The following is a 144,179-nucleotide window of genomic DNA, read 5'->3' as shown; positions in this document are numbered from 1 at the left end:
TCCAGAAACTATCATTTCAAAAACATTACATTTACATTTACGTCATTTAGCAGACGCTCTTATCCAGAGCGACTTACAAATTGGTGCATTTACCTTATGATATCCAGTGGAACAACCACTTTACAATAGTATATCTATATCTTTTTGGGGGGGGGGGGGTTAGAATAATTACTTTATCCTATCCCAGGTATTCTTTAAAGAGGTGGGGTTTCAGGTGTCTCCGGAATGTGGTGATTGACTCCGCTGTCCTGGCGTCGTGAGGGAGCTTGTTCCACCATTGGGGTGCCAGAGCGCCGTTCCCCTCATAGCTCCGTAGGCAAGTACCATGGTCTTGTAGCAGATGCGAGCTTCAACTGGAAGCCAGTGGAGTGTGCGGAGGAGCGGGGTGACGTGAGAGAACTTGGGAAGGTTGAACACCAGATGGGCTGCGGCGTTCTGGATGAGTTGTAGGGGTTTAATGGCACAGGCAGGGAGCCCCGCCAGCAGCGAGTTGCAGTAATCCAGACGGGAGATGACAAGTGCCTGGATTAGGACCTGCGCCACTTCCTGTGTAAGGCAGGGTCGTACTCTGCGAATGTTGTAGAGCATGAACCTACAGGATCGGGTCACCGCCTTGATGTTAGCGGAGATCAACAGGGTGTTGTCCAGGGTCAAGCCAAGGCTCTTAGCACTCTGGGAGGAGGACACAATAGAGTTGTCAACCGTGATGGCGAGATCATGGAACGGGCAGTCCTTCCCCGGGAGGAAGAGCAGCTCCGTCTTGCCGAGGTTCAGCTTGAGGTGGTGATCTGTCATCCACACTGATATGTCTGCCAGACATGCAGAGATGCGATTCGCCACCTGGTTATCAGAAGGGGGAAAGGAGAAGATTAATTGTGTGTCGTCTGCGTAGCAAACTAAACGTTTATTATTTCAGTGAAATACGGAACCGTTCCGTATTTTATCTAACGGGTGGCATCCCTAAGTCTAAATATTCCTGTTACATTGCACAACCTTCAATGTTATGTCATAATTATGTACAATTCTGGCAAATTAATTACGGCCTTTGTTAGGAATAAATGGACTTCACACATTTCGCAATGAGCCAGGCGGCCCAAACTGCTTTATATACCCTGACTGCTTGCACGGAACGCAAGAGAAGTGACACAATGTCACGTCCTGACCAATATTTAGGTATTATTTCTATTATATTTGGTCAGGACGTGGCAGAGGTATGTTTGTTTTGTATTATGGGGTTTTGTGTGTGGTGTAGTGGGGTGTATTAGTTTGGTATAGGTTCTAGGTTTGTTTTTCTATGTGTAGTTTTGGGTGCTGGACTCTCAATTGGAGGCAGGTGTTTCTAGTTGCCTCTGATTGGGAGTCCCATAAGTAGGTGTGTGTTTGTTTGGTTTTCGTGGGTAGTTGTTTTTGCACTGCGTGTTGTGTGCCTGCAAAACTGTTCCTGTCGTGTATATTGTTTTCCAGTGGATGCGTTACTCCTTTTTTGAATTAAAACATGAGCATCCATATTCCCGCTGCAGTTTGGTCTATTCAACACGGCTCTTTTTGTGACAGAACTACCCACCACCAAAGGACCAAGCAGCGGAGAAGAGGACAGAGGCAAGTGAGGGAGGAATGTTGGAGGCAGCCCCAAGAATTTTTTAGGGGGGGCACAAGGGCTATTTGGCGGGGCGAGATTACAGCCCCAGGCCAGCTCCGCGTACCCTTGTAGGGCAGACTGGACAGGTCCCGTGCTTTGGGGTTGGGGCTGTGGTGAGGCCTGGGATTTTCAGGCCGGTAGGCAAGGTACCAGCGCCCCGCATGTGCCAGGGGCGAAGTAGGCATCGAGCCGGAAGGGGTGATGCCAACCCTGCGCTCAAGACCGCCAGTGCGCCCTTTCGGTCCGGTGTTTCCCGCTAGATGCACTAGCATGGAGGTGCGTGTCTCCAGGCCGGCACGTCCAGTACCAGCCCCACGCATCAGGAGTCTAGTGCGTCAGCCCAGCACCGCCAGTCAACAGTCGTCGGAGCTGCCCGCCAGTCAACAGTCGTCGGAGCTGCCCGCCAGTCAACAGTCGTCGGAGCTGCCCGCCAGTCAACAGTCGTCGGAGCTGCCCGCCAGTCAACAGTCGTCGGAGCTGCCCGCCAGTCAACAGTCGCCGGAGTGGCCAGACTGCGCTGAACTGCCGGAGTGGCCAGACTGCGCTGAACTGCCGGAGTGGCCAGACTGCGCTGAACTGCCGGAGTGGCCAGACTGCGCTGAACTGCCGGAGTGGCCAGACTGCGCTGAACTGCCGGAGTGGCCAGACTGTTCCCCGGCCCAGCCCGAGGGGCCCTCCTGTCCCCCGGTCCAGCCCGAGGGGCCCTCCTGTCCCCGGGCCCAGCCCGAGGGGCCCTCCTGTCCCCCGGCCCAGCCCGAGGGGCCCTCCTGTCCCCCGGCCCAGCCCGAGGGGCCCTCCTGTCCCCCGGCCCAGCCCGAGGGGCCCTCCTGTCCCCCGGCCCAGCCCGAGGGGCCCTCCTGTCCCCCGGCCCAGCCCGAGGGGCCCTCCTGTCCTCCGGTCCAGCCCGAGGGGTCCGTCTGCCTGGCGCAGCTATCGGCTCCACCGAAGTGGGCGACGCCGAGGGTGGAGCAGGGTCCACGTCCTGCACCGGAGCCACCTCCAGGATAGGTGGGTTGGGGAGGGAGGGTGTAGCACAGTGCCGTCGTTGACGGCAGCCACCCTCCCTTCCCTCCCTTATTGTTTAGGGGGTATTGCTTTTTGGTTTTGTTGGGGTAATGGGGATTTTTTGTGTTCTTTTAAGGTGCATTCCGGGGTCTGCACCTTTAGGGGTAATGTCACGTCCTGACCAATATTTAGGTATTATTTCTATTATATTTGGTCAGGACGTGGCAGAGGTATATTTGTTTTGTATTATGGGGTTTTGTGTGTGGTGTAGTGGGGTGTATTAGTTTGGTATAGGTTCTAGGTTTGTTTTTCTATGTGTAGTTTTGGGTGCTGGACTCTCAATTGGAGGCAGGTGTTTCTAGTTGCCTCTGATTGGGAGTCCCATAAGTAGGTGTGTGTTTGTTTGGTTTTCGTGGGTAGTTGTTTTTGCACTGCGTGTTGTGTGCCTGCAAAACTGTTCCTGTCGTGTATATTGTTTTCCAGTGGATGCGTTACTCCTTTTTTGAATTAAAACATGAGCATCCATATTCCCGCTGCAGTTTGGTCTATTCAACACGGCTCTTTTTGTGACACACAACTTCCCTAGTTATAAGAAATTCATATTAGCAGGCAATATTAACTAAATTGCAGGTTTAAAAATATATACTTGTGTATTGATTTTAAAGAAAGCCATTGATGTTTATGGTTAGGTACATTGTTGCAATGACAGTGCTTTTTTCGCAAATGCGCTTGTTAAATCATCACCCGTTTGTCGAAGTAGGCTGTGATTCGATGAGAAATTAACAAGCACCGCATTGATTATATGCAACGCAGGACACGTTAGATAAACTAGTAATATCATCAACCATCTGTAGTTAACTAGTGATTATGTTAAGATTGATAGTTTTTTATAAGATAAGTTTAATGCTAGCTAGCAACTTACCTTGGCTTCTTGCTGCCCTCGCGTAACAGATAGTCAGCCTGCCACGCATGCTCCTCGTGGAGTGCAATGTAAGGCAGGTGGTTAGAGCATTGGACTAGTAACTGGAAGGTTGCAAAAACAAATCCCTGAGGTGACAAGGTAAAAATCTGTTGTTCTGCCCCTGAACAAGGCAGTTAACCCCTGTTCCTAGGCCGTCATTGAAAATAAGAATGTGAATATTTCACTGGAATTGAGATACAGTGAAATAATCTGTCTGTAAACAATTTTTGGAAAAATGACTTGTATCATGCACAAAGTAGACGTCCTTACCGACTTGCCAAAACTATAGTTTGTTAACAAGAGATTTTATGAGTGGTTGAAACACTTAGGTTGGAGTCATTAATACTCGTTTATGCAAACTTCCGACTTCAACTGTACATATTACATGCACCTTATCAGTTATCAGAAGAAATCTGTCATTAATGATGCCTAGGTCCCTAGGATTGATGTCGAGAAACATTGGTGTAGATTAAAACACTGAGAGTGGACATAACTCTGAAGAGAGGAGCAGTGGAATGATGGTCTTCATCTCTGTGCTCACAAAGGGTTAACAACGTACCTGCCTGCAGTCATGGAGCCACCCTGTCAGGAGGGCTGGGGCTACAGACAGACAGCCATATTAGCAGTGTGTGAGTGTGTGGGTGCTTGCCCGTGCCTATGTGTCCGTCCTGCGTGTCTGTGTGTCTCTGTCTGTCTCGGTGTCTGTGTGTGTGCATGTGGTTTTGTGCCTGTGTGTGTGTGTGTGTGTGTGTGTGTGTGTGTGTGTGTATGTGTGTGTGTGTGTGCGTGTGCCTCGTTTAAATGCTGATTGATGTAACTCTGGCTTTGTCAGCTCTTTGGCATAGGTGGAACAGGTGTGACTCTGCCACAGAGAGCTCGGCTCAGACAAGCCATATCACGGTACAATGAGGTCATTGTGGAACATACACATTCCTCACTCAGCAAGGGCCTCAGACTGTTACAGGGCTGGAGGTGGCCATCTGCATGTGTGTGTGTCCGTGTGTGTGTGTGTCTGTGTGTGTTTGTCCGTGTGTTTGTCCGTGTGTATGTGTGTCCAGGTTAGGAGGATTTGGATGAGATTTACAGTATGACAGGGGATGTGTGCTCACCAGTTGTGTGTCCCTGTACACTCTCTCTCTCTCTCTCTCTCTCTCTCACACACACACACACTCTTAAAATCTTCATCTTGTGACTTAAGTGAATGGTGCTCAGCTAGTGGGAGTGCTCAGTAGTCTAATGATTTTGGAACATGTCATGGCCTTGTCTACAAAGTTATTCCTTTTCAAAGTGGGAATGGAGCAAGTCTTCTCGGGTACTGTGAATGTGGCCAGTCTTCTAGGTAATGTGAATGGGGTCAGTCTTCTAGGTACTGTGAATGGGGCCAGTCTCCTGGGTAATATAAATGGGGCCAGTCTCCGGGGTAATGTGAATGGAGCCAGTCTTCTGGGTAATGTGAATGGAGCCAGTCTCCTGGGTAATGTGAATGGGGCCAGTCTCCTGGGTAATGTGAATGGAGCCAGTCTCTTGGGTAATGTGAATGGAGCCAGTCTCCTGGGTAATGTGAATGGAGCCAGTCTCCTGGGTAATGTGAATGGAGCCAGTCTCCTGGGTAATGTGAATGGAGCCAGTCTCCTGGGTAATGTGAATGGGGCCAGCCTCTGGGGTAATGTGAATGGGGCCAGTCTCCTGGGTAATGTGAATGGAGCCAGTCTCCTGGGTAATGTGAATGGAGCCAGAATCCTGGGTAATGTGAATGGAGCCAGAATCCTGGGTAATGTGAATGGAGCCAGTCTCCTGGGTAATGTGAATGGGGCCAGTTTCCGGGGTAATGTGAATGGGGTCAGTCTCCGGGGTAATGTGAATGGGGCCAGTCTCCGGGGTAATGTGAATGGGGTCAGTCTCCTGGGTAATGTGAATGCGGCCAGTTTCCGGGGTAATGTGAATGGGGTCAGTCTCTGGGGTAATGTGAATGGGGCCAGTCTTCTAGGTAATGTGAATGGGGCCAGTCTTCTAGGTAATGTGAATGGGGTCAGTCTCCTGGGAAATGTGAATGGGTCAGTCTCCTGGATAATGTGAATGGACCCAGTCTCCTGGGTAATGTGAATTGACCCAGTCTCCGGGGTAATGTGAATGGGGCCAGTCTCCTAGGTATTGTTTTGTATTTGTATGTATTATGGATCCCCATTTAGCTGCTGCCAAGGCAGAATTAAGGCAGTTTATACAATTTTAAAAACATGACAATACATTCACAGATTTCACAACACTGTGTGCCCTCAGGCCCCAACTCCACCTCTACCACATATCTACAGTACTAAATCTATGTTTGTATAGTGCAAATGTTATCGTGTGTGTACGCATGTGTCTTTGTCTATGTTTCTGTTGCTTCACAGTCCCCACTGTTCCATAAGGTGGTTTTTTTACATGTTTTTTAAAACAAATTTTACTGCTTGCATCAGTTACTTGATGTGGAATAGAGTTCCGTGTTGTCATGGCTCTATGTAGTACTGTGCACCTCCCATAGTCTGTTCTGGACTTGGGGACTGTGAAGAGACCTCTTGTAATGTGAATGGGGCCAGTCTCCTGGGTAATGTGAATGGAGCCAGTCTCCTGGGTAATGTGAATGGAGCCAGTCTCCGGGGTAATGTGAATGGGGCCAGTCTCCTGGGTAATGTGAATGGGGCCAGTCTCCTGGGTAATGTGAATGGGGCCAGTCTCCTGGGTAATGTGAATGGGGCCAGTCTCCTGGGTAATGTGAATGGAGCAAGTCTCCTGGGTAATGTGAATGGAGCCAGTTTCCGGGGTAATGTGAATGGGGTCAGTCTCTGGGGTAATGTGAATGGGGCCAGTCTTCTAGGTAATGTGAATGGGGCCAGTCTTCTAGGTAATGTGAATGGGGTCAGTCTCCTGGGAAATGTGAATGGGTCAGTCTCCTGGATAATGTGAATGGACCCAGTCTCCTGGGTAATGTGAATTGACCCAGTCTCCGGGGTAATGTGAATGGGGCCAGTCTCCTAGGTATTGTTTTGTATTTGTATGTATTATGGATCCCCATTTAGCTGCTGCCAAGGCAGAATTAAGGCAGTTTATACAATTTTAAAAACATGACAATACATTCACAGATTTCACAACACTGTGTGCCCTCAGGCCCCAACTCCACCTCTACCACATATCTACAGTACTAAATCTATGTTTGTATAGTGCAAATGTTATCGTGTGTGTACGCATGTGTCTTTGTCTATGTTTCTGTTGCTTCACAGTCCCCACTGTTCCATAAGGTGGTTTTTTTACATGTTTTTTAAAACAAATTTTACTGCTTGCATCAGTTACTTGATGTGGAATAGAGTTCCGTGTTGCCATGGCTCTATGTAGTACTGTGCACCTCCCATAGTCTGTTCTGGACTTGGGGACTGTGAAGAGACCTCTTGTAATGTGAATGGGGCCAGTCTCCTGGGTAATATGAATGGAGCCAGTCTCCTGGGTAATGTGAATGGAGCCAGTCTCCTGGGTAATGTGAATGGAGCCAGTCTCCTGGGTAATGTGAATGGGGCCAGTCTCCTGGGTAATGTGAATGGAGCCAGTCTCCTGGGTAATGTGAATGGGGCCAGTCTCCTGGGTAATGTGAATGGAGCCAGTCTCCTGGGTAATGTGAATGGAGCCAGTCTCCTGGGTAATGTGAATGGAGCCAGTCTCCTGGGTAATGGGAATGGAGCCAGTCTCCTGGGTAATGTGAATGGGGCCAGTCTCCTGGGTAATGTGAATGGAGCAAGTCTCCTGGGTAATGTGAATGGAGCCAGTCTCCGGGGTAATGTGAATGGGGCCAGTCTCCTGGGTAATGTGAATGGGGCCAGTCTCCTGGGTAATGTGAATGGGGCCAGTCTCCGGGGTAATGTGAATGGGGCCAGTCTCCTGGGTAATGTGAATGGGGCCAGTCTCCTGGGTAATGTGAATGGGGCCAGTCTCCGGGGTAATGTGAATGGGGCCAGTCTCCTGGGTAATGTGAATGGGGCCAGTCTCCTGGGTAATGTGAATGGGGCCAGTCTCCTGGGTAATGTGAATGGGGCCAGTCTCCTGGGTAATGTGAATGGGGCCAGTCTCCTGGGTAATGTGAATGGAGCCAGTCTCCTGGGTAATGTGAATGGGGCCAGTCTCCGGGGTAATGTAAATGGGGCCAGTCTCCGGGGTAATGTGAATGGAGCCAGTCTCCTGGGTAATGTGAATGGGGCCAGTCTCCTGGGTAATGTGAATGGGGCCAGTCTCCTGGGTAATGTGAATGGGGCCAGCCTCTGGGGTAATGTGAATGGGCCAGTCTCCTGGGTAATGTAAATGGGGCCAGTCTCTGGGGTAATGTGAATGGGGCCAGTCTCCGGGGTAATGTGAATGGGGCCAGTCTCTGGGGTAATGTGAATGGGGCCAGTCTCCTTGGTAATGTGAATGGGGCCAGTCTCCTGGGTAATATAAATGGGGCCAGTCTCCTGGGTAATGTGAATGTTAGAAGAGACGATGTGTGTTTTTCTCATATGAAGTCATTTCTCAGAGTCAGCATCTGAACAGTGGGCATCTGGGTTTGTTTGGATCAGCACCTTGACTTGCTTTACCTCAAACTGCACTCCTCTGAACTGTGGTTCTATCACTCTTTCCCTCGCTCTGTCGCTTTCTCTCTCTCTTATTTCTTTATCTGTCTTTGTCTTTCTACTTTTCATTCTCCCTCAACGTGTGTGTGTGTGTGTGTGTGTGTGTGTGTGTGTGTGTGTGTGTGTGTGTGTGTGTGTGTGTGTGTGTGTGTGTGTGTGTGTGTGTGTGTGTGTGTGTGTAGTGCTATTGCCAGGGTTGGGTGTCTGGACCAGGTCCCTTAGCTATTTTATAGTTTAACCAGCCTTGACTTGCTGTGTGGTGACATGCCTGCACTGACTGGATGACTGGGAGGATCTCTGTGTGTGTATGGATCAGTGTGCGAGAGCTCGGGGCTGACTGCTGGGCCATGCTTGAAAGACTTCTGGCATGTGCTGGTGCCTGCATTTTTCACCCTTGACTGGAAGCATATGCTGCTGCACAATCGGGCCAGTGTTAGCGTGTGGGTCCCAGGCAGCTTCCTCCACATCTGGCAGTGCTTGGCCCTCCTTCCAGGTGAATCACGACCCTGGGGAAGGTGGCTCTCTGTCAGCCCCCCTCAACCCCCCTTCAACCCTGGCTTCAGCCTGCCTACCAGCCCGGGCATCTGGAAGTGTCTGGATCCGTCTCACACACAAAGCTCCATCTCCCACATGCTTTTCCAATTTCATCCGCCCTCACTCCCCCACCATGCCCCCCTTGCCCCTCTCTACCCAACCCTGTTACCCCTCTCTACTCACTACTCACTCCTGGTGACGTGGTTAACCCAGCCATGGATTGTGTGTGTGCGTGTGTGTGTGTGTGTGTGTGTGTGTGTGTGTGTGTGTGTGTGTGTGTGTGTGTGTGTGTGTGTGTGTGTGTGTGTGTGTGTGTGTGTGTGTGTGTGTGTGTGTGCGCGTGGGAGGTGGGGGGTATTCTCTGTGACCCTTAAACAGGAATGTCATGGGCAGGCTGGGTAATTATGTCCCCATGCCTGATGGGAAGGCCCTGGTGTGTGTGTCTAGGCCGACCGGTGGGAGTGGTGTGTGTGTGTGTGTGTGTGTGTGTGTGTGTGTGTGTGTGTGTGTGTGTGTGTGTGTGTGCGTGCGTGCGTGCGTGCGTGCGTGCGTGCGTGCGTGCGTGTGCGCGTGTGTGTGTGTCAGCGCTGATTGATTGTGACACAAACAGATGTATGTGGGGAGGAAACATGTCTGTGTGGAATCGGCCCATTCTCATCATTAAAACTGAAAATCAACATCTTGCTCTGATTAACTATTAAGTCCCCAAGGAGATGTCAAGTAGCTCAGAGACAGCACCGATCCTGTACACGTGTATCTTCGTTTGACATAAATTTGTGTCCCTGTGTATAAATACTTATCATTGACAGTACATTGTCAGCTAGCCTAGTACTATCTTTGTGACTCTGTTTGACATAATCCTGTGTCCCTGTCGTTACATTGTGCCGGTGTTCTCTCACCAATTTGGAAACAAACATTATTTATGTGGTTGGAGTCGACAGAGACGGGGAGCATTTCTCTCCCCTGCTCTTCACAAAGGAATGTCGCTGCTGGGGTCTCACATTTCACTAAAGAGGCAGAAATGGAGAGAAAGAGTGCGAAGGGGAGAGAGAGGGGGGAAAAACAAGTCACCCCAGTGGTTGAGGCCCATGTTGTCTGTGATCGTGTGAGACACCGTGTCACGCTTGTTTTGTTTAAATATTGAACAGCTTTAGTGTTGCGCTGTGTGTGTGTGTGTGTGTGTGTGTGTGTGTGTGTGTGTGTGTGTGTGTGTGTGTGTGTGTGTGTGTGTGTGTGTGTGTGTGTGTGTGTGTGTGTGTGTGTGCGCGTGTGCGCGCACGCGTGTGCGCGCACGCGTGTGTGTACGTGTGTGACGACCAGCAAGAGTTTAATGAATCATCTGGAAGCCTAATAAATTACGTATTTTATTAGCTGTGAGTGTCACGCACACACACATACAACACACACACCACTGTGGTGATTATTACTGTCTGATAGGGCCTGTCTACAGAAGACCATTTTAAGAGAGAAAACACTCATTACATTACAGTGACTGTTTCTGGCTGCTGGTGTTGTTTCTGGGCCGTGGCTGACTGGGCAGAAAACTGGGCTGGGTTAGGTCTCTCATTTGACTGGCTTGGAATGGGCTTGTATCAGTGGGTCCGTCCCAAATTGTACCCTATTCTCTACATAGTGCACTACATAGTGAATAAGGTGCCACTGGGTGATGGGTGTAGTTTTGTGTTGTAAGCCAATGTGTTTTAAGATGAAGCATGTCTGAATCACCTTTCTCTCATGTTAATAAAAGGATAGCCCCAGAGAAGGCTTTTTGTGCGGTGTGAGCATTGATCAGACTTGAATAACATCTTTCAGAGGTTTTCCTTTAGATGTTATTTAATAAAAAACTCCTTCCAATTCACCTGGCTGGGTTGTAGGCTATGTTTACTAGGAAACACGAAGTGCAGCTCAAAATCTTCTGAAACAGAAAATAAAAATGAGATTTCTTGTTCAGTTAATAGCTTCTCTGTTTTAAAGTGCTATCGTGTGTGTGTGTGTGTGTGTGTGTGTGTGTGTGTGTGTGTGTGTGTGTGTGTGTGTGTGTGTGTGTGTGTGTGTGTGTGTGTGTGTGTGTGTGTGTGTGTGTGTGTGTGTGTGTGTGTGTGTGTTAAACCATGACCCAGGTGTTTGACCCAGACAGCTTTGACTCTCTCTTCCTTTAAACATGTGACGACTGGAGCTTTCACCCAGTGATGTTTGTCCACAAACAGACTACTGTAGTGCCACAGCCAAGCCTCACTCAGCCCCTACAAGCCCTAACACAGCCCTACAGCCCTGGGCCACGCTGTGGATGTCTCAGTGTGTCTCAATGTGTGTCTCTGAGTGTGTCAGAGTGTCTCAATGTGTGTCTCTGAGTGTGTCAGAGTGTCTCAATGTGTGTCTCTGAGTGTGTCAGAGTGTCTCAATGTGTGTCTCTGAGTGTGTCAGAGTGTCTCAAAGTATGGTGTTTGTGTGACTGCACTTATGTAAGTCGCTTTGAATAACAGCATCAACTAAATTACTGTGTGTGTGTGTGTGTGTGTGTGTGTGTGTGTGTGTGTGTGTGTGTGTGTGTGTGTGTGTGTGTGTGTGTGTGTGTGTGTGTGTGTGTGTGTGTGTGTGTGTGTGTGTGTGTGTGTGTTCCAGTGCAGGGTCAGAGGGTGGACACAGGAGGACAAACCCACCCCTGAGAGTCCTATAGAGTAAGAGCCACCAGAGTGAGTGTTTGTGTTGGTCTTAATGACACCTAAACACAGCCAAGACACGCACAGACCCACAACAATCTCCAGGTCCTCATCTCTTTAATCTGTCCCCTCACTTATTCCCTCTGTTCCTGCTCTCTCTTCCTCCTGCGCCCAGAGCCCACCCCTAACCCAGCCCAGAGGAGGTCATGTTGTGTCACCACAGCAAAGCCCTCTGGGTAAATAACCCCTCAAGTCTCAGTGCCTCACCGCTGCCACCACCTGAGGGGCGAGAGAGAGACGGCCCCACAGGACAACGAGCTGGAACTCAAATCAACTGGCAGTGGTTTGGAACAAAATAAGACTATTTGGCCAAAATCTTGATTTCTTTTTCAGTTACCTTTTGAAGTGAACAAAATGGTTTGCTTTTTAGATAATGTAATGCAACAATTTGTGTTGTGCTCATTCGAGGCCGTGGTTCTGTGATACGGGCGGTTGCAGTGTGCAGCACTAGAATTCAGTAAAGGTGTCCATTTTTAGCCTTCACCAATGTTTACTTAGTTTCTTCACTGGTTCATTGCTTCATTGGTTCATTGTTTACTGGTTTGTTGCTTTACTGGTTTGCCGGTAACGGTAAGTTCAATAAAGGTAAAAAATATATATATATAATAATAATAATGATACTTCGCCGGTCCATGTAGGCTCAGGCAAAAACCAGCGGTCTGCTGTCCCATGAAGTAACACCCTGCTGTGGTTTGATGTGATGACATGGAACAGGAGGGAGCATATGGAAGGTGCTCTCCAGGGATTGAATTATTCCCTTTGTGTGTTTCCCTCAGCTCTCAGCCCAGTGCTGCCAGGTGCAGGTGTAGTGACATTTAGATTTCACTGAGCAGATCACATGGCTGTCAGATGGAGGGACAGAGATGAATGTAACGCAGCATCAGATGGGGGGACAAAGATTAATGTAACCCAGCATCAGATGGGGGTGGAGACAGGGGGGTAGATGAATGTAACTCAGCATCAGATGGGGGTGGAGACAGGGGGGTAGATGAATGTAACTCAGCATCAGATGGGGGTGGAGACAGGGGGGTAGATGAATGTAACTCAGCATCAGATGGGGGTGGAGACAGGGGGGTAGATGAATGTAACCCAGCATCAGATGGGGGTGGAGACAGGAGGGTAGATGAATGTAACCCAGCATCAGATGGGGTGGAGACAGGGGGGTAGATGAATGTAACCCAGCATCAGATGGGGGTGGAGACAGGGGGGTAGATGAATGTAACTCAGCATCAGATGGGGGTGGAGACAGGAGGGTAGATGAATGTAACCCAGCATCAGATGGGGGTGGAGACAGGGGGTAGATGAATGTAGCCCAGCATCAGATGGTGGTGGAGACGGGGGGGTAGATGAATGTAACTCAGCATCAGATGGGGGGACAAAGATGAATGTAACCCAGCATCAGATGGGGTGGAGACAGGGGGTAGATGAATGTAACCCAGCATCAGATGGGGGTGGAGACAGGGGGGTAGATGATTGTAACTCAGCATCAGATGGGGTGGAGACAGGGGGTAGATGAATGTAACCCAGCATCAGATGGGGTGGAGACAGGGGGGTAGATGAATGTAACTCAGCATCAGATGGGGGTGGAGACAGGGGGGTAGATGAATGTAACTCAGCATCAGATGGGGGTGGAAACAGGGGGTGTAGATGAATGTAACCCAGCATCAGATGGGGTGGAGACAGGGGGGGTAGATGAATGTAACCCAGCATCAGATGGGGGTGGAGACAGGGGGTAGATGAATGTAACCCAGCATCAGATGGGGTGGAGACAGGGGGGTAGATGAATGTAACCCAGCATCAGATGGGGGTGGAGACAGGGGGGTAGATGAATGTAACCCAGCATCAGATGGGGTGGAGACAGGAGGGTAGATGAATGTAACCCAGCATCAGATGGGGGTGGATACAGGAGGGTAGATGAATGTAACTCAGCATCAGATGGGGGTGGAGACAGGAGGGTAGATGAATGTAACCCAGCATCAGATGGGGGTGGAGACAGGGGGGTAGATGAATGTAACTCAGCATCAGATGGGGTGGAGACAGGGGGGTAGATGAATGTAACCCAGCATCAGATGGGGTGGAGACAGGGGGGTAGATGAATGTAACTCAGCATCAGATGGGGGTGGAGACAGGAGGGTAGATGAATGTAACCCAGTATCAGATGGGGGTGGAGACAGGGGGGTAGATGAATGTAACCCAGCATCAGATGGGGGTGGAGACAGGGGGGTAGATGAATGTAACCCAGCATCAGATGGGGGTGGAGACAGGGGGGTAGATGAATGTAACTCGGCATCAAAAAAGCCTTGCTGCTTTGAAAGACAGAGCCACTTGTCTAATGCGTCCCATCGAGGGAGGGAGGGGGGGTCAGCAATAGAGAAAATAGAGGGAATCTAGGGAGAGAGAAAGAGAGATATTACTGTTTTTTGTTTTTATTGTTCTTTAGAGGAAGAGATTAATGTTTTTATTGTTGTTATTATTACTGTGATTATTATTCAAAATAGTAGTGGCCGTGGTAGTAGGGGTAATGGTAGTGGTAGTAGTTTAATGGGGTAGTGGTGGTGGTGGGGGTAATGGTAGTGGTAGTAGGGGTAGTGTTAGTGGGTGTGATGTAGCAGTAGTGGGGGTAATGGTAGCGGTATTAGTTATTATTATTACTGATTATTGTTCAAAATAGTAGTGGGCATTGTAGTAGGGATAATGGTAACAGTAGTAGTTTAATGGGGTAGTGGTGGTGGTAGTAGGGATAGTGGTAGTAGTTTAATGTGGTGGTGGTGGTGGTAGTAGGGATAATGGTAGCGGTAGTAGTTTTATGGGGTAGTGGTGGTAGTAGGGATAATGGTAGCGGTGGTAGTTTAATGGGGTGTTGGTTGTGGTACTAGGGATAATGGTAGCGGTAGTAGTTTAATGGGGTAGTGGTTGTGGTAGTAGGTATAATGGTAGCGGTGGTAGTTTAATGGTGGTAGTAGGGGTAATGGTAGCGGTAGTGGTAGTAGGGGTAACGGTAGTAGTTTAATGTGGTAGTGGTAGTAGGGATAATGGTAGTGGTGGTGGGGGTAATGGTAGTAATGGTAATGGTATGGGTAGTGGGGGTAATGGTAGGGGTAATGGTAATAGGGGTAGCGGTAGCGGTATTTGGGGTAAAGGTAGTGATAGTAGGGTTAATAGGTAGTACTTTTTATTGTTGTTGTTATTATTACTGATTATTATTCAAAATAGTAGTGGGCGTGGTCGTAGCTATAATGGTAATGGTAGTAGTTTAATGGGGTAGTGGTGGTGGTAGTAGGGATAATGGTAGGGGTGATAGTTTAATGGGGTGTTGGTTGTGGTAGTAGGGATAATGGTAGTGGTAGTAGTTTAATGGGGTAGTGGTTGTGGTAGTAGGGATAATGGTAGCAGTAGTGGGGGTAGTGGGGGTAATGGTAAGGGTAATGGTATCAGTATTGGGGGTAAAGGTAATGGTAGTAGGGGTAATGGTGGTAGCGGTATTAGGGGTAAAGGTAGGGGTAATGGTAGTAGTTTAATGGTGGTAGGAGTAGTGGGAGTAATGGTAAGGGTAGTGGGGGTAATGGTAGGTGTAATGGTAGGGATAGTGGGGATAATGGTAGCAGTAGTAGGGGTAATGGTGGTAAGGTTAGTAGTTTAATGGGGTAGTGGTAGTAGGGGTAATGGTGGTAGTAGGGTTAGTGGTAGTGGGGGTAAAGGTAGGGGTAGTGGTGTTTAATGGTGGTAGTGGTAGTAATGGTAGTGGTGATAGTAGTAGGGTAGTAGTTTAATGGTGGTAGTGGTAGTGGGGATAAAGGTAGTGATAGTAGGGGTAATGGTAGTAGGGGTAGTGATAGTAGTTTAATGGTGGTAGTGGGGTAAAGGTAGTGGTGGTAGTAGTTTAATGGTGGTAGTGGGGGTAATGGTAGCGGTAGTATGGGTAATGGTAGTAGGGTTAGTAGTTTAATGGGGGTAGGGGTAGTTGTAGTGGGGGTAAAGGTAGTGATAGTAGGGGTAATGGTAGTGGTAGTAGTTTAATGGTGGTAGTGGTAGTGGGGGTAGTGGTAGTAGGGGTAATGGTGGAAGGGTTAGTAGTTTAATGGGGTAGTGGTAGTAGGGGTAATGGTAGGGGTAATGGTGGTAGGGTTAGTAGTTTAATGGGGTAGTGGTAGTGGGGATAATGGCATTAGTGGTAGTGGGGGTAATGGTAGGGGTAATGGTAGGGGTAATGGTGGTAGGGTTAGTAGTTTAATGGGGGTAGTGGTAGTAGGGATAATGGCGTTAGTGGTAGTAGGGATAGTGGTAGTGGGGGTAAAGGTAGTGGTAGCAGGGGTAGTGGTAGTAGTTTAATGGTGGTAGTGGTAGTGGGGGTAATGGTAGCGGAAATAGGGCTAATGGTGGTAGGGTTAGTAGTTTAATGGGGATAATGGTAGTAGGGGTAATGGTAGTGGGGGTAGTGGTAGTAGTTTAATGGTGGTAGTGGTAGTAGGGGTAGCGGTAGTAGTGGTAATGGTGGTAGGGTTAGTAGTTTAATGGGGGTAATGGTAGTAGTAGGGGTAATGGTGGTAGTAGAAGGGGTAATGGTAGCGGTAGTAGGGGTAGTGGTAGTAGTTTAATGGTGGTAGTGGTGGTGGTAGAAGTAATGTTAGCGATAGAAGTTTAATGGTGCTAGGGGTGGTAGTAGTGGTAGTAGGGGCAATGGTAGCTGTAGTAGTTTAATGGTGGTAGTGGTGGTAACGGTAGTAGCTTAATGATGGTGGTGGTGGTAGTAGTGGTGGTGGTAGTAGTAGGTTGTCTAATATTGTCCCCATTATCTGTTCTATTTTTCTATTACTATCGACTTCTCATTCCAATAAAGCAATTTGAGAGAGAGAGAGAGAGAGAGAGAGATACTGTAATAGAATGGTTTAAAGGGGGAGAGAGATTAGAGAAATACATGGATGAAGAGAGAGGTAAAGAGATCTTATGAGGGAAAGGGAGGTAGAGAGAGATCTTATGAGGGAAAGGGAGAGAGAGAGGGGGAGAGAGAGAGGTGGAGAGAGAATGGGAGGTAAAGGGAGAGAGAGGTTGAGAGAGAGAGGGAATTGGAGGTAAAGGGAGAGAGAGGGAGAGAGGGAATGGGAGGTAAAGGGAGGTAGAGAGGGAAAGGGAGGTAAAGGGAGAGAGAAGATAGAGGGAAAGGGAGGTAGAGGGAAAGATCTTATGAGGGAAAGGGAGGTAGAGAGAGGGTGTGTGAGAAGCTGCAGAAGCCCCTGTGTGAGTAACTATATCAATGAGTGGGGAGAGTTTGTTGGAACATTTGTTTACATGGAAACTGTGTGTATGTGTGCGGTGAGGCAGGGTGTGGTTCAGCGTGAGGGTAAAGTTGAGAGGTCACAGTACACCCGCTACTCCTGCTGTAAGTCAGTGGGCATACCTCACCACAGAGCACTCTAAACAACTGACTCATCACTCAGCTGGACTGTTCACCTCATCTTCACTGATAATACCTTATCTTTACTGTCTACAGAACATCTGGGCTAAATTATTCAGATAAAACTACTGCTAGTCCCTGCCATGTTCCTGTCACTGCGATTGGAGGGGGGGGTTGCCTACAATATCATAAATCCTCAGCAATTTAACTTGGTGAATGTTGTATCTGTTATTAAATATACTTAAGTGTCAGGTTATAGTGAATTCAAAAATATTTTTAAGTATCAAAAGTTAAAGTAAATGGTATAAATAATTTAATAGTCCTTATATTAAGTAAACCAGACGGCACAATTTTATATTTATCTTATTTTACGGATAGCCAGGGACACACTCCAACATTCAGACATAATTTACAAACAAAGCATTGGTGTTTTTTGAGTCTGCAAGATCAGAGGCAATAGGGATGACCACGTGTTCTCTTGATAAGTGCGTATCCTGTCCTGCTAAGCATTTGAAATGCAACAAGTACTTTTGGGTGTCATGGAAAATGTATCTGAGTAAAAAATACAATTTTTATTTAGGAATGTAGTCGAGTAAAAGTTAAAATATAAATAGGAAAGTACAGATTAGGGTTGTCACGATACCAGTATCACAATACTACGATGCCTGATTTTCCTACAAAATTGTATGCTACTGTCACGACTTCCGCCGAAGTTGGTCCCTCCTTGTTCGGGCGACGTTCGGCGGTCGAAGTCGCCAACCTTCTAGCCATCGCTGATCCTCTTTTAATTTTCCTTTGGTTTTGTCTTGTCTTGTATCACACCTGTTTCCAATCCCATTCATTACATGTTGTGTATTTAACCCTCTGTTCCCCTCATTGTCCTTGTCGGTGATTGTTTGTTTGTAAGCTTTGTGCAAGATATGTTCTGGTGTGTGACGGGTTTTGTACCCACTTATTTTATTTTGTATGTTTTGGTTTTTCGGAGTTTTGAGCACTTATTAAACTGCTCTGTTTTATACCAAGTTCATTCTCCTGCGCCTGACTTCCCTGCCACCAGCACGCACCCTTACAGCTACAGCTTGGAAAATAAATGTGATTCTGGGTGACAACATAAGGCTGCTTGTTTCCAACATTATGATTGTTTTCCTCAGGAAATTCAGTCCGCTTCATGTTTTGCTTCCTTGCCACAATACTGGTATTGTGACAACCCTAGTGCAGATACCACAAAAGAACGACTTAAGTTTCTTTACACCACTGACCTTAGCTTGATGCTAATTGTTATTACGGAATCTTAGCTTTATGCTAATAGTCTTGACAGTATCTTAGCTTTAAGTTAACAGTTATTATAGTAGCTACACTTTATGCTAACACTTATTACAGTATCTTCGCTTCAAGCTAACAGTAATTAGGCTACAGAAATGTTTAGCTTTAGGCTAAAAGTAATTGCAGTATCTTAGTTTTATGTGAAGTGTCAGTACCTTAGCCTTATGCTATTAGTTATTATTACAGTATCATGTGCTTTATGCGAGCCTCATACCGTTAGCCATTCCAGTACTGTATCTTAGCTTTACGCTAACAGATGTGATTAGCTAGCTAGCATGTGGATGGTTGACACCTGTGTGGAGGAAAGCCTGTCTGTTTCCAGTTGGTTCTTATCACCACCCTGCCTTCCTGCGCATATTCACCATTCATTTCTCATTAAATATTGTTGTTACACGCTGCCAAGCTGTAGCTGACTTCATATTAGATCAGCACTCGGGCTGAAATGTGTCTCGTTGGTTCAAATTGACACCCTCTTCATCTCTTTCCTCCGCATCTCTGGGATTTACTCTCACAATACTTTCTTCCCTTGACAACCTTGACAGTTTTAAAGAGTCTCCATTAAACTCATAAGTGCAACCCCTGATTAATAGTATAGCTTGCGTGTAGCGGTAACTTACATATAGAAGAGTTAACAAAGGAGCCCTAACGTGAAGTTGCAGGAGACCAGCATAGTTAAACTACTTGCCATTGCAGTCCTCAGGCCGTATGTGATGTCACAAGGGGAGAGCCATCCCTGCCTGGAGGTCCACATCACTGTGTGGGATGTAGAGAGAGAGAGGAGGGAGGAAGGTTGGGACTAGAGGTCGACCGATTATGATTTTTCAACGCCGATCCCGATTATTGGAGGGCCAAAAAGCCGATGCCGATTAATCGGCCAATTTTTTTTGGTTTTTTTTACATTTATTTATTTGTAATAATGACAATTACAACAATACTGAATGAACACTTATTTTAACTTAATATAATACATCAATAAAATCAATTTAGCGTCAAATAAATAATGAACATGTTCAATTTGGTTTAAATAATGCAAAAACAAAGTGTTGGAGAAGAAAGTAAAAGTGCAATATGTGCCATGTAAAAATGCTAACGTTTAAGTTCCTTGCTCAGAACATGAGAACATATGAAAGCTGGTGGTTCCTTTTAACATGAGTCTTCAATATTCCCAGTTAAGAAGTTTTAGGTTGTAGTTATTATAGGAATTATAGGACTATTTCTCTCTATACGATTTGTATTTCATATACCTTTGACTATTGGATGTTCTTATAGGCACTTTAGAATTGCCAGTGTAACAGTATAGCTTCCGTCCCTTTCCTCGCTCCTACCTGGGCTCGAACAAGGAACACATCGACAACAGCCACCCTCGAAGCAGCGTTACCCATGCAGAGCAAGGGGAAAAACTACTCCAGGTCTCAGAGCGAGTGACGTTTGAAACGCTATTAGCGCACACCCGGCTAACTAGCTAGCGATTTCACATCTGTTACACCAGCCTAATCTTGGGAGTTGACAGGCTTGAAGTCATAAACAGCGCAATGCATTGCGAAGGGCTGCTGGCAAACACACGAAAGTGCTGTTTGAATAAACGCTTACGAGCCTGCTGCTGCCTACCATCGCTCAGTCAGACTGCTCTATCAAATCATAGACTTAATTATAACATAATAACACACTGAAATACAAGCCTTAGGTCATTAATATGGTCGAATCCGGAAACTATCATCTCGAAAAAAGTAGTTTTTCCTGTCAGTGAAATACGGAACCGTTCTGTATTTTATCTAATGGGTGGCATCCCTAAGTCTAAATATTCCTGTTACATTGCACAACCTTCAATGTTATGTCATAATTACGTAAAGTTCTGGCAAATTAGTTCGCAACAAGCCAGGCAGCCCAAATATTGCATACACCCTGACTCTTCGTGCAATGAACGCAAAATGACACAATTTCACCTGGTTAATATTGCCTGCTAACCTGGATTTCTTTTAGCTAAATATGCAGGTTTAAAAATATATACTTCTGTGTATTGATTTTAAGAAAGGCATTGATGTTTATGGTTAGGTACAGTTGTGCAACGATTGTGCTTTATTTGCAAATGCACTTTTGTTAAATCATCCCCCGTTTGTCGAAGTCGGCTGTCTTTGTTAGGAAGAAATAGTCTTCACAGTTCGCAACGAGCCAGGCGGCCCAAACTGCTGCATATACCCTGACTCTGTTTACAAGAGAAGTGACACATTTTCCCTAGTTAAAAGAAATTCATGTTAGCAGGCAATATTAGCTAAATATGCAGGTTAAAAAATATATGCTTGTGTATTGATGTTAAGAAAGGCATTGATGTTTATGGTTGGAGCAACGTGTACCTAAGCGATTATATGCAACGCAGGACAGGCTAGATAAACTAGTAATATCATCAACCATGTGTAGTTAACTAATGATTATGATTGATTGATTGTTTTTTATAAGATAAGTTTAATGCTAGCTAGCAACTTACCTTGGCTTCTTGATGCATTCGCGTAACAGGCAGGCTCCTCGTGGAGTGCAATGTAAAGCAGGTGGTTAGAGCGTTGGACTAGTTAACCATAAGGTTGCAAGATTGAATCCCCGAGCTGACAAGGTAAAAATCTGTCGTTCTGCCCCTGAACAAGGCAGTTAACCCACCGTTCCTAGGCCGTCATTGAAAATAAGAATGTGTTCTTAACTGACTTGCCTAGTTAAATAAAGGTCTAAAAAAATGGCCAAATCGGCGTACAAAAATACCGATTTCCGATTTGTTATGAAAACTTGAAATCGCCCCTAATTAATCGGCCATTCCGATTAATCGGTCGACCTCTAGTTGGGACATAAGGAAAAATATACAGAGGTAGAAAGAGAGATGGAGATGTGTGAGAGGGAGAGAGAGAAAGAGAGAGACTTTCTGAGGGCCACAGGCCCTTACAGTAGAGAGTGTAAGGAAGATATATATATATATATATATATATATATAAAGGTGGCTAAGGCAGTCTGAGGTGTGAAGGTCACAGGCTAAGCCCCTGAGTGCTGGCCCCTATAGACTATGTTGCCCTGTCCTGGTTCCTAACCCTGGCTCCTAACCCCTAAATCCCTGGCCCAATGAATGCTACTTGTTGTCCCCCGTCCCCTCCCTGGCCGTCCCCCAACTGAGAGATTCCAGAGGCTCCCCTCTCCTGCCTCTCCCCTCTGTCAGCCTCTCAGGGCTCCTGGGTCACTCGTTTGTCATCATGACCTTTAACCCCGGCAGGCCAGTGTGCCAGGAGGAATGTCGAAGATGTTTACCTTGGCTGAGACTGATGGTGTCCAGGTGTCTCTCTTCTGTCTTTTTTCTCTCGTTCTTTTCCCCCAGTAGTCTGTTTTCCCTCCAGCCAAGCAGGCAGTCAGGCAGGGTAGGGCAGGTAATGTTTCCCCAGGCTTCACCCCCTAAGACCTGCCTGGTGAAATATGTGAGGGTGAAAGGGAGAAAAAAAGAGTGCAAGAGAGACGGAGCGAGAGATGGGGCAGAGTGAGAAAGGGAGGGAGGGTAAGAAATATTGATCAGCCGTTTGTCTGCGTCTGCACTGATCCAGACATATCCTCCCCTCTCCACTCATCCACTTCCCAGTTTCCCCATCAACCAATGGCATCGCAGGCAAAACATTCCGTCCCATAATGCACTTCACTCATTCTCTCTCTGGACACTCCCAATGGCTCCTTGCTCTCTGCTCTTCTCCTGTACTGGAAACTCCTGTAAAGTTTCCTATGTCTCTCAACAAGCCCAACCACCCCCCACCCCCCGGCCACTAAAGAGCCCATTAACACAGTGTTGTAATGCAAACAGCCGGTCCTAGGAGAACAGGCAAGGTGTCGGGTGGAAAGGGGATGGGGGTCTAATGCAGCCATTACTGTCCGGTGCTCGCTGCGCCTGACAGAGATTATCATAAAAGCATCTTCCCCCTGCCTCTAATGCCCCACAAGCCTGATCAATACTAGACTCACGGGATGGAGAAATAGAAGGATGGAGAGATGAGGGATGAGAAGGACGGGGAGTGGCTTTATTAATCTCTCTCTATTCTCCTTCGTGATCTGATCGGGGGGGTCTGTGAGATTGATTCTAACATGGGACAACAAACTAACTATAGAGGAGAGGAGTAGGAAGCACTTCAAACAACATGAGGTGCAGCCATGCAGCCAACAATCACAACAACAGCATAGGGTGCATCGGTGGTATAGGGCTACATTTAGGATCAGGCATCACTCACATGTGAGTATTACCCCCAAACAAAGAAACTAACTCTCTCAACAGTAGGTTTGGAGCGCAATGGTTCCACTTCAGCCAAGTAATGCTTTTTAATCTGACACAATAATAGACAGTGAAGCCAGCTCTCTCTGTCTCTCTGTCTCTCTGCTCTCTCTCTCTCTCTCTCTCTCTCTCTCTCTCTCTCTCTCTCTCTCTCTCTCTCTCTCTCTCTATCCCTTCTCTCTATCTTACTCTATCCCTTCTATCTTTCTCTCTATATCCCTTCACTCTCTCTGTCTTTCTCTCTCTCTGCGTGTGAGTTGTTTTTGTTTCTGCTAATGTGTTTTCCTGCAGGTGAGCCCCATGTTAGGATCCCTTCACACTCTCTCAACGGCCGATAGAACAGACAGACACATGGTTTGCATCAGTCACCCTCACATATGAGCCAGACGGCTGTCCACAGCTCTCTGAGGGTTCCAGTCCAAAACCTTGATTGGCAGCGAGGGGAACATTATTGTAATGGCGGAGGGATAACGGAAATAAGTAAAGCATCAGATTTTCATCACAACATTTTTGTTCTCCAAACAAGGTGGTTGACACTATAGAATAGATGCTAAATATTAAGTGTTTAATAGTAATTGACGTTTCTGTTACAATTACATTGTTGACAGTAATCAATAGTATTATTTATCTTTAGAGAGTTTTAATGGGCTGCATTTAGTCTAAAATATTGAAATAAGTATCAGATCTATCAGAATGTTCTTCCCTTTCACTGAAGCAACTCACGTAGTTGATATATTTCTCTAGTTGAATGTTAAAACAGGTGCTCTAAACCTACATTTGAAGTGCACTTAGAGACCATCCATGCTTTTACTCTCACTGCTTTAGATTAAACTGGTCTTCATTAAACCACCATGAACAAACACACACACACACACACACACACACACACACACACACACACACACACACAAGCACACTTTAAAACCGTCCACACACACCTACACCAGTGTGTTGTGCTCTTTTGCATACATGGAGTGATTGTTAACGACTAAACCCATCTTATCACTCACCGAACATTCAACAAACTAAGCTGTATTGGACACGCTCATACACATGCCCTGTTTCCCCACTAAATATCTTCCAGCCCAACCACTGACACGTCTGTTTAAAGCCTAATTTGAAGTGAACTCAGGCTCTCTTAGGTTGCGGCCCAAATGGCACCCTATTCCCTATATAGTGCACTACTTTCGACCAGGGCCCATAGGAATAGGGTGCCATTTGGGAGACACCCAGGCTCTCTTAGCCTCTCTCTGTCCTCTGTAATGTGATTTTAAAGTGACCGTGGATGCGAGAGTGTTTATTGAGTAATGACCGGGCATGACAGGTAAACGCCTGCCATTTGGGGAGGTGACGGTCGGGGCCTGGTACCACAGAGGCTGCTGGATGTAGCCAGAGGCCAGTCCGGCTGAGTGGCTGTGGGTAATGGCTTCTCCTCTACCCTTTTTACTGTCAGCTAAAGTAAAGGCAGATACACACACACACAGGATAGATACACATGGTAGATTACGTTAACTGCAGACACACAAGGACACTGTCACGGCTGTCGTAGAAGAGAGAGGACCAAGGCGCAGCGGGTTGCGTGCTCATCATTATAATTTATTAAATAAATGTGAACACAGAAAACAAAGAACAACAAACCAACAGTTTTACAGGATGAATACTAGCAGTGCAAAATCAACTACCCACAAACAAACAGGTGAACACAAGCTCTTAAATATGGCTCTCAATCAGGAACAACGATGAACAGCTGTTCCTGATCGAGAGCCACACGGACCAACAAATAAATACACACACTAGAAAAACCTAGAATACAAAAACCAGAACATACACCAAAACCCCAGAATACATAAATAAAACACCCCTCTACAATACACATAACCCCCGAACCACATAAAACAAATACCCTCTGCCACGTCCTGACCAACCTACAAATACAAATAACCCCTATACTGGTCAGGACGTGACAGACACACACACAACCCACACACACAGCTCTTCAGAACAAGCCACTCCAGTTCGTTCCACCTGGCTGTGTCTGGACAGGTCCAGCCTGGTTCAGGAGGACTCGGTCGTCACTACCTGGTCATTACAGAGAGAAGGGAAGTACTTTGGCACTTTATAAGCACAAATATGAAAGAACCCTTCCTCTAGTATTTACCTTCATCCTACTAATAATCAGAAGTCTAACCCTAGTTTAGGTATAAGTAGCTCATGTATTGCCACTTTTGTCTTTTATAGAACGACTACTGACGTTTTAGTTCCTTCAGACATAGTCATCTAGTGACTACCTGGAGGACACGACCTGCCTTTTATAACATACAGAGCCTTAATCAGACAGGAAACAAATTCTATACACAGCTCCCATAATCAGTCAGGAAACACATTCTATACACAGCTCCCATAATCAGTCAGGAAACACATTCTATACACAGCTCCCATAATCAGACAGGAAACACATTCTATACACAGCTCCCATAATCAGACAGGAAACACATTCTATACACAGCTCCCATAATCAGACAGGAAACACATTCTATACACAGCTCCCATAATCAGACAGGAAACACATTCTATACACAGCTCCCATAATCAGACAGGAAACACATTCTATACACAGCTCCCATAATCAGACAGGAAACACATTCTATACACAGCTCCCATAATCAGACAGGAAACACATTCTATACACAGCTCCCATAATCAGACAGGAAACACATTCTATACACAGCTCCCATAATCAGTCAGGAAACACATTCTATACACAGCTCCCATAATCAGACAGGAAACACATTCTATACACAGCTCCCATAATCAGACAGGAAACACATTCTATACACAGCTCCCATAATCAGACAGGAAACACATTCTATACACAGCTCCCATAATCAGTCAGGAAACACATTCTATACACAGCTCCCATAATCAGACAGGAAACACATTCTATACACAGCTCCCATAATCAGACAGGAAACACATTCTATACACAGCTCCCATAATCAGACAGGAAACATATTCTATACACAGCTCCCATAATCAGACAGGAAACACATTCTATACACAGCTCCCATAATCAGACAGGAAACACATTCTATACACAGCTCCCATAATCAGACAGGAAACACATTCTATACACAGCTCCCATAATCAGACAGGAAACACATTCTATACACAGCTCCCATAATCAGACAGGAAACACATTCTATACACAGCTCCCATAATCAGTCAGGAAACAAATTCTATACACAGCTCCCATAATCAGACAGGAAACACATTCTATACACAGCTCCCATAATCAGACAGGAAACACATTCTATACACAGCTCCCATAATCAGACAGGAAACACATTCTATACACAGCTCCCATAATCAGACAGGAAACACATTCTATACACAGCTCCCATAATCAGACAGGAAACACATTCTATACACAGCTCCCATAATCAGTCAGGAAACACATTCTATACACAGCTCCCATAATCAGTCAGGAAACACATTCTATACACAGCTCCCACAAGCTGATGTTGTATTGACGCCCCATAAGCAGGCGCTTCACAGAGAGAAAGAGAGAGATTTTCAACATCTGAGACAGACAACGTAGACTTTCTATAGCACAGCTGACCAAAACCTGAGACAGAAGTCTTCTGATAGGCACTTCCTTTCTGTTTTGGTTCATTATGATACAGCAGAGAGAATAATCAGTAATCATTGTTTCATTGAATAATACACGTGGATTATTTCACCTCACATTTCATGTCGAATTAGTTCTATTTTTGCCATGTAAAAAAATTACGTTTTGTTAGCTTTTCACAGTAAGATGCCACTTAGGTAATCCACTTCAATGTTTCACTATGAGGAGAAACAAAATAAATATTGTTTAGAAAACCAGCGCTGAAAAAATGTACAAAGATTCTGTCACCTTAACAAACTAAATCTAATACTGATTTAAATGTTTATGGGTTTATTTTATTTTATTTGTACAAAAACAAGGCTATGGTCAAGTTGTCTCAAATAAACCATTGATATTTTCAAGTCCAAGCCAAACATTCATACCAACACAACTCATCCTCAAGCATTATTATGATTCTTTTCGGAAACCAAAACGCCAACATATAAATAACAGCGTGACCTCTTTCTCTGCACATGGTGTTTATTTACTGTGGTTTTAGCGGGAGCCTCCTCCGTTCCGCCGCCCTTGGGGTGTGCATACGGCAACAGCGGTTCTAGCCTACCGTAGAACAGCAATCTAACCAACCAGCAGGACCTCATAATCCAACCCAGGTCTCTGTGTCCATCCGTCCGTCTGTCTGTCTGTTTGGTATGCATCCCCTAGGTAAGGAATAAATGAAGAGTTCCAGGCATATGTATCTCCCTGATGGGGAAGAAGGACTGAAGCGCCTCCACCCCGCGTTGCATGCCTGATTGACTATCTCTCCTGATCCATGTGTAATAACCTCATAACATTTGGGCTTATTCACAAATCAGAAAAGCTTTGATGTCATGTGTGAAAGTAATGGAGGGTTAATATCCAACTTCAAGGGTTATTAGATAGGTTTAATCAGTTACCGTCCCAGACGCTCTCTGCAAATTCTGTAAATACTTAGATTTATACTTAATGCTTGTATTAAAAAAAATGCGGCCTGAGATGTTTAGCATTTGAGTGATTTATTTTCCTGGTAGAAACTCTCTCCTCTCCTCCGCTGGTAGCTAACAAAGCACAGGTAGGACAGACAGACAGACAGACAGACAGACAGACAGACAGACAGACAGACAGACAGACAGACAGACAGACAGACAGACAGACAGACAGACAGACAGACAGACAGACAGACAGACAGACAGACAGACAGACAGACAGACAGACAGACAGACAGACAGACAGACAGACAGACAGACAGACAGACAGACAGACAGACAGACAGACAGACAGACAGACAGACAGACAGACAGACAGACAGAGGCAGCAACAGCATACCTGTTTAAACTTGCTGTGTAATTTGTGGATTAGCAGACGCCCCTAATGGCTAAGATCTGCAGCAGGAGAGAGCTTTCTCTGAGAGAGGGAGAGACAGAGAGAGAGAGAGACACAGACAGAGAGACAAAGTAAAATAAAATACATTGACAAAGGAGAACAAAGAGATGAAAGGAGATAGACAGAAAGGAGAGAGAGAACATTTGAAACGATGAAGGAGTTAATGAGGAAGAGCGAATTAGAGACGTGTAAAAACAGGAGAGAGCGATAGAGAGAGAGTTTTAGGCTACTCTGCTTATAGTAGACTTTGCAGGGTGCTCTGACCTCTAACCCCTGTGAGTGGCTCATAATTGAAGCAACAAAAAAAGAAACAGTCAGACGCTTCATTAGCATTTTTCTCTGACATGGTTTAAGTGTGTCACCATGAGACAATAGCCCTTAACACTGATGTGAAACAGTCACTGTGGGCCATTTCTGAATGAGTGAACACACATTTTGTCCCTGTTTTTATCATGATAATTGGAAAAAGAAAGGCAATTGATTATTCACACAAAGATAAATGTACTCCTGCACATTTATTTGGATGATCATGTTCTTGAATAAGGTGGACTTAAGGTCCAATACACTGTCAAAACAAAGGTGTGTGCGTGTGTGTGTGTGTGTGCGTGTGCGCGCGAGTCAATTGTATCATTGATAACTGACTAAGACTTGATAACAATACTTGGAGTTATTCTACCTTGTGTTCTGTCAGAAAGGTGTGTGAAGAAATGTGTCAGTGAGTAGGGACAATAATGTTTCAGAAGTATTATGAATGCGCTTTGTCCTAAAGAAATACTTAACACAGAGACTGACACATTCCAGACGGCACAAGGCACAACTTGTTATGGAGGCTGTTCACAGAGCTCCATTAAGGTGAACACACACAACCATGCTGGACTGAGCTCTCTGCTCTGAGAGGGGCAGCATTGATTTAAAGCATTACTCAGGCTGAGAGAGAGAGAGAGGGAGAGGAAAGGAAAGAGAGAGGGAGAGGTAGAGTCTCTCCTGACTGCATTAGGAGTGCCTCCAGCCTTTGTGATTCCTTTTGATCAAATCTCTGTGAAAGATGAGTGTCATGCCCTCTTCTAGCCAGCTGTGAGGGGGGCTGCCCTGTGACTATGGGGGTGTGTGTGTGGGTGCGCGTGTGTTTGTGCGATTGCTCTGCTGGCTGGGGAGGGAGCAGGCAGCTGAGGTGAGAATGCCGAGTGGGAGAGTGGGAGGATCTCATTCCAATCCCCTGTGCCCGGTTTCAACACACACACTTACACACACACTCTACAGAGCACATCTTGAGTAGTTTAGAGACAGTCCTCAGCAACATAGGAAGAGAGAGTGGAAAAAAGGTGTGTGTGTGTGAGTAGTACGTTTATAGTTTTTTTATGTGGTGTGAGTGTTGAGGACAGTGTGTGTGTATGTGTGTGTGTGCGTGTGTGTGTGTGTATGAGTGTGTGTGACAGAGTGCTGGCGTGTGATGGCTCTTTTGCATTAGTACTTGTTCAGACGGGAGAGTTGGAGGCAGTTCTTTTGTAGGACTCGCAGGGAATGGCAAACTACACGGTAACCCTGGAAACCTATCTCTAATGACAATGGCTGAGGTGAGAAACATCTTGTCTTATTTCTTTTCCACATTCTTCTCCTCTTTTCTCTCCTTTCGCCAAATCTTGCTACATGCTCCTGAGGTAGAAATTAGAAAAACGTGTATCGTTGTAGCGCTCTCGTTTCCCAGCGTTTGCTGATGCCGTCATTATTCATGTTTATTCACAGAATACGCCTGGTTTGCATTCAGTAACTTCTAGATCATTTCTCATCTCTTTTTTCCACGTGAATCATTTGGTGATTGATGTATGCGTCCTGGCCGGGCTGTGTCCATGCTTGCTGAGGGAGGTAGATGTTGTCCTTACCTGCCATAAGACGCTGCTTACTTACTGCGGCAACTCCCTTAAAACAAAAGGAGGAACTTTAAAGCAGCCAACCAGGCAGGAAGTTGTTTTAACCTGACAATATGACTACAGGCCCTCCTCTGTTATATATTCTATTATATTCCAACTCGGGGCTAGTTATCCACATGTTTCTATTCTATTCCAACTCAGGGCTAGTTATCCACATGTTTCTATTCTATTCCAACTCAGGGCTAGTTATCCACATGTTTCTATTCTATTCCAACTCAGGGCTAGTTATCCACGTTTCTATTCTATTCCAACTCAGGGCTAGTTATCCACATGTTTCTATTCTATTCCAACTCAGGGCTAGTTATCCACATGTTTCTATTCTATTCCAACTCAGGGCTAGTTATCCACATGTTTCTATTCTATTCCAACTCAGGGCTAGTTATCCACATGTTTCTATTATATTCCAACTCGGGGCTAGTTATCCACATGTTTCTATTATATTCCAACTCGGGGCTAGTTATCCACATGTTTCTATTCTATTCCAACTCAGGGCTAGTTATCCACATGTTTCTATTCTATTCCAACTCAGGGCTAGTTATCCACATGTTTCTATTCTATTCCAACTCAGGGCTAGTTATCCACATGTTTCTATTATATTCCAACTCAGGGCTAGTTATCCACATGTTTCTATTCTATTCCAACTCAGGGCTAGTTATCCACATGTTTCTATTCTATTCCAACTCAGGGCTAGTTATCCACATGTTTCTATTCTATTCCAACTCAGGGCTAGTTATCCACATGTTTCTATTATATTCCAACTCAGGGCTAGTTATCCACATGTTTCTATTCTATTCCAACTCAGGGCTAGTTATCCACATGGTTCTATTATATTCTAACTCAATATTTACATTTTAGTAATTTAGCAAATGCTCTTACCCAGACCAACTTACAGTAGTGAGTGCATACATTTTCGTACATTTTCATACTGGTCCCCCGTTGGAATCGAACCCATGACCCGCAACTAAGCCACATGGGACCTGTGTGTATTTGTCTAAGCTATTCTATTCCATTTGAACGAATTGCTGATTTATACAGATGCTTCTATTCCTTTCCAAGTTAGTGCTGGTTTATACAGACGTTTCCATTCTGTTCTATTCTAACTGGGTGCTGCTTGGAATTTGGTCTATCCCAGTGGAGGGTTTATTTAGTGGTCCTGTCATTTGTTTCATTACTACTGTGTGTTTCCCAGCACTCTCTCTACCTTAGTCTGTTGCTGTGTAGCCCTGTATAGAAGACTGCTAAGGCATGCTTGCTTTAGCCCCGTCTGCCTCTCTATGTGTGCTGGCTTCTGGCCACTCACTAGTGGAATGTAATTTAAGAGCAGCCTAATGTTTTGTTGCAGCCATAATGTAACAATTAGCACAAGTGTCTGTGTGGTGCTGTTAGGAGCAAACACTTACTCTCTTTCTCTCTGTCTCTCTGTGTTTGTCGGTGTGAACAACACACCACAACCACATCTTGTTCTGCAGAGTGTGTGTGTGTGTTGTGTTCTGACCTTTAAATCTAGGTGACAGGTATTTAATGGAATCTTGATTATATTAACTTCTTTCAGGTGAATATAGAACTAAAAACAGAGGTCCTTCAAGCTTCTCGGCAGATTTAATACCGTCTTTGTTATTGACTCACATGGCCTTGCTTGGTGTTTTTCTGTCTCCTCGTTGTTTTTGTGATAGAGAATTAACTCTCCAATAGACTTCTTTAACACAAAATATGTCCCATCTGATCCAAGACTGGTTTGTACAGTAACAGCATTGTATCATTACCACAGTTCTTTGTGATGAACATAATTTTTGTTGGCCTGTTTATTGTATTTAAGTTAATATTGCTAATTTTAATATTCAAATGTATGTTGTACCCAGAATTCAGCATGTTGCTGTCACTGGTACAGTGTTCTGTTGAACTTGAGTTGTTTTTGTTATAAAACATGTTTAAAACATGTTATTAACACATAGTTGTTACTAGCATAATTATACAACAAATGTATTAGATCAACTTGTAAAGTGACAGTTAAGTGCTACCACATTTACATATCAATTACAGTGGCACGTCCTTTCATTTACCTGTTTTGGTAACAGTTTTTTACCTGTCATATCTGATGTAAATCGAGGAAAATAACTTCATAATACAACTCACTCAGGACACAAAAGCTATGAGAATCCTTTGGCTGTTAGAAATGTTTGACACTACTTTAAATAGAGAAGAATGGGTTATTCATTAAAAACATCACTGCTCTAAATGATATTGAAGCCACGACATAGAAGCATATACCATTTTTGATTACAGGTGACAGTTTTAATACTCGCCACTGCATCCTGTATCAAAAGGTTGGCTGCTCCTCATTAAAGTCCCCTAGAGCACGTCATTACTCTCTTTTTGTTTAGAAAGGTTTCCTGCACAAGCTTCCAACTTACCTAACTTTGTTGTTAAAGTTGTTGTTAAAGTATAAAACATGAGATACAGGGTTGGTTAACTCTTGAGGTTCCTCGGGTCTCCACTGAACTAGGTAAAGCCGCTTTTAGTTTTAAAGCACCTCATTGCTGGAACCAAGTACAAAATATATTACAATTGGATGTTCTGGTGCCGTTCTGGGGACCTTCTTATTGAGGAATGTAACTGTTTTTCTTGAATATTTGTGTTGTGGTGTATTTTAATTACTTGTTTTGCATTGTATCTGATTTTGATTTGATTGTGTCTTATGAATTGTATATGCAGGGCTCCCTAGTGAAAGAGACCCTGGTCTCAATGGTGACTCCCTGTTTAAATAAAGGTAAAACAAATAATAAAAAATATCAAATTAATGTGCTTGAATAAAACTGCTGAATACTGTACAACTATCAGGTAGACACAGGTAGATGCTTCCAGTCTACAGAATAAGATGTTTGGATGTGCATTAATAAGGCATGTATGCAAACAGACATAGTTTCTAAACAGAGTTCATATCTAATCATTACAAAACAAAGCCAACCAAGTTACTCTCCATGGTATTTGAAAATGCCTTTTATTTCCTTGACATGTTCAGTGGAACCATTGAAAACAGATTTCTGGTTCTGTGTTAGTGAGCTGGCTGTTGACTTATCTCTCTCTGAACTGGCTCCACCTCACCCTCTGAACTGAGTGGGATGATAATGTGACTCTCTGTGTAGCTCTCCTTCTCTCTGTGTGTCTCTTTCTCTCTGTGTCTCTTTGTATTTCTCTGTTTCTCTCTTCCTCTCGCTGTGTCTCTTTCTCTGTCTCTCTGTGTCTCTCTTTCTCTCTCTCTCTCTCTGTATCTCCCTGTGTCTCTCTCTCTATTCCTTCTTTGTCTCTCAGACTCTATTTCTTTCTCCCTCTCTTCCCTTGGTTCCCATTCTCCTTAATCTCTCTCTCTCTCTCTCTCTCTCTCTCTCTCTCTCTCTCTCTCTCGCTCTCTCTCTCTCTCTCTGGGTGTGAGTGTGAGTGTGTGTCTCAGTGCTGTAGGGCCCCAGGGCAGAACAGAGCAGGGCTGGGCTCCTCTGAGCGGGGCTGCTGTGTGTGTGTGTGTGTGTGTGTGTGTGTGTGTGTGTGTGTGTGTGTGTGTGTGTGTGTGTGTGTGTGTGTGTGTGTGTGTGTGTGTGTGTGTGTGTGTGTGTGTGCAGCGGTTGCAGCCTGCCAGCCCAGTCAGCTTCATTAGCTTCATGATGGTCCGTCAGCGAGGGGCTTCTGCTGCAGCCTGCACCCCCTCCAGCCAGTCCCAGGGCGTGATCCGCCCCTCTGCGCCCCAGCCTACCCCCCTCCTACAGCCCCCTTGAGCCCCTCTCCACCCCAGCCCTGCGCTGCCACCGAGAGGCTTGTGAGGATTTGTCAGCCAGATGTGACAAGATTGTCAAGAGGCAGGCGAGAGAGAGAGGGGAGATATGATATTAATCAGAGCGTAGCTGGGAGCTAAACTCTCTCCGACGCAGTGTACTAACATGTTCCTCTCATTTACTATACACTCCCTCCCTCGCTCTCTCTCTCTCTCTCTCTCTCTCTCTCTCTCTCTCTCTCTCTCTCGCTGTCTCTCTCTCCTCTCCTCTAACGGATGGCTAGAACTGCTGGGGAGCCAGTAATAAAAGTTGTGGCTTTTCTTTTTCTTCATCTGTGGTTTGTGTTTTTTACGTAGACGAGGCTAACTTTTTGTTTTCAGGTGTTGTGTTGAAACTGGCGGTGTGTGTGTGCTTGCATGTGTGTGTGTGCTTGCATGTGTGTGTGTGTGTGTGTGTGTGTGTGTGTGTGTGTGTGTGTGTGTGTGTGTGTGTGTGTGTGTGTGTATGTGTGTGCTTGCATGTGTGTGTGTGTTTGCTCTGTTGATTGATTGCTGAATTAGGAGGAATAATGAGTTTTTCACGCTGTCTTTGGTCTCCATTGACTCCTAATAGGCTAAAGCACAGCCTGTCACTACTTGCACAAGCAGAGCCTTAGCTTCTCATGCTTTGCTCTCGCATTTCACTCTCAGGACAGGAGTTCAAACTCTCACTTTTCATCTTTGAACCTATTTTTAAAGCAGAATCCTGTAAAAAAATAAAAAACTTTTATTTCAGTCCAAAATGGGGCTATTGGATTTTAAACCAAGTGAGTTGTGTGTCAGATAGAAAGGCTGGTGAACATGTCTAGGAGATGTCCTTTAACTGGGTGACTTTCCCAGTTTTCCCAGTCACTTTGTGATATAGGGTCATTCCTTTAATAAAAACACTCCATGGAAATACTACTGCTATTTTTATTTTAGAGGGGATGACGTACGTGTTCAAGTTCACACTGGGTCGTGTTACATACATAACAGCTTTATATCAGTCTGTTTTAAGTAGCTCAACACTTGTCATCAATTAGCTTAGCGTTATAACTGCCACACAGCCGTACATGTGTTTCAGTGGCGTATGATTTATGAATGTGGCCATGTTCTGTGCATGTGTAACACACACTCACACACACTGAGATGTTCAGAAGCAGGAAGTCCTCTGTCTGTGAACCATTAGCTCCTGGTTTTAGCTCCTGGTTTTAGCCACTGGTTTTAGCTCCTGGTTTTAGCTCCTGGTTTTAGCCACTGGTTTTATCTCCTGGTTTTAGCTCCTGGTTTTAGCTCCTGGTTTTAGCCACTGGTTTTTAGCTCCTGGTTTTTAGCTCCTGGTTTTTATCTCCTGGTTTTATCTCCTGGTTTTATCTCCTGGTTTTTGACCACTTGTTTTAATGCTGCAGGTATTTTTATTTTTTTTACACGCAGCGACCTCCTAGACTGCTGTATTCCTAAATCCTATTTCCTGTAGCTGCGCCGTGCTAGTCTGTCTGGTTTTATTAGAGGAATTCTGCAGGACTTTCTTAGTTCCTGGTACTACCAGGCTGCTCTGTATTTTGGCTGCAGTTTTGGCCTGGAATGAAGATATGAGGAAAATGTGTGTCAGTGTTTGTTACAGATGGTTTCACTGTGCTATATCTTGGGTTTTTATAGATTATTTTGCACCATATAAATAAACGTGATAGATTAGAACAATGTTTCTATCTTATCTGAATAAATGTCTTTCAAATTAAAAGTGTCTTATTTGATGCAGATAGGTGATGTGGTTTATCTACTTTTTATGGTGTCATGCATTAAATGATATGAAGAGATTTGAACAGAAACAATTCACTCATTTTTAGCAGAAGTTTTGCTTAATTGTTTTGCCTAACACTCTGCATTTCTATTACCGAACACATAGATTGTTTAATGTTAACTTGTAACTTTAAAAACAATTCTGCACATTTGAGATAAAAAATAAATAATCCTACATACTATGGGTCTACAATGGGCATTAGGTATGTGTGCCTTATCACTTTTGAAATGGGAGAGGGAGAGAGAGATCCTCCATAAATATACTACATACATATACTGAGTGTACAAAACATTAGGAACACTGCTCTTTCCATGACATAGACTGACCAGGTAAAAGCTACAGTATGATCCCTTATTTATGTCGCTTCAATCAGTGTAGATGAAGGGAAGGAGACAGGTTAAAGAAGAGCCTTTGAACAGGGTATGGTAGGCACACCGGTTTGAGTGTGTCAAGAACTACAACGCTGCTGGATTTTTCACGCTCAACCGTTTCCCGTGTGTATCATGAGTGGTCCACCACACAAAGGAATTGAGGTTGTTCTGAGGGCAAAAGGTGGTGCAACTCAATATCAGGAAAGTTCCTAATGTTTAGTACACTCAGTTCCTTGCCAGCCAGTTGAATTTCTTATCCCATTCCATTCCAGTCTTTACCATCTTGGCACAGGCACAGCTAGTTTCACATTGTGTGGCAATCTGCACCAATCCTCTCCTAATTGATTTGCTTTCCACTAAATGATTCCAACGTGGCCCAGTCAATACACACTGTCACACCCCACAGCTGTTCCCTTCCCTCCCGTCTTGCTCTGAACCACTGACTGCTGTTGACTCTATAAACCAAACCAGTGTGGATATTATGGACATATGGCAGGATTTATTTTACGAGCCGGAGAGGAACAATTTAAATGTTTCTGTCAGGGATGTTATGGCTGTGACGCAGAAGTGACTGGAGACCATTTCTGAGTCCCTAGATTGTGCACTACTTTTGAACAGGGCCCTAGATCGTGCACTACTTTTGAACCGGGCCCTGTACACTACATTAGGAATAAGGTTCCACTAGGCCCTAGTGACTAGGGACATAGACCCTGAACTCCCAGACACTGAATATAGTGAATAACTGACATACTGGAGGATTGATTTAACACTCTGGCCTGCATGGGTCTGAATATAGTGAATAACTGACATACTGGATGATTTAACACTCTGGCCTGCATGGGTCTGAATATAGTGAATAACTGACATACTGGAGGATTTAACACTCTGGCCTGCATGGGTCTGAATATAGTGAATAACTGACATACTGGAGGATTTAACACTCTGGCCTGCATGGGTCTGAATATAGTGAATAACTGACATACTGGAGGATTTAACACTCTGGCCTGCATGGGTCTGAATATAGTGAATAACTGACATACTGGATGATTTAACACTCTGGCCTGCATGGGTCTGAATATAGTGAATAACTGACATACTGGATGATTTAACACTCTGGCCTGCATGGGTCTGAATATAGTGAATAACTGACATACTGGAGGATTTAACACTCTGGCCTGCATGGGTCTGAATATAGTGAATAACTGACATACTGGAGGATTTAACACTCTGGCCTGCATGGGTCTGAATATAGTGAATAACTGACATACTGGAGGATTTAACACTCTGGCCTGCATGGGTCTGAATATAGTGAATAACTGACATACTGGAGGATTTAACACTCTGGCCTGCATGGGTCTGAATATAGTGAATAACTGACATACTGGAGGATTTAACACTCTGGCCTGCATGGGTCTGAATATAGTGAATAACTGACATACTGGAGGATTTAACACTCTGGCCTGCATGGGTCTTTATAGGAAGTTTTGTTTTATTTGCCCTGAATCACTGTCAATGAAACATGATGAAATGAAACCTCCATTAAACCTCTATGAAGTGTACAGCATGTTGGGAGACTTGTTCCTCACACTAAGAAACCGTTTGCGAGAGCAAAATAATGTTTTTTTAAATAGAATAGCAACTCCAATAATGTACTATTCCATCTGATTAAATAGTTCTTGTAAGTTTGCTCACGCAAAGTATTTCTTAGCTTGATGATTTATGATATGTTCTCTGTGATTCTGCTCAACCATATCCTCCCCTCTGTGGGTTTGAGTCAGTGTGTGGAGAGGTATTTTCCACACACACACACACACACACACACATACGCACACACACACGCACGCACACACACACACACACACACACACACCGACAGACCCATGTTATCACCCAGGTTTGGGGTGTCATGGTATGCTGCTGCTGCTTTCTCAGCCTTTCTCAGCCTCACCCTATTCTCACCCTACTCTCACCCTACCTGACTCAGATAAGCAGATTTTAATTGAGAGAGAGACATAATGACATTTGAAATGTCTCTATTATTTTGGAACTTGTTAGTAATATTTACTGTTCACTTTTTATTGTTTATTTCCCTTTTGTTTATCCATTTCCCTTGCTTTGGCAATATTAACATATGTTTCCAATGCCAATAAAGCCCCTTGAATTAGACAGAGAGAGAGAAAACAAGTCACCCCCACACATAATACCCCATAATGACAAAGCAAAAACAGGTTTTTTGAAATGTTTGCTAATTTACAAAAAACAACAACAGAAATTTCACATTTACATAAGTATTCATACCCTTTACGCAGTACTTTATTGAAGCACCTTTTTGTAGCGATTACAGCCTTGAGTCTTCTTTGGTATGACGAGTGGCCCACACCATTCCAGATCCTCTCTAGCTCTGTCAGGTTGGATGGGGAGCGTTGCTGCACGGCTATTGTCTGGTCTCTCCAGAGATGTTCGATCAGGTTCAAGTCCGGGCTCTGGCTGGGCCACTCAAGGACATTCAGAGACTTGCTCCCGACGCCACTCCTGCGTTGTCTGTGTGCTTAAGGTTGTTGTCCTGTTGGAAGGCAAACCTTCACCCCAGTCTGAATTTCCTGAGGTCTGTACTTTGCTCCGATCATCTCTGCCTCGATTCTGACTAGTCTCCCAGTCCCTGCCACTGAGAAACATCCCCACAGCATGATGCTGCCACCATCATGCTTCACCGTAGGGATGGTGCCAGGTTTCCTCCAGATATGACGCTGGCATTCAGGCCAAAGAGTTCAATCTTGGTTTCATCCAGAGAATCTTGTTTCTCATGGTCTGAAAGTATTTGGGTGCCTTTTGGCAAACTCCAAGCGGCCTGTCATGTGCCTTTTACTAAGGAGTGGCTTCTGTCTGGCCACTCTACCATAAAGGCCTGATTGGTGGAGTACTGCAGAGATGGTTGTCCTTCTGGAAGGTTCTCCCATCTCCACAGAGAAACTCTAGAGCTCTGTCAGAGTGACCATCAGGTTCTTAGTCACCTCCCTGACCAAGGCCCTTTCCCCCCGATTGTTCAGTTTGGCTGGGCGGTCAGCTCTAGGAAGAGTCTTGGTAGTTCCAAACATCTTCCATTTAAGAATAATAGAGGCACCTGTGTTCAATGCTGCAGAAATGTTTTGGTACCCTTCCCCAGATCTGTCTCGGTGCTCTCCGGACAATTCCTTCCACCTCATGGCTTAGTTTTTGCTCTGACATGCACTGTCAACTGTGGGACCTTATCTAGACAGGTGTGTGCCTTTCTAAATCATGTCCAATCAATTGAATTTACCATAGGTGGACTCCAATCAAGTTGTAGAAACATCTCAAGGATGATCAATGGAAACAGGATGCACCTGAGCTTAATTTTGAGTCTCATTTCAAAGGGTCTGAATACTTATTTAAATAAGGTATTTCTGTTTTTTATTTTTATTACATTTGCTATATTTTGTAAAAGATGTTTTCGCTTCGTCATTATGGGGTATTGTGTGTAGATTGCTGAGAAAAAAAAGATTTAATCAATTTTAGAACAAGGCTGTAATGTAACAAAATGTGGAAAAAGTCAAGGGGTCTGAATAATTTCCAAAGGCACAGTAGTTGCTGGTTTGGCCAATAAAGACAGAGACATTTGCATAGTTTTATTTTGTTTACGAATGTGGAGAGAAACACCAAATCTCCACCTGGGGGAGAGAAAAGGAGCCAACCCCACGTAGAGAGAGAGATTGAAAATGAGAAAGGAAAAAAAAGGGAGAAAGACAAAAGCACCTAGAGAAAGGGGAGAGGGAGAGGGGGAGGGAACGATCTACTGGGCCCAGCCTGTGGCCCAGTAGATCCAGGTGCTGAGTGACAGCATTAACACCAGCATGAAGACAGAGACAGCAGATGAGGAGAGTTTCCATTCCACTTTCTGGTGGTCTTCCTTCCTTTCTGCATTCTCAATGATTACGTGAAGACTAATAGTGTGGTCTATAGGGTTGAAAAATTCCGGTTACCAGTCTCTACAATTTTGGACGGAAATCTTCCCTTACGGTATTTCTGAAAAACAAGTAGACACTGTAGGGTTGCAAAATTCTGGGAAAATTCCTAGGTTCTCCAGAATTCGAAGTTGTAATATTCCTTGAATTGCAAGGGAATAACCATGAATCAAGATTTCTGGGAGTCTTGGGAATTTAGGGAAAGTTACCAGATTTCAGCAATCCTGCACAGTGTTTTGATTGTCAGAAATATTGTGTAAGGAAATATTCCATCCCAAGTTGTAGAGACTGGTGTTAATGGTAGTTTATGGAGATTTGTCATTAAAGTGTTAATTGGTGTTATCCTGATATTGTGGACTGTGGAAGACGAACGATCCATTTGTGAATAAAAACATACTCCCAATTCCTGTCCGAATCAAGGTTATCATAAATGCATAACTAAATAAAAGCCTCTGTGATCATGACATTGACCAAGTATTCAGAAATCAAACTGAATAACCAATAAATCATGACACTTTGATTGTGACTATATCACCCTTGATCTAACAACTCATTAACTCTACCAGAGTCCGTCTGTCCGTCTGTTATTCCGTTCGGTCATGGTCACAGCAGCAGACTTAGCCAGCCCAGCGCTGGTCTGTCTGTCCGTTCGGTCATGGTCATGGCAGCAGACTTAGCCAGCCCAGCGCTGGTCTGTCTGTCTGTCCGTTCGGTCATGATCATGGCAGCAGACTTAGCCAGCCCAGCGCTGGTCTGTCTGTCCGTTCGGTCATGATCGTGGCAGCAGACTTAGCCAGCCCAGCACTGGTCTGTCTGTCTGTCTGTCTGTCCGTTCGGTCATGATCATGGCAGCAGACTTAGCCAGCCCAGCACTGGTCTGTCTGTCCGTTCAGTCATGGTCACAGCAGTAGACTTAGCCAGCCCAGCGCTGGTCTGTCTGTCCGTTCGGTCATGGTCACAGCAGCAGACTTAGTCAGCCCAGCGCTGGTCTGTCTGTCTGTCCGTTCGGTCATGATCATGGCAGCAGACTTAGCCAGCCCAGCGCTGGTCTGTCTGTCTGTCTGTCCGTTCGGTCATGATCATGGCAGCCAGCCCAGCGCTGGTCTGTCTGTCCGTTCAGTCATGATCATGGCAGCAGACTTAGCCAGCCCAGCGCTGGTCTGTCTGTCCGTTCGGTCATGATCATGGCAGCAGACTTAGCCAGCCCAGCGCTGGTCTGTCTGTCCGTTCGGTCATGATCATGGCAGCAGACTTAGCCAGCCCAGCGCTGGTCTGTCTGTCCGTTCGGTCATGGTCATAGCAGCAGACTTAGCCAGCCCAGCGGTGGTCTGAGAAAGTGACCGTTTTTTTTCTTAATCTCAGGGACTAATGATAAACTGAATAGCTAATTAAGACAAACGAACGACAGGGAGGACTGAGCGGAGCAATGCCTGCTGTGTGTGCTTCTGTGTGTGTGCACAAGTGTGTGTGCCCTTTGATTGTCCAGAGGAACAGATTGAGTTGTACACTAGAGGAAACATCAAAGGGCTGTGTGTGTGTGTGTGTGTGTGTGTGTGCACGCATTTGTGTCTGTGCAGTTGTCTGTCTTTGTGTATGTGCAGGCGTGCCTTTGTTCGTTTGAGTGTGTGCGAGCACATAAATCTGTGTGTGCCTGTGTGTGATGGGATTAGTGTAATTGGGCCGTGTTGGTTGGGCCCTGTAATGATGGGATTATTGTGGTCGGAGGTGACCGAGAGGTTCTTCCACATCACCTCAGTCCCACAGGAGAAGATCAGCTGAAGAGGAGGAGAGAGAGACAGAGGAGACGGAGGAGAGGGAGACGGAGGAGAGGAGGATAGGGGGATGGAGGAGACGGGAGGAGAGGATAAAAGACAGAGACAGAGAAGGAATGAAATGGAAAGAGAGGACAGAGAACAGGAAGTATGCATTGGAGCGTTAATCGGCAGCATTTCATTCCAGAAAGTTGTCGTCTCCCATCTGTCCATGTTCACTCCCCGTTGTACATCTGAAATAACTGAGATGACTGAGTAGTTCACGCACGTTTTACCCAGTTTCCTCCATTTTATTCTAGCATATCCTGTCCTGTCAACTGAAGGGAAGAGAACAAGGGGACATATTTTTGGAATGGAACCCAGCCCTGCTAATGAACCAGTGGGAGGAGTTGACTGTGTGATTAATTAAGAGAGAGAGAGACAGTCCACATTCCAGCCCTGCTAACGAACCAGTTGACTGTGTGATTAATTAAGAGAGAGAGAGACAGTCCACATTCCAGTCCTGCTAACGAACCAGTGGATGGAGTTGACTGTGTGATTAATTAAGAGAGAGAGAGACAGTCCACATTCCAGCCCTGCTAACGAACCAGTGGAAGGAGTTGACTGTGTGATGAATTAAGAGAGAGAGAGAGACAGTCCACATTCCAGCCCTGCTAACGAACCAGTGGGAGGAGTTGACTGTGTGATTAATTAAGAGAGAGAGAGACAGTCCACATTCCAGCCCTGCTAACGAACCAGTGGGAGGAGTTGACTGTGTGATGAATTAAGAGAGAGAGAGACAGTCCACATTCCAGCCCTGCTAACGAACCAGTGGGAGGAGTTGACTGTGTGATGAATTAAGAGAGAGAGAGTCTCCTCCTCCCCCCTGTTGAGGGGGTTAGTGCTACAGCAGCAGTAATTGCTAACCATTAAGCATGCTACTCATGTATGCTAACACATGTTGTTGATACATTATAGATGGCAGGGGAGAGAGGTGCTAGCCAGCACGGGGGGGTAGCATGTAGTGCTAACACAGGTCGCTTTGATCACAAATCTGATGACTCTTCTCAAGGGATGCTAGTTAGTCATCGGCTAGTAAATGGCATGCATACTGTTCTTGTTGATGTTACAGAAACCCTGTTTGTTGTTGTGATTTAGACACTTATTTTCTGACACATAAAATGTTGATTCTTACTGTCAGGTGAAACGGAATCTAATTAATCACTTTCACAACATCTTCTCAATGCAATCTAATGAGCATCAACACACACACGTACACACACACACACACACACACACACACACACTTTTGAATATAAAACCTACATCCCTGGAATACAATATGCTTTGTTCAAAGAATGAAAGTGTGTGAAGTGTTGTTTTGGGCCTCTGATTGACTCTGGTCTGGAGAGCTGTGATTGACTCAGTGTTGTGTAGTGGTGGTCTGGAGAGCTGTGATTGACTCAGTGTTGTGTAGTGGTGGTCTGGAGAGCTGTGATTGACTCAGTGTTGTGTAGTGGTGGTCTGGAGAGCTGTGATTGACTCAGTGTTGTGTAGTGGTGGTCTGGAGAGGTGTGATTGACTCAGTGTTGTGTAGTGGTGGTCTGGAGAGCTGTGATTGACTCAGTGTTGTGTAGTGGTGGTCTGGAGAGGTGTGATTGACTCAGTGTTGTGTAGTGGTGGTCTGGAGAGCTGTGATTGACTCAGTGTTGTGTAGTGGTGGTCTGGAGAGCTGTGATTGACTCAGTGTTGTGTAGTGGTGGTCTGGAGAGCTGTGATTGACTCAGTGTTGTGTAGTGGTGGTCTGGAGAGGTGTGATTGACTCAGTGTTGTGTAGTGGTGGTCTGGAGAGCTTTGATTGACTCAGTGTTGTGTAGTGGTGGTCTGGAGAGGTGTGATTGACTCAGTGTTGTGTAGTGGTGTTCTGGAGAGCTGTGATTGACTCAGTGTTGTGTAGTGGTGGTCTGGAGAGGTGTGATTGACTCAGTGTTGTGTAGTGGTGGTCTGGAGAGCTGTGATTGACTCAGTGTTGTGTAGTGGTGGTCTGGAGAGCTGTGATTGACTCAGTGTTGTGTAGTGGTGGTCTGGCGAGCTCTGTTTCAGCCCAGTCACTCTACTGCTCTCTCTCACCCCAACCACTTAACACAGCACTGTACAGCGAGCAGGAAACACAAAGCATCAGATAGCATCACACACTACACACACACACACACACACACACACACACACACACACACACACACACACACACACACACACACACACACACACACACACACACACACACACACACACACACACACACACACAGGGCAACAGCACTAGTAACATCAGTGACTAGAATCTCTCACACACACACTCGCTGCTGAGTGCTTGTCCTGAGATATAAGGACCATTAGTGGGAAACAGAGGTCGCATCCCAAATTACACCTTATTTCCAATGGGCCCTGGTCAAAAGTAGTGCACTATAAAGGGAATACGGTGCCATTTGGGCCACAACGAGAGACAGAGGCATCATCTTGTGTTGTGTAAAGGGTCTTATGGCCAGAATATGATTGGCTGACATGGAGTTGGTGGGTTAGGTGTGGAGGACACCTTTTTGGTGCTGTAGATGATCCTAGCATGGGGAGAACAGGGCAGGCCTGTTGTAGATGATCCTAGCATGGGGACAACAGGGCAGGCCTGTTGTAGATGATCCTAGCATGGGGAGAACAGGGCAGGCCTGTTGTAGATGATCCTAGCATGGGGAGAACAGGGCAGGCCTGTTGTAGATGATCCTAGCATGGGGAGAACAGGGCAGGCCTGTTGTAGATGATCCTAGCATGGGGAGAACAGGGTAGGCCTGTTGTAGATGATCCTAGCATGGGGAGAACAGGGCAGGCCTGTTGTAGATGATCCTAGCATGGGGAGAACAGGGCAGGCCTGTTGTAGATGATCCTAGCATGGGGAGAACAGGGCAGGCCTGTTGTAGATGATCCTAGCATCATGGGGAGAACAGGGCAGGCCTGTTGTAGATGATCCTAGCATCATGGGGAGAACAGGGCAGGCCTGTTGTAGATGATCCTAGCATGGGGAGAACAGGGCAGGCCTGCTGTAGATTTTTTTTCACCTTTATTTAACCAGGTAGGCAAGTTGAGAACAAGTTCTCATTTACAACTGCGACCTGGCCAAGATAAAGCAAAGCAGTTCGACACATACAGCAACACAGAGTTACACATGGAATAAACAAACATACAGTAAAAAAAGTCTATATGCAATGTGTGCAAATGAGGTAAGATAAGGGAGGTAAGGCAATAAATAGGCCATAGTGGCGAAATAATTACAATATACCAATTAAACACTGGAGTTATAGATGTGCAGAAGATGAATGTGCAAGTAGAGACACTGGGGTGCAAAGGAGCAAGATAAATAAATAAATACAGTATGGGGATGAGGTAGTTGGATGGGCTATGTACAGGTGCAATGATCTGTTAGCTGCTCTGACAGCTGGTGCTTAAAGCTAGTGGGGGAGATATGAGTCTCCAGCTTCAGTGATTTTTTTTGTAGTTCTTTCCAGTCATTGGCAGCAGAAAACTGGAAGGAGAGGCGACCAAAGTAGGAATTGGCTTTGGGGGTGACCAGTGAGATATACCTGCTGGAGCGCGTCCTACGGGTGGGTGCTGCTATGGTGACCAGTGAGCTGAGATAAGGCGGGGCTTTACCTAGCAAGACTTGTAGATGACCTGGAGCCAGTGGGTTTGGCGACGAGTATGAAGCGAGGGCCAGCCAACGAGAGCGTACAGGTCGCAGTGGTGAGTAGTATATGGGGCATTGGTGACAAAACGGATGGCACTGTGATAGACTGCTTCCAATTTGTTGAGTAGAGTGTTGGAGGCTATTTTGTAGATGACATCACCGAAATCGAGGATTGGTAGGATTGTCAGTTTTACAAGGATATGTTTGGCAGCATGAGTGAAGGATGCTTTGTTGCGAAATAGGAAGCCAATTCTAGATTTAATTTTGGATTGGAGATGCTTAATGTGAGTCTGGAAGGAGAGTTTACAGTCTAGCCAGACACCTAGGTATTTGTAGTTGTCCACATATTCTAAGTCAGAACCATCCAGAGTAGTGATGCTGGACGGGCAGGCAGGTGCGGCCAGTGATCGGTTGAAAAGCATGCATTTAGTTTTACTTGCATTTAAGAGCAGTTGGAGGCCATGGAAGCAGAGTTGTATGGCATTGAAGCTCGTCTGGAGGTTAGTTAACACAGTGTCCAAAGAAGGGCCAGAAGTATACAGAATGGTGTCGTCTGCGTAGAGGTGGATCAGAGAATCACCAGCAGCAAGAGTGACATCATTGATGTATACAGAGAAGGGAGTCGGCCTGAGAATTGAACCCTGTGGCACCCCCATAGAGACTGCCAGAGGTCCGGACAACAGGCCCTCCAATTTGACACACTGAACTCTATCAGAGAAGTAGTTGGTGAACCAGGCGAGGCAGTCATTTGACAAAACAAGGCTGTTGAGTCTGCCGATAAGAATGTGGTGATTGACAGAGTCAAAAGCCTTGGCCAGGTCGATGAATACGGCTGCACAGCAATGTCTCTTATCGATGGCGGTTATGATATCATTTAGGACCTTGAGCGTGGCTGAGGTGTACCCATGACCAGCTCTGAAACCAGATTGCATAGCGGAGAAGGTACGGTGGGATTCGAAATGGTCGGTAATCTGTTTGTTAACTTGGTGTTCGAAGACCTTAGAAAGGCAGAGTAGGATAGATATAGGTCTGTAGCAGTTTGGGTCTAGAATGTCTCCCCCTTTGAAGAGGGGGATGATCGCGGCATCTTTCCAATCTTTGGGAATCTCAGATGATACGAAAGAGAGGTTGAACAGGCTAGTAATAGGTGTTGCAACAATTTCTGCAGATCATTTTAGAAAGAGAGGGTCCAGATTGTCAAGCCTGGCTGATTTGTAGGGGTCCAGATTTTGCAGCTCTTTCAGAACATCAGCTATCTGGATTTGGGTAAAGGAGAAATGGGGGAGGTTTGGGCGAGTTGCTGTAGGGGGTGCAGGGCAGTTTACCAAGGTAGGGGTAGCCAGGTGGAAAGCATGGCCAGCCGTAAAATAATGTTTATTGAAATTCTCAATTATAGTGGATTTATCAGAGGTGATAGAGTTTCCTATCCTCAGTGTAGTGGGCAGCTGGGAGGAGGTGCTCTTATTCTCCATTGACTTTAGAGTGTCCCAGAACATTTTTGAGTTTGTGCTACAGGATGCAAATTTATTTTTGAAAAAGCTAGCCTTTGCTTTCCTAACTGCCTGTGTATATTGGTTCCTCACTTCCCTGAAAAATTGCATATCACGGGGGTTATTCGATGCTAATGCAGTACGCCACAGGATGTTTTTGTGCTGGTCAAGGGCAGTCAGGTCTGGAGTGAAGCAAGGGCTATATCTGTTCCTAGTTCTACATTTTTTGAATGGGGCATGCTTATTTCAAATGGTGAGGAAGGCACTTTTAAAGAATAACCAGGCATCTCTACTGACGGGATGAGGTCAATATCCTTCCAGGATACCCGGGCCAGGTCGATTAGAAAGGCCTGCTCGCTGAAGTGTTTTAGGGAGCGTTTGACTGTGATGAGGGGTGGTCGTTTGACCGCAGACCCATTACAGATGCAGGCAATGAGGCAGTGATCGCTGAGATCTTGGTTGAAAACAGCAGAGGTGTATTTGGAGGGAAAGTTGGTTAGGATGATCTCTACGAGGGTGCCTGTGTTTACGTATTTGGTGTTGTACCTGGTAGGTTCATTGATAATTTGTGTGAGATTGAGGGCATCAAGCTTAGATTGTAGGATGGCTGGGGTGTTAAGCATGTCCCAGTTTAGGTCACCTAGCAGCACGAGCTTTGAAGATAAATGGGGGGCAATCAATTCACATATGGTGTCCATGGCACAGCTGGGGGGCAGAGGGTGGTCTATAGCAAGCGGCAACGGTGAGAGACTTGTTTCTGGAAAGGTGGATTTTTAAAAGTAGAAGCTTGAATTGTTTGGGTACAGACCTGGATAGTAAGACAGAACTCTGCAGTTTATCTCTGCAGTAGATTGTATCTCCGCCCCCTTTGGCAGTTCTATCTTGTTGGAAAATGTTAGTGATGGAAATCTCAGGGTTTTTGGTGGTCTTCCTAAGCCAGGATTCAGACACTGCTAGGACATCCGGGTTGGCAGAGTGTGCTAAAGCAGTGAATAAAACAAACTTAAGGAGGAGGCTTCTAATGTTAACATGCATGAAACCAAGGCTTTTACGATTACAGAAGTCAACAAATGAGAGCACCTGGGGAATAGGAGTGGAGCTAGGCACTGCAGGGACTGGATTAACCTCTACATCACCGGAGGAACAGAGGAGGAGTAGGATAAGGGTACGGCTAACGGCTATAAGAACTGGTCGTCTAGTACATTCAGAAACAGAGAGTAAAAGGAGCAGGTTTCTGGGCGCAATAGAATAGATTCGAGGCAAAATGTACAGACAAAGGTATGCTAGGATGTGAATACATTGGAGGTAAACCTTGGCATTGTGTGATGATGAGAGAGACTCTAGAAAAAAAATTCTACCTTTATTTAACTAGGCAAGTCAGTTAAGAACAAATTCTTATTTTCAATGACAGCCTAGGAACAGTGGGTTAACTGCCTGTTCAGGGGCAGAACGACATATTTGTACCTTGTTAGCTCGGAGATTTGAACTTGCAAACTTTCAGTTACTAGTCCAAGGCTCTAACCACTCGGCTACTCTGCCGCCCCATTTAAACCAGTTGACGTCACCGCATGTGTGGGAGGTGGAACTAAAGGGTTGGCTAAGCCATATTGAGCAGGACTCGAGGCTCCACAGTGAAATAAGACAATAATCACTAACCAGGACAGTGGTGGACAAGGCGTATTGATATTCGGGAGAGGCATGCGTAGCCGAGTGGTCATAGGAGTCCAGTGAGTAGTTAGGCTGGCTGGAGACACGGCGATTCAGACAGCTAGCAGGCCGGGGCTAGCAAGTTAGCAGAATGGCCTTAGATGGACGTTGCGATGGAGGCAGTCTGTTATAGCTTCCTCGTGCAGTTACGTCGAATAGACCAGTCGTGATGGAGTATTTGGGTTCTGTGTAGCAAAGCGGTTCAGTCAATTGGCAAAATAAGTATAGTGGCCCAAGAAATTGGCCGATGGATCTCTTCAGCTAACAGTCCAATATGCTCTAGACAGCTAGTTGGCCACGGCTAGCAGGCTAGCAGATGGGCATTCAGGGGATGTCGCGACGTAGGAGCCAGTTGAATAACCCCCTCGTGCAGATTACGTCGGTAGTCCAGTTGTGAAGGAGCTCCGTACCGGCAGTAAAAGGGGTCCGGGCCAATTGGCAAAATAGGTATTGTAGAGTGGCTGATGGACCTCTTCAGCTAGTCGGGAGATGGGCCTAGCATGGGCTAGCTCCAGGCTAATTGGTGCTTGCTTCAAGACAGAGGCGTTAGCCGGGAGTAGCCACTCGGATTGCAGCTAGCTAGCTGCGATGATCCAGGTGAAAAGGTTCAGAGCTTGCGATAGGAATCCGGGGATATGGAGAGAAAATAGGTCTGGTATGCTCTGGTTTGAATCGCGTTGTGCAAATTGGCGAGAGTTTTCCGAGCTAAAGGTTAGCTGATGACCATTAGCAGTGGTTAGCTGACTACTAGCTAGGAGCAAGTTAGCTGGCTAGCTTCTGTTGGGGGATTCCGGTTCCGAAGTAAAGAAAAATACTTTAGAAAATGCAGATCCACACCACATTGGGTGAGGCGGGTTGCAGAAGAGTATTTTGAAGTTGAGGCTTAGAAAAATATAAAAAATTATACGTGAAGAAAAATATAGAAAAAGATATATACATGGGACACAACAGGACAAAGATGTCTGACTGCTACGCCATCTTGGATCTATAATGATCCTAGCATGGGGAGAACAGGGCAGGCCTGCTGTAGATGATCCTAGCATGGGGAGAACAGGCCCGCAGCACTGCTGTGTGTCTGTGTGTTAGTGTGAGAAGCTTGCCTGATCTCTCTCACATGCACTGCTCATCCCAGGGCAGGGATGATTTATTCACAATGGGAGAACAGATGACTGCAGGCAATCTCTGTCTCTGTCTCTGCAGCTATACATCCAGAAGAGAGAGAGGTGTAAGGCTGTGCATTTATTAATGTACAAAAGATAACTCCCTCCCTGTGAAACATAGTGGATCTGTTTCCCCCAGCTCTAAGTGGGAAGAGAAGCTGTTTCTGTTGGTTGTGGCTGGATGTGTATTTCACTGTAGAAGTGAATGATAGGAAGTGTTATCCATGTGATCAAACTGCATATTGTTTTCTTCTCCTGATTAATCTATTGTTATACTTTCCCTTTCTCCTGAGTTCAGCTGTGTTTTATGTCAGTGTTTCTCAACTGGCAACTTCAGTTTGAGAAAGAACCTCGAACAGTTCTAGTCCTGCACACTTGATTCAACTAACTAAAGGACTTTATGATTAGTTGAGTTGTTGAATCAGGTGTGCTAGTGAGTGGCTTGAACACAAATGTGTGTTGTTAGTGGTACTTGAAAATCGAAGTTGAGTTAACACTGTTTTATTTTGTTCTGTGTGGCTCTATAATGGAACCCAGTGTTTCCTTTACTTCCTCACCTCCAGACCGTAGTCAGGGCGGCTCAGGGGAGCCTTCACTTGCTAGCTCCAAGGCCAGAGAAATGTACAGATGCTCTGGGGTAATTCCCACATTTGGAGATCTTATCTGCTGCTAATGACAAGTTAGTCTGGAATTCCACTGAAGTAGTTGACATTTATTAAACTTGTACACCATGTGAGGTAGTCTGAATGACTAAATAAAATAGCAGGCTAATGGAGCAAAAAGAGCGTGGCTCACAGTTCCCCTACATCTCCTCCACACAACATTTGCATCAAAAACAAAAGTTAACTTACTACATTACCCACAATGCACTTCAGTGTTTTAAAGCTATACCCCTACTTTACCCACACCAGGTATTCCGATCATTCCATTTGCGAATCCTGCCTCATATAGCTTCTAAATGTTTCTGGACCTTCTGAACTTCTGTGTCTCTCTGCCAGGCGATCTGCTGCACCTTGGTGAACTGTACCTGTGATAGTTTCAAACCTGGGAAACTGAAGAAAAGACTGTGTGAGCAGTGCAAGCATGGATGGGTAGCGCACGGTAAGCACAGATTCATTTGTTACTTTACTTAGTGTACATTTCTATCAGGGGGTGGGAATGGGGGTGGGGGGGTAGGTGTGTCATTATTCATGTTTGTGTGTGTGTGTGTGGGGGGGGGGGGCTGTTTTCTATATTCGTGTGTGTGTGGGTTCGGCTGTGTTTTCTCTACTCACTCCTGTGCGTTCTCCACCCCTCCGTCTTCCTGCAGCTCTGAGCAAGCTGAAGCTGCACCACATGTACCAGGGCAGCCAGGTGGAGATCGTCCACTCCAACGTGGTCTTTGACATCTGCAGCCTGATGCTCTACGGGACCCAGGCAATCCCGGTCAGACTAAAGATCCTGCTGGACCGGCTGTTCAGTGTCCTGAAACAGGAGGAGGTCATCCAGATCCTCAATGCATTGGACTGGACCCTACAGGACTACATCCGAGGATACGTCCTACAGGTGGGGGGGGCTCTTCTTTCTTACTTTAGTACGACGAGAGGGGAGAGAAAGGAGGACAGAAGAGAGGAGGAGAGAGAGGAACACAGGAGAGAGGGGGAGAAACAAAGCTTCTCTATAGGAACGCTCCTTTTCTCCTCATCCTCCCCTCTGGATGTCTCCAGACTGATGGAGGGGAGATTTGTAAATATTATTTAGTTCCATGATTTCCCTCTCAAACTTGAGCTAGGCTGAACCACCCGGCACACAGTCAGTGTCAGCCAGCCGCTGCTCACTTCGATTAGTCCGTCATCAACTATTCAGCTTTCTCTCTGCATTTAATGTTAGCTCCTCTAATGGTGAACACAGAGTCAGAATCCTCGACAGGCAGAGCCAAGCGAATGCTGTGTGATGAAATATTGATCATGGTTACTGTATGAAGAGGCCGCGGTCTGACTTTCACAGACACCACAACTCCTATGTAATTACTACTGGGCCGGGCGGAGGAACCTCATTCTCCTCTCTCCTTCCTCTCTGATCTCACTCCACCCTGACGTGCGTGCATGTGTGTGTGTGTGCGTGCGTGCGCATTCGTGTGTGTGTGTTCGTTCATTTGTATGTGTGTGCACATGTCCTCTCTGATGCTGATGGAGAGAGGGAAAATCCACGTGATTTAAATGAAGAGAAATGACAGGCAAGATGAAAGGCAGCGCTGTAATGAGGACTCCCTCCTCTCTGCATTAACTTTACAACTGAACCCTTTACTAAGACGCTCTGGGGTGAAGTTCCCCTAAGTACAGATCTAGGATCAACTTCCACTCCCCAATCCTCACCTTAGCCATTAGTGGGGAAAATGCTCATTTGACCCAAGATCAGTGTCTAAAAGCAAGTTCACTCTACACCTGTTTAGACACAGTCAGTCTGTGTTTTAGATGACTTCATATCGTCCTTGGTGTGTGAATATACAGGAATAGAGCCTAATAGAGATGTATAATGCTAATGATGAAATGCTCTCTCTCTCTTTCTCTCTGCATATCAATCGCTTTCTCGCTCTCTCACTCTCTTTCCCCCCCTCCCCGCTCTTCACCCACCCCCTCTCCTTTCCTCCCTCTCCCCCCATCTCCCTCCCCCACACCCTCAACTTTCCTCTCCCTCCCGCACACCCTCTCCTTTCCTCCCCCTCCCCGCTCTCCCTCTCCCTCCCTCACACCCTCTCCAGGACATAGCAGGGAAGGTGTTGGACCGCTGGGCCATCATGACGTTCGAGGAGGAGATTGCTACTCTGCAGCAGTTCCTCCGCTTCGGGGAGACCAAGTCCATTGTGGAGCTGATGGCGCTACAGGACAAGGAGGGCCAGGCCGTGCTGGTCCCCAGCACCCGCACCAACTCAGACATCCGCACCTTCATCGAGCGCAGCACCCCGCGCACTGCCACCACCAACAACATCCTGACCCCCAAGGTGGAGAAACTGAGCTCATCCAAAGCGCACCACTTTGAGAACTTTATTAATAGTATGGCGTTTATGCTACCATTTCAATTGTTGGGCTCCGTGCCAGCGCCTCTCCTGGGGTCGCCACCGGGGGCGCTGCAGCAGCAGCAAGGGGGGCAGATGGAGCAGGGGCAGAGACGGGGGGACGAGAACCCCAACGCCCTCCCCCTCCCCGGGCCGCCTCCCACCGAGAGCAGCCTGGTGGGCTCTAGCTCCGCCTCATTCACCTCTGACCTGGACAGGGGTGGAGAAAACCCTATGGACGGACTCTCGGCCACGCCCAAGATGGAGGCTGAGGACTTCCCCACCAGTGACAACTACTCAGACGGCCGCTCCACACCCTGCACCCCCTCCATGATGAACTCTGACTTTACCCAGATGTCCCCGGATAGCAAGCTCCAACGCTCCATGGACCGGAACGGGGGAGGCGGGGGAGGAAGTCTCAAGAAGGGGCGTGTGTACTGCAGTGCGTGTGACAAGACCTTCTACGACAAGGGCACGCTGAAAATCCACTACAACGCTGTGCACCTGAAGATCAAGCACAAGTGCACCATCGACGGCTGCAACATGGTGTTCAGCTCGCTGCGCAGCCGCAACCGCCACAGCGCCAACCCCAACCCACGCCTGCACATGCCCATGAACCGCAACAACCGCGACAAGGACCTGCGAGGCAGCGGGAGCCTTTCGGCCGACGAAGACTCCGAAGCAAGCGACAAACCGCGGTCTGAGTACCCCCACTCATCCATCCCGGTGTCCCTGACCTCATCCCCCGACAGCCAGAAGTCGGTTGCCAGCTACATGGTGAGCCATGTGGACTCCACCACCAGCAGCACCAAGCTGCACCACAGCAGCTCCTTCCCCAGCATGGGGCACCTGGGCCACGGCATCCTCTTCCCCAACCTGAAGACAGTGCAGCCTGTGCTGCCTTTCTACCGGAGCCTGGTGACCCCTGCCGAGCTGGCCAACAGCCCCGGCCAACACCTCCCATCCCTCCCCGTCCTCTCCTCCTCGCTTCCCCTCAAACCTACCTCCATCACCGCCCCAGACGCCTGCGGTGCCATCATCGACCCTGTGCCCAAGAAGAAGTCGCGGAAGTCGAGCATGCCCATCAAGATCGAGAAGGAAGCGGTAGAGAGGGAGGGAGGGATGGGGGAGGACAGCAGTTCAGAGGACATGAGCCCTATACAAGGCAGGGACAAGGAGGAGTGTGAGAGAGGGTTAGGAGGAGGGGGGGATTTGTGTACGAGACAGATGGGTGTAGAGAGGGAGAGGGAAAGAGAGGAGAGAGGAGTCATCCTAGCTGGGGAGAGAGGAGAGAGGGAGGGGGTGAAGCGGCCAAGGTCCCACAGCCCAGAGAGAGAGATGTGTGGAAGCAGGGAACAAGAGGAGGACAAAGACGAAAAAGAAGAGGGATCCCGGCAGGCAGAGACAGGTATGATCACCTGCGCCTCATCCCCCTATGATGGAAAACTCAACCACAGAGAGAACCACAGCCTCTCTCTGAGCAGAGACCACACAGAGACAGAGGGAGAGGAGGGCGACCAACCAACCTCCCAGCACCAAGACAAGCCGTGCGACGACATGGACCACCGACTGACCAACGGTGGTTTGTTCAGACTAGGCGACAGAGGGAAGGATGGACCAGAGGGCTGTATGGAAGACTACACCGACTCTAGCCTCCTGCAGTCTCGTATGGACTCTGAGGGGCCACTGGACAGGGATGACCTTCCACACCACTGTGAGATCTGCAGCAAGACGTTCAACAACCAGTACAGTGTGAAGATGCACTACCGCAACGTGCACCTGAAGGAGATGCACATGTGCACGGTGGCTGGCTGCAACGCTGCCTTCCCCTCCCGCAGGAGCAGAGACAGGTGAGAGAGAACAAACACACATCAGTCAGTTAATAGTCTGTCATTTAGTTGTATAGTCTGTCAGTGATTTATGAAAGGGATTTGTCATTCTCTAGCACAATATAGGATATTTAAGCATATGATGTCAGAGGTTTTGTTGAAGTGATATGGTTAGTATGTCTTTTCAAATGATGTAATAAAACCACACCAAACTGGCAGCAACCACAAATACGTCAGTTACAGACTTATTTAACTGAGATGAATGGTCAATTAAAGATAGAACAATTGCTAAAGGTACCTTTGAAAAAACACCAACCAAGAAACAACCTTTCCTACATTTTGTTTCTTCCAGGCACAGCTCCAACCTCAACCTCCACCACAAGCTGTTGACCAAAGACCTGTATAGCCCATCACCCCGCTCCCTATACTCCCCAGCCTCCCTCTGCAGGGACAAAGACCCTGTCAGCCTGGACTACCACCAGGACCTGAGAGACCTCCAGAGGGACAGAGAGCTCCAGAGAGACCCAGGCAGCCAGACGTCCGTCATCTTCAGAGGACACAACCGCATGGGCCTGGTCTTCCCCATGAGCAAGATGGCCGACGAAAGGACAGGGGAGAATGCAGGAGAGGAGCTGGGAGGAGGAGGAGGGGTGGAGGAGGGGACGGTACTGGACCTAAGTACGTCATTGTCTGTACCTCCTCATGGGGGCGGCAGCGCCCGTTCCTCCTGGGACTCGGATGGGGCAGGCAGCGAGGAAGGGGAGGGGCTAGAGGAGGAGCCTCTGCCAATGGAGGAGGACAGCGATGGGGAGAGCTGCGATGGGATTGGTCTAGGAGGCCCCAGTGGGGAAGGATTAGGTTCGGGCGGGGAGAGGACCCTGGGCTGTATGGGGGGAGGACAGGTGGGGCCGCAGGGGGGTGGAGGTGGCTCACCCATTACCTGCCACGTGTGCCAGAAGGTATACAGCAACAAGGGGACGTTCAGAGCCCACTACAAGACTGTCCACCTGCGCCTGCTGCACAAGTGTAAAGTCCCAGGCTGTGACACCACATTCTCGTCAGTACGGAGCCGCAATCGACACAGCCAGAACCCCAACCTGCACCGCAACCTGACTGGCAGTGGTGGCGGCACCACTCTAGACCAGGAGTAGGTCCTTGCCCGAGCTTCAGCTCACACAGACCCTGATTCACTCTCACTGTATTCTTTAGTGTTTGTTTATTTGACACCAGAACAGGCTTGCAGGTTCGCACTTTTTGAAAAAAATCCATTGTTTTTTGGGGGGGCAATGTCTGTAGTGAGCTTGGGATTGTGGAATCCAGCTGCATTTTTCTTTGTTATGGCAGATTGTATCTGCTTTTATTGTGCAAATGTTACAGGACAGTATATCTCCCTGAATGTTGAGTGGATTTCTCCAGGTATATCAAGTTCAGCAAACCTCAAATTGTTCTGAGGTACACATGAAGACCTTCTGCATTCCATTCCTTGGACACTCATATTAGGCTAATTATGTTTCCTTTCCCCTGCCAACATTTTTGAAATATATTCTTTTAAATTGATATTTATTGATGGTACATGTAGAAAAACAGCAATTTATTTCGGACATGAAATTGACAAGTCATTTTCCTATCATGTATTTTTGTCTTGATTTAAAACACTTAAAAATCATGCATCATCTTTTAAAACATTGTGCATCTCAACCCCTCTCTCTAGCTCTTGTATTTCTATGCACTAATTCTAAATAGTTAATAGTTTGCCTTAGAGTCTAGTATAATTCACTCACATCCAGTTTAGGATCACCTGCCAGTTTCTAAATCACATACTGTTCAAGTGACACTTATCTCCAGTCATCAACAGTGGTGGAAAAAGTAAAGATACCTTCATAGAAAATGACTCGAGTAAAAGTGAAAGTCACCAAGGAAAATACTACTTGAGTAAAAGTATTGGTTTAAAATATACTTAAATATCAAAAGTAAATGTAAAAGTATAAATCATTTCAAATTCCTTATATTAAGCAAACCAGGGGGCACCATTTGTTTTTTAAATTTACAGAAAGCCAGGGGCACACTACAAAGCTCAGACATAATTTTCAAACTAAGCATTTGTGTTTAGTGAGTCCGCCAGATCAGAGGCAGTAGGGATGACCAGGGATGTTCTCTTGATAAGTGCGTGAATTGGATCCTTTTCCTGTCCTGCTAAGCATTCAAAATTGAACAAGTACTTTTGGGTGTCAGGGAAAATGTATGGAGTAAAAAGTACATTATTTTCTTTAGGAATGTAGTGAATTAAAAGTAAAAGTTGTCAAAAATATAAATAGTAAGGTACAGATACCCCAAAAAACTACTTAAGTAGTACTTTAAAGTATTTTTACACAAGTACTTTACACCACTGGTTATCAACTATAACAAGTAAAATATTTTTGGTGTTCTTCTTGGTAGTTATCGTCGACTTTCCCTGTGAGTTTACACGTATCGTTCCAATCAAAAGCGTCTGTGACATTCTAGAAGTGTGGCGTGTTTGTTAGTTTCTTTGTGGTCTGTAAAGATCTTTGTTTAAAAAAAAAGAACGTTTTATAAGTATTGTGAACTTGATCGATATAAGTTATTGTTTGATGTTGTATGTGTGGTTCTGTTCCTCTCCTATCGTTGCTGTTTCTGGATGTTGCATTATGCTAGCGTGATAACGTTGACCAAAGATTTCTCAGTCCCGAGGTGCATACGAATCCAACCGTCTCATGCAGTACGGTGTCCCTATTAGGATAGCCTCAGTCTTGGGCCGAGATTGAGGCTGTCCTAATATGGACACCGTATATTTGAGGCTTGCAGTATTAAAACAGCCTTCTCTTGACGCTCTTATATGAAAACACATCACAGAAAAAGCAGTATTCAGACTTGGGCTCTTAAAAAGCTATTACAACTCTTGGAAGAAAACATTTATTGGACAAACTTTTATATATTTTCATGGTCTTTTGTAATCAAATCTGATCACATCTTGTGCACTAGAGTGGGTGAGGGCATCATTCTAGACATACAGACAGACAGTCATTTTCTCCAAAAGTTGGATCATATGATATTGTACTGTGAACAAGTCAAACACTGAGAAAATCAAAACCTAACTGAAAGATAAGTAGCCAGGGCCCAATGTCCACGCACACCCTTCAAAACATATGGTACCTAAATAATTATTGAATTGTATATTTTGTGAATAGTCATTTGTAATCTAAAAGAAACCAAAACACGTATACTGTATCAAATATGCTAATTTTACTGGACTCATTCTGCATCCTAAGAGATGTTTATTGGGAGGAAAAAGATGTCCAAAGTTACGTTCTTGTAGTATTTCATAATAGTTTTTTGGTTTAGGTATTCTGCATATACACTGAGTGTACAAACATTAAAAAACCTTCCTAATATTGAGTTTCACCCCCCTCTTTTGCTCTTAGAACAGCCTCAATCTGTCGGGCATGGACTCTACAAGGTGTCGAAAGCATTCCACAGGGATGCTGGCCCATGTTAACTTCAATTCTTCCCACAGTTGTGTAAAGTTGGCTGGATGTCCTTCGGGTGATGGACCCTTCTTGATGCACATAGGAAACTGTTGAGCGTGAAAAACCCATCAGCGTTGCAGTTCTTGACACACTCAAACCGGTGCGCCTGGCACCTACCACCATACACCGCTCAAAGGCACTTAAATATTTTGTCTCGACCATTCACCCTCTGAATGGCACACATGTACAATCCATGTCTCGATTGTCTCAAGGCTTAAAAATCCTTCTTTATCCTGTCTCCTCCCCTTCATCTACACTGATTGAAGTGGATTTAACAAGTGACATTAATAAGGGATCATAGCTTTCACCTGGATTCACCTGGTCAGTCTGTCATAATGTTTTGTACACTCAGTGTGTATTTGACCTTATGTATTTAATTACATTGAGCTAGATAAAATATCAATTTCTTTGTGAAGTTGTATGGATTTGTAAAAATAAACCATGTGTTTTTTGATTTAATGTTACAATATTCGTTCCTACTCAATAAAAAGCCATATCTGTTAGCACGCTTTGGTCTCATTTCATAATATTTATCTATTTCGTTTTCTTAAAGTAAATACTATCATACGATTAGCCACCTGTAACAAAATATGAATCTGCTTTATCCACAATATTTTCAGTACCAATTTCTACTAATATTAACACATCGTTATTACATTGTCTTCTCTTTGTGGTGCTGGGAATTAAAAAACACTACTTCATCCTCAATTATATAAAAGCTACACTTACAGGAGTATTTGTTTTATACATAACTACATAATAGAAATGACTCCATAGTAGAATCATGTTCAGTAGGCAAGAAACAGAAAACGCTTTTAAACGGTACAAATGAAATGAGTGTTCTTGTTGGACCTCTTCTGTTTCGAAGTGTTTTCTCTCGTTTTGTGCCCCCGTCTATCTCCTACGGCCTACTAGTGTTCCATACCAGGTAGAACACCGAATGTGTCCCAAATAGCATTATTGTCCCTACGTAGTGCACTACTTTGAGTAGAGCCCTATGGGCTCTGGTCAAAAGTAGTGCACTATATAGGGAATTTTGTTCTTAACTGACTTGCCTAGTTAAATAAAAGGTGAAATAAAAAAAGAATCACTGTTGTGAGGTCACCGTGCAGTGTGTTGTTATTGATTCTGACGGGTCGTCACTAGTTACTACAGCCACAAAGTCATAAACCCCGCCTATTTCTACAATTGATCTTCTTAAAATGGGTTTTTAACCTAACCCTGACCTTAACTCGGGGTGGCAGGTAGCCTAGTGGTTAGAGCATTGAACTAGTAACTGAAAGGTTGCAAGATCAAATCTCTGAGGTAAAAATCTGTCGTTCTTCCTCTGAACAAGGCAGTTAACCCACTGTTCCTAGGCCGTCATTGAAAATAAGAATTTGTTCTTAACTGACTTTCCTAGTTAAATAAATCTTCCCTAATAACCTTATGCGTGCTGTCTGTCCCCACCACCCAGACAAAACAACCACAGAACCACTGAGGCAGACACAAGTGCATACACGCTCTCGGCTGTCCCCATAAGAGAACCCTTTTTGATGCCAGGTAGAACTCTTTTGGGTTCCATGTAGAACCCTCTGTGGAAATGGTTCCACATGGAACTCAAAAGGGTTCTACCTGGAACCAGAAAGGGTTTTTCAAATGGTTTTCCTATGGGGACAGGCAGAGAACCCTTTTAGGTAGCACCTTTTTTTCAAAGAGTCTACACATATAAAGCTGCATAAGCCTGCACACACACACATGCTCGCACGCACACGCAGCACACACACACCTCAACAACAATAAATATATGAGTTGTATATATGAGCCTTGTCTCACAAGTCACTCACATGAATCCAACTAAAAAGCATTGAGGGCCAGTGGTAACCAAGTAGGCCTTGAGGCTAATCATTCAAGAGATGTTGAGATGGATAAGTGTTGCCATAGTGTAGAGTCATTGTCAGAGGGTATAGACAGAAATGGACCAGTGATGGTAGGAGTAGTTCTGGTGGTAGGTGTAGTCCTGGTGGTAGGTGTAGTTCTGGTGGTAGGTGTAGTTCTGGTGGTAGGAGTAATAGTTCTGGTGGTAGGAGTAGTTCTGATGGTAGGAGTATTTCTGATGGTAGGAGTAGTTCTGATGGTAGGAGTAGTGCTGATGGTAGGAGTAGTGCTGATGGTAGGAGTAGTTCTGGTGGTAGGAGTATTTCTGATGGTAGGAGTAGTTCTGATGGTAGGAGTAGTGCTGATGGTAGGAGAAGTTCTGTGGTAGGAGTAGTTCTGATGGTATTAGTAGTTCTGATGGTAGGAGTAGTTCTGGTGGTAGGAGTAGTTCTGATGGTATTAGTAGTTGTGATTGTAGAAGTAGTTCTGGTGGTAGGAGTAGTTATGGTGGTAGGAGTAGTTATGGTGGTAGGAGTAATAGTTCTGGTGGTAGGAGTAGTTCTGATGGTAAGAGTATTTCTGATGGTAGGAGTAGTGCTGATGGTAGGAGTAGTTCTGGTGGTAGCAGTTTGTTCTGGTGGTAGGAATATAGTGCTGATTGTAGGAGTAGTTCCAGTGGTAGGAGTAGTTCTGGTGGTAGGAGTAGTGCTGATGGTAGGAGTAGTTCTGGTGGTAGGAGTAATTCTGGTGGTAGGAGTAGTTCTGGTGGTAGGAGTAGTAGTTATGGTGGTACAGTAGGAGTAGTTCCGGTGGTAGGAGTAGTAGTTCTGATGGTAGGAGTAATCCTGGTGGTAGGAGTAATAGTTCTGATGGTAGGAGTAGTTCTGATGGTAGGAGTAGTTCTGATTGTAGAAGTAGTTCTGGTGGTAGGAGTAGTTCTGATGGTATTAGTAGTTCTGATTGTAGGAGTAGTTCTGGTGGTAGGAGTAGTTCTGATGGTATTAGTAGTTCTGATGGTAGGAGTAGTTCTGATGGCAGGAGAAGTTCTGGTGGTAGGAGTAGTTCTGATGGTAGGAGTAGTTCTGATTGTAGGAGTAGTTCTGGTGGTAGGAGTAGTTCTGGTGGTAGGAGTAGTTCTGGTGGTAGGAGTAGTTCCGGTACGTTCACACCCCCAGGTGAGGAGGATGAATCTGTTGCGCAACGAAACAAAGTGTACGTTAAAACTAATACTGCAAAACAGAGGATGAAAGCGCTGCTTGCGTAACTTTTCATTTTCAGTCAACCCACAGCTTCCATTTACATGTTTTACACAGAGCTGGCCATTACCACTTGGCTGCTGCTGAAAAGCCCAGTTCCGACAAGTGCCTCAATCCTTTATTGCTGGTGTGGGAATGTAGTACCACTCAAAGGGGGTGCGACGGTTATTTCCGTCCCCTCAGTGCACTGTATGTAGGCGACAGTAACCATAGAAAACCTTGTAGGAGGTGGATCACTTGTTCATTTCCCTCCACACACTGTTCACAGCAGAATTTAAACATTTGTATCCAACTTTTTAAGTGGCGATGGAGTAATATTCGTTGGCTACATAGCCTGAGGAGGAATCTTTGTTTCTGGTATCCTGTGTTCCCAACTGGTGGGATGTAACCCACTGGTGGATCGCAGCCAATTCCTACTGAGTCGCAACCGAAGGTTAGGCGGTATAGCTAGAAACATTGTTCTGTTTATCTTGAGGTTGGAATGAAAATTTGGCATCAGCTTCAGGTGATGAATCATGGCACAAAATAAGTTTAGGAACCACTGCAGCAGAAACCATATCCACAAAGAGACGTATGTTCCCAAATAATGATTTATTAGAAGAAAAAAAGTTAATAGTACGCATGACTGACAACTACAGATAACTGTTGTTTACCAAATCAACATATTTTTTCTACATTAGATTCATAGGAGGTTGGTGGCATCTTAATTGGGGAGGACAGGTTTGTGGTAATGGCTGGAGCGGAATAAGTGGAAAGGTATCGAATACATCAAACACGTGGTTTCTATGTTCCGGACAGTATTATGAGCCGTTCAGCAGCCTCCTGTGATTAGATTATAGTCTTCTCCCTTCTCTCTTCATCTCTATAGCCTACTACACCACTATGAGTCCAACCACTGTAACAACAGACCCTCATGAGTAATGCTGCTGCTTTTGAGCCTCACATGTTCCAGAGAGAGAGGGGGGGGGGAGATCTTTCTGGGGGCACTGACATTAGATCCCACCTCACAGTCTTGGGCTATGGAGGAGTGCGGGGAGACGAGAGGTGGAGGAGGGAAGGGAGAGGGGGGAGAAAGGAGGAGGGCAGGGAGAGGGAGAGGGGGAGAAAGGAGGAGGGCAGGGAGAGGGAGAGGGGGAGAAAGGAGGATGGCAGGGAGAGGGAGAAGGGGAGAAAGGAGGATGGCAGGAGAGGGAGAGGGGGAGAAAGGAGGAGGGCAGGGAGTGGGAGAGGGGGAGAAAGGAGGAGGGCAGGGAGAGGGGGGAGAAAGGAGGATGGCAGGGAGAGGGAGAGGGAGAGGGGGAGAAAGGAGGAGGGCAGGGAGAGGGGGGGAGAAAGGAGGATGGCAGGGAGAGGGAGAGGGGGGAGAAAGGAGGAGGGCAGGGAGAGGGGGGAGAAAGGAGGAGGGCAGGGAGAGGGAGAGGGGGAGAAAGGAGGAGCGCAGGGAGAGGGAGAGGGGGAGAAAGGAGGAGGGGCAGGGAGAGGGAGAGGAAGAGGGGGAGAAAGGATGAGGGCAGGGAGAGGGAGAGGGGGAGAAAGGAGGAGGGCAGGGAGATGGAGAGGGGGAGAAAGGAGGAGGGCAGGGAGAGGGGGAAAAGGAGGATGGCAAGGAGAGGGGGAGAAAGGAGGGCAGGGAGAGGGAGAGGGGGAGAAAGGAGGAGGGCATGGAGAGGGAGAGGGGGAGAAAGGAGGAGGGCAGGGAGAGGGAGAGGGGGAGAAAGGAGGAGGGCATGGAGAGGGAGAGGGGGAGAAAGGAGGAGGGCAGGGAGAGGGAGAGGGAGAGGGGGAGAAAGGAGGAGGGCATGGAGAGGGAGAAGGGGAGAAAGGAGGAGGGCAGGGAGAGGGAGAAGGGGAGAAAGGAGGAGGGCAGGGAGAGGGAGAGGGGGAGAAAGGAGGAGGGCAGGGAGAGGGAGAGGGGGAGAAAGGAGGAGGGCAGGGAGAGGGAGAGGGAGAGGGGGAGAAAGGAGGAGGGCATGGAGAGGGAGAAGGGGAGAAAGGAGGAGGGCAGGGAGAGGGAGAGGGGGAGAAAGGAGGAGGGCAGGGAGAGGGAGAGGGGGGAGAAAGGAGGAGGGCAGGGAGAGGGGGGAGAAAGGTGGATGGCAGAGAGAGGGAGAGGGGGAGAAAGGAGGAGGGCAGGGAGAGGGGGAGAAAGGAGGAGGGCAGGGAGAGGGAGAGGGGGAGAAAGGAGGAGGGCAGGGAGAGGGAGAGGGGGAGAAAAGAGGAGGGCAGGGAGAGGGGGAGAAAGGAGGATGGCAGGGAGAGGGAGAGGGGGAGAAAGGAGGGGCGCAGGGAGAGGGAGAGGGGGAGAAAGGAGGAGGGCAGGGAGAGGGAGAGGGGGAGAAAGGATGAGGGCAGGGAGAGAGAGAGGGGAGAAAGGAGGAGGGAGAGGCAGAGGGTAAAATTGATTGTCCACACAGGGGCTTGGGAAGCTGTTGAATATGAGGGGGTATTACCGCCCCGGCACTGCAGCCAGATGGACAGCAGATGACTTTTGTTCCTACTAATACTCTAGTCTGGGGAGGCGTGGGAGGAGGGGGGAGACAGGAAGAAGGAACATTTTGGAGTGCTGGACAACTTACATCACCCACTCTGTCTCAGGGATAGCACCATATTCTCTGTCCTCTAGTGAAGACCTACAGCAACACAGTGAGAGTAAAAAGACAGCAATTCAATGTCAGACATTGATAGTGTTTTTAGATAAAGGATTCTAAAACTTGTGTATTAGGATTAAGTAGGCCACTTTTGTATGTAGGAAATAAAAATATGTAATGCCAACAAAATAAAAAAATGAATGTAACCTTTTTAGTATATTTGAAAGGGGTAGGGGGTAAAACACATGGCACATTTTGACCACTAAAAACACAGTTTGAGATATTTCCACACTATGAGATTGGAATAATACTGTGAAATTGTGAAAATGATGATAATGCCCTGATAGTGTAAGAGCTGTTTGAAAAGACCGCCTGAAATTTCTGCCTGTTTTGGTGGGATGGTGTTTTGACCTGCCTGGTGACATCACCAGGCGGTAAATTAGTTAATAGACCAGCAATGAAGAGAGTTCCAAACATCTCTGCCAATAACAGATCATTTTCAGTTTTCCCCTCCCCACTCAGAAAACTCCAGACAGTCCTAGCAAAATTCTTGCTTGAGAAATTGCTCTTTCCTAAGAAGCTATTTTTGTTTCTTTGTTTGTCATTTTAATTGAAGACAATCACAGTAAGGTACTTAATTGTTACCCAGAAATGATTTGATATTGACCTTTAACAACTCCATATGGTTTAGCACCAACCTAGTATGAATTGCAAACAGCCCTTGTGGATGAACAACAACCCCACTTCCCACCCCTCCCAGTGTGCCAGTATGCACTAATATGTATAAAAAGGGGCATAGCTGCGAAAAACAAACGAATAACGATCTGTTTGAATAGAGGTCATAACCTTCTTTTTAAAGGTAAAATACTGTCTTCTTTGTGAAAATGGCTTTACATTGATAATCACCAAATTACATAATGTTGTATTATTTTTTATAATGACAACCCTTATCAGACTGTCACTATAAAGGTCCTATAATTCAATGTATTATTATGTAACAACACCTGATCCAAAGGATCCACATGTTAACACGTATTTTGAGGAAAATCATTTTGAACCCAAATAGATTAAAACACCTTTGATGTTATTTTTTATTTTTATCTTTTATTATTTCCACTTTCCAGTATGACTATCTTAACCAGTTTATAGCCTACCGAGAGCCTTACCAAAATATTTTACTAACTTAAGTCTTGATATATGTACCATACACAACATGGAACAAAATATTTGATTAAATTATCAAGTATAAACCATTAAAAAAAATATTGAATGTGGTATACAGTATATGTGTTAGGCTTAATGTGATATACTATACTGAACAAAAATATAAACGCAACATGTAAAGAGTTGGTCCCATGTATCATGAGCTGAAATAAAAGATCCCAGATATTTTCCATATGCACAAAAATCTTATTTCTCTATGTTTTTGTGGACAAATTTGTTTACATCCCTGTTAGTGAGCATTTCTCCTTTACCAAGATAATCCATCCACCTGACAGGTGTGGCATGTCAAGAAAGCTGATTAAACAGCATGATCGTCTGAGACCCCCCCGGACAGCTGATGAATTTGAGGAGTATTTCTGTCTGTAATAAAGCCCTTTTGTGGGGAAGAACTCATTCTGACTGGCTAGGCCCCTACCCAGTCATGTGAAATCCATAGATTAGGGCCTAATGAATTGATTTCAATTGACTGATGTTTTTTTGTTGCATGTTGCGAAAATATTTTTGTTCAGTATAAAGCTAAACATTTGGAGCCGTTTTCACAGTCACAGTATCCACCTAGTTATGGACTAAACAACACTTCCAGGGTTGGTCCAGGACTATGTCAGAGAGGAAGAGGAGACATGAGAGGTTTTACTCTGCCCAAAATCTCTCCATGAAAAATAAACCCACGAAGTGAGACATATTTGTATGGGGGTCAATGAGAGAGTGCCGAGTTTGGTTAAAAAATATATGTATATTTAGCTTTGTTTGGCTTATTTGATCGAATATACGTTTTGTAATGGTTAGGTTGTTACGAGGAATGCACTGATATAAGTGGACGCACGTGGCATTTCGGCAACTTTAAGAAAAACAACTTTATATCAGAATTGTGCCTGTTGTCATAGAGATAGATACAGGACTCGTCATAGATATACCTTGTTTTGACATGGCCATTGCCATTGAGGGCTTCAACCATTTTTAATTAGTCAAATGGGTGGGGATTCCTATGAGTTGGGAGCAATCAGCCAATGAAGAAGAAGAAAACTGAGTACTTTAAAATGAAGATAGCCTCAATGATGCTGCCCATGCTGTCACAGACGCTATAATGGCACAGATACAAAGATGAGTCCTCTATCTCTCAATTCATGGGGCTTTATTGGCATGGGAAACATATGTTAACATTGCCAAAGCAGGTGAAGTAGATAATATACACAAGTGAAATAAACAATAAAAATGAACAGTAAACATTACACTCACAGAAGTTCCAAAAGAATAAAGACATTACAAATGTCATATTATGTATATATATACAGTGTTGTAACGATGTACAAATGGTTAAAGTACAAAAGTGAAAATAAATAAGCATAAATATGGGTTGTATTTACAATGGTGTTTGTTCTTCACTGGTTGACCTTTTCTTGAGGCAACAGGTCACAAATCTCGCTGCTATGATGGCACACTGTGGTATTTCACCAAGTAGATATGGGAGTTTATCAAAATCGGGTTTGTTTTCGAATTCTTTGTGGATCTGTGTAATCTGAGGGAAATATGTGTCTCTAATATGGTCATTCATTGGGCAGGAGGTTAGGAAGTGCAACTCAGTTTCCTCTATCTCTATTGACTGTGTGCACACATATCTGCCCTCTCATTGGCTAGACTGGTCCCACCAGATCTCGCCTCCTGCCTACCTGCATTCCATATTTGAGGACATGTATTTCCATTGTTTAGAGTGGTCAATCAACTATCTTGTCAATATAATAGACAATCTTTGACTGTGCTTAATCTGTGTCCGGGAACCGCGCCGTTATCATTTGGGCTGTGTTCAGTACAAAAAAAGTGCAACGTTCAATTAAACGGAAACGGCGCTGTTCTGTATGGCCAGTTAAAAAACTGGAGTGGTTGGGTTGTGGGTTCAAAATGCACGGCTGCCCTTTAAATAGACCTACGTCACTCATTGTTTCAAGCCACACTCCGATACACCCACCAAACTGAGCAAATATACCTCAAAGTCTGTTCAAGAAAGTTGACGAACGTTTTCGGGGAAACGTGTCGTTCAGTACAAACCGTCACGCAACGTAGCAAATCGAACTGAAACTCCCCTGAGAATCTGCCCTGGCTGTCCATGAGGGTTTGGCTCTCTGGCATTGCTTAGGTTTTACTACCATCTGCTGGTTGAAACATATATGCACATGATTCAGATTTTCCTCTTGAGTTTGAACATGAATTTATGCAACCTTGGATTGTAGTGAACATCTTTCGATGAGTGGGACTTCCTCTCTTAATCTTTATATGGCTAGATGTACATGTGCCTTCCCCATTAAACACAACCTATGTGGACATATGTTATAGTTCATTGTAAACTCTACATATAAACACTTTTCTTTATAGCACTTAAACCATTCAGAATAGGCCTAAATCCGAAGCACAATATATGCTTTAACCAAAACCCCAAACTAATCACAGGATCATTTTAATCTGGAATAAAAAAATAAAATCAGGCCCCTGAATCAGATAAATGCAATCAATCTGTTAAAAGAGGCTATACAGAAGTTGCTGGCTAAATGTGAACCTTACATTTTGGCCTTAGTATTGTCTGCATGGTTCATTAACTCATAAAATCTGAATATTTATGCTAACAGTAGAGCCCCACAGTGGAGGTGTCATAATACCCATAAAACATAGTGGTCGAACTGGGAAATGGATCCAATCGTTTTTCCACCATTCATTTTTTCCATAGGGGATGTTAGAAACACTTAACAGAAGGGTTGTGTTTTGTGTAGGCTTACCCTGGCGTGATGTTTTGATAACCATGTAAATCTCTCTCCGACAAGGTGACTTTTATCAATATATTTATTCGGCCTATTTCCTCTCAGATTTGAACATGCTAATTAGCATCAAAGTAGAAGTCATGCAAGATTACAAATCCCAGCAAACTCCTGCACGTCATCTCTAGATGACACCTTTGCTAATAGGTATTGTGTCAATTTAAAATTTGCACAAGACAGTTCAAAGAATTGTCCATTTAAAGAAATGTAGCTAAATTATTCATTACTACACTTAGCTAACATTAGATTGTTAATCCAGAGATTCGTACCTTTTTGGCATTTGTAGTTCTTTATGATAGCCGCATTAGCAGCTAATTAGCGTTTCAATTGTGGGGGGTAAATACAGGCAAATATATTGATAAAAGTCACCTTGTCCTAGAGAAATTTACACAGCCCTTATTTTATGTGTTTCTAAATACCCCAAAGGGAAAAATAAATGGTGGGGAACTTGTTGGAGCCATTTCCCTGTTTGACCGCTAGGTTTTATGGGTATTATGACTCATACTGTGGCACTCTATATACTGTATCTTTTGCTCATGTTCATGGGAAGGTGTGCCCCTTTCTATCCAATGAGATAATCTGGGCAGAATGTCTTTAAGTGGCCCCTTTTGGATCAATAGCTCCCCCAGAAGCAAAAGTTCCTTACAGACTCTTTAATCGCGGTATTCTTTTCACAAGGTAGTATATTGCTGCATATACTTTGGCAGTATTAGGGTTAGTTTGACACCTATGTCACTGGCAGACCTATTTTCTGCCATAATTTATTTAGCATATTTAAGTAGCCTGCAGGCTACTCAAAATGTAGGCTGTTATTGAAAACAATACTGCATTTTAAATTGTGCCTCTTTGCAAGGACAGGCAAGAAATTGGTCATGTAGTCTAGGAATTACCCATATTTTCTGTCTCTATTTGAGGAGTAGCCTAATTTTGGTGAGAGTCCATGTTCTCCATGCCGCTGTCCTTTTTAAATTAATACATGCACTATTGAGGACGTTTTTTAAATTATTATTATTATTAACACTCTCTAAGGACTACAGTGACAGCTTCTCGACGTTGGGATTGAGGTTTTGTACCTGTATTCTTGCGCTGATCTACACATTTTTGTGCATGAGGCACCGTTTCCAGGCCTTATCCTTTGCTTTAATTATTTATTTACGTGTAAACTGCAGTCTTGCTATCAAAACATTGATGGTCGATAATTCCCATCTCTGTTGAGGGCCGAACTAAAACACCTTAATTTATTTTCATCTCAAATTGGAGTAGGCTGGCACACAGTCATTATGGCTCGTCCACGGCCACGGGAGTACAAGGCAGGAGATTTGGTTTTTGCGAAGATGAAGGGATACCCACACTGGCCAGCGAGGGTGAGTAGGTGATGCAGCCGAGCTGAAAAGCAGGGAGGCGGGGTTGCCTGAGACAATACCGCCGATGCTTTGGGATATATGCGATGGGCTCTTGCCGCCACCTTCTTCACCTTGCGTGTTTGTGTTTCGCAGCAAAGTGCTTAGTTCACAGTGTGCCTACCTTCATCACATACACAGCTATTGCTGCTCGCTATTTTGATACGCTGCAAACCACAATAACCACTCATTCTTATGTTTACCATCCTTTACATTTTCCCTGTGTTTCCCAGTCAGGAAATAAGGGCGCTATTGAATGGTGTGCTACTACGTCTATTTTTGAATCCGTCTCTTCCTTACGTACTGTTTTTACTTTTCATTTTCCACATTCCACAAATTCCCTTGAATGCAAAGCCGTTGTAATTGTATAGGCCTATAGAGTAATTAGCTACTGTAGCAACTCGCCGATTTGGTATAGCCTACTAGAGCTAGCCTTTACAGTCAGTCAGACTTGACCTGAGGTAACCGGGTGAGTGTGAGCCCTTTCCAACAACAATGTTACATTGTAAGCTTCTGATTACGCTGTTGGCCTCAAGTGTTCTAGCATCTGCAACATTGTTTCAAGATACTGACACTTTACACTCTTATTTCTGTTGTTTGGAATATGTAGCCAACATACAGCATTGAAGATATGATATTACTGTTTACTGAAATATTAAAGTGTGTTAACAATACAGTTCACATACACTGTTGCAGTTTGTATTATGGGTTCATTTTTGAGATCCCATGAACAGATACATCTGACTTGAGTGTTATAACAGTCTCTCTCACTCTCTACATCACTCTCTCTCTCTCTCTCTCTCACTCTTTACATCACCCCCCCCCCATTAGATTGATGAACTTCCAGAGGGAGCTGTCAAGCCACCTGCTAATAAATATCCCATATTTTTCTTCGGCACGCATGAAACGTAAGCAACACACTACTATTATGTCCCAAATGGCACCCTATTCCCTATATAGTGCACTACCTTTGACCAGAGCCCAATGGGGTAAGTAGTGCACTACATAGGGAATACTTGGGACACATGCACACCTTTTCTTTGCAACTTTGTTGTTGATAAGCATATTACCAAAAGCATCTCCTGTGGCCTCTGTTATTACACTGAGGTCTATGTTATTACACTGAGGCCTATGGTGTTACACTGAGGTCTATGATATTACACTGAGGTCTATGATATTACACTGAGGCCTATGGTGTTACACTGAGGTCTATGATATTACACTGAGGTCTATGATATTACACTGAGGCCTATAGTGTTACACTGAGGTCTATGTTATTACACTGAGGCCTATGGTGTTACACTGAGGTCTATGATATTACACTGAGGTCTATGATATTACACTGAGGCCTATGATATTACACTGAGGCCTATGGTGTTACACTGAGGTCTATGTTATTACACTGAGGCCTATGATATTACACTTAGGCCTATGATATTACACTGAGGCCTATGGTATTATACTGAGACCTATGATATTACACTGAGGCCTATGATATTACACTGAGGCCTATGATATTACACTGAGGCCTATGGTGTTACACTGAGGCCTATGATATTACACTGAGGCCTATGGTGTTACACTGAGGCCTATGATATTACACTGTTATAAAAAAAAATATTTTTTTAGAGGCGAAGGTCGAGAGCCGTGCGTCGAAACACAACCCAACCAAGCCGCACTGCTTCTTGTCACAATGCCCACTTAACCCGGAAGCCAGCCGCACCAATGTGTCGGAGAAAACAGTGTCAGCGTGCACTGTGCTCGGCCCGCCACAGGAGTCGCTAGTGCGCGATGGGACAAGGAATCCCTGCCAGCCAAACCCTCCCCTAACCCGGACAACGCTGGGCCAATTGTGCGCCGTCTCATGGGTCTCCTGGTTGCGGCCAGCTGTGGCAGAGCCTGGACTCAGACCCAGAATCCCTAGTGGCACAGCTAGCACTGCGATTCAGTGCCTTAGACCACTGCGCCACTCGGGAGCTCGTTATAACACTGTATTATAGTGATCAGCAGATAATATAGGCCTATTATGAACTGGAAGGTTTGAGCCCTGAATGCTAATTGACAGCCGTGGTATATCAGACCGTATACCACGGGTATGACAACATATTTATTTTTACTGCTCTAATTACATTGGTAACCAGTTTATAATAGCAATAAGGCACCTCAGGGGTTTGTGGTATATGGCCAATATACCAGGGCTAAGGGCTGTATCCAGGCACTCCGTGTTGTGTCGTACATAAGAACAGCCCTTAGCCATGGTATATTGGCCATATATTACACTCCCCTGTGCCTCATTGCTTAAATATAACACTATCTTAACTTGGGTACTTTATAGCGAATATGTTTATTGTTCGCACACACACACTAGTTATAAACATGAACGCTCTCTTCACAAAACAGTAGCACAACTTGAGTATATAAGTTACATGACGGAGTATATGTAGTACATATACTGAGTGTACAAAACATTAAGAACACCCGCTCTTAACATGACATAGACTGACCAGGTGAATCCAGGTGAATTCTATGATCCCTTATTGATGTCACTTGTTAAATCCACTTCAATCAGTGTACATGAAGGGGAGGAGACAGGATAAAGAATGATTTTTAAGCCTTGAGACAATTGAGACATGGATTGTGTATGTGTGCCATTCAGAGGGTGAATGGGCAAGACAAAATATTTAAGTGCCTTTGAACGGGGTATGGTAGTAGGTGCCAGGCGCACCGCTTTGTGTCAGGAACTGCAACGCTGGTGGGTTTTTCGTGCTCAACAGTTTCCCGTGTGTATCAACAATGGTCCACCACCCAAAGAACTTCCAGCCAACTTGACACAACTGTGGGAAACATTGGAGTCAACATGGGACAGCATCCCTGTGGAACGCTTTCAACACCTTGTAGAGTCCATACCTCGACGAATTGAGGCTGCTCTGAGGGGAAAGGGGGGGTGCAACTCAATATTATGGAGGTGTTCTGAATGTTTTGTACACTCAGTGTAAGTTACATTTTTGTGATGACAGATGAATGTTAGTGGTTTGGTTCTGGTCATGTTGGCAGTACTGCTCACCATCTCTGTCCCACCACAGTGCCTTCCTGGGCCCCAGGGATCTCCTACCATACAAGGAGTACAAGGACAAGTTTGGCAAGTCCAACAAGAGGAAAGGTTTCAACGAGGGTCTGTGGGAGATCGAGAACAATGCAGGGGTCAAATTCACCGGCTATCAGGTCCGTCATGCTCCTCAGTCCATTTTTGTGGATTGGCCGGCACATACAGAAGTATACAAAAGTAATCAAGATATGTGGACAGTGCATTCTGAATACCAGTTATAACTTATAAGCCAAACTCATAACTAATAACTTCTAAGCCATCAGCAACAAGGACACACACACACACACATACACACACACACACACACACACACACACACACACACACACGAGAGTTGTATCTTAGTTGCTGATGTCTCATAACTGCTTGTCATAGTCCAGTGTCCACATATTATGGGCTGCTGCTTGACCTTGGTGCAGTCCTCTCCTGGAGAGTTCCTTATAGAAGAGACTTCTATTTTATTTGTTTTGCTCTCAATATTTTCTCAGTTGATCTCAATAGCACATCAGTGAATAGTGTCTGCTCACTGTATTTTTCTGTAGATTTTTCTCATGTCACTATGAAGCCAAAGGTATATTTGCCACTCTGTGTTGACAAAGTTGTACTCTATTCTATTCTATTCTACTCTATCCTATGTTCTCAGGCCATCCAGCAGCAGAGCTTTTCCAAGACGGCGGGAGAAGGAGGAGACGTGGCAGACGGGAGCAGTGAAGGAGAGGAGAGAGATTCCATAGAGGAGGTGGAAGATGACAAAGGCAAACTGAAGGAAGACAGGGCCGGGTCCAAACGGAAAAAGACTGCCTCCTCTAAGGTACAGGTTATCACAAACTAGTTATCAGACTCAACCTGTTATTACACTCTATCACACTGTAAACCTGTAGAACTCAACCATAGTCCTGGAGACCCACAGGGTGTGCAGATGTTTGTTCCAACCCAGCATTAACGCACCTGGTTCAAAGACTTGATAGATGATTAGTTTGGTCAGTTGTGTTACTGCTGGGTTATTAAAAAAAGCCTGCACAGCCTGTGGGAACCCAGGAACAGGGTTGAAGAACACTGGCTTAACATAAGTGTCACAATGGTCTTGGGCGCGTTTTTAGATTTTTTTGTATGAGATGGTTGCCAACAGGGTCATTTCAGGGGCATCTCTAAAGTGCATCTAAAAACTTTCAAGAGGCTTCCTCTCCTTGCCTCCTCTCCTTCATCTGCACTGACCGGACAAGGTGAAAGCAATATGACGGATGCCTTCCAACCAGGTATCTGTCTTCCCCTGTTTAGCAATGTCAGCTAAATGAAGCAAACGATAAGATGAGAGGAAGCCACGTGAGACTATTGAGATCTATCTCTAGTCTCTCCGGAGCTATAGCTAACCTATAGGTTAAAGGTGAGAGGTCAGAGTGCAGGTGCATATGTTGAGGGGAGCAATGGGGAGGGGGGGGGGGGGGCTATCACAAACCTACTGATACATTACATTCCAAGTCGTCAGCATATCTTGAAAAAGAATGATTATGAAGTGAACTAGGAGGGTTGAGAAACGCTGATAGTTCAATTTGAATGGTATTTCCTTCATCAGGACAACACAAAGCCTATGGGCCCATACAGAGGCAGGGGGTTGTAGGTAATGTTACTGTGGTGTCCATTGAGGCCTGGGCTGAAAAAAGTCACCCACAGCCCCCTCCACCCCGTCCTCGCTTAGCAACCACTGTTGCCTAGCAACTGGGCTCTATTACGCACATCTATTCGATGGAATGTAGCATTCCAGAAGACCGACCTCAGCCTCTCAAATTGGAATAGTCTAACTCATGCTTGCATTACACAGATTAACATTTTCTTGCTTTTGTCCTTCAAAGTGCTGGCTATACTTTTACTGTTTTGTTTCTCAGTGCAAATACAGCTGTTTTGTTTAAGCGCACATAGAATTTGACCTGTGTTCTTTATATGTGTAGTGTGGTGTAGTGAAAGTTGAACAGATCAGCATCACACACAGAGTTGAACTGAGCTATGCAGAGCAGATGTTATGTTAATACATTATGATACTCTAACAGGGATGTTAATACATTATGATACTCTAACAGGGATGTTAATACATTATGATACTCTAACAGGGATGTTAATACATTATGATACTCTAACAGGGATGTTAATACATTATGATACTCTAACAGGATGCTAATACATTATGATACTCTAACAGGATGTTAATACATTATGATACTCTAACATGATGTTAATACATTATGATACTCTAACAGGATGTTAATACATTATGATACTCTAACAGGATGTTAATACATTATGATACTCTAACAGGGATGTTAATATATTATGATACTCTAACAGGGATGTTAATACATTATGATACTCTAACAGGATGTTAATACATTATGATACTCTAACAGGGATGTTAATACATTATGATACTCTAACAGGATGTTAATACATGATGATACTCTAACAGGATGTTAATACATTATGATACTCTAACAGGGATGTTATGTTAATACATTATGATACTCTAACAGGATGTTAATATATTATGATACTCTAACAGGATGTTAATACATTATGATACTCTAACAGGATGTTAATACATTATGATACTCTAACAGGGATGTTAATACATTATGATACTCTAACAGGGATGTTAATACATTATGATACTCTAACAGGGATGTTAATACATGATGATACTCTAACAGGGATGTTAATACATTATGATACTCTAACATGATGTTAATACATTATGATACTCTAACAGGGATGTTAATACATTATGATACTCTAACAGGGATGTTAATACATTATGATACTCTAACAGGGATGTTAATACATTATGATACTCTAACAGGATGTTAATACATTATGATACTCTAACAGGGATGTTAATACATTATGATACTCTAACAGGGATGTTAATACATTATGATACTCTAACAGGGATGTTAATACATTATGATACTCTAACAGGATGTTAATACATTATGATACTCTAACAGGGATGTTAATACATTATGATACTCTAACAGGATGTTAATACATTATGATACTCTAACAGGATGTTAATACATTATGATACTCTAACAGGGATGTTAATACATTATGATACTCTAACAGGGATGTTAATACATTATGATACTCTAACAGGATGTTAATACATTATGATACTCTAACAGGGATGTTAATACATTATGATACTCTAACAGGATGTTAATACATTATGATACTCTAACAGGATGTTAATACATTATGATACTCTAACAGGGATGTTAATACATTATGATATTCTAACAGGGAGCAGATCTGATGAAGCCTGACTGGGGATTGGTTGAAACATCATTAGCCATGCTCACTTTTTCAGATACCTACAGAACATTTTGGGGGCCAGTAATTATTAAAATAATTGTCTAGTTCAAAGAATAATGGATGCGTTCATTAAACTTCATTAGGTACTTACTTTATTGTTCAATGAGACTCTATGTTTCCCACATATTGCAAGACAGCAAATCATATCTGTGAAATTGTGTGAAATACTTATTGATACAGTATCATGGACTCTAGCTATCCACTAGCAAAGCACGTCCATTTAGTGTTGCATGAGTGCTGTTCTGACAAATGAGCACCTTATCACTACCTGCACACAACAACTCCCTGGTTTCAACGTCCTCAGGAAGTTGTGGTCCTCAAAAGGTTCATAACTGGCCACGGCCCATGCCTCGCCAACCTCCAGCGATGGAGCATAAAAGCAAGCCCCCTATGTCCTGTGGGGTGGAGAAAACAATGCACCACATTTGTTGCATTCACTGAATAAATAAATAGTGCTGATCTGTGTGTGTTGTCCCCAGAAGTCGTCCAAGCTGTCCAGGATCTCGTCTGGAGAGGAGGATCTGGAGGACGGGAAAGAGGAGGATCAGAAGAGCGGATCGGAGGGGGGAGACCCCGATAACGGCATCATCCAGAACACTGCCGACAGCAAGGTGAGCCGCCCGGGGGGGGGTCAGGGTTGGGGACAATTCTAATTAAAGTCAGTTAAATCAGGAAAGGATTTCAATTTAAAATAACATTTTATTTATTTAAAATAAATAGGTTCTCCTTTTCAGTTTATTGAAAATATAACATTTTTACAACAATTAAGTCAGAATTTCAGTCTACTTCTTGAATTGACTGTCTTCAATTTGAATTGACCCCAACCATGGTGGATGTAGCCTGATCCCAGATCTGTTTGTATGCTTGGCGTGACATTGACCCTAGTTGACAGGACATTGCTGACACATTTCAGTCACATGTATGTTTATTCCTTCCTTAGTACCGCAAAGTGATAGTGTTGCAAGATCAACACTTGATTACTAATTTATTTGATTTAGCAAAGATTAAAATGGAGGTGAAAATGTTGCAGATATTGTTCATTCAATGCATGAATACTGACACTAGGGGGCATGGTAGCAAAATAATTGTTCTGATTCTCTTGTATCATTCAAACAGCATTATTATATCACTTCATTGTGTCCTGTGTCACTGTCAGATACTTATGTTTCTGATGTGTATTCTAATTGTTTAATAGGATATTTTTCAATTAGAATATTTGTATGTCTTCTGTTCCAGAACCAGTTGCTGAGAGAAGAACATTAGGTGCTGAGGACAGCTGCAGAGGGAAGGGAAGGTATATATATATATATTGCTGTCACGTGATATTGGAATGGTCAAACTCCCATAATCACCACCTCTAGCACTACCTATAATGGGCGATTCACGTCTATCTCTATGTAGAAACAACACTACAGTATATCACTACATGTGTACAACTCTGCTTCAGCCAATAGACGCCCAGGCTAGACTAGAGCCAAAGTAACTAGCTTCAAAACAACATACACACACACTTGTGTCCCCGTCTCTTTCAAAATCAGAACATCACATTTCATATCTAAACAGTGTAAAATAAGCATCAATCGATATTTATATTGACCCTTGGCCTCCACTATCTGATTAATCCATCAATGATGTCATATAGGTAAACATGTTAGCTATGTTTGATAAAACTTCTATGAATATACAGTACTCCCTTGTGGTCTATGACGATTGATATATGTTGGGTATTGCAGTGTTCTGATCATACAAGTTTTGCTTTTATAAAACAATGGTTTAAGGGGAGGGACTAGCTTAGGGTTGCAAAATTCCAGTACATTTTCAAAAATGTCCAGTTTTCCAGAAATCCTGGTTGGAATATTCCTGCAATCAGGAGGGAATAAGCAGGAAATCCGGTGGTCATAAGACTGGAATTCATGGGAAACCTGAGAATTTGGGGAAAGTTACTGGAAATTTGAAATGTGTGTTTAACTGACTATAACATATCCATATCACTCAGCACTGTATGTTTCTCTTTTATGTAACCTGCAAAAGATGAATGGAAAAAGACATAGATAAATGTACGAAGTGTTGTGCACAAACCGACTCTCTAACTCTCTATCTATATATTTCACTTTGGCTGTAGAGTATAGGGCCAGTATTCTACCTGACTGATCTAGCTAACTACTCGTCCGCATCCCAAATGGAACCCTACCACCTGCATACTTTTGTGCACTACGCTGCCTTCATCTTTCTATGGGAAGTGATTAATCGGTTTTAAGGTGTATCAGTAGAATGGGTTATGGTATATTTTAAAAGCTTTCTATAGTGGCATGCTCAACTGTTGTACACAACTACCTAGTTATTTTCTTAACGTTTTCAATTATACTGAACAAAAAGGTAAACGCAACATGTAAAATGTTTCATGAGCTGAAATAAAAAATCCCAGAAATGTTTCATACGCACAAAAACATTATTTCTCTCAAATTTGGTGCACAAATTTGTTTACATCACTGTTAGTGAGAATTTCTCCATTGCCAAGATAATCCATCCACCTGACAGGTGTGGCATATCAAGAAGCTGATTAAATTAGCGTTACACAGGTGCTCCTTGTGCTGGGGACAATAAAAGTTTGTCATACAACACAATGCCACAGATGTCGCAAGTTTTGAGTGAGCGTGCAATTGGCATGCAGACTGCAGGAATGTCCACCAGAGCTGTTGCCAGAGAATTGAATGTTCATTTCTCTACCATAAGCCGCCTACAACGTCAGTTTAGAGAATTTGGCAGTACATCCAACCAGCCTCACAACCGCAGACCACGTGTAACCACACCAGCCCAGGACCTCCACATCCAGCTTCTTCACTTGTGTGATCGTCTGAGACCAGCCACCCGGATAGCTGGTGAAACTGAGGCGTATTTCTGTCTGTAAAAAAGCCCTTTTGTGGGGAAAAACTCACTGACTGGCTGGCCCTGGCTCCCAAGTGGGTGGGTCTATGCCCTCCAAGGCCCACCCATGGCTGCGCCCCTGCCCACTCATGTGAAATCAATAGATTAGGCCCTAATTAATTCATTTAAATTGACTGATTTCCTTATATGAACTGTAACTCAGTAAAATCTTTGAAATTGTTGCATGTTGCATTTATATAAACTCAGTAAAATCTTTGAAATTGTTGCATGTTGCGTTTATATATTTGTTCAGTATACCTGCTGTTTTTCCATTCACACTTCTTCCACAGTGCAGTGAAGGAGAAAAAAGACATAACACAACCATGTTTGCAAGCACCTTTCTCAGACGATATATTGGTTTTCATCCTGAGGCATTTATGACATGTTGGAAACTCAAAAATACAAGCTTCCAAGTGAAAAAAACATTTGAACTGCCCTCAAACTATTTATAAGTGGAAAACTCGGGTATCATTCCTGTGCTGACCTCTGACATCACCTACTAAGGAAATTACCTCGATAACAACATTTTTGGCAGTTAAATGCAACAACAAAGCATTATTTTTTTTTTTAAAAAGGGGCTATTTATGTTTTTTTTAACACTATAATTTCTTTACAAGCTTGATAGCTATACTTTCGTTTATGATTGACGCAGCTTGTTTGCCATTAAGCAATCAGTGTTCTCAACGAGGTCAAGGCACGTGAATGCACACAACTTGTTGCTCCGAGTTTACAAGTCATATTTTCAGAGTTTCCGACTTGTCATGAATGCAGCTTTAGTGTTTGGTGTAAAGTTGGCGTCTGGCATGCTGGAAAATTGTGTTTTCTGCCTTGGTTCAGCTTCCAAACTTACTGTTACACACTCCCATCAATGGTATGCCAGTAGCCTGCTCTCCTTCCTATGTCTTTATGAAAAATATATTCTATTTATTTTTTTTATGATAGTTGATTATAATACTGTGTGAAATGTAAACTCATACATTTTCATTTTTTTATTTAAACCTTTCCATCTTTGTTAATGCTCGGAATTAGAACATGTTTTACGTTTTAAAGGTTTGTAGTTTAAAGTAAACTGTTTTTTGCTGTTTATGGAAAGACTTTTACAGAATAAACTCATTGGAATGCACTCAGTGTTTGCAAACACGTATTATTTGGATAACACGGACATCTCACATGCAAGAGCACCAACAGAGCCAGAAAACACAAATCAGATTTTACAAATCAAGATTTATTTCAGGTTTTTAACACTTGAAAATATAGATTAGACACAAATATCCAAATATTGCGTCCACAAAACTAGTCCTTAAATCCTCTCCAAACACCATTAAACATAACACAATCTATTTTGATTCACCATATAGCATTTTATGGCAACAAACCTTTTGTTTTAATTAAAAGTAAATGTTGTAATGCTTGACAGAACCAGAGAATACAAGAAGTAATTTAGCTGAAAACACATTTAGAACAGTGCTGTATTCCTAACATATCCCAGAGTAGAAGTGCTGCTGATCTAGCATCAGGTCCCCCATCAGGTCCCCCCATCCATATATTGTTATTCATTGCAATCTAAAAGGCTAAACTGATCCTAAATCAGTCCCATAATAGGCTAAGACTAGTCACTGACAAACAGAAATGAAGAGTAAAGGTATCAAGTTTTCTTTCTATGTAAAGGAATGTACCACTGAGCAAGATATGCTTGGATGCTGTTTTTAAGACACATCGCTGTTGTGTTGCTGCCAGTAGAGTACAGCAGTGAGACTACAGTAGTGTACACTAAAGAGTACAGTTGTGAGTATTGAATATACTACACATGGAGTTGGCCAGTGCAGAACATGAAACAGACTGGCCACCAGGTTATGCTAGGCAGAAAGATACTTTTGGACTGGTTTCTGTGTAGTCAGGGCCTGAGTCGGTCAGCCAGCCAGTCGGTCAGTCAGCCAGTTCCTTCAGTCAGTCTTGTCGTTTTGTTGGTCTCTGAGGAAGAAGGCAGGGCTAGTGACACAGCGGTAGCAGAGGGCTTGGGGTACGATGGCATACAGGGCGTTGACTAATAGAAAGACAATCTGGCTGTCAACTGGTACTCTGTAGGAGAATGACGTCCGCGTGTGGAGAGATGCACCGATGTGGGAGAACTGGGCCTGAGGAGGAGAGAAGACAAGATAAGACAGAGAGAGTATAAGAACAAGAAGTGGAGGGGGAGAAAGAAAGAGGGAGATGATGAGGAGGAGAAAGAATGGGGAAAAAATGAAGGATCCACTTTGACAATCTCAACATGAAAGCTGGAAGATACACTAGAATAGCTGGATTTCTTGGTACGCATCTGGTGTTGAATAAATTCAGAAACTTTTCTTCTATATACTGTACAAGCATACCATACGTCTTCTATGAAGCCTGTACCATAGCATAGACCTACACTCTCCTGAGCTGTTCACTGTCATATTCTGTCAGTATCATGAGTGGAATATCTCTCCACTATCAATCTCTGTATCAGGCCTATTTCCCTGTAGCCTACTGCTGTCATTCCTAGCATGGAGAGGCATTGAAACAAGATGTCTGTCTGTCTGTCTGTCTGTCTGTCTGTCTGTCTGTCTGTCTGTCTGTCTGTCTGTCTGTCTGTCTGTCTGTCTGTCTGTCTGTCTGTCTGTCTGTCTGTCTGTCTGTCTGTCTGTCTGTCTGTCTGTCTGTCTGTCTGTCTGTCTGTACACTCGGCCTCTCTACCTCTATATTTAGCCTGGTTAGGCAACGTGCCTGCTGTGTCTAAAGATGGCCCCAGCTTTTGTCTCTCTTGGGACTGATGGCACAGGACAGCCTACTGGCTTCACAACAAAGCAATGGCAGCCGCTCACTGTTTCGTTTGCTGCTTCCAACTACACATGTGATCTTTAAATAAGCTTTTAGTGGTACACATATACACATTTTGACCAATCAACCAATCAATCAACCAACCAACCAATCAACCAAAATGTATTGTACCCAAAGGGAAATAGGTCGGCAAGCAAGGTAAATCCACCTGAGAAGAAATGTGTCAGTCCAATGTCTATCTGTGTGTGACTAAAAGATGATTCAATTCATCAAGACACGGTGTGATGATTTGTTGATCAGTTGAATCAGGTGTGTTGTTTAGCACAATAATGGAACAAAAGCCTGCACACTGTGGGTCAGTTGCTTTAGCAAATATCACCGGTCCTTGGGGATGCATCAATACTGGCCATACACAGAGCGCTCCCTGAGCCCTTGTTAGAGAGTACCTTAGAAACCCAGGTATTTATAGCACTAATCAGACTGTGTTTGTGTGTGTGTGTGTGCGTGTGCGTGTGTACACTGGCCTCTGCAGTACTACAGCTTGTCTACAGGAATACAGATGAGTTAACCATGTGAAGAGCCACAGTCATTCACATAATTTATCTACAACCACACTGGAATTTGTATAGCTGTAATATCCCCTGGGTATAGATCTAGGATCCTCTCCCCCAACCCTAACTTTGACCTATAGTGGGGAAAATGCACAACTGACCCAAGATCAGCATGTAGGAAGGGGAACTTCACCCTACTTCTTTTTAAAGCACACTGCGGGCAATTGTCACTGCTTTCTGTGCCAAAGAGAGAAAAACCGGCTAATATTCAAAGCTGCAATAGTTACCATAGGACCTGGGTTCAAATAGTATTTGTATCACCTGTCAAACTTAAACTGAGCTTCATTGAGCTTCCCTGACAATGAAACCAATGCCACGGTCTCATAAGTGCAAATCCCATCCATCGAGCACTCCAGGTAGGCTCAATCAAACTGTGAAAGCAATTTTAAAAGCAAACAAATACTGTTTTAAACCGTGTCTACTCCCCCACCATAGAAATAGAATGACTAGAATAAAAATAGTAATTTCATTCCAGTTATATTTCTATGCTCCCCACTCACCTGTGCTATTGCCCCAGAGTGGACCAGAGTGAGGTCAGGCATCCACTCACACCCAGGCACGAGCAGCCCGTAGAGCGCAATGATGTAGTACGGACCGGAGTAAAGCATGTTCACTATCATCTAGGACACAGCAGAGACATAATAGGCTGCGTTTACACAGGCAGCACAATTCTGATCTGTTTTCCACTAATTTGTCTTTTGACCAATCAGATCAGCTCTGAAAAATATGTGAAAAGATTTGATGTGATTGGTCAAAATAAACAATTAGTGGAAAATAGATCAGAATTGGCTTGCCTGTGTAAACGCAGCTATGGAGGTTAAAAGGGGTCCTACTATATAGTTTGAGGTAAGGAGTGAGTCATGGGTAACTGCATACATGGTGTGTCTGAAAGTGGGCGTGTCAACAGAAGTGGGAGGATTAACAGAAGTGGGCATGTGGAAAGCGAATCAGCAAATAGGGCAGATTTGTTGCCACTCAAGACCATTTTGTGTGGCTGACTGGGCAGTACGACGACGAGTCGATTGTTGACAACTGTAGCATTTTAGCTAAGCCTAACCCTTTTCCTAACCTTAACCTCATTCTCCTAACCTGACACGTTAATTATCCTAACCTGCCACGTTAATTATCCTAACCTGCTACGTTAATTATCCTAACGTGCCACGTTAATTCTCCTAACCTGCCATGTTAATTCTCCTAACCTGCCACGTTAATTCTCCTAACCTGCCACGTTAATTTTCCTAACCTGCCACGTTAATTCTCCTAACCTGCCACGTTAATTCTCCTAACCTGCCACGTTAATTCTCCTAACCTGCCACGTTAATAATCCTAACCTGCCACGTTAATTATCCTAACCTGCCACGTTAATTATCCTAACCTGACACGTTAATTATCCTAACCTGCCACGTTAATTATCCTAACCTGCTATGTTAATTATCCTAAACCTGACACGTTAATTACCCTAACCTGACACATTAATTCTCCTGACCTGACACGTTAATTCTCCTAACCTGCTACGTTAATTCTCCTTACCTGCCACGTTAATTATCCTGACCTGCCACGTTATTTACCATAACCTGACACGTTAATTCTCCTTACCTGACACGTTAATTATCCTAACCTGCCACGTTAATAATCCTAACCTGCCACTTTATTTATCCTAACCTGCCATGTTAATTATCCTAACCTGCCACGTTAATTATCCTAACCTGCCACGTTAATTATCCTAACCTGCCACGTTAATTATCCTAACCTGCTATGTTAATTATCCTAAACCTGACACGTTAATTACCCTAACCTGACACGTTAATTCTCCTAACCTGCTATGTTAATTATCCTAAACCTGACACGTTATTTACCCTAACCTGACACGTTAATTCTCCTAACCTGACACGTTAATTCTCCTAACCTGCTACGTTAATTATCCTAACCTGCCACGTTAATTATCCTAACCTGCCACGTTAATTGTCCTAACCTGCCACGTTAATTATCCTAACCTGCCACGTTAATTATCCTAACCTGCCACGTTAATTATCCTAACCTGCTATGTTAATTATCCTAACATGCTACGTTAATTATCCTAACCTGCCACGTTAATTATCCTAACCTGCTACGTTAATAATCCTAACCTGCCACGTTAATTATCCTACCCTGCTATGTTAATTCTCCTAACCTGCCACGTTAATTATCCTAACCTGACACGTTAATTCTCCTAACCTGACACGTTAATTCTCCTTACCTGCCACGTTAATTCTCCTAACCTGCCACGTTAATTCTCCTAACCTGCCACGTTAATTATCCTAACCTGCCACGTTAATTCTCCTTACCTGACACGTTAATTCTCCTAACCTGACACGTTAATTCTCCTTACCTGCCACGTTATTTCTCCTAACCTGCCACGTTAATTCTCCTAACCTGCCACGTTAATTATCCTAACCTGCCACGTTAATTATCCTAACCTGCCACGTTAATTCTCCTTACCTGACACGTTAATTATCCTAACCTGCCACGTTAATTATCCTAACCTGCCACGTTAATTCTCCTAACCTGCCACGTTAATAATCCTAACCTGCCACTTTAATTATCCTAACCTGCCACGTTATTATCCTAACCTGCCACGTTAATTATCCTAACCTGCCACGTTAATTCTCCTAACCTGCCACGTTAATTCTCCTAACCTGCCACGTTAATTCTCCTAACCTGCCACGTTAATTCTCCTAACCTGCCACGTTAATAATCCTAACCTGCCACTTTAATTATCCTAACCTGCCACGTTATTATCCTAACCTGCCACGTTAATTATCCTAAACCTGACACGTTAATTCTCCTAACCTGCCACGTTAATTCTCCTAACCTGCCACGTTAATTCTCCTAACCTGCCACGTTAATTATCCTAACCTGAGACGTTAATTCTCCTAACCTGCTATGTTAATTCTCCTAACCTGACACGTTAATTATCCTAACCTGCTAGGTTAATTCTCCTAACCTGCCACGTTAATTCTCCTAACCTGACACATTAATTATCCTAACCTGCCACGTTAATTCTCCTAACCTGACACGTTAATTATCCTAAACCTGCCACGTTAATTCTCCTAACCTGCTATGTTAATAATCCTAACCTGCTAGGTTAATTATCCTAACCTGCTATGTTAATTATCCTAACCTGACACGTTAATTATCCTAACCTGACACGTTAATTATCCTAACCTGCGATGTTAATTATCCTAACCTGACACGTTAATTATCCTAACCTGACACGTTAATTATCCTAACCTGCTACGTTAATTATCCTAACCTGTCACGTTAATTCTCCTAATCTGCCACGTTAATTCTCCTAACCTGCTATGTTAATTATCCTAAACCTGACACGTTAGTTACCCTAACCTGCCACGTTAATTCTCCTAACCTGACACGTTAATTATCCTAACCTGCCACGTTAATTCTCCTAACCTGACACGTTAATTCTCCTAACCTGCCACGTTAATTATCCTAACCTGCCACGTTAATTCTCCTAACCTGACACGTTAATTCTCCTAACCTGCCACGTTAATTATCCTAACCTGCCACGTTAATTCTCCTAATCTGACATGTTAATTATCCTAACCTGCCACGTTAATTATCCTAACCTGACACGTTAATTATCCTAGCCTGCTACATTAATTCTCCTAACCTGACACGTTAATTATCCTAACCTGACACGTTAATTATCCTAACCTGCTACGTTAATTATCCTAACCTGTCACGTTAATTCTCCTAATCTGCCACGTTAATTCTCCTAACCTGCTATGTTAATTATCCTAAACCTGACACATTAGTTACCCTAACCTGCCACGTTAATTCTCCTAACCTGACACGTTAATTATCCTAACCTGCCACGTTAATTCTCCTAACCTGACACGTTAATTCTCCTAACCTGACACGTTAATTATCCTAACCTGCCACGTTAATTCTCCTAACCTGACACGTTAATTCTCCAAACCTGCCACGTTAATTATCCTAACCTGCCACGTTAATTCTCCTAATCTGACATGTTAATTATCCTAACCTGCCACGTTAATTATCCTAACCTGACACGTTAATTATCCTAGCCTGCTACATTAATTCTCCTAACCTGACACGTTAATTCTCCTAAACCTGACATGTTAATTATCCTAACCTGACACGTTAATTCTCCTAACCTGACACGTTAATTCTCCTAACCTGCTACGTTAATTATCCTAACCTGACACGTTAATTATCCTAACCTGACACGTTAATTATCCTAACCTGCTACGTTAATTCTCCTAACCTGACATGTTAATTATCCTAACCTGACACGTTAATTCTCCTAACCTGACACTTTAATTCTCCTAACCTGCTACGTTAATTATCCTAACCTGACACGTTAATTCTCCTAACCTGACATGTTAATTATCCTAACCTGCTACGTTAATTGTCCTAACCTGCCACGTTAATTATCCTAACCTGCCACGTTAATTCTCCTAACCTGACACGTTAATTCTCCTAAACCTGACATGTTAATTCTCCTAACCTGACACGTTAATTATCCTAACCTGCTACGTTAATTATCCTAACCTGACACGTTAAATATCCTAACCTGACACGTTAATTATCCTAACCTGCCACGTTAATTCTCCTAACCTGACACGTTAATTATCCTAACCTGCCACGTTAATTCTCCTAACCTGACACGTTAATTATCCTAACCTGACACGTTAATTCTCCTAACCTCCTACGTTAATTATCCTAACCTGACACGTTAATTATCCTAACCTGCCATGTTAATTATCCTAACCTGCCACGTTAATTATACTGACCTGCTAGGTTAATTATCCTAACCTGCTATGTTAATTCTCCTAACCTGACACGTTAATTATCCTAACCTGCTAGGTTAATTATCCTAACCTGCCACGTTAATTATACTAACCTGCTAGGTTAATTATCCTAACCTGCTATGTTAATTCTCCTAACCTGACACGTTAATTATCCTAACCTGCTAGGTTAATTATCCTAACCTGCCACGTTAATTCTCCTAACCTGCCACGTTAATTCTCCTAACCTGCCACGTTAATTCTCCTAACCTGCCACGTTAATAACCCTAACCTGCCACTTTAATTATCCTAACCTGCCACGTTAATTATCCTAACCTGCCACGTTAATTATCCTAACCTGCCACGTTAATTATCCTAACCTGCCACGTTAATTATCCTAACCTGCTATGTTAATTATCCTAAACCTGACACGTTATTTCTCCTAACCTGCCACGTTAATTCTCCTAACCTGCCACGTTAATTCTCCTAACCTGCCACGTTAATTATCCTAACCTGAGACGTTAATTCTCCTAACCTGCTATGTTAATTCTCCTAACCTGACACGTTAATTATCCTAACCTGCTAGGTTAATTCTCCTAACCTGCCACGTTAATTCTCCTAACCTGACACGTTAATTATCCTAAACCTGCCACGTTAATTCTCCTAACCTGCTACGTTAATAATCCTAACCTGCTAGGTTAATTATCCTAACCTGCTACGTTAATTATCCTAACCTGACACGTTAATTATCCTAACCTGACACGTTAATTATCCTAACCTGCTATGTTAATTATCCTAACCTGACACGTTATTTACCATAACCTGACACGTTAATTATCCTAACCTGCTACGTTAATTATCCTAACCTGTCACGTTAATTCTCCTAACCTGCCACGTTAATTCTCCTAACCTGTTATGTTAATTATCCTAAACCTGACACGTTAATTACCCTAACCTGCCACGTTAATTCTCCTAACCTGACACGTTAATTATCCTAACCTGACACGTTAATTATCCTAACCTGCTACGTTAATTATCCTAACCTGTCACGTTAATTCTCCTAACCTGCCACGTTAATTCTCCTAACCTGCCACGTTAATTCTCCTAACCTGCTATGTTAATTATCCTAAACCTGACACGTTAATTACCCTAACCTGCCACGTTAATTCTCCTAACCTGACACGTTAATTATCCTAACCTGCCACGTTAATTATCCTAACCTGCCACGTTAATTATCCTAACCTGCCACGTTAATTATCCTAACCTGCTATGTTAATTATCCTAAACCTGACACGTTAATTCTCCTAACCTGCCACGTTAATTCTCCTAACCTGCCACGTTAATTCTCCTAACCTGCCACGTTAATTATCCTAACCTGCCATGTTAATTATCCTAACCTGCCACGTTAATTATACTGACCTGCTAGGTTAATTATCCTAACCTGCTATGTTAATTCTCCTAACCTGACACGTTAATTATCCTAACCTGCTAGGTTAATTATCCTAACCTGCCACGTTAATTATACTAACCTGCTAGGTTAATTATCCTAACCTGCTATGTTAATTCTCCTAACCTGACACGTTAATTATCCTAACCTGCTAGGTTAATTATCCTAACCTGCCACGTTAATTCTCCTAACCTGCCACGTTAATTCTCCTAACCTGCCACGTTAATTCTCCTAACCTGCCACGTTAATTCTCCTAACCTGCTATGTTAATTATCCTAAACCTGACACGTTAATTCTCCTAACCTGCCACGTTAATTCTCCTAACCTGCCACGTTAATTCTCCTAACCTGCCACGTTAATTCTCCTAACCTGACACGTTAATTCTCCTAAACCTGCCACGTTAATTCTCCTAACCTGCTACGTTAATAATCCTAACCTGCTAGGTTAATTATCCTAACCTGCTACGTTAATTATCCTAACCTGACACGTTAATTATCCTAACCTGACACGTTAATTATCCTAACCTGCTATGTTAATTATCCTAACCTGACACGTTAATTATCCTAACCTGCTACGTTAATTATCCTAACCTGTCACGTTAATTCTCCTAACCTGCCACGTTAATTCTCCTAACCTGTTATGTTAATTATCCTAAACCTGACACGTTAATTACCCTAACCTGCCACGTTAATTCTCCTAACCTGACACGTTAATTATCCTAACCTGACACGTTAATTATCCTAACCTGCTACGTTAATTATCCTAACCTGTCACGTTAATTCTCCTAACCTGCCACGTTAATTCTCCTAACCTGCTATGTTAATTATCCTAAACCTGACACGTTAATTACCCTAACCTGCCACGTTAATTCTCCTAACCTGACACGTTAATTATCCTAACCTGCCACGTTAATTATCCTAACCTGCTATGTTAATTATCCTAAACCTGACACGTTAATTCTCCTAACCTGCCACGTTAATTCTCCTAACCTGCCACGTTAATTCTCCTAACCTGCCACGTTAATTATCCTAACCTGACACGTTAATTCTCCTAACCTGCTACGTTAATTATCCTAACCAGACACGTTAATTATCCTAACCTGACACGTTAATTATCCTAACCTGCCACGTTAATTCTCCTAACCTGACACGTTAATTATCCTAACCTGACACGTTAATTCTCCTAACCTGCTACGTTAATTATCCTTACCTGACACGTTAATTATCCTAACCTGCCATGTTAATTATCCTAACCTGCCACGTTAATTATACTGACCTGCTAGGTTAATTATCCTAACCTGCTATGTTAATTCTCCTAACCTGACATGTTAATTCTCCTAACCTGCCACGTTGTTTCTCCTAACCTGCCACGTTAATAATCCTAACCTGCCACTTTAATTATCCTAACCTGCCACGTTAATTATCCTAACCTGCCACGTTAATTATCCTAACCTGCCACGTTAATTATCCTAACCTGCCACGTTAATTATCCTAACCTGCTATGTTAATTATCCTAAACCTGACACGTTAATTCTCCTATCCTGCCACGTTAATTCTCCTAACCTGCCACGTTAATTCTCCTAACCTGCCACGTTAATTCTCCTAACCTGAGACGTTAATTCTCCTAACCTGCCACGTTAATTCTCCTAACCTGCCACGTTAATAATCCTAACCTGCCACTTTAATTATCCTAACCTGCCACGTTATTATCCTAACCTGCCACGTTAATTATCCTAACCTGCCACGTTAATTATCCTAACCTGCCACGTTAATTATCCTAACCTGCTATGTTAATTATCCTAAACCTGACACGTTAATTCTCCTAACCTGCCATGTTAATTCTCCTAACCTGCCACGTTAATTCTCCTAACCTGCCACGTTAATTATCCTAACCTGAGACGTTAATTCTCCTAACCTGCTATGTTAATTCTCCTAACCTGACACGTTAATTATCCTAACCTGCTAGGTTAATTCTCCTAACCTGCCACGTTAATTCTCCTAACCTGACACGTTAATTATCCTAAACCTGCCACGTTAATTCTCCTAACCTGCTACGTTAATTATCCTAACCTGCTAGGTTAATTATCCTAACCTGCTACGTTAATTATCCTAACCTGACACGTTAATTATCCTAACCTGACACGTTAATTATCCTAACCTGCTATGTTAATTATCCTAACCTGACACGTTAATTATCCTAACCTGCTACGTTAATTATCCTAACCTGTCACGTTAATTCTCCTAACCTGCCACGTTAATTCTCCTAACCTGTTATGTTCATTATCCTAAACCTGACACGTTAATTACCCTAACCTGCCACGTTAATTCTCCTAACCTGACACGTTAATAATCCTAACCTGCTAGGTTAATTATCCTAACCTGCTACGTTAATTATCCTAACCTGACACGTTAATTATCCTAACCTGCTATGTTAATTATCCTAACCTGACACGTTAATTATCCTAACCTGACACGTTAATTATCCTAACCTGCTACGTTAATTATCCTAACCTGTCACGTTAATTCTCCTAACCTGCCACGTTAATTCTCCTAACCTGTTATGTTAATTATCCTAAACCTGACACGTTAATTACCCTAACCTGCCACGTTAATTCTCCTAACCTGACACGTTAATTATCCTAACCTGACACGTTAATTATCCTAACCTGCTACGTTAATTATCCTAACCTGTCACGTTAATTCTCCTAACCTGCCACGTTAATTCTCCTAACCTGCCACGTTAATTCTCCTAACCTGTTATGTTAATTATCCTAAACCTGACACGTTAATTACCCTAACCTGCCACGTTAATTCTCCTAACCTGACACGTTAATTATCCTAACCTGCCACGTTAATTATCCTAACCTGCCACGTTAATTATCCTAACCTGCCACGTTAATTATCCTAACCTGCTATGTTAATTATCCTAAACCTGACACGTTAATTCTCCTAACCTGCCACGTTAATTCTCCTAACCTGCCACGTTAATTCTCCTAACCTGCCACGTTAATTATACTGACCTGCAAGGTTAATTATCCTAACCTGCTATGTTAATTCTCCTAACCTGACACGTTAATTATCCTAACCTGCTAGGTTAATTATCCTAACCTGCCACGTTAATTATACTAACCTGCTAGGTTAATTATCCTAACCTGCTATGTTAATTCTCCTAACCTGACACGTTAATTATCCTAACCTGCTAGGTTAATTATCCTAACCTGCCACGTTAATTCTCCTAACCTGCAACGTTAATTCTCCTAACCTGCCACGTTAATTCTCCTAACCTGCCACGTTAATTCTCCTAACCTGCCACGTTAATAATCCTAACCTGCCACTTTAATTATCCTAACCTGCCACGTTAATTATCCTAACCTGCCACGTTAATTATCCTAACCTGCCACGTTAATTATCCTAACCTGCCACGTTAATTATCCTAACCTGCTATGTTAATTATCCTAAACCTGACACGTTAATTCTCCTAACCTGCCACGTTAATTCTCCTAACCTGCCACGTTAATTCTCCTAACCTGACACGTTAATTCTCCTAAACCTGCCACGTTAATTCTCCTAACCTGCTACGTTAATAATCCTAACCTGCTAGGTTAATTATCCTAACCTGCTACGTTAATTCTCCTAACCTGACACGTTAATTATCCTAACCTGACACGTTAATTATCCTAACCTGCTATGTTAATTATCCTAACCTGACACGTTAATTATCCTAACCTGCTACGTTAATTATCCTAACCTGTCACGTTAATTCTCCTAACCTGCCACGTTAATTCTCCTAACCTGTTATGTTAATTATCCTAAACCTGACACGTTAATTACCCTAACCTGCCACGTTAATTCTCCTAACCTGACACGTTAATTATCCTAACCTGACACGTTAATTATCCTAACCTGCTACGTTAATTATCCTAACCTGTCACGTTAATTCTCCTAACCTGCCACGTTAATTCTCCTAACCTGCTATGTTAATTATCCTAAACCTGACACGTTAATTACCCTAACCTGCCACGTTAATTCTCCTAACCTGACACGTTAATTATCCTAACCTGCCACGTTAATTATCCTAACCTGCTATGTTAATTATCCTAAACCTGACACGTTAATTCTCCTAACCTGCCACGTTAATTCTCCTAACCTGCCACGTTAATTCTCCTAACCTGCCACGTTAATTATCCTAACCTGACACGTTAATTATCCTAACCTGACACGTTAATTATCCTAACCTGCCACGTTAATTCTCCTAACCTGACACGTTAATTATCCTAACCTGACACGTTAATTCTCCTAACCTCCTACGTTAATTATCCTTACCTGACACGTTAATTATCCTAACCTGCCATGTTAATTATCCTAACCTGCCACGTTAATTATACTGACCTGCTAGGTTAATTATCCTAACCTGCTATGTTAATTCTCCTAACCTGACACGTTAATTATCCTAACCTGCCACGTTAATTATCCTAACCTGACACGTTAATTCTCCTAACCTGCTACGTTAATTATCCTAACCTGACACGTTAATTATCCTAACCTGACACGTTAATTATTCTAACCTGCCACGTTAATTATCCTAACCTGCCACGTTAATTCTCCTAACCTGACACGTTAATTCTCCTAACCTGCTACGTTAATTATCCTAACCTGACACGTTAATTATCCTAACCTGCCACGTTAATTATCCTAACCTGCCACGTTAATTATACTGACCTGCTAGGTTAATTATCCTAACCTGCTATGTTAATTCTCCTAACCTGACACGTTAATTATCCTAACCTGCTATGTTAATTCTCCTAACCTGACACGTTAATTATCCTAACCTGCTAGGTTAATTCTCCTAACCTGCCACGTTAATTCTCATAACCTGACACATTAATTATCCTAACCTGCCACGTTAATTCTCCTAACCTGACACGTTAATTATCCTAAACCTGCCACGTTAATTCTCCTAACCTGCTACGTTAATAATCCTAACCTGCTAGGTTAATTATCCTAACCTGCTACGTTAATTATCCTAACCTGACACGTTAATTATCCTAACCTGACCCGTTAATTATCCTAACCTGCTATGTTAATTATCCTAACCTGACACGTTAATTATCCTAACCTGCTACGTTAATTATCCTAACATGTCACGTTAATTCTCCTAACCTGCCACGTTAATTATCCTAACCTGCCACGTTAATTATCCTAATCTGACACGTTAATTATCCTAACCTGACACGTTAATTATCCTAACCTGCTACGTTAATTATCCTAACCTGTCACGTTAATTCTCCTAACCTGCCACATTAATTCTCCTAACCTGCTATGTTAATTATCCTAAACCTGACACGTTAATTACCCTAACCTGCCACGTTAATTCTCCTAACCTGACACGTTAATTATCCTAACCTGCCACGTTAATTATCCTAACCTGCCACGTTAATTATTCTAACCTGCCACGTTAATTATCCTAACCTGCTATGTTAATTATCCTAAACCTGACACGTTAATTCTCCTAACCTGCCACGTTAATTCTCCTAACCTGCCACGTTAATTCTCCTAACCTGCCACGTTAATTATCCTAACCTGACACGTTAATTCTCCTAACCTGCTACGTTAATTATCCTAACCTGACACGTTAATTATCCTAACCTGACACGTTAATTATCCTAACCTGCCACGTTAATTCTCCTAACCTGACACGTTAATTATCCTAACCTGACACGTTAATTCTCCTAACCTGCTACGTTAATTATCCTAACCTGACACGTTAATTATCCTAACCTGCCATGTTAATTATCCTAACCTGCCACGTTAATTATACTGACCTGCTAGGTTAATTATCCTAACCTGCTATGTTAATTCTCCTAACCTGACACGTTAATTCTCCTAACCTGCCACGTTAATTCTCCTAACCTGCCACGTTAATAATCCTAACCTGCCACTTTAATTATCCTAACCTGCCACGTTAATTATCCTAACCTGCCACGTTAATTATCCTAACCTGCCACGTTAATTATCCTAACCTGCTATGTTAATTATCCTAAACCTGACAGGTTAATTCTCCTTACCTGCCACGTTAATTCTCCTAACCTGCCACGTTAATTCTCCTAACCTGCCACGTTAATTATCCTAACCTGAGACGTTAATTCTCCTAACCTGCTATGTTAATTCTCCTAACCTGCCACGTTAATAATCCTAACCTGCCACGTTAATAATCCTAACCTGCCACGTTATTATCCTAACCTGCCACGTTAATTATCCTAACCTGCCACGTTAATTATCCTAACCTGCCACGTTAATTATCCTAACCTGCTATGTTAATTATCCTAAACCTGACACGTTAATTCTCCTAACCTGCCACGTTAATTCTCCTAACCTGCCACGTTAATTCTCCTAACCTGCCACGTTAATTATCCTAACCTGAGATGTTAATTCTCCTAACCTGCTATGTTAATTCTCCTAACCTGACACGTTAATTATCCTAACCTGCTAGGTTAATTCTCCTAACCTGCCACGTTAATTCTCCTAACCTGACACGTTAATTATCCTAACCTGCCACGTTAATTCTCCTAACCTGACACGTTAATTATCCTAAACCTGCCACGTTAATTCTCCTAACCTGCTACGTTAATAATCCTAACCTGCTAGGTTAATTATCCTAACCTGCTACGTTAATTATCCTAACCTGACACGTTAATTATCCTAACCTGACACGTTAATTATCCTAACCTGCTATGTTAATTATCCTAACCTGACACGTTAATTATCCTAACCTGCCACGTTAATTATCCTAACCTGCTACGTTAATTATCCTAACCTGTCACGTTAATTCTCCTAACCTGCCACGTTAATTCTCCTAACCTGCTATGTTAATTATCCTAAACCTGACACGTTAATTACCCTAACCTGCCACGTTAATTCTCCTAACCTGCCACGTTAATTCTCCTAATCTGACATGTTAATTATCCTAACCTGCCACGTTAATTATCCTAACCTGACACGTTAATTATCCTAGCCTGCTACATTAATTCTCCTAACCTGACACGTTAATTCTCCTAAACCTGACATGTTAATTATCCTAACCTGACACGTTAATTCTCCTAACCTGACACGTTAATTCTCCTAACCTGCTACGTTAATTATCCTAACCTGACACGTTAATTATCCTAACCTGACACGTTAATTATCCTAACCTGCCACGTTAATTATCCTAACCTGCCACGTTAATTATCCTAACCTGCCACGTTAATTATCCTAACCTGCCACGTTAATTATCCTAACCTGCTATGTTAATTATCCTAACCTGACACGTTAATTCTCCTAACCTGCCACGTTAATTATCCTAACCTGAGACGTTAATTCTCCTAACCTGCTATGTTAATTCTCCTAACCTGACACGTTAATTATCCTAACCTGCTAGGTTAATTCTCCTAACCTGCCACGTTAATTCTCCTAATCTGACACGTTAATTATCCTAACCTGCCACGTTAATTCTCCTAACCTGACACGTTAATTATCCTAAACCTGCCACGTTAATTCTCCTAACCTGCTACCTTAATAATCCTAACCTGCTAGGTTAATTATCCTAACCTGCTACGTTAATTATCCTAACCTGACACGTTAATTATCCTAACCTGACACGTTAATTATCCTAACCTGCTATGTTAATTATCCTAACCTGACACGTTAATTATCCTAACCTGACACGTTAATTATCCTAACCTGCTACGTTAATTATCCTAACCTGTCACGTTAATTCTCCTAACCTGCCACGTTAATTCTCCTAACCTGCTATGTTAATTATCCTAAACCTGACACGTTAATTACCCTAACCTGCCACGTTAATTCTCCTAACCTGACACGTTAATTATCCTAACCTGCCACGTTAATTCTCCTAACCTGCCACGTTAATTCTCCTAACCTGCCACGTTAATTATCCTAACCTGCCACGTTAATTCTCCTAACCTGACACGTTAATTCTCCTAACCTGCCACGTTAATTATCCTAACCTGCCACGTTAATTCTCCTAATCTGACATGTTAATTATCCTAACCTGCCACGTTAATTATCCTAACCTGACACGTTAATTATCCTAGCCTGCTACATTAATTCTCCTAACCTGACACGTTAATTCTCCTAAACCTGACATGTTAATTATCCTAACCTGACACGTTAATTCTCCTAACCTGACACGTTAATTCTCCTAACCTGCTACGTTAATTATCCTAACCTGACACGTTAATTATCCTAACCTGCCACGTTAATTATCCTAACCTGCCACGTTAATTATCCTAACCTGCCACGTTAATTATCCTAACCTGCCACGTTAATTATCCTAACCTGCCACGTTAATTATCCTAACCTGCTATGTTAATTATCCTAACCTGACACGTTAATTCTCCTAACCTGCTACGTTAATTATCCTAACCTGACACGTTAATTATCCTAACCTGACACGTTAATTATCCTAACCTGCCACGATAATTCTCCTAACCTGACACGTTAATTATCCTAACCTGACACTTTAATTCTCCTAACCTGCTACGTTAATTATCCTAACCTGACACGTTAATTATCCTAACCTGCCATGTTAATTATCCTAACCTGCCACGTTAATTATACTGACCTGCTAGGTTAATTATCCTAACCTGCTATGTTAATTCTCCTAACCTGACACGTTAATTCTCCTAACCTGCCACGTTAATTCTCCTAACCTGCCACGTTAATAATCCTAACCTGCCACTTTAATTATCCTAACCTGCCACGTTAATTATCCTAACCTGCCACGTTAATTATCCTAACCTGCCACGTTAATTATCCTAACCTGCCACGTTAATTATCCTAACCTGCTATGTTAATTATCCTAAACCTGACACGTTAATTCTCCTAACCTGCCACGTTAATTCTCATAACCTGCCACGTTAATTCTCCTAACCTGCCACGTTAATTATCCTAACCTGAGACGTTAATTCTCCTAACCTGCTATGTTAATTCTCCTAACCTGCCACGTTAATAATCCTAACCTGCCACGTTAATAATCCTAACCTGCCACGTTATTATCCTAACCTGCCACGTTAATTATCCTAACCTGCCACGTTAATTATCCTAACCTGCCACGTTAATTATCCTAACCTGCTATGTTAATTATCCTAAACCTGACACGTTAATTCTCCTAACCTGCCACGTTAATTCTCCTAACCTGCCACGTTAATTCTCCTAACCTGCCACGTTAATTATCCTAACCTGAGACGTTAATTCTCCTAACCTGCTATGTTAATTCTCCTAACCTGCCACGTTAATTCTCCTAACCTGCCACGTTAATTATCCTAACCTGAGACGTTAATTCTCCTAACCTGCTATGTTAATTCTCCTAACCTGCCACTTTAATTATCCTAACCTGCCACGTTATTATCCTAACCTGCCACGTTAATTATCCTAACCTGCCACGTTAATTATCCTAACCTGCCACGTTGTTTATCCTAACCTGCTATGTTAATTATCCTAAACCTGACACGTTAATTCTCCTAACCTGCCACGTTAATTCTCCTAACCTGCCACGTTAATTATCCTAACCTGAGACGTTAATTCTCCTAACCTGCTATGTTAATTCTCCTAACCTGACACGTTAATTATCCTAACCTGCTAGGTTAATTCTCCTAACCTGCCACGTTAATTCTCCTAACGAGACACGTTAATTATCCTAACCTGCCACGTTAATTCTCCTAACCTGACACGTTAATTATCCTAAACCTGCCACGTTAATTCTCCTAACCTGCTACGTTAATAATCCTAACCTGCTAGGTTAATTATCCTAACCTGCTACGTTAATTATCCTAACCTGACACGTTAATTATCCTAACCTGACACGTTAATTATCCTAACCTGCTATGTTAATTATCCTAACCTGACACGTTAATTATCCTAACCTGACACGTTAATTATCCTAACCTTCTACGTTAATTATCCTAACCTGTCACGTTAATTCTCCTAACCTGCCACGTTAATTCTCCTAACCTGCTATGTTAATTATCCTAAACCTGACACGTTAATTACCCTATCCTGCCACGTTAATTCTCCTAACCTGACACGTTAATTATCCTAACCTGCCACGTTAATTCTCCTAACCTGACACGTTAATTCTCCTAACCTGCCACGTTAATTCTCCTAACCTGACACGTTAATTCTCCTAACCTGCCACGTTAATTATCCTAACCTGACACGTTAATTATCCTAGCCTGCTACATTAATTCTCCTAACCTGACACGTTAATTCTCCTAACCTGCCACGTTAATTCTCCTAATCTGACATGTTAATTATCCTAACCTGCCACGTTAATTATCCTAACCTGACACGTTAATTATCCTAGCCTGCTACATTAATTCTCCTAACCTGACACGTTAATTCTCCTAAACCTGACATGTTAATTATCCTAACCTGACACGTTAATTCTCCTAACCTGACACGTTAATTCTCCTAACCTGCTACGTTAATTATCCTAACCTGACACGTTAATTATCCTAACCTGCCACGTTAATTCTCCTAACCTGCCACGTTAATTCTCCTAATCTGACATGTTAATTATCCTAACCTGCCACGTTAATTATCCTAACCTGACACGTTAATTATCCTAGCCTGCTACATTAATTCTCCTAACCTGACACGTTAATTCTCCTAAACCTGACATGTTAATTATCCTAACCTGACACGTTAATTCTCCTAACCTGACACGTTAATTCTCCTAACCTGCTACGTTAATTATCCTAACCTGACACGTTAATTATCCTAACCTGCCACGTTAATTATCCTAACCTGCCACGTTAATTATCCTAACCTGCCACGTTAATTATCCTAACCTGCCACGTTAATTATCCTAACCTGCCACGTTAATTATCCTAACCTGCTATGTTAATTATCCTAACCTGACACGTTAATTCTCCTAACCTGCTACGTTAATTATCCTAACCTGACACGTTAATTATCCTAACCTGACACGTTAATTATCCTAACCTGCCACGATAATTCTCCTAACCTGACACGTTAATTATCCTAACCTGACACTTTAATTCTCCTAACCTGCTACGTTAATTATCCTAACCTGACACGTTAATTATCCTAACCTGCCATGTTAATTATCCTAACCTGCCACGTTAATTATACTGACCTGCTAGGTTAATTATCCTAACCTGCTATGTTAATTCTCCTAACCTGACACGTTAATTCTCCTAACCTGCCACGTTAATTCTCCTAACCTGCCACGTTAATAATCCTAACCTGCCACTTTAATTATCCTAACCTGCCACGTTAATTCTCCTAACCTGCCACGTTAATTATCCTAACCTGCCACGTTAATTATCCTAACCTGCCACGTTAATTATCCTAACCTGCTATGTTAATTATCCTAAACCTGACACGTTAATTCTCCTAACCTGCCACGTTAATTCTCATAACCTGCCACGTTAATTCTCCTAACCTGCCACGTTAATTATCCTAACCTGAGACGTTAATTCTCCTAACCTGCTATGTTAATTCTCCTAACCTGCCACGTTAATAATCCTAACCTGCCACGTTAATAATCCTAACCTGCCACGTTATTATCCTAACCTGCCACGTTAATTATCCTAACCTGCCACGTTAATTATCCTAACCTGCCACGTTAATTATCCTAACCTGCTATGTTAATTATCCTAAACCTGACACGTTAATTCTCCTAACCTGCCACGTTAATTCTCCTAACCTGCCACGTTAATTCTCCTAACCTGCCACGTTAATTATCCTAACCTGAGACGTTAATTCTCCTAACCTGCTATGTTAATTCTCCTAACCTGCCACGTTAATAATCCTAACCTGCCACTTTAATTATCCTAACCTGCCACGTTATTATCCTAACCTGCCACGTTAATTATCCTAACCTGCCACGTTAATTATCCTAACCTGCCACGTTGTTTATCCTAACCTGCTATGTTAATTATCCTAAACCTGACACGTTAATTCTCCTAACCTGCCACGTTAATTCTCCTAACCTGCCACGTTAATTATCCTAACCTGAGACGTTAATTCTCCTAACCTGCTATGTTAATTCTCCTAACCTGACACGTTAATTATCCTAACCTGCTAGGTTAATTCTCCTAACCTGCCACGTTAATTCTCCTAACGAGACACGTTAATTATCCTAACCTGCCACGTTAATTCTCCTAACCTGACACGTTAATTATCCTAAACCTGCCACGTTAATTCTCCTAACCTGCTACGTTAATAATCCTAACCTGCTAGGTTAATTATCCTAACCTGCTACGTTAATTATCCTAACCTGACACGTTAATTATCCTAACCTGACACGTTAATTATCCTAACCTGCTATGTTAATTATCCTAACCTGACACGTTAATTATCCTAACCTGACACGTTAATTATCCTAACCTGACACGTTAATTATCCTAACCTGTCACGTTAATTCTCCTAACCTGCCACGTTAATTCTCCTAACCTGCTATGTTAATTATCCTAAACCTGACACGTTAATTACCCTATCCTGCCACGTTAATTCTCCTAACCTGACACGTTAATTATCCTAACCTGCCACGTTAATTCTCCTAACCTGACACGTTAATTCTCCTAACCTGCCACGTTAATTCTCCTAACCTGACACGTTAATTCTCCTAACCTGCCACGTTAATTATCCTAACCTGACACGTTAATTATCCTAGCCTGCTACATTAATTCTCCTAACCTGACACGTTAATTCTCCTAAACCTGACATGTTAATTATCCTAACCTGACACGTTAATTCTCCTAACCTGACACGTTAATTCTCCTAACCTGCTACGTTAATTATCCTAACCTGACACGTTAATTATCCTAACCTGACACGTTAATTATCCTAACCTGACACGTTAATTATCCTAACCTGCTACGTTAATTCTCCTAACCTGACATGTTAATTATCCTAACCTGACACGTTAATTCTCCTAACCTGACACGTTAATTCTCCTAACCTGCTACGTTAATTCTCCTAACCTGACATGTTAATTATCCTAACCTGCTACGTTAATAATCCTAACCTGCTAGGTTAATTATCCTAACCTGCTACGTTAATTATCCTAACCTGACACGTTAATTATCCTAACCTGACACGTTAATTATCCTAACCTGCTATGTTAATTGTCCTAACCTGACACGTTAATTATCCTAACCTGACACGTTAATTATCCTAACCTTCTACGTTAATTATCCTAACCTGTCACGTTAATTCTCCTAACCTGCCACGTTAATTCTCCTAACCTGCTATGTTAATTATCCTAAACCTGACACGTTAATTACCCTAACCTGCCACGTTAATTCTCCTAACCTGACACGTTAATTATCCTAACCTGCCACGTTAATTCTCCTAACCTGACACGTTAATTCTCCTAACCTGCCACGTTAATTATCCTAACCTGCCACGTTAATTCTCCTAACCTGACACGTTAATTCTCCTAACCTGCCACGTTAATTATCCTAACCTGCCACGTTAATTCTCCTAATCTGACATGTTAATTATCCTAACCTGCCACGTTAATTATCCTAACCTGACACGTTAATTATCCTAGCCTGCTACATTAATTCTCCTAACCTGACACGTTAATTCTCCTAAACCTGACATGTTAATTATCCTAACCTGACACGTTAATTCTCCTAACCTGACACGTTAATTCTCCTAACCTGCTACGTTAATTATCCTAACCTGACACGTTAATTATCCTAACCTGACACGTTAATTATCCTAACCTGCTACATTAATTCTCCTAACCTGACACGTTAATTATCCTAACCTGACACGTTAATTCTCCTAACCTGACACGTTAATTCTCCTAACCTGCTACGTTAATTATCCTAACCTGACACGTTAATTCTCCTAACCTGACATGTTAATTATCCTAACCTGCTACGTTAATTGTCCTAACCTGTCACGTTAATTATCCTAACCTGCCACGTTAATTCTCCTAACCTGCTATGTTAATTATCCTAACCTGACACGTTAATTATCCTAACCTGACACGTTAATTCTCCTAACCTGCCACGTTAATTATCCTAACCTACCACGTTAATTCTCCTAATCTGACATGTTAATTATCCTAACCTGCCACGTTAATTATCCTAACCTGACACGTTAATTATCCTAGCCTGCTACATTAATTCTCCTAACCTGACACGTTAATTCTCCTAAACCTGACATGTTAATTCTCCTAACCTGACACGTTAATTCTCCTAACCTGCTACGTTAATTATCCTAACCTGACACGTTAATTATCCTAACCTGACACGTTAATTATCCTAACCTGCCACGTTAATTCTCCTAACCTGACACGTTAATTATCCTAACCTGACACGTTAATTCTCCTAACCTGCTACGTTAATTATCCTAACCTGACACGTTAATTATCCTAACCTGCCACGTTATTTATCCTAACCTGCCACGTTAATTATACTGACCTGCTAGGTTAATTATCCTAACCTGCTATGTTAATTCTCCTAACCTGACACGTTAATTATCCTAACCTGCTATATTAATTCTCCTAACCTGACACGTTAATTATCCTAACCTGCTAGGTTAATTCTCCTAACCTGCCACGTTAATTCTCCTAACCTGACACGTTAATTATCCTAAGCTGCCACGTTAATTCTCCTAACCTGACACGTTAATTATCCTAAACCTGCCACGTTAATTCTCCTAACCTGCTACGTTAATAATCCTAACCTGCTAGGTTAATTATCCTAACCTGCTACGTTAATTATCCTAACCTGACACGTTAATTATCCTAACCTGAGACGTTAATTCTCCTAACCTGCTATGTTAATTCTCCTAACCTGCCACGTTAATAATCCTAACCTGCCACATTAATTATCCTAACCTGCCACGTTATTATCCTAACCTGCCACGTTAATTATCCTAACCTGCCACGTTAATTATCCTAACCTGCCACGTTAATTATCCTAACCTGCTATGTTAATTATCCTAAACCTGACACGTTAATTCTCCTAACCTGCCACGTTAATTCTCCTAACCTGCCACGTTAATTATCCTAACCTGAGACGTTAATTCTCCTAACCTGCTATGTTAATTCTCCTAACCTGACACGTTAATTATCCTAACCTGCTAGGTTAATTCTCCTAACCTGCCACGTTAATTCTCCTAACGAGACACGTTAATTATCCTAACCTGCCACGTTAATTCTCCTAACCTGACACGTTAATTATCCTAAACCTGCCACGTTAATTCTCCTAACCTGCTACGTTAATAATCCTAACCTGACACGTTAATTATCCTAACCTGACACGTTAATTATCCTAACCTGCTATGTTAATTATCCTAACCTGACACGTTAATTATCCTAACCTGACACGTTAATTATCCTAACCTTCTACGTTAATTATCCTAACCTGTCACGTTAATTCTCCTAACCTGCCACGTTAATTCTCCTAACCTGCTATGTTAATTATCCTAAACCTGACACGTTAATTACCCTAACCTGCCACGTTAATTCTCCTAACCTGACACGTTAATTATCCTAACCTGCCACGTTAATTCTCCTAACCTGACACGTTAATTCTCCTAACCTGCCACGTTAATTATCCTAACCTGCCATGTTAATTCTCCTAACCTGACACGTTAATTCTCCTAACCTGCCACGTTAATTATCCTAACCTGCCACGTTAATTCTCCTAAACTGACATGTTAATTATCCTAACCTGCCACGTTAATTGTCCTAACCTGACACGTTAATTATCCTAGCCTGCTACATTAATTCTCCTAACCTGACACGTTAATTCTCCTAAACCTGACATGTTAATTATCCTAACCTGACACGTTAATTCTCCTAACCTGACACGTTAATTCTCCTAACCTGCTACGTTAATTATCCTAACCTGACACGTTAATTATCCTAACCTGACACGTTAATTATCCTAACCTGACACGTTAATTATCCTAACCTGCTACGTTAATTCTCCTAACCTGACATGTTAATTATCCTAACCTGACACGTTAATTCTCCTAACCTGACACGTTAATTCTCCTAACCTGCTACGTTAATTCTCCTAACCTGACATGTTAATTATCCTAACCTGCTACGTTAATAATCCTAACCTGCTAGGTTAATTATCCTAACCTGCTACGTTAATTATCCTAACCTGACACGTTAATTATCCTAACCTGACACGTTAATTATCCTAACCTGCTATGTTAATTGTCCTAACCTGACACGTTAATTATCCTAACCTGACACGTTAATTATCCTAACCTTCTACGTTAATTATCCTAACCTGTCACGTTAATTATCCTAACCTTCTACGTTAATTATCCTAACCTGCTATGTTAATTATCCTAAACCTGACACGTTAATTACCCTAACCTGCCACGTTAATTCTCCTAATCTGACATGTTAATTATCCTAACCTGCCACGTTAATTATCCTAACCTGACACGTTAATTCTCCTAACCTGCTACGTTAATTCTCCTAACCTGACATGTTAATTATCCTAACCTGCTACGTTAATAATCCTAACCTGCTAGGTTAATTATCCTAACCTGCTACGTTAATTATCCTAACCTGACACGTTAATTATCCTAACCTGACACGTTAATTATCCTAACCTGCTATGTTAATTGTCCTAACCTGACACGTTAATTATCCTAACCTGACACGTTAATTATCCTAACCTTCTACGTTAATTATCCTAACCTGTCACGTTAATTATCCTAACCTTCTACGTTAATTATCCTAACCTGCTATGTTAATTATCCTAAACCTGACACGTTAATTACCCTAACCTGCCACGTTAATTCTCCTAACCTGACACGTTAATTATCCTAACCTGCCACGTTAATTCTCCTAACCTGACACGTTAATTCTCCTAACCTGCCACGTTAATTATCCTAACCTGCCACGTTAATTCTCCTAACCTGCCACGTTAATTATCCTAACCTGCCACGTTAATTCTCCTAACCTGACACGTTAATTCTCCTAACCTGACACGTTAATTCTCCTAACCTGACACGTTAATTCTCCTAACCTGCTACGTTAATTATCCTAACCTGACACGTTAATTCTCCTAACCTGACATGTTAATTATCCTAACCTGCTACTTTAATTGTCCTAACCTGTCACGTTAATTATCCTAACCTGCCACGTTAATTCTCCTAACCTGCTATGTTAATTATCCTAACCTGACACGTTAATTATCCTAACCTGACACGTTAATTCTCCTAACCTGCCACGTTAATTATCCTAACCTGCCACGTTAATTCTCCTAATCTGACATGTTAATTATCCTAACCTGCCACGTTAATTATCCTAACCTGACACGTTAATTATCCTAGCCTGCTACATTAATTCTCCTAACCTGACACGTTAATTCTCCTAAACCTGACACGTTAATTATCCTAAACCTGCCACGTTAATTCTCCTAACCTGCTACGTTAATAATCCTAACCTGCTAGGTTAATTATCCTAACCTGCTACGTTAATTATCCTAACCTGACACGTTAATTATCCTAACCTGACACGTTAATTATCCTAACCTGCTATGTTAATTATCCTAACCTGACACGTTAATTATCCTAACCTGCTACGTTAATTATCCTAACATGTCACGTTAATTCTCCTAACCTGCCACGTTAATTCTCCTAACCTGTTATGTTAATTATCCTAAACCTGACACGTTAATTACCCTAACCTGCCACGTTAATTCTCCTAACCTGACACGTTAATTATCCTAACCTGACACGTTAATTATCCTAACCTGCTACGTTAATTATCCTAACCTGTCACGTTAATTCTCCTAACCTGCCACGTTATTTCTCCTAACCTGCTATGTTAATTATCCTAAACCTGACACGTTAATTACCCTAACCTGCCACGTTAATTCTCCTAACCTGACACGTTAATTATCCTAACCTGCCACGTTAATTATCCTAACCTGCCACGTTAATTATCCTAACCTGCCATGTTAATTATCCTAAACCTGACACGTTAATTCTCCTAACCTGCCACGTTAATTCTCCTAACCTGCCACGTTAATTCTCCTAACCTGCCACGTTAATTATCCTAACCTGCCACGTTAATTCTCCTAACCTACTAGTTTAATTATCCTAACCTGACACGTTAATTATCCTAACCTGACACGTTAATTATCCTAACCTGACACGTTAATTATCCTAACCTGACACGTTAATTATCCTAACATGTCACGTTAATTCTCCTAACCTGCCACGTTAATTCTCCTAACCTGTTATGTTAATTATCCTAAACCTGACACGTTAATTACCCTAACCTGCCACGTTAATTCTCCTAACCTGACACGTTAATTATCCTAACCTGACACGTTAATTATCCTAACCTGCTACGTTAATTATCCTAACCTGTCACGTTAATTCTCCTAACCTGCCACGTTATTTCTCCTAACCTGCTATGTTAATTATCCTAAACCTGACACGTTAATTACCCTAACCTGCCACGTTAATTCTCCTAACCTGACACGTTAATTATCCTAACCTGCCACGTTAATTATCCTAACCTGCCACGTTAATTATCCTAACCTGCCATGTTAATTATCCTAAACCTGACACGTTAATTCTCCTAACCTGCCACGTTAATTCTCCTAACCTGCCACGTTAATTCTCCTAACCTGCCACGTTAATTCTCCTAACCTGCCACGTTAATTCTCCTAACCTGCTAGTTTAATTATCCTAACCTGACACGTTAATTATCCTAACCTGACACGTTAATTATCCTAACCTGACACGTTAATTATCCTAACCTGACACGTTAATTATCCTAACCTGACACGTTAATTATCCTAACCTGACACGTTAATTATCCTAACCTGCCACGTTAATTCTTCTAACCTGCCACGTTAATTCTCCTAACCTGCTACGTTAATTCTCCTAACCTGCTACGTTAATTCTCCTAACCTGCTACGTTAATTCTCCTAACCTGCTAAGTTAATTCTCCTAACCTGCTACGTTAATTCTCCTAACCTGCTACGTTAATTCTCCTAACCTGCTACGTTAATTCTCCTATCCTGCTACGTTAATTCTCCTAACCTGCTACGTTAATAATCCTAACCTGACACGTTAATAATCCTAACCTGACACCTTAATAATCCTAACCTGCCACGTTAATAATCCTAACCTGCCACGTTAATAATCCTAACCTGCCACGTTAATAATCCTAACCTGCCACGTTAATAATCCTAACCTGCCACGTTAATAATCCTAACCTGCCACGTTAATAATCCTAACCTGCCAGGTTAAGAATCCTAACCTGCCACGTTATTTTTCCTAACCTGCCACGTTAATAATCCTAACCTGCCAGGTTAATAATCCTAACCTGCCAGGTTAATAATCCTAACCTGCCAGGTTAATTCTCCTAACCTGCCAGGTTAATTCTCCTAACCTGCCAGGTTAATTCTCCTAACCTGCCAGGTTAATTCTCCTAACCTGCCAGGTTAATTCTCCTAACCTGCCACGTTAATTCTCCTAACCTGCCACGTTAATTCTCCTAACCTGCCACGTTAATTCTCCTAACCTGCCACGTTAATTCTCCTAACCTGCCACGTTAATTCTCCTAACCTGCCACGTTAATTCTCCTAACCTGCCACGTTAATTCTCCTAACCTGCCACGTTAATTCTCCTAACCTGCCACGTTAATTCTCCTAACCTGCCACGTTAATTCTCCTAACCTGCCACGTTAATTCTCCTAACCCGCCACGTTAATTCTCCTAACCCGCCAGGTTAATTCTCCTAACCTGCCAGGTTAATTCTCCTAACTTGCCAGTTTAATTATCCTAACTTGCCAGTTTAATTATCCTAACTTGCCAGGTTAATTATCCTAACCTGCTAGGTTAATTCTCCTAACCTGCTATGTAAACATTAAACTGACCCGCGGTGCACCTGGCTATGGCCGGTTTAACCGATAATGGAGCGCTGATGTTACACTCATCACTGTTAATCCACCTAATGATGTTAAACCCATTGCTGTTAATCCACCTAATGATGTTAAACCCATTGCTGTTAATCCACCTAATGATGTTACGCCCATCGCTGTTAATCCACCTATTGATGTTAAACCCATCGCTGTTAATCCACCTAATGATGTTAAACCCATCGCTGTTAATCCACCTAATGATGTTACGCCCATCGCTGTTAATCCACCTACTGACGTTACGCCCATCGCTGTTAATCCACCTAATGACGTTAAGCCCATCGCTGTTAATCCACCTAATGACGTTAAGCCCATCGCTGTTAATCCACCTACTGATGTTACGCCCATCGCTGTTAATCCACCTACTGATGTTACGCCCATTGCTGTTAATCCACCTAATGATGTTAAGCCCATCGCTGTTAATCCACCTAATGATGTTAAACCCATCGCTGTTAATCCACCTAATGATGTTAAACCCATCGCTGTTAATCCACCTAATGATGTTAAACCCATCGCTGTTAATCCACCTAATGACTTTAAACCCATCGCTGTTGATCCACCCACTTATTTTGCAACGCCCACTTTCAGCACATTCCAAGTATGCAGTTACCCATGCTTATAATTACCTGGAACCTCTTAAAGGGATGGTTCATCCCTAAACCCTCTTAAAGGGATGGTTCATCCCTAAACCATCTTAAAGGGATGGTTCATCCCTAAACCCTCTTAAAGGGATGGTTCATCCCTAAACCATCTTAAAGGGATGGTTCATCCCTAAACCCTCAAACCTGTTGAGATATTTCCATACCCTATTACTAAGTGATCTAAAGTCAAGCTGTTTATATATTCTATGTGCTAGTCTATCTGCTGGGGAGATCCCACTAAAGCATTAGGAGAAATCAGCAGGCCTCCATCCCATATGAATGTAAAGGTTGACACCGTCCCATTCGATCTAATGATAAGACGGTGCTATATTTCTCTTGCTAAGACACCTGCTTTGTTAGCTAACGCACCATAAGTGAAATTAAATTGTAACTTTTCTTTAATTTCCGTGTGGAAAAACTTAAGTTTAACAAGACAGTTAGTATTAAACAGCGCACGACACGCACTACATGCAAATGCAATCAAGAGTTAAAGTATCAAAGCTTCCGTTATTTAGAATGTTGTGCTGTGTTTGGTTTACAGCACAGCTGTTTTAGTGAGAGGAAAACATCACCTCTATTTTAGACATGACAAACGTATGAGTCCATCATCCATATAACAGTGTGCTCCATGGCTTGGCCTTTCCATTACTTACCTGTATTTTAGGATAAGATGAGGGGTCCTTCAGGTAAGGCTCATATAGCTGTGTGTAATCCTGACACCACTCTGTCGGGCAGTCCAGGGCCACCTAGGCCAGACACTGTTCAATGAGTGTTACATCAGACCCAGTTCTAAACAGCTAAATGGGCCTCAAACCTTTCTTCAGCAATGAGTTTAACTATAATGATGAGGTCCTTTTGTAACAGACGCTTTTATTCAGCTCAGAGTGACATTCAGTACCATGCTCTAACATTTTCATCCATCATCCTTCTCAGGTAGTTTTTACCTTTATTTAACCATTTAACCTTTATTGCGAGGGGGACATGGCAGCCGCCACTGTAACCCATAGATCCATTAGAAGTACAACTGGCTGGCATCTGTAGTTTGGCAATGTCTCTGTGGTTCTTACCAGGCCTCTGAAGACACAGAAAAATGTAGCAGGGACGAGGTAGATGACAAACAGAAAGTCTAGGGGCCTCTCCACCAGCGTAGTCCTCTGGGCCTCAATGATACTCTGACAGACAAAAAAATATTTAAAAAATACACCAACATCAGCAATGTCTCTCTGTTTTAATGGATAGTGATATTGCTCAAGTCAGGATTTGTAGCTCGATGTGTGCACACCAAAAAAGCTTTGCAGGATTGAGTGAACAAAATAAAATAATAAATTGCTTCAGATTGAAATGCTTCAGACTGACATGAAAACATTTTGTCAAAAAACACTTGGCCTCTGCAAGAGGAGCCAATTCCCATTGAATTGTCTAATAATATCTGGGAACATCTATTTTTACTGTGGCATCTTTAACCAAATTCCCTGGTGGTCAGTCATGGTGGATGTATCATTGCTCAAACAAGTAGGCCTGTTACTGATAAATGGAGTGTGATTATGTCACTTGCAGTGTTGCATTATAGCATCAGGTTACAATGCAATATCGTATGACCTTTGACCCTGAAGGATTGGGCTCTTACCATTGGCCGAGCCTGTCTAGTGGCGGACTGGCTGAAGACGCGGAAGCAGGCCCACACCGACACCACGACGTAGAGCATGTGGACCAGGAACAGGGGGCTCAGCTGGGTACCATACTTCCCTGGTGGGGAGAGATCAAAAAGCATGTGTGAAAATAATGTTCCTCTCTGAGGATAGACAATACATGTTCTGTCTGTCCGTCCGTCCGTCCAGGTGTAAATCTCACTAGATCTGTGCTGAGACTGATTTGCATTGTGTTCAGGGATAAAGCATATCAGCCATGCATGTTCAATAAAGTAACGGTCTAATTTTATCCATTCGTTTGAGTGTACCCACCCACAACATTTCCAGGAATGTAGACGATGACACGCATGAGAATGGACCCCACCCAGTACAGGCCAATGGCTCTGTAGCTTGCCCTGCAAAGACAGGCAACACACACATCCCAACACACACATCCCAACACACACATCACACATCATTACTGTGGCTCCTTGTTGTAGCCCATAACTAGGACCTCTATGAGCTCTGGTCAGAATTAGTGCACTTCAGTATATCACTTTCTCACTCATCATTTTTCACCATTCATTCAGGATTATCCTTAATCAGGGTAGCATCCACATTCATGTAAAAACATACTTCTATTCTTATTTACAATAAAAGTGACTCCAAAATGATACAATACATTATTTACCATTCATTTCTATTGGGCACAAAATAATCTGAAACACAACAAAAACAAACAGCAAATGCATCCAACAAATTTGTAGTCACAAGCTTGATGTAGTCATTACATGCTATGAATATGGGACCAAAAGTTAACTTGTCCCAATACATTTGATCCCCTAAAATCGGGGGACTATGTACAAAATGTACTTCAATTTCTAAACAATATGGATGAAAATACCCTCAAATTAAAGCTAGCAGTATGCACTTTAACCTCATAGTATCATTTCAAATCCAAATTGCTGGAGTACAGAGCAAACAACAACAAATTAGTCAAATGTCCCAAAACTTTTGGAGCTCACTGTATATAATATGGCACCCCAAGTCATCATGTCTGATACTGACATGGGTTATGTCTGTTAATGTGTGAGCATGAGCTAAAGGCTGAGACAACCTCATAATAAGGACTTATTAAGGAGTTATTACACCCAGATATGTACAGTTCAGTGGTATTTGCTATCAGTGTAAATGTATGATTGTTTCAGCTTCCTTACCTTTAAAGACTTTTTATAAACTGGGTTGGGTCGAGCCCTGAATGCTGATTGGCTGACAGCCGTGGTATATCAGACCGAATACCACGGGTATGACAAAACGTTTATTTTTACTGCTCTAATTACATTGGTAACCAGTTTATAATAGCAATAAGGCACCTTGGGGGTTTGTGGTATATGACCAGTATACCACGGCTAAGGGCTGTATCCAGGCACTCCGCAATGCGTTGTGCTTAAGAACAGCCCTTAACCGTGGTATATTGGCCATATACCACACCCACTCATGCCTTACTGCTTAAATAAACTCCATTAAACGTACTTATATAGTCTTAACGATTCCATTGAACTTAGTTATATGGTCTTAATAGACTCCATTGAACTTACTTATATGGTCTTAACTTTGTGTGAGCATGAGCCAAAGGCTGAGAGAACCTAATAAGAACCTATTTACGAGTTATTACCCCCAGATAAATACAGTTGAGTGGTAGATACTATCAATGTAAATGTATGTAGGGCAGCAGGTAGCCTAGTGGTTAGAGTGATGGGCCAGTAACTGAAAGGTTGCTAGAACGAATCCCCGAGCTGGCAAGGTAAAAATCTGTCATTCTACCCTGAACAAGGCAGTTAACCCACTGTTCCTAGGACGTCATTGTAAATAAGAATTTGTTCTTAACTGACTTGCCTGGTTAAATAACTAAAAAAAATATTGTTTGGCTTCCTTACCTATATGGCCTTTATAGACTCCATTGAACTTACTTATATAGTCTTAACAGATTCTATTGAACTTACTTATATAGTCTTAACAGACTCCATTGAATTTACTTATATAGTCTTAACAGACTCCATCGAACTTAGTTAGTTATACGGTCTTAATAGACTCCATTGAACTTACTTATACAGTCTTAACAGACTCACTTAAATGTTATTTTTCTAAACCTCTTTGGATGTGTCTCCTAAACGGCTATAAAGTCAATGTAAAGCACATACCCCCATGTTATAGCTGCAACCATGAGCAGGTACATGAGATAGTGGACACATCCATCCCAATAGGAGATCATGTGTCCATGGGCCGTGTTAATGTAGGGGTCTGCCTGTAATGAACATGATAAAGATATATTATCATAACACTGTTAAAGTCTGCTTTCATTGGGTTCTTCATTGCATGGGTCAGTTTTCATTTCTGTATTCATTGGCATGGACAGTAGGTAGTGTGTGTGTGTGTGTGTGTGTGTGTGTGTGTGTGTGTGTGCGTGTGCGTGTGCGTGTGCGTGTGCGTGTGTGCGTCCATTAGGTCCATGTGTGTCCGTCCACCCGTGCGTGCGCCACAGGGATGTTTACTTGCATTTTTGAGATAGAAGGTGATGAAACCATCGATGATACTGTCCTGCTCCAGACCAATGATCAGGTTTACCACACTCAGGAATGCATACACTGCAAACACTGGCAGAACAAGAGAACACTGCATAATACAGTTCCATTTTACTTTGACTTATTTTAGTTATTGTAGTCATTTAGCAGACGTTCTTACAATCAGTTCCTTCAATTAACAAACACATAACAAAATCATAGCAAAGTAAAACCTTCAAAAATCAGCAAAACGAGTGGCCTAGTGTGCGTAGCAAAGACGTACAACAGCGAAGTTAGAGCTCGTTGTGGCTCAGTTGGTAGAGCATAGCGCCTGTAACACCAGGTCCAGGATCGTCGGTTTTCGATTCCCACTGGGGCCACACATATCAAAATGTATGCATACACTACTGTAAGTCACTTTGGATATACTGTATGTATAAAAAAACTAGCCTAAACCTACAAGTCTAAGTTAAAATAGACAATACCTGCATAGGAAAACACTGGTGAATGTATAGGAAAACAGTGTAAACACTCACCATAGAATAGAGGGTCTTTGGGTGCCTTCTTCTTGAATAAAAAGCATGCAGATACAGCCAAGATAAGAACAGTTGTAGATCCAGCGAAAAAGACTGTCTCAATGCTAGAAATAAAAAATACTCAATTAATTAGGCCTAAACAGAAATAACCTGCTAAGAATCAAATCAACTAGGATACATATTACTAATGCCTTTAAACTAGATTGCATACAAGACTGCATACAAAACTACTAGGCAATAGCATCATCCACTATCTAGCATTATAAGGTTTATTAACAGCTACAATAAAACACATGACAACTATATTATCGACAATATCCCTACTCACCTGTTAGTGTAGATCAGAGAGTTGAAGAACAAGGAAATGGGAATTGATGTCAAGGACAAGATAAAAACTCCCGTCCCAGCAGACGCGTTCATCGCTCTACTTACACTGTCGACGCGCATAAATAATTATTTGTTACTGAAAATAAAACACACAATTATATATGTTAAAAAACATTGGAACATGTTGCTCCATTCAGACCATGTGATTTAGGAAAATGTTTAGAGAACTAGCAAATACATTTTTTATTGGGCGCGTGTTGCGCCGTACTACTATTCTGCAAGCACCCTGTGCGCATCTCAATCGTATAATAAGGCTTCCTTCTCTCCCTCCCAAATTGACAATGCAGAAGTCGGGAAACCTAGGCTTAGGTTATCTGCTTTTACCTGTCCAGGTGTCACAGGTCAGTATGGATGAAAAGAAGGAAGCAAGGAGAGGAAGCGACTGCAGAGCATTGAGATCCCCTTTCCTATGGTGCTAAAGTGTCTGTTCTGACTGCTGCCGTTGACGCGTGATCCCACAAGTGGAGTTCACGTCCCTTAACATGACACGTGATCAATGGCATTTTATCATGTAAATCTTGGTTGGGGCAAAACATTTTTTTTTTTAAGTGGGATGCAGTGTTCTCCCTGTACACCAAGTCAGAAACAAAGGATAAATAAGGGGGGGCATATAAGCAGACAATGAAAGCTCTTACAACATTCTATGATTACATTTCTCTAAAACAGGTTATAGGCCACATGTGCACCATCAAGTCAGAACAGTAGGTGAAATTAAGAAGGATAAATAGACCAAATAATTAGGGTGTGGCACATGGGCTGCTAACATCTTACTACGCAACATACACTTAGTATTACTTTCTTAGCTACAGTATACATATCTCCCTGGCATACTACATAATTTATGCAGCAGCATACAAGACATTTTTGGACTCACCTTGTTGTGCTGTGCTCACCTAAACAGGAAGTTGGCGCAATGGTCCTTCGTGGGCAAATTTTGTCATCAATGTCTGGCATTCTCTGGATTTATGGTGCTTTCAAAACAACTGGGAACTCTGAAAAAAACGGTTGAATCATGATGACGTCAATGATCTTAAGGTCGTAGCTCTAGAAAGAGGCCAGATTCACAATTTCGACTTGGATGACCGTTCAAAACGTATTTTCTCAGTCGGAGCTCATTTATTCCCGATTTCCCAGGTGTCTTGAACTCACTGAAGTCAAGTTTTCGCAGTTCCAAGTTAACTCTTGTTTTGAGCGCAGCACAAATCATGCTTCATTGACAGCTTGGCCAATGTTGAATCTTTATCATTTTAATCTTGGAAAAGAGCCCCTTAATCCCAGATTTGGGACCACACAGCCACTCCACTGAATAGCAGGCTAGTGATTTCTTTGCAATGCTTGTAGGTACTAGGACCCCTGGTCCTGGCAGAGCAAAATTCAGTTGGTGGTAGAGTAACTGAAAAATGTTGGAAACCACTGAGTAAAGTGATGATGAACTATATGGCCATCTTGAATTTAGGCTATTTAAATGCCATCGGCCTACTCTATGTAGTACAATATAAATCCATCAGACAACATATTTCCATGGCCTACAATTTTTTTTACAACTTTTATTTAATCAGGAGAACCCAATTGAGACCAGTGACTCATTTGCAATGGTGCCCCGAGAACAAAAATCCATCAACACAACAACAAAAGATTAAAAATAAACTACAAGACAGATATAAATACATGACATCAGGTTATTACAACAAGTTATAATAGTCAATTGAAACAATTGCACACTTCAGCGAACTCATTTAACAACAGACTTTTAAACTGCCCTATTGGTACCAGGGAATACAGGTGGAACTTATTTTGTAAATTAATCCATAACTGTGGTGCGTTCAAATTAAAGGCAGATTTACCCAACTTTATGGAGACAAGTGGGACCTCGAGTTGCAAATGGGTTTGGTATCTCATATTTTTATATTTCAACAGGGAAGTGAGGTATGTTGGAAGCTTGTGAAGCAGAGCTTTGTAAATAAGAAGAGAGTAATGAAGTGATCTACAGGATTTTAGTGAGGTCTAGACGACCTTCTGATAAAGGATGGAGTGATGAGTATTAAAACTGTCACCTGTAATAAAGTGAAGGGTGATATGGTAGACGGCATCCAAAGGTTTGACTAAGAGTATTGGCTGCTGCAATCAGGTAAATGGTGTCACCATAATCAAGAACTGGCAGGAAAGTTGACTGTATAATCTGCTTCCTGCTGTTCATGGAGAGGCAAGTTCTATTTCTAAAAAAGAAGCCCACTTTAAATCTCAGCTTTTTAACTAACCTCAGTATGTTTTTAAACGTTAAATCTTTATCAAAGCCCAGATAGTTATAGGCGGGAACCTGCTTGAAGAGAGAGCCATCCAATGAGTGAATATGTAGCCGATCTGAGACATTTTTCAGTGAATTAGAGAACAACATATATTTAGTTTTGCCTGCATTAACTTCAAGTTTTAAATCAACAAGGGCTTTCTGTAATGCAACAAAATCAGATCACAGCTCTAACATAGCTTGGTCAACAGTCGGTGCAATGGCATACATAACCATATCGTCTGCATACAGATGAATATTACAGGATTTAATACATAGACCAATATTATTTATATAAACATTAAAAAGAACAGGTCCCAATACCGACCTCTGCTGTTCACCTTTTGTAATACTGAGAAAACTAGACTTGACACCATCACAAATCACACATTGTGTCCTGTCTGTCAGATCGCTCTTAAACCATTTGAAATACTTATTGTCCAGGCCCATTTCTGACAGTTTTTGAATGAGTAGGGAATGTCAACGGTGTTGAATGCCTTAGAAAGGTCTATAAATCAGGCAGCACAATCTGTTTTATGATCTAGGCAATCCCATCATCTAAAACAAGCATAGTAGCTGAAACAGTTCTATGTCCAGCTCTAAAACCAGACTAGTGCATATTTAGAATAGAGTGAGATTTAAAAAAAATTGTAGCTGGGAGTTGATCAGGGATTCTAGTACCTTGGCTAGGCAAGATAACTTGGAGATTGGCGGTAATTATCATAAGGATCATTAGGATCTCCGCCTTTATGTATCTATCTATCTATCTATCTATCTATCTATCTATCTATCTATCTATCTATCTATCTATCTATCTATCTATCTATCTATCTATCTATCTATCTATCTATCTATCTATCTATCTATCTATCTATCTATCTATCTATCTATCTATCTATCTATCTATCTATCGAGAGAGAGAGAGAGAGAGAGAGAGAGAGAGAGAGAGAGAGAGAGAGAGAGAGAGAGATGAATATTACATGAATATACACTGCTCAAAAAAATAAAGGGAACACTAAAATAACACATCCTAGATCTGAATGAATGAAATAATCTTATTAAATACTTTTTTCTTTACATAGTTGAATGTGATGACAACAAAATCACACAAAAAGAATCAATGGAAATCCAATTTATCAACCCATGGCGGTCTGGATTTGGAGTCACACAAAATTAAAGTGGAAAACCACACTACAGGCTGATCCAACTTTGATGTAATGTCCTTAAAACAAGTCAAAATGAGGCTCAGTAGTGTGTGTGGCCTCCACGTGCCTGTATGACCTCCCTACAATGCCTGGGCATGCTCCTGATGAGGTGGCGGATGGTCTCCTGAGGGATCTCCTCCCAGACCTGGACTAAAGCATCCGCCAACTCCTGGACAGTCTGTGGTGCAACGTGGCGTTGGTGGATGGAGCGAGACATGATGTCCCAGATGTGCTCAATTGGATTCAGGTCTGGGGAATGGGCGGGCCAGTCCATAGCATCAATGCCTTCCTCTTGCAGGAACTGCTGACACACTCCAGCCACATGAGGTCTAGCATTGTCTTGCATTAGGAGGAACCCAGGGCCAACCGCACCAGCATATGGTCTCACAAGGGGTCTGAGGATCTCATCTCGGTACGTAATGGCAGTCAGGCTACCTCTGGCGAGCACATGGAGGGCTGTGCGGCCCCCCAAAGAAATGCCACCCCACACCATGACTGACCCACCGCCAAACCGGTCATGCTGGAGGATGTTGCAGGCAGCAGAACGTTCTCCACGGCGTCTCCAGACTCTGTCACGTCTGTCACATGTGCTCAGTGTGAACCTGCTTTCATTTGTGAAGAGCACAGGGTGCCAGTGGTGAATTTGCCAATCTTGGTGTTCTCTGGCAAATGCCAAACGTCCTGCACGGTGTTGGGCTGTAAGCACAACCCCCACCTGTGGACGTCGGGCCCTCATACCACCATCATGGAGTCTGTTTCTGACCGTTTGAGCAGACACATGCACATTTGTGGCCTGCTGGAGGTCATTTTGCAGGGCTCTGGCAGTGCTCCTCCTGCTCCTCCTTGCACAAAGGCGGAGGTAGCGGTCCTGCTGCTGGGTTGTTGCCCTCCTACGGCCTCCTCCACGTCTCCTGATGTACTGGCCTGTCTCCTGGTAGCGCCTCCATGCTCTGGACACTACGCTGACAGACACAGCAAACCTTCTTGCCACAGCTCGCATTGATGTGCCATTCTGGATGAGCTGCACTACCTGAGCCACTTGTGTGGGTTGTAGACTCCGTCTCATGCTACCACTAGAGTGAAAGCACCGCCAGCATTCAAAAGTGACCAAAACATCAGCCAGGAAGCATAGGAACTGAGAAGTGGTCTGTGGTTACCACCTGCAGAACCACTCCTTTATTGGGGGTGTCTTGTTAATTGCCTATAATTTCCACTTGTTGTCTATTCCATTTGCACAACAGCATGTGAAATGTATTGTCAATCACTGTTGCTTCCTAAGTGGACAGTTTGATTTCACAGAAGTGTGATTGACTTGGAGTTACATTGTGTTGTTTAAGTGTTCCCTTTATTTTTTTGAGCAGTATATATATATATATTTATTCTGATTTTTCAGGGGGAGCTGCAACACCCTCAGCAACCCTACTTCTCTCGACTATGGACAGAGAGCTGTAATATGAAGGGGTTAAAAGCACTACAAATTTACATTTTGTCTAGTATGGGACCAGAGGCTGTCAAAACCCGCGGGGGCAAGGAGGGGGTGGAGCTTTGTTTCAAAGATTTTACAATTCTCTAGAAGTTAGCTGGAAAGTATTAATTTAAAAAACGAGTATATATAATATTCAAGAATACTTGGCTTGTTGCAAAGCAGTTTTGCTCTGCCGCATTCGGATTGTGTGGAAATTATCAACTATGTGTTGTTTTTCGTGTCTAGTGTCTAATATGCATGGTGCAGACAGATTTGTGGTAATTCCAAAATAAAGGTATTCAGCGATGCTGTCTGCTTGACGTGACAGCATAAAACAGTGCCACCTAATGGGTTAAAAGAAAACAACAAGAAGGATTCACAGGAAGAGACGTAAGCCGCGGAAGTGTACGTCATTCCTGGAGAGCGAGCGAGAAAGAAGTAACAAACACTGGCCCATTCGCCTGTGAAAAATTCGCAATAAAACGCAAATATGCGTCATTGATATTTTCCACGGTTATCAATCGTAAAAGCCAATAAGGACAACGTTTCGAAATGGCGACTGGGGGTGGTGGCATTGGCCCACCGTCCAATCTTGAAGGACGAGCATCCAATTTCGCCCATTCTGGAGCGGGAAGAAATGCTGGAGTGGCCTCGAATATGCCAGTCCCCGTGGTCGCAGCACCAATCTCACCCCCGTCGGGTGGCCTTCACCGGGAGCCTATGTACAACTGGCAGGCCACGAAGAGCTCAGTAAAAGAGCGCTTCGCGTTTCTCTTCAATAACGAACTGCTCAGTGACGTTAGGTTTATTGTCGGTAAAGGTAGACAGGCGCAGAGGATACCAGCGCATAAATTCGTCCTAGCTGCAGGTAGTGCAGTATTTGACGCCATGTTCAACGGGGGAATGGCCACCACCTCGGCCGAGATAGAGTTACCTGATGTGGAACCTGCAGCCTTCCTAGCCTTGCTAAGGTAACATCTATTGACCAATGCACTGCATTGGGATATAATATATTTATAGAGAGGTGTTGTTACCCAAGTACGTTAGTTATATTGTTGCTCTTATGTTATGAGTGCTGACATTGCATTTGCTGTATGATAATATTCAGGTATTATTAACACATTAGAGGCTGCTGCCTAGAAATCACTGGCCACTACCTCTTCTTTAAAAAAAAATGATTTTTTTTTCTCATATTTGCAATGTCAAGCTTTTGTTTTAGAAGACAGACATTTTGGTGTTCTGGAAGCCTGTCCCTCCCACCTTCTTTGACCACTTACTGTGTGTGTGCGTGCGTGCGCGGGCTTGCAGGTTCCTGTACTCTGACGAGGTCCACATAGGACCAGAGACGGTGATGACCACTCTGTACACGGCGAAGAAATATGCCGTCCCTGCTCTAGAGACTCAGTGTGTGGAGTTCCTTACCAAACACCTCAGGGCAGACAACGCATTCATGCTACTCACTCAGGTATATAGGGCTGGTAATATAACTCCTATTGCATAAACTATTCTATGTAATACTACTACTCACTCAGGTAGTATATAGAACTGGTAGCATTAACTATAATACTACTACTCACTCAGGTAGTATATAGAACTGGTAGCATTAGCTATAATACTACTACTCACTCAGGTAGTATATAGAACTGGTAGCATTAGCTATAATACTACTACTCACTCAGGTAGTATATAGAACTGGTAGCATTAACTATAATACTACTACTCACTCAGGTAGTATATAGAACTGGTAGCATTAGCTATAATACTACTACTCACTCAGGTAGTATATAGAACTGGTAGCATTAGCTATAATACTACTACTCACTCAGGTAGTATATAGAACTGGTAGCATTAGCTATAATACTACTACTCACTCAGGTAGTATATAGAACTGGTAGCATTAGCTATAATACTACTACTCACTCAGGTAGTATATAGAACTGGTAGCATTAGCTATAATACTACTACTCACTCAGGTAGTATATAGAACTGGTAGCATTAGCTATAATACTACTACTCACTCAGGTAATATAATGATGGATAATCATAACTAGCCTAGAGGCTATGCTTCTCACTCAAAGATTATAAGATTGATGATGTAAGCTGATATCAAATAACCTAACCTGCCATATGCTTTTCACTCTGCATATAATGTAGGATACACTGGCCAGTGTAAATAAAACCCTCATGTGGGTTCTAGAGAATATGCCAGCGCTTCACTAAATACAATAGACTACTGTAGTTCATCACATAGAAAGAATAGCCAGGATGGCATCTCTGCCAATTCCTCTTGGGTAACAATTCAGAACAGGGTATACAAAACCCTCAAAACTAAGGCATGACTGAAGATAATCCACTGGCCTAGATGACTTGGGTAGTACTATTGAATAACTCGCTTAAACACAGGTCACATCCCACACTGTCCAAAGTATTTGCGTAGGCCAATGTGCTTCCAAAACAAAACATCTTAACCTCTATGGGCTAGGTGGGACGCAAGCGTCCCACCCGTGGTGCACTCCATCAACAGCAGGTGCATTTCAAGAGCGGCAAATTTGAATCCAAATAAATGTCAAAATTCAAATTTTTCAAACATACAACTGTTTTACACCCTTTGAAAGATAAACATCTCCTTAATCTAACCACGTTTTACGATTTCAAAAAGGTTTTACGGCGAAAGCATAAATTTAGAGTATGTTAGGACAGTACATTTACAAGAGTTGTGTGTAATGTTTTGTCAATTCAAAGACAGGGTCACCAAAACCATAAAACCAGCTAAAATGATGCACTAACCTTTTACAATCTCCATCAGATGACACTCCTAGGACATTATGTTAGACAATGCATGCATTTTTAGTTCTATCAAGTTCATATTTATATCCAAAAACAGCGTTTTACTATGGCATTGATGTTTAGGAAATCGTTTCCCTCCAATAACCAGCAGTCAAGTCAGCACCACAAATTAAATAATTAAAATTAGAAAACATTGGTAAAATATTATATTGTCATTTTAAAGAATTATAGATTTACATCTCTTGAACGCAATCAACTTGCCAGATTTAAAAATAACCTTACTGGGAAATCACACTTTGCAATAATCTGAGCACTGCGCCCAGAAAAATACGCGTTGCGATACAGACTAGCCGTCATGTTGGGGAGATCTAAAATCGAAAATACTATGTAAATAATCCATTACCTTTGATTCTCTTCATCAGATGTCACTTCCAGGTATCACAGGTCCATAACGAATGTAGTTTTGTTCAAAAAAGCTCATCATTTATGTCCAAAAATCTCCGTCTTGTTAGCACATGATCTAAGCCCGCCGGACTTCTCGTCATGAACGAGGGGAAAAAATATATTTACGTTTGTTCAAACATGTCAAACGTTGTATAGCATAAATCATTAGGGCCTTTTTTAACCAGAACATGAATAATATTCAAGGTGGACGAATGCATTCTCTTTTATAACGTATTGGAACGAGGGTACCCAACATGAACTCGCGCGCCAGGTGTCTAATGGGCCATCATCGTTCCATGGCTCTTGTTCGGTCAGATCTCCCTCCAGAAGACTCAAAACACTTTGCAAAGGCTGGTGACATCTAGTGGAAGCAATAGGAAGTGCCAAAATATTCCTCAGCCCCTGTGTTTTTCAATGGCATAGGTTTAAAGGTAATACAACACATCAGGTATCCACTTCCTGTCAGAAAATGTCTCAGGGTTTTGCCTGCCAAATGAGTTCTGTTATACTCACAGACACCATTCAAACAGTTTTAGAAACTTTAGGGTGTTTTCTATCCATATATAATAAGTATATGCATATTCTAGTTACTGGGTAGGATTAGTAACCAGATTAAATCGGGTACATTTTTTTATCCAGCCGTGCAAATACTGCCCCCTAGCCCTAACAGGTTAAAAAGTGTAAGGTATATTCAAGAGTTCTCGTCTTTGTCCTGTTGAGCGAGAAAGTTTGATCCTAGAATGTTGTATATCAAGTAATGCCTTTATCAAATCAAGTGGAAATTCCCGGGGCGGTGCTTGAACAGACAACTTCCCCATGTGTCTCATGCTGATGTGTCATCTTGTACCGTGCTCATTCTTTCTGCAGGCCAGACTATTCGATGAGCCTCAGCTTGCCAGCCTCTGTTTGGAAACAATAGACAAAAGCACCGGTGATGCCATAAACGCAGAAGGATTCACTGACATTGACCTAGGTATGCATCAGTATGGCTTATTATTCACACAGGAACATATCCCAATGATATACAGTGGATGATTTGGGTAAACGATGGGAGTTAGCCATCATGTGTGCTTCTGATGTAGTCAACTGGGTGAGAAGAACATAATTCCTTCCAGGACAACAGGAGGGGTCAGCAACTTACTCCTGAGCAAACATTCCATAACTGCAGGTGGTAGTAGCTACGTCACCAACCGTGGCTTTATACCTGTTAAGACCAATACACTCAGCACAGTATGTGGTGCTATGCACCTTTTCAGTTTATTTATGAACCGCCAATGGACTTATGGTGTTGTTAAAAAGAAAAATGCTATTGCAATAAGGAATTCAGACCAAAAGCTCAAGAGAAGTTTCAAGTGTTTAATACCAAGGGTACAGTCAGCTGAGTGCATACATTTAGAAAGCTCACAACACATTGTATACTCTTCCCTTGTAGGCATCACCTCCCCAGCTATACATTTTCTCACCCCAATGAGTTTCCCTCTGGTTCAATGTCCATGGTCCTCTTTGTTTAGCCAGATGTCAGAATCACACCCCGTCCATCTTCTGTTCTGGGCCTGGCCCTGCTCATTAGTTCTTGGTTTCTAAATGAGCATCCACACAGTTTCATGACCTAAACTCCGTTAATACTCACAGTAATCATTCACTACACAGGATACAAACTACAGTTTAACTTGAAACATGTTACGTTTTAATAGAATCCATCAGTATTTTATTAGGATCCCCATCATAGAGGTTGTAGAACAAATGGACTACTTTAAGTGTATGTTTGTTTCTGGGTGCATTCTGGAGGCAATTGAGTTTAACCTTTGACCCTAACCCCTCTCATTTGTGTCATACTGTGTAGACTAGGCCTAACACTGAACCTGTGTTTTTAGATACTCTGTGTGCTGTGCTGGAGAGAGACACCCTGGGGATTCGCGAAAACCGTCTATTTGGTGCGGTGGTGCGCTGGGCGGATGCCGAGTGTTACAGGCAACAGCTTCCCCTCACCTCTGAGAACAAACAGAAGGTTCTGGGCAAGGCCCTAACCCTCATACGCTTCCCACTCATGACTGTGGAGGAGTTTGCTGCGGGTGGGCATCTCTCTGTCTGAGACATACACACAGAGACAGACGCACGTAAACAGAAAGACAAACACACACACTATCTAAAGTTGTAGTTTAAAATGCTAAATAAGTTAGGACTCTGCTTTGTCAGATTTCACATATCCAAAATGTTATTACTTTTTAATATGAGTAAGCACTGCTTTTCATCAAGCTTTTTGTAAAATGTAAATACTTGAACATACTTGTAACTTAGAATTCATATTGAACATATCGGTGTATAATAATTTTATAAATGTGTTTGTGTTTCTGCTGTCCAATGAACCCAGCCCTAGAAACCAGTTTGATACTAATTCTTGTGCAACAGGGCCTTCCCAGTCTGAAACCAGTTTGATATTCTTTCTTGTGCAACAGGGCCTGCCCAGTCTGGAATATTGTTCGATCGGGAGGTGGTAAATCTGTTTTTACACTTTACAGTAAACCCCAAGCCGCGGGTAGACTACATTGACAGGCCCCGCTGCTGCCTCCGAGGAAAGGAGGGCAGCATTAGTAGGTTCCAGCAGGTTGAAAGTCGCTGGGGATACAGTGGCACCAGTGACAGGATCAGGTGAGACTGTGTACCTGCTTGTCTACACCGTGACAATATCCTACCGGCCCCACACTATACAATTAGAATGACTAAAAGCCCTTGCACAGAAATAACTTTTTATTTGGCTCGTATTTGTTTTTTGGACATGCAAATTATTCAGATGATGGTGTGTCAAAAGCAGCCTCCGTACAACTTTGGTTTGTCCTTCAATAACCTATAAGCCTTTTTCTACAGACCTCGGTGGAGAGGAACACTTATGAGTGGCAGGTGACCTAGTGGTTAGAGTGTTGGGCCAGTAACAAAGGTTGCTGTTTCAAAACCCAGAGAAGACAAGGTTCTGTCCATGTGCCCTTGAGCAAGGCACTTAACCCTAATTGCTTCTGTAAGTCACTCTGGATAAGAGTGTCTGATAAATGACAAAATGTAAAAATAATAAGTCAGTTCAACATATTTTTGGAGGGGGTTTGCTTCTGGCAGAGCCATAAAAAACCAGGAACATTTGAATGCAAATCAACACCCCCCCCCCCAAAAAAAAGTTTGACATGATTCTTCTGTTGCAACGTGTGCTGTTAAAGGAGTCAACCAGTTGAATTTGAACGATGGTCTTTCTCCAGCCTCATACCTCTTCACCACACCCCCATTGGTGGAGATTCTATTGCATGTGTTTTAATAAAGGCTGTGTTCGTTCCTTTGAGGTTTTTAAAAGTATCTTGTAATTTCCATCTCCTGTAGATTTAATGTAAATAGAAGAATATCAGTGGTGGGGTTCGGACTGTATGGCTCGATCCACGGACCTACGGACTATCAGGTTAATATACAGGTAAGCATTTAATAATGATGAGCTAAGGATGTTATCAGCCTGGTAGCCAGACCAAATGTGTCCTGTTAGTGCTTCAGCCACACAATAACTTCTCCAATGTTCCTTACTGTGTATGAAGCACTAAGAGATCTGGTTACCAGGGTTGTGTCGAGTAGGGCACATAGTAACAAAACGTTTTGCAATGGAAAACCAAAATCCTGGGTTGTTATTAGACAAGTTGAGGTAGTACCTTTCTGTTTCAAAACATTTTTTTCCCATTTGTTACCAACTGAACACGATCCAGGCCATTATAGGGAATTTGTTCAGAAAACCTTTAAAAAAAAAAAAAAGTTAGATACATATTTTTTTAAGCTATAGTGCAAACATTAATTGACAATAATTGTATCCATCATTTTTTTCAGATTATAGAGAGTGACAAAAGCCTAACGCTAGCAACAAACGACACAGGCTTCAGCTGTGACGGAACAGCCAACACGTTCAGAGTCATGTTCAAGGAGCCTGTGGAGATTTTACCCAACGTTAGCTACACCGCTTGTGCAACCTTAAAGGTACGCTCACCCCATAACGACAGAAGACATGAGACTGACTACTCAAGTGCATGTTTACAAACAAATAGGCTATTTTGTTTTATTTTTCTGAGTTTGAACTTTGCCTCAGCTGCTAACAGCAGCATGTTTATTATAGACTTGAATCAAATGTTATTGCAACTAGTTTTGGTCTGTATTCTACTAGATCATCAACCCTGTGTGTGACCACAGTTGAGACTTTGTAATGAACCTTTTAATCGTCAGCTCATCTTAAAGGGATTGTTCACACAACTATAAACAAGTATTTTTGTATTGTGTCTATTAGTCCGCTGTTACAACTTTTTGGGAAGGTTTTATGTCAACCTTTCAAGGTGGATCATTTCAGTACATATCAAAAACTTTTGAGTTTTGTGCATAAATTCTCCTCCCTAACAATCCACTTGTCTCCTGTAGGGCCCGGACTCTCACTACGGCACTAAAGGGTTAAAGAAAGTGAGCCAGGAGTCCGCCACGGGGACCAAGACCACCTTTTTCTTTTTCAGCTCTCCTGGGAACAACAACGGCACGTCAGTGGAGGACGGACAGATACCAGAGATCATCTACTACACCTAGACAACTCCTCACCACACCTGGGTCCTGTAGAAACTGGGGCGGTCCTACCCCAACTCGTCCATGAAACATTTTAGCATTTTGGTTTCTGTTGCAGCACTTTAAAAAAAAGAAATCCGTTGCTTGCACTATTAAACATGACTCCCAAGTAAACACGACTGGGTTGTGTTCAGTAGGCAAACTTGGAATGTTGCAGCTAGAAACATCATGACTAGCGATGACGTGATGCCTCATTGCGGCATGTTTTTACTAGATAATGTATTTCTATCTAAACATTCCGCAATGTTGTGCCATGCTGAACAATGCCCTGGATCAGGTAGACACCATCTACCACACCTAAACCAGGGGGCCAGGTTCTGTAGGCATAGAATGGAGGAAAACGGAGTGCGACAGGGAGGTACTACCTGAGCTTGTCCAATAAGAAGCACTTCTTTTCTGTTACAAAATGTTTTGCTTTGGTGTGCTCTAATGAGCACTGCCTATAAGGTTGGGTAAGCCTGAGAGTGGAATGGAATGGCGGACTTCAGGAAGGATTGTAGCCTGATCCCAGATCTGTTTGTGCTCTGGCTGAATCCATTGCCGTTGTTGTCCAAGACGATTCCATAAGGAGTTGGCAAGAGAGCAGAAACAGACCGACACCCAGGCTAGAGGGATCGTGCCTTCTGCTGTTCAGGAATGGATACAAAGACTTTTGGAAACCAAAAGGAGTGGAGTAGTGTAGGTCTAGTCTGCTGGTTTGTGAACTCGGATCTGTGCGAGGCTGGTGGGAGGAACTATAGGAGGACAGGCTCATTGTAATGGCTGGAATGGAATAAATGGTAAGAAGTCAGATGTGGTTTCCATATGCTTGATACCGTTTAATTTATTCCATTCCAGCCATTACAATGAGCCTGTCCTCCTATAGTTCCTCCCACCAGCCTCCACTGTGTAAGACATTTGACGTAATAGAACTGGAACTCTAAATGGACTGTTACATGTAGAGATGTATAATAGGACTGTGGACTGGCTGGAATCCGGGTGATGGTAGACAATGACACAGTTGGAAATGTTTTATATTCTACTGGCTTTCTGTGGTCCATCCCTTCATCAGGGAATCACCCACTACAGTGCTGTTGTCTGGAGTGTATTCACTAGACACTGAAATGGGAAGGGACTACCTGAACTTGTCCGGAAAGAAACTCGTTTTCATTGCAAAACGTTTAGCTATGGTGTGCACTTATGAATACACCCCATGTAGTGTAAAATCGCAGAGTGCCCTTCACTGTTCGATTAATGTAATTTCGTAGTTTGAATGCTGACGTGGTAAAAGTTCCACCGTTTTCGTGCATAACTTTCATTGATTATATTTGCAGGTGGGATTTTTCATGTGCAAATACAATCTTAACTAGTGACGTCTGAGTATTTGTGCGTATGTGAAAGTTTGCCAATGTATGTTACATGCTTTAATTTGTTTCCTTAGCATGTCATCTAAGAGTAAGACAGGATAATATTGTGACTGTTAATTGCTGAAACAAGTGGAAATGTATATTTTTATCTCTCGGCAATAAAGTATGTTGATACCAATGATGTATTTGTCTGATACCTTCTGAAATGATTCAGTGTAGTGTGTCATTAAAGCTACAGTCTGGAACCTGTGAAGCTGTTCAACAATACATCACAGATTTAATGCTCTCAAACACACCATAATCTGGGAAACAGTTCAATATGTCACAGATTTAATGCTCTCAAACACACCCATAATCTGGGAAACAGTACAACAATACATCCCAGATTTAATGCTCTCATACATAATGTAGGGGGGAATGGCAATGTAACAAGTAGTTGTAATACTACAATAGTTCCTGTAGGTGGAGCTCCAAGTTAAATCAATGGCGCTCCAACAACACCTGCTCCAACCTATCTTCAAACCAGTTCACAGGGACCCTGGACCCACTCGCTGTGTTGCAGGCTTTTGTTCCATCCCAGCGTTCCATCCCAGCATTAATACTTGATTCAACCAACCAAAGGCTTTGATTAATAGTTGATTAGCTGAATCAAGTGTTGTGCTTCTTGGCATACTTTTAAATAGCTTTGTATCCACATGAGGTACAGATCTAAAACCAACCACCCCTGGTCTCTCTTGTCCATGCTATGGAAATATGGTTTTTCAAATGTCCACTTATTTGATTTTCTACAATATCAAAGGTAATATACATTAGATAACATGCTAGACAAGTTGGCCTGCCTTGTATTGTAGGTAATGGAGGAGAGAGAAAGGGATATGCTTGTTTTTTTGTTTCATATACTGAATTACTTTGGTTGCTTGCTAGACTGTCAAAGATGCAGCAGCTGTTTTTTGTTGTTAAATTCGTAATGCCACTCCGGCAAGGACATTGGCCTGTGAGAAAAAAAAGTTACATCACTTCCACATTAAGCATAGTTTACTGGAAATAAATATGTGTTCAATTGTCAAGCTCGGGAAATAATCTTATTGAAATAAATATATTTTGTGCAAAAGAAATCTTGTGAAAAACAATTTGCCAAATGGTGTAAAAATTGGCAATATTTTCCAGAATCATACTTGGGTCTGAATTTGAGAGGGTTTTGACTGGGCTGGTGAAGAAATGTTCCCATTCCACCATGCTGAATTCTCTGAATCTGCGAAGATAAAACATCTTACTGTCTCTTACAAACATCTAAACACAACATAGCTCTTGAATAAGGCAGATAAGTAATAGTTATAGTAGACTGATTCCAGGCAGCTATTGTTGAATAGTAGACCTATTAAATATCAATATCAATATTTTACAAACAAACTGTCACACTACATGGACAGTAGCAGAGAGGTAAGTAGCAGTATACCTATTGAAGACAAATATCCATAGACAAACTATTGCTTATTTGATCAAAATTATGAAACCACCAAAAGCCAACCAACTTGTGTTCTTCCTAATGAATATTCAGTGTGCTATCTCTGAATAAGTTAGCACTATGGTTGAACAGTGATTCCCTGAATAGCTATTTTGAAACAGATGTGTGCACATTAGGGGTTTGTGATGAGTCTTCAAGACTATTAAAAGCAATAACCAAATGTAGGATGTAATGTATGCGTATTTCTGACCTTTGTTTTCACTTGTTATATTCAGAAGATAATAAAAGCCACCTATGGTTTGAAAGATGATTATGCATGAGGTAATTAGCCTTTGTATTCCTTTTATTACCAAATTCTCAGCAATCCAAATGAGAATATTAGTAGAGAATGTTGGCTATCCATAACTGAGCCATATCCAGATACAGAATAAATCCAGGACATTTGTAAATTAAATGCATTGATCTCTGCATGCCCCCCCCCCCGCCCCCCTTTTAAAACATTGATATTTCCATAAGCTGACATTGCTTACAGGCCAGTAAAGACCCAGGTGGATATTGCTTTTCATGTTTGGTGGCATCTTGCAGCAAGACTATTAGATCCCAGGGAGACAGTGTATTCCGACTGAGATACACATGGAATCCAAAGCCAAGGGCCGTTTTCACCAAACAGCTATTGAAATATTTAAAGACTTGATGTCTCTCGCTGTGAGTGAGGCTCAATCATGTTTCTCTCTCCAGGCCCAAAAGCCTGTAATACTGTGCCACTCACAGACAGGATGAGTTAAATCCCTGACCTGTTGGAGTGTGTAAGGTCTAAAGCCCATCTCTGCGCATGGACACATGGGGACTGCCTGGCTGGCATTCTCCTCGCCCTTTTCTCACATTATTATTTACCTGGTATGGATCTTCTTGACTTTCAGAATCGTCTTTACTTATTTTTCTGGGGCTGAGATCAGGGGGGATTGTTCAAGCAATTTCTGCTCTGTGGACCAGCGGCGTCTTATTTTCCAAAGGTAATGGGTTTTTCTGCACTGCGGTTTTTCTGTGAATTGCTTCAGAAGGCACAGTGTCTTCGCGCCTCCTTTGGGACTGTGAGACTGGACAGAACAAAAGAGGATTGGATCTTTTCAACTTGCGGGTAGGAGGGAAATAGAGGTGAGCCTAAAGGTATGGTAGGCTATCACATAAGCCAGGGGTACACTAATTTAGATGTCGTAGTGTTCACCCTTCCCATTGCGTCAGAGACCTGGGACATCAGGGGCATAATGTTCGGGTAGAAATATATACTGTAGAACAAACATGCCTGACTATGACATGTAGAATAATGAATCATTTTGTCTCTTATTCATGACATTTCTATCTGCAGCGTTCAACAATGTTTTCCTTCTGAACATATCCCAGGTGAGAAAACTCTCTGGCTAATCAGTGACACGAATCAGTCAGAAAAACAGCAGTACTTCAGACCCTGAGGACTTGATTTCCCCATCCCTATCTCCAAGCAATGCCCACAGGCAGCTGCCATACAAATACTGTACTGAATACCATGTGTCAACTGTAAATCACTTTGAATAGCATCATCTGCTAAATTACCATATTACACTACTCCTATCTTGCAACTTTGGAATCCATCCCTCCAGATAACGTCACATAACGTTACTTTCTTCAAAGTTTAATTCTCCAAAACTTAAACCACTTTAGTTATTGTTATCATGCTAAGCCGACGTTTGCCTTGTTCGACTTGTCTTGAGTACTTCCCCTATCTGGGAGCATGAGCGATACCTCCAACTACCCCTTCCTGCTGGTAGGTGATAATCTGAGGTACCCACAGACTCAGATCTCAGTCTGGCTTGGGGGGATCTAATTCCACCTGTGTGTGTGTGGGTGTGAGCATGTACATGCATGCATGAGTGAGTGTGTGTCTCCAGCATATACGCTATAGCTCTGTAGAATTCAGCACAGCTCTCCACATCGCTGGTCTTTTTCTTCCTTCAAATGGTTATCTGCCTCCGAGGGTTCACTGAGGGGGATTTGAAAGCTCCAGTTGATTCATACGTGAGCGAGAGAAGAGGAGGCTGGAATGGAAAGTCAGACTGTGAAGAAGAGGAGGACATCTCAGAGAGAGATAGCAGAGTCTCATAACTTACAAAGCTACTTACCTTGCATATGTGGGGGACTTGAATGATGCACCTGAACCAATCAATCAATCAATCAATCAATCAATCAATCAATCAATCAATCAATCAAATGTATTTATATTTATCAGCAGTTGTCACAAAGTGCTTGTACAGAAATCCACCCTAAAACCCCAGAGAGCAAGCAATGCAGATATTGAAACACGGTGGCTAGGAAAAACTCCCTAGAAAGGCTGGAACCTAGGAAGAAACCTAGAGCGGAACCAGGCTGTGGGGTGGCCAGTCCTGTTTTGGCTGTGCTGGGTGGAGATTATAAGAGTCCTTGACCATTAAGGCTGGCTCATTCTTCAAGATATCAAACGTTCATATAGATGACCAGCAGGGTCAAATAATAATCACAGAGGGTGCAACAGGTCAACATCTCAGTAGTAAATGTCAGTTAGCTTTTCATAGCCAAGCATTCAAAGACCGAGACAGCATGTGCGGTAGAGAGAGAGAGAGACAGAGACGAGAGAGAGTCAAAACAGCAGGTCCAGGACAAGGTAGCACGACCGGTGAACAGGTTAGGATTCCATAGCTGCAGGCAGAACAGCAAAAACTGGATCAGCAGCCTGACCAGCTGGACTGGAGACAGCCAGGAGTCATCAGGAACAGGTAGTCCTGAGGCATGGTGTTAGGGCTCAGGCCCTCCGAGAGGGAGGGAGGGAGGGAGGGAGGGAGAGAAAGAGAGAGAGAAGAGAGAGAGAAAGAGAGCGAGAGAGAGAGAGCGAGAGAGAGAGAGAGAGAGAGCGAGAGAGAGAGAGAGAGGGGGGGATTAGATTTAGCATACCTAAGATCACACAGGACACCAGATAAAACAGCAGAATTACACCAGATAGAACAGACTGGTCCTAGCCCCTCGGCACATAGACTATTGAAGCAAAGATACTGGGGACTGAGACAGGGTGGGTCGGGGGACGCTGTGGCCCCGTCCAAAGTTACCCATGGACAGGGCCAACCAGGCAGGATATAACCCCACCCACGATGCCAAAGCACATCCCCCACATCACCAAACGGATATCAACAGACCACTAACTTACTACCCTGAGACAAGGCTGAGTATAGCCCACAAAGATCTCCCCCACTGCACAAGCCTGAGGACAGGAAGAGAGATCACGCCACTGACTCAACCCACTCAGGTCAAGTATAGCAAAAAAGCCTGGCTAGACGTGATGCACTCCTCCTAAGGACGGCATGGGAGAGCATGAGCAAGCCAGTGATTCGGCCCCCGTAATAGGGTCAGAGGCAGAGAATCCCAGTGGAGAGAGGTGAGCCTACCATGCAGAGACAGCAAGGGTGGTTCGTGCTTCAGACCCCTGGGCCAGACTACACTCAATAATAGGACCTACTGAAGAGATTAGTCTTCAGTAAAGATTTAAAGGGAGACTTCAGGATTTTGGCAATGAAGCCCTTCATCTACTTCCCCATAGTCATATGAACTCATTTTATATCTCTGCAAGCAGGTTGAAGGAAGTTGCTAACTAGTGTTTCCCATAGACTTCCAGTCATTGCGCTAACACTGGTTAGCGTTGGTTCACGAAACTACCTCTATCTTTCTTCATACTGGACGCAGAGACATAAATGGTATCCATGAGTTCATCTGACTCTGGGGAAGTCCACTGAAAGAAAATATAAACGCAACATGAAACATTTTCTAAGAGTTCATATAAGGAAATCAGTCAATATAAATAAATAAATTAGGCTCTAATCTATGGATTTCACATGACTGAGAATAGAGATATGGATCTGTTGGGCACAAATACCTTAAAAATAAGGTAGGGACATGGATCAGAAAACCAGTCAGTATCTGGTGTGACCACCATTTACCTCGTGCAGCGTGACACATCTCCTTCACATAGAGTTGATCAGGTTGTTGATTGTGGCCTGTGAAATTTTGTCCCTCTTCTCTTCAATGGCTGTGCAAAATTGCTGGATCTTGGCAGGAACTTGAACGCGCTGTCCTACACATTTATCCAGAGCATCCCAAACATGCTCTATGGGTGACATGTCTGGTGAGTATGCAGGACATGAAAGAACTGGGACATTTTCAGCTTCCAGGAATTGTGTACAGATCTTTCTGACATGGGGCCATGCATTATCATGCTGAAGCATAAGGTGATGGTTGTGGAGGAATGGCACAACAATGGGCCTCAGGATCTCGTCACGGTATCTCTGTGCATTCAAATTGCCATTGATAAAATGCAATTGCGTTCTTTGACGTAGCTTATGCCTGCCCATACCATAACCCCACCCCCACCATGGGGCACTCTGTTCACAACGTTGACATCAGCAAACTGCTCACCCACACGACACCATACACACTGTCTGTCATCTGCCTGGTACAGTTGAAACCTGAATTCATCTGTGAAGAGCACACTTCTCCAGCGTGCCAGCGGCCATCGAAAGGGAGCATTTGCCCACTGAAGTCACTTATGACGTCGAACTGCAGTCAGGTCAAGACCCTGGTGAGGACAATGAGCATGCAGATGACCTTCCCTGAGACGGTTTCTGACAATTTGTGCAGAAATACCTCGGTTGTACAAACAAACCGTTTCATTAGTTGTCTGGGTGACTCATCTCAGACGATCTTGCAGGTGAAGAAGTGGGATGTGGAGGTCCTGGGCTGGTGTGGCTACACTTGTCTGTGGTTGTGAGGCCGGTTGGACGTACTGCCAAATGATCTAAAACGACATTGAAAACGGCTTATGGTAGAGAAATTAACATTCAAATCTCTGGCAACAGCTCTGGTGGACATTTCTGCAGTCAGCATACCAATTGCACCTCCCTCAAAACTTGGGACATCTGTGGCAATGTGTTGTGTGACACAACTATACATTTTAGAGTGGCCTTTTATTGTCCCCAGCACAAGGTGCACCTGTGTAATAATCATGCTGTTTAATCAGCCTTTGATATGCCACAGCTGTCAGGTGAATTGATTATCTTGGCAAAGGAGAAATGCTCACTAACAGGGATGTAAACAAATGTGTGGACAACATTTGAGAGAAATAAGCTTTCGGTGCGTATGGAAAATATCTGGGGTCTTTTATTTCAGCTCATGAAACATGGTGCCAACACTTTACATGTTGTCACGTCCTGACCAGTAATAGGGGTTATTTGTTATTGTAGTTTGGTCAGGACGTGGCAGGGGGTGTTTGTTTTATGTGGTTCGGGCTATGTATTTAGGTAGAGGGGTGTTTGGTTTATGTGGTCCGGGGTTTGTTAGTCTATGTTCTATGTTAGTGTATTTCTATGTTCTGTCTAGTCTATTGTAGTTCTATGTTTAGTTAATTGGGATTGGACCTTCAATTGGAGGCAGCTGGTTATCGTTGCCTCTGATTGAAGGTTCTATAATTAGGAGTTAGTTTTTTATGGGATTTTGTGGGAGATGTTGCTGTGTATAGCTTTGTGCCTTACCGGCATGTTCTTTGTCGTCACGTTTTTGGGTATAAGTGTTTGTTTTGGTTTTCCTTCTTTGTCCATTTAATAAAAGAAGATGAGTATACATTTTCCCGCTGCGTCTTGGTCTAAACCCTACGACACCCGTGACAGAATCTCCCACCAAACACGGACCAAGCAGCGGAGGAGGGAGCAGCAACAGAGCCCAGTGGAATCATGGACATGGGAGGAAATTCTGGACGGGGCTGGACCATGGCACCAGGCTGGGGAATATCGTCGTCCACCGGAAGAGATAGAGGCAGCCAAGGCGGAGAGGCGCTGTATGAAGCTTTGTACGCACCGATGGGGAAGCACGAGAGGCACCCCCAATAATATTTTTTGGGGGGGCACACGGATAGTTTGGCTGGGCCAAGGGTGAGCCCTAAGCCAGCTCCCCGTGCTTATTATGGGAAGCATTTGGAGTGGAGAGCGCCGGAGTATGCGGTAGTGCGCACGATCCGGTGCGAGTGATCCCAGCCCCTCGCAATTGCCGTGCTAGAGTAGGCATCCAGCCTGGAAGGAGGATGCCTGCACAGCGCATCTGGCCACCAGTGCGCCTCCTAGGCCCAGGCTACCCTATGCCTGCTCTACGCACGGCAACCATCAGGCCTCTGCACAGCCCAGTTCGCCCGGTACCAGCACTCCGCTTGTGCAGGGCTGCTATTTCCATCCAGCCAGGACGGGTTGTGCAAGAGGTGCGCTCCAGACCTCCAGTGCTTACCCATGTCCCGGTGTATCCAGTTCCTGCTTCTCGTGCTGACCCTGAGGTGCGTAGTCTAGCGTCTCCTAAACCAGCCCCACGCACCAGGCTTCCAGTGCGTCAGCCCAGTCCGACTCGTCCTGTTCCTGCACCCCGCACTAGCCCTAAGGTGCGTGTCCCCAGTCTGGTACCTCCACGACCAGCCCCACGCATCAGGCTTTCAGTGCGTCAGCCCAGTCCCGAGCTTCTGACGACAGTGCCTCGTCCCGAGCTTCCGACGACATTGCCTCGTCCCGAGCTTCCGACGACAGTGCCTCGTCCCGAGCTTCCGACGACAGTGCCTCGTCCCGAGCTTCCGGCGACAGTGCCTCGTCCCGAGCTTCCGGCGACAGTGCCTCGTCCCGAACTTCCGGCGACAGTGCCTCGTCCAGAACTTCCGGCGACAGTGCCTCGTCCAGAACTTCCGGCGACAGTGCCTCGTCCAGAACTTCCGGCGACAGTGCCTCGTCCAGAGTGTCCGGCGACAGTGCCTCGTCCAGAGTGTCCGGCGACAGTGCCTCGTCCAGAGTGTCCGGCGACAGTGCCTCGTCCAGAGTGTCCGGCAACAGTGCCTTGTCCAGAGTGTCCGGAACCAGGAGAGACGGCCCACTGTCCGGAACCAGGAGAGATGGCCCACTGTCCGGAACCAGGAGAGACGTCCCACAGCCCGGCGCTCCGAGTCATCCCACAGCCCGGAGCTCCCAGAGTCGCCCTACAGTCCGGGGTCGACGGAGAGGGACATCGCTGTAGAGACGTTATGTGAGTGCCGTGAGCCAGGGGTGGAGCGGGGTCTGCGTCCAGCTCCTGAGCCACCTCCTGAGGGGGGAGTATTGGGGAAAGGAGGGGAGTTGCAGGAGCACCGTCGGTGACGGTGGCCACCCTCCCTTCCCTCCCATGTAGTTTTGGGATTTATTTTGTTTTTGGGGGTTATTTGTGTGAGGTGCATCCGGGGTCTGCACCTTTGGGGGGGGTACTGTCACGTCCTGACCAGTAATAGGGGTTATTTGTTATGTGGTCCGGGGTTTGTTAGTCTATGTTAGTGTATTTCTATGTTCTGTCTAGTCTATTGTAGTTCTATGTTTACTTAATTGGGGTTGGACCTTCAATTGGAGGCAGCTGTTTATCGTTGCCTCTGATTGAAGGTCCTATAATTAGGAGTTTGTTTTTCATGGGATTTTGTGGGAGATTGTTGCTGTGTATAGCTTTGTGCCTTACCGGCCTGTTCTTTGTCGTCGCATTTTTTGTATACGTGTCTATTTTGGTTTTCCTTCTTTGTTCATTTAATAAAAGATGAGTATACATTTTCCCACTGCGTCTTGGTCTAAACCCTACGACACCCGTGACACATGTTGCATCTATATTTTTGTTAAGTATACATAAAGGGCTTAATTGCCAAAATCCTGAAGTATCCCTTTAAAGGTTGAGACTGAATCTGTCACATAGATCAGCAGACCATTCCATAAAAAAATGTACTTAGCCTTGTGCAGGGCTTTCTCCTATAGAGCTATCACACCTTTATCAAGTCCAAAGAGTGTTTTACTGTTTTAAGAGTGTGAGGTCAAATTAAGCTATTCATCATACTAGCACTCAGGTAGTCTGCAACAGATTGGTACATAAGGTGTCAGTACACAGAAAGAACTGATGCGATCAGTCAGATTCTGAACTATATAGTGGTTTTCATGTCAAGATGTAACCGATGTGAAATGGCTAGTTAGTTAGCGGTGGTGCGCGCTAATAGCGTTTCAATCGGTGACGTCACCCGCTCTGAGACTTGAAGTAGGGTTGCCCCTTGCGTTGCAAGGGCCGCGGCTTTTGTGGCGCGATGGGTAACGATGCTTCGTGGGGTGTCAGTTGTTGATGTGTGCAAGGGTCCCTGGTTCGAGCCCAGGTTGGGGCGAAGAGAGGGACGGAACCTACACTGTTACATAGACAAGGCACTTTTGCAACAGAAACCAATCTTCTCTGATATCACACTGTTCTACACTTTTGTTATTATTTTGGAAAGACAGGGAGGTCCATCAAAAGGAAACGTCTATCCCCTTCTTCCCTCCCTCCCTATATAGGGCGAGACGTCTCTGTAGAAGAGACGTGGGGGCGGCAGGTAGCCTAGTGGTTAGAGCTTTGGGCTAGTAACCGAAAGGTTGCAAGTTTGAATCCCCGAGCTGACAAGGTACAAATCTGTTCTGCCTGTGAACAAGGCAGTTAACCCACTGTTCCTAGGCTGTCATTGAAAATAAGAATTTGTTCTTAACTGACTTGCCTAGTAATAGAAATAAGTGGATTTGTGACTCACACCCAGAATGATGCTGCACCTCGGAAAGTTTCCTAATCATACATGCTTATCGGCCTGAGAAATGGGTCACTGTGGGGCCATGTTGCTGTAGAGCAGTAATCACCTCCACACAGTGCCACATCAAGAACAAGGTTCTGGGCAATTGAAGTCATGAGTAACCTGTCTCCAGTGCAGAGAAAACAATGAGCTGAGGAGCACGGGTAGCTTGAAAAAGATATAAAAGTCACACTGAGTGATGATTCATGTGCTATGCTTGGATGTTAGTGCTGGCTAAATAGGCGTGTAAGGAGGATGGGTAAGGATGGAGTGTCAGAGAAGCCAAATGGGGTCAGACAATGAATTTGTGCTCTGAAAGATTAAAGTAGCCTTTCATGTTTGGAGCTCCAGCGGGGGAGAGGACTAAGGGTTTTCCCAACAGAGCTTAACCCATGGCCTTTATCTCCATCACGAAATGACAACCTATTGTCTATATAGTGCACTAGGCCAACTATTGACCAGAACCCTATAGGGCAGGGGTACACCATTAGAATTCAAAGAGGTCCAGTGACTAACATTTTCTCCCCCTAAAGGTCCAAACCATTAAAATGTCTTAACGTGCGCTATGATTTTGTGGCATATGTAGTTCTTATAGCTGTATAGCTAATAAACAAAGTACTACATTTCAATAACATTTCAACAATATTTATTGCACATTTTCAATGCAGACATATTAAACATGAGGTAAAATAAATATGCAGCCAAATCATACATAAAAGGAGGCCTATCACAAATGTTCTCATTTCAAGCAAAACAAGGCTGCATCTTCACAAAAAAATAACAAAAGTGCCTGTTTCTGAAAAAAATGCTTTGATTTTTGAACAAATAAGAAACCACAGGTTTAATATGTATCTTTCCTACTCTCTCACACCTCACTTCTCCATCTCTCTTCTTTAGTGAGAGAAATGGGCTATTGCTTGCCCTGCCAGTAATTTGAATCTTGGCTGGAATGGAGTAGTGCTATTCTCATGCACATATGTAGGTGCTCATTGGTGAGTCTAGAATGGTACTTATTCTGAATACATCATTCATAGTGGAGAAAGAAGACTCACAGCTGTACGTGGAGCCAAACATGGTCAAACTTGCCCACTCCACTTTGAAAGCTTGATTTTCTCTATCCACTTTCCTGACTTTTGCGCACGCCATTCTATAATTTCTCCTCTCGCTTCCGCTTTTGCTTCTCTCGCTGTCTCTCTCTCTGACAACATCAGTCTCCTAACATGCATTGTAAACATTCGCTTTGATTGGCTGAGTTTTGTGAAGTGATTTAAATAACGCACGTGATTGTACAACACACAGTAGAATGGGACACTGTCTGGGACCTTCCCAGCTACGCTGAGCCAGTGCAATATGTGTACATTGAAAAAAAGTGTTGCTTCATCATTATTTAATTTAACAATTATTTATGAGAAATGTGTCGAGGTCCAGATAAAACCTTCACTCGGTCCGGACCCGGACCAAGGTCCGCCAATTGTGCATCTCTGCTATAGGGCATAGGGTCCTGTTTGGGAGGAACACAGAGTAAGCTTACAAAGCATACTTCTATGCCTATAGAAGAATATAGTATAAGCATTGGATGTTCTCCTTATTAGTCTAGGGCCGTAGAAACATCCACCTAAAAGGTTTCACCAGTTACTATATCACCATTTGAAGTAAGTGGTGAAACGTTTTTGGTCAATGTTTCTATGGCCAAATTTCAACCCCACATAATTGAATGTCTTTCTACATGTCAGTGAAGAAAGCATTACTGCGTGTCAAGTTCAAAGTTGAAGTATATATTATTGCTCCTATTCGTCACTTGCACTTATGATAGCCTTTTCAAAAGCTTTAGAACAGGTAGTGATCATGTTAAAAGAACCAACAGAACACATTAACTACAACAATATTCTCTGTAATGGTTACGTAAACTGAACACTGGGTATTATTCTAATGAGCTCCGCCCCCAAACAAGGCCAGCCTGGATGGACTAAATATGGGCCAATCATAGGTATATTTTCTGGGCTGGTCCGGACTTGATTTGGCCCAGAAATGGTTGCGTATTGATTGGTCTAGATCTAGTCTGCCCGGACCGGTGTGGTGATACTGATGGATTATACGGCAACGTGGAGAATGAACGTGGAAAGAGCTGTCATGTATGAACCACGAGAACGAATACCATCAAGAGGTATCCATTTTCCATGCTGTCACGCCCTGACCAGGTGAACTCGGGTATATTGGGTCAGGGTGTGTCAGGTTAGGTATTTTTCATTGGTTTGTGTTTGGTTTACGTTTTAGCCTTGTGTAGGCTCTAGGTGGGTTTATTTCTATGTTGGGTTCTGTCGATTCCCAATCAGAGACAGCTGTCGCTAATTGTCTCTGATTGGGATCACATTTAAGTTTCTGTTTTCCCCACGCTGTTGGTGGGGTGTTGTCTCTTTGTTTGAGCACGTAACGTATCTGCATTTTTCTTGATTTTGTGTACATGTTTAATTCCAGTGTGTTGAATAAACATGTGTTCGCTCCCAGCTGCGTTTTGGTCCGCTTCCTCGTCACCAGGCGATGCACGTTACAGAACACCCCACCGAACCAGGACCAAGCAGCGGGAGGAAAAGGAGCGCGAGAGATGGGCTCGCGAGGGGAAGGAGTTCTGGACCTGGGAGGAGATCATGTCGGGGAAAGGACCCTGGCGGAAGGATTCCCAGGTCGAGGAGGTAAAGCCAGCCGGTAGACGGAGTCGCAGGCGGCGGTCGAGAAGGCCCGGAAAACACCCCCAATAATTTTTTTGGGGGGGGCTAATGGGGTGGTCCGGAAGGGCAGAGGAAGAGCCCAGACCACTGCTCTCGTGGGGGATGACGGCGGAGGAAGAGACGAAGATGATGAGGCAGTTGATTGAGGACCTGCAGAGGGAAGATCTGGAGGAGGAGCCATGGTATGCGGAGTTGCGCGCTGTGTCGCCAGTGCGCCCGCACAGCCCGGTGCGTCCGGTGGACATGCCCAGCACATGCCGTGCTAGGATGGGCATCCAGCCAGGACGAGTGGCTAAACCGGCTCCACGCTTCAGGTCATCAGTACGTGTTCACAGTCCTGTCTGGCCCGTCCCTGCTCCCCGCACCAGGCTAGTGGTGCGTGTCCACAGTCCTGCCCGGCCCGTCCCTGCTCCCCGCACCAAGCCATGGTATGCGGAGTTGCGCGCTGTGTCGCCAGTGCGCCCGCACAACCCGGTGCGTCCGGTGGACATGCCCAGCACATGCCGTGCTAGGATGGGCATCCAGCCAGGACGAGTGGCTAAACCGGCTCCACGCTTCAGGTCACCAGTACGTGTTCACAGTCCTGTCTGGCCCGTCCCTGCTCCCCGCACCAGGTTGGTGGTGCGTGTCCCCAGTCCTGTCCGGCCCGTCCCTGCTCCCCGCACCAAGTCAGTGGTGCGTGTCCCCAGTCCTGTCCGGCCCGTCCCTGCTCCCCGCACCAGGTTAGTGGTGCGTGTCCCCAGTCCTGTCCGGCCCGTCCCTGCTCCCCGCACCAGGTTAGTGGTGCGTGTCCCCAGTCCTGTCCGGCCCGTCCCTGCTCCCCGCACCAGGTTAGTGGTGCGTGTCCCCAGTCCTGTCCGGCCCGTTCCTGCTCCCCGCACCAGGTTAGTGGTGCGTGTCCCCAGTCCTGTCCGGCCCGTCCCTGCTCCCCGCACCAGGTTAGTGGTGCGTGTCCCCAGTCCTGTCCAGCCCGTCCCTGTTCCCCGCACCAGGTTGGTGGTGCGTGTCCCCAGTCCGGCCCGGCCCGTTCCTGCTCCCCGCACCAAGTCAGTGGTGCGTGTCCCCAGTCCTGTCCGGCCCGTCCCTGCTCCCCGCACCAAGTCAGTGGTGCGTGTCCCCAGTCCTGTCCGGCCCGTCCCTGCTCCCCGCACCAAGTCAGTGGTGCGTGTCCCCAGTCCTGTCCGGCCCGTCCCTGCTCCCCGCACCAAGTCAGTGGTGCGTGTCCCCAGTCCTGTCCGGCCCGTCCCTGCTCCCCGCACCAGGTTAGTGGTGCGTGTCCCCAATCCTGTTCCGGTCGACGGCTCCGCTCCGGAGCCTGAGCATGCCGCTCCACAGTGGTCCAGTCCGGGCCAGAGGGGTAGGGTTAAGGTGAAGGCGGGGGAGAGAACACGCCCGGGGCCAGAGCCTCCACCGAGGGTGAGGCGCCCACCCAGGTCCCCCCCCCCAATAGACTTAAGTTTGGTGCGCCGGGAGTACGCACCGTTGGGGGGGGGGGTTCTGTCACGCCCTGACCAGGTGAACTCGGGTATATTGGGTCAGGGTGTGTCAGGTTAGGTATTTTTCATTGGTTTGTGTTTGGTTTACATTTTAGCCTTGTGTAGGCTCTAGGTGGGTTTATTTCTATGTTGGGTTCTGTCGATTCCCAATCAGAGACAGCTGTCGCTAATTGTCTCTGATTGGGATCACATTTAAGTTTCTGTTTTCCCCACGCTGTTGGTGGGGTGTTGTCTCTTTGTTTGAGCACGTAACGTATCTGCATTTTTCTTGATTTTGTGTACATGTTTAATTCCAGTGTGTTGAATAAACATGTGTTCGCTCCCAGCTGCGTTTTGGTCCGCTTCCTCGTCACCAGGCGATGCACGTTACACATGCTCATTATTTTAAAGTCATATTATTTATCAGTCTGATTTTAATTAAAGAAACAACTATTAAAATGCGAGCAAATCGCCCACCTCATTCTTTTTATTTGGTGAAGCAATGAAACCGAAATCAAATCAATGTTGGCAGTTCAAAATACAATTGTATTAGTCAAACATCGGCCTACTTGGTGTAATTTGTTGATACTCAGTAGTCTACTGCTAAGTTTTTGATCAGTGATGATTTGTATCATGTAACGGTCGTCGTAGTGGATGGACCAAGGCGCAGCGGGTTGAGTGCTCATATTAACTTTATTAGAACACTTATAAACAAAACAAGAAAAACGACCAAACTATAATAACAAATAACCCCTTTACTGGTCAGGTCTGCACCCCCCAAAGGTGCAGACCCCGGATGCACCTAACAAAAAAAAAAACATCTTACAAAAATAAACCCCTTAAACTAAAGGGAGGGAAGGGAGGGTGGCTGTGCTACACCCCCCCCTCCCCAAACCTCCTACAGTGGAGGTGGCTTAGGCTTAGGCCTTAGTCCCCTACCTGACCAGTCCACCCCCACTGAATACCTCGGCCTGAAGCTTGTCACTGTAGACCCTGGACTGGACTCTGGGAGCTCCGGACTGTAGGGCGACTCTGGGAGCTCCGGAATGTAGGGCGACTCTGGGAGCTCCGGACTGTAGGGCGACTCTCTTGGTTCCGGACAGTGGGCCGCCTCTCTTGGTTCCGGACAGTGGGCCGCCTCTCTTGGCTCCGGACAGTGGGCCGCCTCTCTTGGCTCCGGACAGTGGGCCGCCTCTCTTGGCTCCGGACAGTGGGCCGCCTCTCTTGGCTCCGGACAGTGGGCCGCCTCTCTTGGCTCCGGACAGTGGGCCGTCTCTCTTGGTTCCGGACAGTGGGACGTCTCTCTTGGTTCCGGACAGTGGGCTGTCTCTCTACGGGGCACTGTCGCCGGAGGCTCTGGACGAGGCACTGTTGCCGGACACTCTGGACGAGGCACTGTTGCCGGACACTCTGGACGAGGCACTGTTGCCGGACACTCTGGACGAGGCACTGTCGCCGGACACTCTGGACGAGGCACTGTCGCCGGACACTCTGGACGAGGCACTGTCGCCGGACACTCTGGACGAGGCACTGTCGCCAGAAACTCTGGACGAGGCACTGTTGCCAGAAGTTCTGGACGAGGCACTGTTGCCGGAAGGCCTGGTGCGTGGGGCTGGCTTAGGACGCGCCAGACTAAGGACACGCACCACAGGGCTAGTACGAGGAGCAGGGACAGGACGAGCTGGACTGGGCTGACGCACTGGAGCCTGGTGCGTGGTGCTGGCTTCGGATGTGCCAGACTGGAGACACGCACTTCACGGCTAGTGCGAGGAGCGGGAACAGGATACGCTGGACCGTGAAGGCGCACTGGCGGTCTCGAGCGCAGTACTGGCTCCACCCTTACTGGCTGGATGCCCGCTCCCCCTGGCAAATGCGGGGCGCTGGCACCGCGTACACCGGCCTGTAAATGCTTGGCCTCGACGCCGTGCGCATCACTCCAACGCACGGCACCTGACCAGTAATAGGCTGCCTCCAATAAGCACGGGGAGTTGGCTTGCGGCTTAATCCTGGCAGGATCTTGTCCCCTGCCATTATCTCCTCCCATGTCCACGATGTCCTCCACTCCCTTTTCTCCCTGGCCCAGGATCCTTCCTCCTCCTGGGCCCGCTGCTTGGTCCGTGGTTGGTGGGAGGTTCTGTAACGGTCGTCGTAGTGGAT

General features: G+C 43.7%; 5 protein-coding genes across 8 annotated transcripts; 3 read left to right on the top strand and 2 right to left on the bottom strand.

The window, feature by feature from the left end:
- Positions 1 to 28,741: 28,741 nt before the first annotated feature.
- On the top strand, positions 28,742 to 55,640 carry LOC106591559 (zinc finger protein basonuclin-1). Of its 2 annotated transcripts, none has more exons than XM_045689439.1 (5): positions 28,742 to 29,090; positions 50,219 to 50,321; positions 50,530 to 50,765; positions 51,961 to 54,104; positions 54,436 to 55,640. In XM_045689439.1, the coding sequence occupies exons 1-5, from the start codon at positions 29,076 to 29,078 to the stop codon at positions 55,232 to 55,234; spliced, it is 3,297 nt and encodes a 1,098-aa protein (XP_045545395.1). In that variant the 5' UTR covers positions 28,742 to 29,075; the 3' UTR covers positions 55,235 to 55,640. The 2 variants fall into 2 exon arrangements, with proteins under 2 accessions (XP_045545395.1, XP_045545396.1); XM_045689440.1 differs by having other exon boundaries at positions 28,765 to 28,848.
- A 4,093-nt stretch (positions 55,641 to 59,733) lies between these two features.
- LOC123725095 (homeobox protein 2-like) lies at positions 59,734 to 65,486 on the bottom strand. The gene is made up of 2 exons (XM_045688862.1): positions 65,468 to 65,486; positions 59,734 to 60,675 (listed from the first exon to the last, which is right to left on the bottom strand). Exons 1-2 carry the CDS (start codon positions 65,484 to 65,486, stop codon positions 59,945 to 59,947), a joined length of 750 nt encoding a protein of 249 aa, XP_045544818.1. The 3' UTR covers positions 59,734 to 59,944.
- Positions 65,487 to 67,918: 2,432 nt separating this feature from the next.
- On the top strand, positions 67,919 to 77,659 carry LOC106562677 (hepatoma-derived growth factor-related protein 3). Of its 2 annotated transcripts, XM_045689437.1 has the most exons (7): positions 67,919 to 68,035; positions 68,621 to 68,721; positions 69,589 to 69,665; positions 71,841 to 71,979; positions 72,507 to 72,674; positions 75,706 to 75,837; positions 76,463 to 77,659. In XM_045689437.1, the coding sequence occupies exons 2-7, from the start codon at positions 68,638 to 68,640 to the stop codon at positions 76,487 to 76,489; spliced, it is 627 nt and encodes a 208-aa protein (XP_045545393.1). In that variant the 5' UTR covers positions 67,919 to 68,035; positions 68,621 to 68,637; the 3' UTR covers positions 76,490 to 77,659. The 2 variants fall into 2 exon arrangements, with proteins under 2 accessions (XP_045545393.1, XP_045545394.1); XM_045689438.1 differs by lacking the exon at positions 67,919 to 68,035 and having other exon boundaries at positions 68,052 to 68,721; positions 75,709 to 75,837.
- A 1,709-nt stretch (positions 77,660 to 79,368) lies between these two features.
- On the bottom strand, positions 79,369 to 113,953 carry LOC106562735 (transmembrane 6 superfamily member 1). The gene is made up of 11 exons (XM_045689436.1): positions 113,850 to 113,953; positions 113,467 to 113,601; positions 113,139 to 113,242; positions 112,594 to 112,695; positions 112,243 to 112,342; positions 110,375 to 110,457; positions 110,041 to 110,159; positions 109,481 to 109,585; positions 109,067 to 109,159; positions 82,062 to 82,181; positions 79,369 to 80,286 (listed from the first exon to the last, which is right to left on the bottom strand). Exons 2-11 carry the CDS (start codon positions 113,583 to 113,585, stop codon positions 80,095 to 80,097), a joined length of 1,137 nt encoding a protein of 378 aa, XP_045545392.1. The 5' UTR covers positions 113,586 to 113,601; positions 113,850 to 113,953; the 3' UTR covers positions 79,369 to 80,094.
- A 4,924-nt stretch (positions 113,954 to 118,877) lies between these two features.
- LOC106562729 (BTB/POZ domain-containing protein 1) lies at positions 118,878 to 127,860 on the top strand. 2 transcript variants are annotated; one of them, XM_014127731.2, is made up of 8 exons: positions 118,878 to 119,450; positions 119,788 to 119,944; positions 122,578 to 122,683; positions 123,585 to 123,782; positions 124,230 to 124,359; positions 125,074 to 125,161; positions 125,563 to 125,709; positions 126,142 to 127,860. In XM_014127731.2, exons 1-8 carry the CDS (start codon positions 119,032 to 119,034, stop codon positions 126,298 to 126,300), a joined length of 1,404 nt encoding a protein of 467 aa, XP_013983206.1. In that variant the 5' UTR covers positions 118,878 to 119,031; the 3' UTR covers positions 126,301 to 127,860. The 2 variants fall into 2 exon arrangements, with proteins under 2 accessions (XP_013983206.1, XP_013983205.1); XM_014127730.2 differs by having other exon boundaries at positions 124,167 to 124,359.
- The last annotated feature ends 16,319 nt before the right edge of the window (positions 127,861 to 144,179 follow it).

Source organism: Salmo salar, chromosome ssa11, assembly GCF_905237065.1.
Source record: "Salmo salar chromosome ssa11, Ssal_v3.1, whole genome shotgun sequence".
In the NCBI taxonomy this organism is placed as follows: Eukaryota; Metazoa; Chordata; class Actinopteri; order Salmoniformes; family Salmonidae; genus Salmo; species Salmo salar.
The sequence above is the reverse complement of the archived record's forward strand: the minus strand, read 5'-3'. Positions and strand labels throughout refer to the sequence as shown.

Bases quoted from the DNA above. Each gene is read 5' to 3' on its own strand.
- LOC106591559 (XM_045689439.1), top strand. The intron at 50,766-51,960 runs GTGGGGGGGGCT...CACCCTCTCCAG, and splicing joins TCCGAGGATACGTCCTACAG to GACATAGCAGGGAAGGTGTT. The intron at 54,105-54,435 runs GTGAGAGAGAAC...TGTTTCTTCCAG, and splicing joins TCCCGCAGGAGCAGAGACAG to GCACAGCTCCAACCTCAACC.
- LOC106562677 (XM_045689437.1), top strand. From the start codon at position 68,638: ATGGCTCGTCCACGGCCACGGGAGTACAAGGCAGGAGATTTGGTTTTT. The intron at 68,722-69,588 runs GTGAGTAGGTGA...CCCCCCCATTAG, and splicing joins ACCCACACTGGCCAGCGAGG to ATTGATGAACTTCCAGAGGG. The intron at 71,980-72,506 runs GTCCGTCATGCT...CTATGTTCTCAG, and splicing joins TCAAATTCACCGGCTATCAG to GCCATCCAGCAGCAGAGCTT.
- LOC106562735 (XM_045689436.1), bottom strand. From the start codon at position 113,585: ATGCGCGTCGACAGTGTAAGTAGAGCGATGAACGCGTCTGCTGGGACG. The intron at 109,586-110,040 runs GTAAGAGCCCAA...TTTGTCTGTCAG, and splicing joins CTAGACAGGCTCGGCCAATG to AGTATCATTGAGGCCCAGAG. The intron at 82,182-109,066 runs GTAAGTAATGGA...GCTGTGTCCTAG, and splicing joins CATCTTATCCTAAAATACAG to ATGATAGTGAACATGCTTTA.
- LOC106562729 (XM_014127730.2), top strand. From the start codon at position 119,032: ATGGCGACTGGGGGTGGTGGCATTGGCCCACCGTCCAATCTTGAAGGA. The intron at 119,945-122,577 runs GTATATAGGGCT...TTCTTTCTGCAG, and splicing joins CATTCATGCTACTCACTCAG to GCCAGACTATTCGATGAGCC. The intron at 123,783-124,166 runs GTGGGCATCTCT...CTTGTGCAACAG, and splicing joins TGTGGAGGAGTTTGCTGCGG to GGCCTGCCCAGTCTGGAATA.